Below are 144,179 nucleotides of genomic sequence, written 5' to 3'. Positions count from 1 at the left end.
TGAAGGTGGTAAAGCGAGAGCAACTGATCCTATTTGGAGTGTTACCACACACAAAATATCTGCCGTGACAAGATCCACTGGAAGAAACGTAGGCGTTTCCAGACCTGCAATCTACAGATTAGATTCGGCCGCTCCTCAACGTGGATTTACACGTGAACAACTACAAATAATTCCCGCGGATACACAACTACCACCGCGATCACTTCGGTGATTTCGATCACTTAACTAGCACTCAAGGCGCTAGCGCCTCTACGTCGATTACACTCAAGACAGGTTAACATGGTATTTTCTCGTGTATGACCGCGACTATTATCTTTTCTATCTACGGTAAATTGTCTTGAATCATTACTCGAATACCGCCATAACATTATACAATTACAACTTGCGCAATGATTGTTCTGCTGTTGTTTTAACTCAATAATAAATTCAACATCAAGATCAAAGTCACGTTTATTTTTTTTGTCAGATTGTTTGTATCCGATTAATTTTTTTCTTATTATATCATCATCGATGATGTTAAATTTATCAACGATTTCAGGAATTATAATTCTACGTAATTGAGATATATTTCTGACCCTCGATACCGCTAAATAAACTAAATTTGACCACTCGATGCGATCGTCTACAATCCAAACTCGTGTATCAGAAATAGTTAATCCCTGAGACGAGTGGATCGTCATAGCGTATCCCAACACCCATGGAGATTTGTCAGCGCGTAATGCATCTTCGACTACACTGATATCAACGGCGACAATATCATTTAATACGAGATTCTGTTTCCTTGACTCTGTCAAGGGTCCTGGAATATCGACATTAATATTCTGTTTTCGTGTATCTGATGGTCTATAACACAACGGAACGGGTAGTTCTGAATATTGTTCTTTATGTAGTTGAAATAACTGCTGTTGTAAAGCGTCTCTGATTATTTTTCTACTTGCTACGATCAAATCGGTGGGTCTCCATGAGTTCAAAAAATCACTCATTGATGTCTCTGAGATCACTCCACGTATTATTTCACACTGAATTTTGTTTGATTGTAATCTGATTAATTTTTTAAACTCCTTCAAATTTGCATCAAGAGCTCTATGATCATCATCTATTTCTTCGTAATAATCAACGAAATTTTTTAACCAATCATGTGGAGATGGTCCAACAAAGGGCGGCGGTTGACCATGATCGCCACACATTATTATAGCGGTATTTTTCGTCAACAACCAATCAAGAAACATTTTTAATGTATCCAATGAGACCGTACATATCTCATCCCAAATAATTATTTTAGGTATATATTTTTCTCCCATTCGCTCAGGAGTCCATGTATCTCCGCGCCATCGGAAGAAACTATGATACGTACACGATTGTACTTGCCGCTGTTTCATCTCACGTGCAAGTCTATGTGTGGGTGTCAGCACGATTATATCTGAATTTCTAAAAACATTAATCGTTCGAGTTGTTTTGCCGCATCCACCAGGTCCATTGAGATATACTGTCTTATATCTAGTTATTGGATCACTCAACGATGGCGCTTTCGACATTTCTGATATTTTATTACCCTCACGATACAAATCTCTCATTGGAACATCTGTTGATTCTGTGTAATTGTGTAATAGTTCCTTTTTTATTCTCCACGAACCCCATCGTTCATCATTACTTGTAAATTTCATAACAGGTTCTAAATATTTACTTGAAATATAAAACGAGTCCGTTGCGACTCTGACTGCGGTCTCAGGAAATCTATTAATCATCGATAATAAATTTATAGAAACATAAGCCAACATGGAAGATCTTAGATGAGTATATTGCGGGGATACGTCATTTATGTAACTAACGATCGTACCTAATTTTGTTCCGTCGGATAAATAAACACTCTCTCGATTTACAAATATATTTTTCGCCGTTGTATCAGCGATTATAAAATCGTACTCGGCATCATCTAGAATTAATCGTGCGTGATGTCTTTTATAATCATATGCACCACCTTGAGTAAATTTACCTATAATTTTTCTACCGAGATCTTTTGCGGTTTTGAGTTTATTAGGAATATCATCTTCGGAAATATCCTTAAACTCGCTGATAACTTCAGAATCTGACATGGGCAACCAAACTTTGGTCTGTGCATGATATGATATAATTGCCTCACTGACCACCAACGATGTCAGTATCATACAATCTAGCATATATCGCAACAGAACTATAGGTGCCCAACGTTTTTCACAAAAATGTCTGCCAAACCAAACATAACAAATCTTGTGAAGATTTTCGTTAAACTCGAACGACTCAATACAGGCGAATCCAGTCAAATCAAAATCAGGTAATGGTCCATTAATTGCCACTCGCGTCATCTCGTTTGTAGGGTGACCAATTCTTTCAAAGTACACAGAACAATTTCCGTATCCCAGAAAACTTCCTGGATAACATGCAACCATATCAACCGAAATAACATCATTGTAATTGTATTTGGTATTCCATAATCCGCCATGTCCATATTCGACGCAACTTGCGCGTACGTCCTCGAGTAAATCAAATCGTGTTGGTTTCCATGAATTTCGTTCTCTGGCGAAATGAGCCGCAACAGATGGAACGGTAAAACAATTAGTTAGTAATTTGTCAGTATTTTCCGCGTGCTTGCACTGTAAAAACGTCGCAAGATTTTTCATCTCGTCATGGAGGGATTCTGTGCGATATATTTCACCGTTCGGTTTGACAAACTGATCAAATTCACCTTCTTCATTACTTTTAAATAACCATACCGATACAGGATCGGTTTTACTTATTTCGTTGATAAAATCAAACATACTATCTGCCACAGAATTATCTGCCCCAGAATTATCTGGGGGGTAAAATCTAACAGTTCGATCACGTGGAAATATTGTTACTGCGTTAGTCCATGCGTGCGCGTTATGATCAATAATATTCATTGGAGCTCCCTTCGATTTATATTTCGATTGGTACAGTACTTCTCCCGTTATTGTCGCTACGGCTATTGGAAATTTTAATATTTTTCCTAACTCAGCAACATCTTTTATTGTAGCACCGGTATCCTTAACCGAATCAGCCCACGAGTTTATTTTTTCACGCCTTAAATCAGTTAATCCATTTCCACGCATCGCGTTTGTAAAGTGTTCTATTACTCGTTCGGCTACACAATTTAACCTTGAAAATTTCATCGGCGCTAGTTTATCAACGTTGGGTTTTTTATTTATCTCATAAATTCCATAAATAACCGCCGTTACAGGATACGCTCGTTCATAATACGGTTTATCAATACCTGTCAGTAGACCCGGTCTGGAATTTTTACTTAATATCATAGTTTTATTATTACCAAGGACAGGATCATATTTGTCACGGATAATCCAACTATCTGTTTCTGTTAATACAATAAATTTTACTCTGAAGAAATATTTTTGATTGCCCTCGTATTCAGCGATGTAGTTAATGATAGTTGCCGCTCGCTTGTCGTTCATTGTGGCGTCCGTGACAGCTTCCTTGACGGAATCAAGGCGTATAATCTTGAACGTTGACCATGTATGAGATGCACCATCCGTGTAAAATTCTTTCTTGGCGTCGTGAATTTTCGAGATCAAACTTTTATTTTTCGGATCAACCAGATCTCGTACTGGCAAGTCAGAAGATAATCTGTCAAGGTTGAATTTATGCTTAACAGGCCTAGTTTGGGATAATCTCTCAAACTCGTTCATATAATTAAAACAAATATTTAAATAAAGAAAATTATATATATATATACAATGTCCCAATGCAGATGGTTGATGATCGGCTCAGTAAATCGATGCAACAAATCCTGTAGAAAGGAATTTTGTTGGATGAACTCACAAAACATACGACGAGGAAGTCTAGGACCAATACCATGTCTACGGTGTGGTATTGGAGTACGAGGAAAGACAGAATTATGTGGAAAGTGTGGCGGGAAACGGTTCAGAGAGCTTAAAAGATATTATGACAAAAAAAATAATAGCGGTGAAAACGCTATAAAATCCGTGAGGGATTATATATCAAGATTTCAGACAAACAATGATTTAAACATATAATATTATTATAATGGAGCAAAATATATTTGTCCCACATCCTGTCATAACAAACTATGAATCAAATATTAATGGTATCATCAGACACTGCAAGTTGAAGAAACAAGTTGGTTATATTACTAATGCTGGTTATCTAATGTTCACATGCGGGGGGGAAAAGAAACATTATCTATGTCATAGATTTACGTACGAGTGTCACAAGGGTTTGATCAAAGACGGTCTTGTTATTGATCATATTGATGGAAATCCTCAAAACAATAATTTATCCAACCTTCGTATTGTCACGCAAGGCGTGAACTCTGCATGTGGTAATACAGGAAGATGTAAGACAATCGGAAAGAGGGCGGTAAATTCCACAAACACAGAAACTGGCAAAGAAAATATATTTCGTTCAATGCATTCAGCGGCGAAATATTTTGATATTCACCCGCAATCAGTACAAAGAGTGGCAGAAAATATATATAAAACAGCTTTATCGAAAAAATATAAGCAGAAAATTATCTTTAAGTATCAATAACTATCATCACCACATTATTAACTATCATCACCACATTATTAACTATCATCACCACATTGAATTAATTTTTTTAATTTATGTCACAGTAGGTCCTCCATACACTACTGAATTTTTGATTACATAAGGGGAGATTACTTTGTAATATATAGTTTTCTTCGTAGATGGTTGGTTTTTTATGATCGTAATTAGTCAGTTTAACTAATTACATCGTAACTAATTACATCGTAACTAATTACTCGTAGAAGTATTATTTATGTTTTTTAAATATTTTCCCATCATACAACACATGATAATATTATTGATCCGTAGGAAGCTGTGTGTAAACAGAAACCGTTGCTCATTGTAATCGACCTGCAGTTGTGCATTAATGCCACTGTATTATTGATATTCGGTCTGCTTAGGAAACCAGCTACAAATACAGAAACTATTATTCAGAAACTGTTATAAATACAGAAACTATTATTCAGAAACTGTTATAAATACAGAAACTATTATTCAGAAACTGTTATAAATACAGAAACTGTTATTATCCAGAAACCGCTACAAATACAGAAACTGTTAAATACAGAAACTGTTATGATTCAGAAACCGCTGTTTAGTGTAAATATTGGTTCCTTAGCTATATATTAACTTCCGAAACATATGTTCGTAACAATGTTTGATAGCTCGATCAGTATGGTATTGGACTGTGGCGCTCGCGGTCCAGGATCGAATCCCCATGGCTGACAATTTGTCGGTGGTGCGCATAATTGCGATTTTTATAATAGTGGGGGGAACCGCAAAAACCCCTCCGCTCAGCAAAATTCACAACCACAATATTGACTTGTGGTTGATACATATTTTCGTATCACCCACTGGATTAATTATTGTGGGTGTGATTTTGCTGAGCGTATATGTTTGTACTGTCCTTAGTTAAGTTATATGTTTGTGCCGTCCATGCATAATCTGAGCTCGCTAATACACTCGATAGGGGCTCTTCATTCATTGTATATAACCATTTCATTGTATATATCCATTTCATTGTATATAACCATTTCCTTAGTTAAGTTATATGTTTGTGCCGTCCATGCATAATCTGAGCTCGCTAATACACTCGATAGGGGCTCTTCATTCATTGTATATATCCATTTCCTTAGTTAAGTTATATGTTTATGCCGTCCATGCATAATCTGAGCTCGCTAATACACTCGATAAGGGCTCTTCATTCATTGTATATAACCATTTCATTGTATATATCCATTTCCTTAGTTAAGTTATATGTTTGTGCCGTCCATGCATAATCTGAGCTCGCTAATACACTCGATAAGGGCTCTTCATTCATAATCTGAGCTCGCTAATACACTCGATAGGAGCTCTTCATTCATTGTATATGTTGTGCTGTCCCTGAAACATCCCGACGAACTCGCTAATACACTCGATAGGTGTTCTAGGGATATTTTTTTTATTTTAAAGATTTATATATTATATAATGAACCATGAAAATATCAATGATGTAATTGTCGCTATTAAAAAATTAAAAAAAGATGGAATTAATATATCTGATGAACTTAATCCTGAAAAAATAGTTTCTGACTTTGAGATTTTACAAGAACGTAAAACCATGGGGACACACACACTATCATCTGAATACAGGCTCATGAAACGGATTCAATCGGCAATGTTTCAGTCGCTAGCTACCGTAGAAGATGATCATGTGAAGGAGTTCGTTCCTCTTTCTACCGCCGTAGAAAGAATTAAGTCGTTATTATCCCACGAGTATGAGGCAAAGAAAACGATTAGTACCCGTATAAGACTATTAAGAAAAATTATGTCAGAGAGTAACCCCGTTACTGGTGAAACGATCCAAAGTAGTAATTTTGAAGATGACTGAGATCTTTGATCAGAAATATTATTCTGAATTTGATGGGTTAGTAATTTGTTTTTTTTTACTGAAATTTAACAAATTTGTACAAATTTCTTAATTTTGACTACCATTTACCCCATCAAAAGCATAAAATTGTACAAATTTCTTAATTTGACTACCATTTACCCCATCAAAAACATAAAATTGTACAAATTTCTTAATTTGACTACCATTTACCCCATCAAAAACATAAAATTGTACAAATTTCTTAATTTTACAAATTATTTATTTCTGAATTAATTTATTTATTTACTGAATTAATTTATTTTTTTTTACTAAAATCAAGAAAAATGCACGAACTACTTGATTTTGACGGGGTAGTTGGTAGTCAAAATCAAAGAAAAATGCACGAACTACTTGATTTCTGACGGGGTAGTTGGTAGTCAAAATCAGGAAAATTGAGCAATTTCGTTGTATTTTAGTAAAAAAAAATAAAAATCTCAGTAAAAATAATATTATTAATAAATAAAATTAATTTATAATAAATAAAATTTGTTAGGAACAATTTGACAAGGTTAGAACTTTCTTGATTTTGACGGGGTAGTTGGTAGTCAAAATCAAGTAGTTCGTGCATTTTTATGTTTCTGAAGGGGTAGTTGGTAGTCAAAATCAAGTAGTTCGTGCATTTTTATGTTTCTGAGGGGGTAGTTGGCAGTCAAAATCAAGTAATTTGTACAATTTCAGTAAAAATCAGGAAAATTAATAAATATTATTTTTTTTTGTGATAGAAATTTTAATTTTACTTTCATCGACTAGCTTTTTTAGTTGCCTAGGCCGATTAATTTGTACCAAACACAAATTTGTGCCAGTAATAATAAAATATTTTTTTAAGTTGATCGAATTTGATTCTGAAGATCTACGACAAAAGTCCTTAGACAGAAATCCTTAAGACGGAAGTCTTTACGACGGAAGTCCTTAAGACAAAAGTCTTAGGACAGAAATCCTTACGACGGAAGTCTTACGACTTTACATACAGATTTATTACAAGCTCTTCTTCACGTATGTCAATCAAGCGATTAAGGTGGTCTGTGAGCTTAAAATTGATTCGTGTTAACATATCATTGTGACACCGCAAATACACGGGATTAGTTGGTTCTTGCACGATTAAATTTCCAGGGGGAACTTGTGGTGTGAACGTGTATAGGATGTATCCTTGTTGAGCTTGATTTGATCTTCCGAGATCTATTTGATAGCTGCCATCGATTACGTCACAAACCAGATTGACCGCGACCGTCGATGTTATATTAACGATCCGCGGGGATACGTGTCTTCCGCCGCCATGTGGATCGTTATCATATCTGAGAACAGTTGGAGGTGGTGCTAGTTTTTTCCATGCATCGAGTATTTTAGGGAAGTTTTCGTTGATAATTCTGTCTATTTTATCCTTTCTATATTTTGGTACTATAAATTCGAGATCACCCGGTCCTTCATACTCTTTTTCTGATATTGTATAATGATCAAGAAATGGTCTTCTAGGACGGGGGAAGGAAAGAACATGTTTAAGTGCTGCTTCAACAAAAACTTCATTAATATAATTAAGATCTGATCCTACTTGATTTAGATGCTGTATTGACTCAATAATTTGTTGTTTTATATCCTCAGAATAATGTTGCGATAACGATGAAAACAGATTTTGTATTTTGTCGATTGATTGCTGGATCTCAAAATTAATGGGATTAGCATACAGTCTAAAAACATTCATGTAGGTTATATCATCACTGAAATTATAAACCCGATACGCATCACCGGCTCTATTCCATGGAAATTTTTCTCTATATTCTAGAGTTGTTATAAATTTTGCTTCGTCCGTGAGAAAATCATTTAATTTCGGTTCTGGTGGTCCTTCATACACCGGGGGAATTTCAGGCCAACCTAGTACGGATCTGATTGAAGATTGATAAATATCAACGGCATAATCAGGCGAGTTTATTTCAACAGTCGAGGACAACGTCGGCTCATGAACGTTTATTGATATTTTTGATTCTTTTCCTGTTATTGATTTTATTCTACGCGCAAATTCCTCACTGATTTGTTCGATCTCATAACTGCCGGTTGGTATTCCAACAACAACCCAGTCAGGTGTTACATCGGGTTTGTTCTTGTTAGTAAATACAAGCGAATTATTTGCTGGTGTACCATTAAATGATTTTGATCTGATATTTGGCCAGCTGTAATATACTCGTAATTGCGCTAGTGCTATTTCTTTTACTGGAATTGCAGTAGGAAAATTAACACTAAATTCAGGATTAGTTGAACTTACCGAGATCATCGTTATCTTTGGCGGAGTTGTGTTGGTCACGATCTGCTGGAGTAATTCTGTCATTATTGATACTTGTTTCTTTAATACCTTCATCGTATATTTTGGTCATCATTGAAAATTCGAAATCAGATATAATTCCATCACTGAGACTCGCTGATAACAACGAGGATAATTTCGAGTATGCTACCGTCGCTGTATGTAATTTTATTTTGTAATCGGATAATTTTTCATTCGTACAAGTACATATTTTTTTTGTGATGATACCAAGCACACCTGCAATAGTTGTTGCTGCTGATATACAGATAGTTACAGCTACTGGTGCCATCGTTGTTAACGCTGATAATATTACACCGGTTCCAGCAACAACAGCGGATACTGAATAAACAATCACATCAACGATAACCAATCGTCGTCGATATTTTTTTACTTTTACTGTATATTGATCAACTTGATCTTTTAGCGCCGCCTGCCATTCACGCGCTTGATTGTATCTGTATTGTGCACCGTCCATATATTTTTATGCAGTAACCAATTGAGGTGTTTCAGCTACAAATTCCAAACACCACCAGAAGGATGTTGCGGTTAATTTCTTATCATCTGCTTCCAGAATAAATATTTCTTCGGTTCCGATATTTAATACAACAGATACAACCCCGGAAAACCTGTCGGTGGAATGACGCCATGGAAACGTTGTAAATATTTCAAATTTTGCAGCACTAAACACAGACAACCTGTACACGCCAGTGACTGTTGCGGTATATTTGATAGTATTATTTTGCTGCGACCATGTTGCAAATCCCGATGATACCGTGCATACGATGTTTGTAATATGCCCGGGAGTTATTGCAGCTGGAATTTTAATCAAATTGGTTTTACTGACAATCTCAGGAATTCCTGCTACGACGTCTTGCTGTGTTTGTTTGATCGTGTCTAGGTTATTTTTGATATCAACGAGTTTCATGTCAATGGCGCGTGGAGTACCGAAGAATTTATCTATGGTATCATCGATTTTTTGAAAATTTCTTCGAAATCTTCCAAAAGCTCCTGCGTGAACGTCATACTCAGCCCGTAACGTGGATAATTTACCGTCTACGGTGCCATAGTTGACATCGACGTATTTTTTTGTTGCTGCGTCTTCGTCAGATGTTGGATCTTTTAAAACTACTATTTTGTTCCCGTTCATGCTAAGTTCACCCGTCATTGTGTCACCGGTGTTTCTCACGCGATTAGCAACACTTTTTGCAATTTCATCTCTGATGGTTGCTAATGATACACTTGAATCTCTGATTTTGCCGCTATCAGTAAACACGGGAATATTATCTGTAACTGCACCGAGTACTCGCCGGACTATATCATTCCATTTGATATTGCTGGTTTTTAGTTTGCCATATCGATCTTGAAAAATAATAACCTCATCTGGATCAACTCCAGCAAGGTTCATAATATCAGCGAGGTCATCTTTAGTCGCATACTTTGACAGATCAACGTCGGATTTTATTTTCTTACTAGTAGAAGATCTTCCGTAGATGTCAACCATTATAATAAGATCCGTTGTTTAAAATGCTTTACGCGCAACAAATCGGTTGCTTGTATAATCGTGCACGACTTTATGTGGCGGCCTGGATGATTTTGATATAGCGTCGAGTACATTAATTACTTCACGGCCACATATTGGCGGATCTGTCATTGTTTGTGTGGGTAGCGTTGAATACCAAACTTTGGAACCTTTAGTTGTTGCGTGGAGTGGTGCAACATACTTGATAAATTCAACAGGTGGAGCTAACCCGTACGAATCAAAATAAACAATTCCACGTGGATCAACCGCGTATGATACCCAATGAGTACCAGGTCCGGAACGTTTGTCAAGATTAATAATACCTGTTTCTAGTTTGTTTGGTTGTTTCGGTAATTGATCTCTCATAAAAACACCTCTAAAGGCGGATATTTTTAATTTTTTAGCAGCATCAAGTAAATCAAAATTTGATGATGGAACGTTTAACGAAATGATCCTGGAAGCTTTAGGCCTCTCCCCCAACGAGATCCCGGTAATCTTAGACCGCGTCCCTTTTTTTTGTTATATCGTCCACCAGTAACTTTTTCGAAAATTTTTTTACCCGCCGCTCCAGCAACACCTCCAGCAGCACCTAACGCAACTGCTTTTGCTACGGCTGGAGCAGCTGCAGCTAGTAATGCCGGAATGGCCGCAAGTAGTGGAAATATACCACCCGTTTTAACCATGTCTTTGATGGCGCTCGGGGAGAGATGAAATTGAACTCCGGTTTTTGATTCTAGAGCTTTATTGAAATGTTTAATCTGATTATTTGTCAACGATAATTTGTTTGGACCACCACCAATCTGATCTCGTTTTAATGATATTTTAGTCCCGCATTTGTTGGCGGTTTTTGATTGAAGCTTTTTTACCTGACCCGGGGTCAGAGTAACATTAACATGACTATACGACATTTTTATATAAAATATATTTTTCTAAATAACACGATTAAATATTTTCCACCGGTGCATCAACGACCCTCATTCGACCACTGCCACCTTCAAGTAGCATGGCCTTGTCGCTAAGTATGACCGCGATCGCTCTGTAATCAACACCACCGGTATTTAATGTTGCTTTGAGATGTATATCAACGACAGATTGTTTTGATAGATCAAGATGTTCTAATGAAAAATAATAAATCGGGTACAAGTTTTTAAAATCTAGTTGTGATATTTGCAACCCAGTATCAACATTTTGATCACGTCCCATAAATGACATCAAACGATGATATGCACGTCCTATGTGATTTAATGCATAATTTAGTTGTACATTTTCTGTTGGTTCCTGTTGTCCGTTTATTCGTAAAGAAATATCTGTGAGACCTAGTTGGTCAAATATCATATGAGAGTGAACTTGTGAGTTTAAACGATTACGGTTCTGAAACGCAATAAAAATATGCCGTGGTGCAGAAACACCCTGTTGTGATGCTATATGCCATGTAAACTGACCGTTAACGTTAGTTTGCATACTGTCTGTGCTTGTTGTTAACCATGACAACAAGGATTTACCACCTGCATCCATGAAAGAAATTAATCGCTGTTCTTCTGCGATCGTTGGAGTCATTACCGGCATCCACAGTGAAAGTTTCGATAATATTACTTTACCAGCGTCACCAACGGGTCTCCACAGAGCATCATTATCATCGTTCTTTCTTACAAGAACAACAGTGTGTCTAGCTCCGAAAATAACCTTTTTAACATTCCTGCAAAATCCAAAAATATGCGATAGTGGAATTGTACATGAAAAACCTCTATTGCCTCCTAGCAACATATTTCTACGTGATGCAAATCCCAAGTTGAAATTTTCGCCAGAACCATGAACTACCGGCCACACGTCAGCATCAGCGGCATTGGCAAAATTTCTTGGTCGTCTTATATTGTACGGATCACTTTCAGGGTTATCGGAGTTATCTTTCACAAACATCATTGTGGGACCTGCTGATCTTGTATAATCATCAGAATATCTCGCCAGACCAATTATTGTTGTAGCAACGTCGACATCATTCTGAATTGATTCAATATTTTTTCCATCAATCATGTATGTGGCGCCACTAAATAATGCTATGATCCCGTTGTTGACAAAACCAATTTTTACTGGATCCAAGTAATTAGTATCATCCGTTTTTATAATTGTACCTTCTACCTCAAGAAAGGCATCAGCGGGTAAAAAGTATCTACTTGTGTCATGAACTTGTAGTTCAATTCTTCCACGTTGATCTGGTTGTTTTGCGTCATAGGAATAAAATTGATAATCACGTACAGATTCATCCTTAAGGACAGGTGCTTCCATGTCAAATGCTGTGTCGGACACGCGCTTGAACATTTTATTATAATTATTTTTCGTCTAACACGTTGATCACCGCCGCCGGAAAGTTCCACCTCGGGAAGTTCCACTTCCTGATATCAAACTTGAGATATTATTTCCAGATTCACCGAGTCCTTGATCTGCTAACGCCGCTAGTTTTTGATTTGCAGCCTGATTTATTATTTTACTAACATCTGCAGGCATCACCTCAGTACTTGCCAGTTTCACCGGTGGTTGTTGTTTTCGTCGCAATAATCGTGCTAGTCTTTCTTTGATCGCCGAGAACGCCTTACCAGCAACATTGACAATTGCACCAGGAGCTTTATCACGAACAATATCAATAGCCTTCATCGATAATTGTTTTGCTACAGGTGCTACTTTTGGAGCTATCCTCGTGAATAATCCCCGAATGACATCACCAAGTCCATCTCCGTAAATAACACTATAGATTGGTAATCGTGAGTTTACCGCTCTAACCTGTGTGGGTTTACGATGATTATCATGCACAATCATCTTATTTTATTTACCATTTATCTAACAACTAGTCATCAACGAGCTCATCAATAAGTTCTCGGTAAACGCCAATATCCATGATACCACCTTGAAATAGTCGCCGACAAATATCAGCTGCTTCATTGGTTATTTCTGGTGAATTATTTCCAGCACGTTTTCCTCCTATGAGAACTTCTAACCGTGACACGTCATTGATGATATTATCGGGACATAAACCAGATCCTGTTTTAGGTTCATCTTGAGGTGTTTTAAATACTGGTGGTTGCATTACCGGAGTAAGTACTTCAGTGGTGGCCGGGGGTGAGTCACCTTCTCGAAATCCATGTGGTGAACCTGTCGGTGTAAATGTCATTTTCGGTGCAGAAATTTTCTTCGAGGAGGGTGATTTAAGTGACTCTTTAGCCTTTTTAATTTCCGACATCAACCTTTGCTGTGGCGAAGAAGATTGTTGTTGTTCTATTTGTTGCAGAGGTGGAGGAAGCTGATACTGGGAGGACTCTCCTTGTTCTAGTTGTTCCCATCTCTCTCTATAAAGTCTTTTTACTTCTTCTTTAAGTCTTTCAAATTCTGGACCTCTAGCTTGTTTTTTGTTGTAATATACGCGATATAATCCATTTAATGAAATTATCATCATTTGTTTTTTCATAACGGGGTTTTAAAATACTAGATTTATTAGATATACTATTTAATATTGCTTCAGGTAATCTCTCTCTTTCAGTTTTTCTAATTTCCTCAACAACTCCTTCGTTAAATTTTGCAATTAATTCTACGTTTTCTCCTGCTGGTTTGGATTTAGATGCAAGTTTTTTTCTCACATCGGCGACTTCAGTACGAAGTTCTTCAATGCCTTCAAGTATTTCCTCATCAACAGGTGGAGGTTGAGCTGCAGCTATTTTCCCGGCTATGCCAGTTGGAAGGTCTCGTAAAATCTTTTTTGTTTGTTTGGTTCTTCTTGCTGTTTTTTCAGCCTGCACTGCAGTTTGTTCTAATACCGGAAAAATACCCTTTTTCCTCTTCTCATCTTCCTCCGCAATATCTCCCCATATAGTTTTTTCAACAGCCTCTGCAGCTTTCTTAGTAGCTGCAGTGACGGGTTTAAATAGTTTTTTAGTGTCTTCTTCGTACTCAACTTTTGATTCTTGCTGCGCTTGTAGATTTTTTCTAAATGAGTCTCTGACAGGAAGAAATTTTTTAATTGTTTCTAATCGTTCTCGTGCTGTTCTTGCAGTATGAGATTCTGGATGTATCATTTTATTATAACATAATAATTTAATTAATATCAGCAGAAGAGGAGCAGCAGAGAGGGTACCTACCAACGTTGGTCGTCAAAAAAATAAACAAGAAATAAATAAACACGTAGAGTACTTTATTTTTTCAGATACTATTTCGAACTGAGGTTTTATTAGCACAATCGGTCATTGCAAAAATAAACATCTCAAGGAAAGTTCATTTGTAAAATCTGGACCTTTCTACGAGATGATTTATTTGTTTGTTTTATTTGTTTTGTCGGAATTCTATGGTCTGTTCACCCTCTCTGCTGCTTGTGGTGTCCCCAGTTTAGCTTGGAGTCATAATGCATTCCTAAAAATCGTGCTACATTTACGAATTTAATTTCTTGATTTTGGATGGTGAGTTTGGGAAACTGATTTTGTAATTTACGTTTGGTGGTGAATAATACTGCTATGGTTTTTTCATGGGATATTTTGAAACCCCATTTATCAGCCCATTTCCCTATTTTGTTTAAACTTGTTTGAATATCGCTGATTACTTTGTGGTTGGAGGGGTTTCCTGCTCTCCATAATCCACTATCATCAGCAAATTGTGAGAGTTCAATTAGTTTTGATGTTAAGTTGGTGTCCAAGTCATTAATCATGATGTTGAAAAGGGTTGGGCTGAGTACGCTCCCTTGTGGTGTACCGTTTTCAAGTGTGTGTGGTTCAGAGTAGGTGTCGCCGACTCTGGTTGATATTTTACGGTCAGCGAGGAAGTTTTCAATGAATTTAAACATTCGACCTGTGATGGCGTAGTGGTTGAGTTTGGCTAATAAGCCTTTGGTCCATACAAGGTCGAATGCCTTTTCGAGGTCAATAAATACTGCAATTAAATTCCTATCAGCTTTGCGTTTGGAGTTGAACGCCAATTTAATTGCGGTTTCTAATCGTATTAGTTGATCCGTGGTGGATCTTTTGTTTCTAAATCCGCATTGATTATCGGAGATTAAATTATTGCTCTCTAGGTGGTGTTTGAGTCGGTTGGTGACTATGGTTTCCATGATCTTACAAATGTTGTTTGTTAGGGAAATGGGTCTGTAGGAGCTAATATCGTTAGGGTCTTTTCCTTGCTTGGGCATTGGAATTACTATTGCGTGTTTCCATTTATCGGGTAGTTTGCCTGAGGTCCATATTTGGTTTAGTAATTTAATAATTGTTTGTTTAATGTTATTTGGGATATTTTTGTATATTGTGTATCCTATTTGATCTTCCCCTGGGCTAGTTTCGTTTTTGGTTTTCAATGCTAGGTCCCATTCGTAAGTTGTAATGTCTTTATTTAGGTTCGAGACTTTGGGACCGAGGTCTTTAAAGAGATTACTATGGGTTCTTTCTACTTTGTCCCTATGTAATTGAAATGCTGGGGTGTGGTTGGTGTTGCTACTCATATCTGAGAAATGCTGAGCTAGTCGGTCAGCCTTTTCTTTATTAGTAATGGCTCCAGCTATTTTTGGAGTGGTGTTAGTTGTCTTTCCTCTAATTGATCTAATCTTATCCCAGACTTGTTTGGTACTAGTTGTGATATTGATATTCGTGCAGTAATTATGCCAAGTTGATTCCTTTGCCTGTTTAATTATGTTTTTAAGGTTTTTCTCCTTTTGTTTATATATAGTGAAATCAATAGAGTTTTTAGTGCGTTTGAATTTATTGAGGGCTTTTTTCTTATCAGTGATGGCTTGTTTGCATTCATCATTCCACCATGGGACTCCTTGTTTATGTGGGTTACCACTGGTTTTGGGTATGTTAGTGGTGGCTGCCTTTAGTATGGTATCAATCAGGTCTTCGTAATATTTATTAATATTATCATTTTCTATGTTTTTGGTGTCTATTTTGCTTAGTGTTTCATTAAATGAGGTCCAATCTGCTTTTGAATATATCCATCTAGGGGTTCTTTTTAGCGAGTTGTATTGGACCGTCATCTGCAGGGTGACTATTACTGGAAAGTGGTCACTGCCCAAGGGGTCAGTTTGATCCACTCTCCAGTCCGCCACCTGGGTTATTGATGGCGAGCAAATGGTGAGGTCGATGGCGGACATGAGACCGTTTTCTGGGTTAAGGCGTGTTTTTGTACCGTCATTTAAAATGGCTAAGTTAGATTCTGCGGTCCATTCTTCAATCAATTTGCCTCTTTTGTCCGTCACACCGCCCCCCCATAGCTCGTTATGGGCATTGAAATCTCCACAGATGACGATCTGATTTACTCGTTTGTGATCATTTATTTGTTTGTAAGTAATTAAGTTAGCTGCGCCTGATGTTCCCCCGGGTCATAAATATTGAATATTTGTATTTGACCCTTGCCTGTATGAATTATGAGGGACTGAATTTCGAATGCTTTGTTGCTACCTGGGGTTGGTGTTATGGTTATTGTTGTTACATTCGGGATGTTATCTGCTATATAGATGGCTAAACCCCCACCTCCTTGTCCCGTGGTTCGATTTCTGAAGTGACCTGGGGCATATCCTGGGAGTTTGGGTATTTGTTTGGTTCTACTTGTTATTTTTGTTTCTTGAATGCATATAATATCTGGTTTGTGTTCTAAGCTTTGTAATTTGGCTTTGAGTTCACTGATATTACTTATTAAGCCTCTAGCATTCCATTGCCATATTATAATGTTCCGGTTTGTTGTATAATCCATTATTTCGGTGGTCATTTATTGATTGTTTTGTGTTGAGGGTTATTATGTTAACTTCAAATTTGATTCGATTTTGCTTATTATGCTTATTATCTGTGTTATTTTATCCACGATGTGGTGGTGGTTGTTGATAAGTTCGGCTTTGATCTCTGTGAGTAACTTTTCTATTGTCGGGTTTGACAGTGATTTGTTTTTGGCGTTAGTGTTATCTGATTCTTCGGGGTGGAGTTGTGAGTCTTTGTGGGATTTGATTAAGAATGTATCTTGTTTATTTAATCTTGTTTGATCTTGTTTGACCTTGGTAGGTTGGGTGTTTGGGCTGTGGTTGCTTCAGTTGCTGGTTTGTTTGGGGTCATGATGTGGTAATTTTTATTACTAGGGGTTAGTTTTTTCGCCGCATGATACGGGATTTGCTTGTTGTTCATGATATCTATGGTTTGATATTCCTTGATAGTGTTGGGGCATTCGTGGGATTTAGGTAGGTGGGGGCCCCTGCAGTTGGTACATTTGGGTGTGGTTCTACAACATACATCTTTGTGGTTTCCCCCACATTTGTAGCATAGTTGGGTATATCTACATCTGTTAGAGAAATGTCCCCAGTGTTGGCAGTTGCTGCAGAACCTGGGTTTGTTTATGTATGTCTCAAGGCGGTGGCGTGCCCCAGAGTGATCTAGTCTTATCATGGTTGAGAGTGGAGAATTTGATTCTAGTATCGCTGTATTGGTTTCCTGTCCTAAATGATTTTTGAGTTTATACGCCCTATTTATGGGGGTACCACTGTCTTTGAGTTTGGCAGTGAGGGTTTCATTGTTTATCCCTTTATTTTGTCCTGTGAGTTTTAGAACTGCTTTAAATGTGGGGGTGTTCGTGCGGGAGTATGTGGCTAAGTCATTTGTTCGTGTGTTATTGTTTATTGCCATGAGGGTCTGGTTGCTATTGTGTGTTTTGGTTATTATGTTCTTTGTCCCTATTTGTTTGTGTCTTTCGACGTTAACCCTAATGTTGTTAATAATTTCAATTTCTAGGAATTTGGCCATTTGACTGCGAGTGCTGCAGTGTACTATTATGTATCTTGTGTTTGGCCTAAATATTTTGAATTGTCCTTGATGAACCCTAAGGAGGGCCTGTGTGAGACTGTTAACAGTTAAGTTTATCAGTTTATTGGAGTTGCTACTGATATAAAGTGTGTGTTCTATGGGGTGGTATGAAAATTTGGCCTGTTTCTTTGGTTCTTTGGGGGGGGGGTGAGTTTGAATTATTTCGGGGGGCAGGTTTGTTCTTGGTAAACATGGGTCCCTTCCCTTTACCCTTGCCATCCCACACGTTAGGTTTTGATTTAGTGGTTGGGTTAGCTTGTGTTTTGTTTCGGCTGCTGAGTAATTGTTCTTCAGTTAAGGGTTTTGATGGTCCAGGGGTCTGACTGTTAGGTTTTGATTTAGTGGTTGGGTTAGCTTGTGTTTTGTTTCGGCTGCTGAGTAATTGTTCTTCAGTTAAGGGTTTTGATGGTCCAGGGGTCTGACTGTTATGATATTTCGGTTTGTTGTTACTGATATGAATGGGTGGAGTTATCGTTACCATGGGCCCCATTTTGGGTGTAGTTTTTCCTTTGTTACATGAGTTGGGCCCTATTTTCAGTGGGTTTCTTATTATCATGGCTATATGTTTTTTTTCCGGGGATTGTGCAATGACCATGTATTTGGGGGTGGGTGGCTGGTCTTGTTTTTGGAGTGGCGATATTGGTGTTTCTATAGGTATTGTATCATCCAGGTCCTTGTTTGCCGATGGATCTAGTAAGTTTTTGAAACTTAGAGTTGAGTTGATACTTAAGTCGGCTGCTGATATTTGAATTAGTTCATTTCTCTCAGGGATGGTTAGATGCGGTGTTGTTAAATCTTTCCTTTCAGGAGTGGATGAGAAGTTGAGTTTCTTCTCGCAAAGTTCAAGGTGCTTGGAGTTTTCACTGAGATCCAATTTCCCCGTGATTATTTGCGGGTTTGGTGTCATAGGGGTGGGAGGTTTATGTGATTTCATTTCCTTTTCAAGCCTATTGTTTCTCAGAATTTGTTTTCTAGTGTTAAAGTTAAGTTTGTTTGTGATTGATTGAGACATTCCTACTTTGGTTTTGAACAAAGTTTAGGTTACTTATTGTTGTTAATAGTGGTTGTGGTTATGAAGAAACAATGAGAGATGAGATTCTGTTACGTTCCGTGAATCGGAAAATCTCACAGCGGTTAGCTTGTGCTTGTAATTTGTGAGATTCTGACCAGGCGTGGTATCAGTGTGTTTCCTAGTGCCTGTTTTCGGGAACAGTGCTAATAGCTAGAGTTGTTATTATAAGGAAAAGGTAGTGGTTAGTTGTGTAATTTGTCGAATTTATTCTCTATGATTGAAAATCACACAATGATATTTGGTGCTTGTATCATGTGTGGGTTCAATCCAGTCGGTTCTAGTATGTTTCTTAGAGACTGTTTAAGAGAATAGGCGGCAAATTGAGTAGATACGGAATTTAGTACAAGTAAGGTAAAATATATTATAGTGAGATGTAAACAGCATAGAGTTTTAATTGCCCGCAGGCTTAGTAATTTTCCTACCTTGTACTAAAGTACTTAGCTTTTATACGAGGTGGTATGATCCAAAATGGCTGCGTGGCGGGCTACTTGGCTGGATTTCCTTTGTCTGATATATTACTATCTTACTGCGTGTTCCTATCGTTCCTTTGTGAGAGTTCCTTAGATCTGTGCACTTCCTTTGTTCACGGCTTGCCGGGTTGCTAATCGTTTCCTCTTCTTAGCATTATATCTTTGCACAATTTGTCTTGTTCCTTTTTTCTATATTAATTAGTGTTGTTGATGGCCGCACTCAGTAGAAATTTTAAAATTATACACCAAGCCGGTTTTAAACAGTAAACAAGTCAAGCAAATTCAGAGATAGTTTTCAAACTTAACGTTATGGGAATTACGTCACTAAAATAAACAACGTTAGTTTGTCAATCTATGTAATTCTGAATATATTTAAACAATTTTGTCTTGAAAGAGGATTGAAACGCGAAGTTACACGGACGTGAAGGAAAACACACACTTTGTTACTAAAGTTAGCTGTTGTTGTCTTCATTCTAATCATGCTTGCCGTGTATCTTTGTGTTTTAGAGGTCATATTTCTTCTTAAGTAAATACACGCATCAATAGACAGACAGTTTGGGTCATCATCCTTGAGGTTCATTGTACTTTAGTTTATTTACTTAATAAAAACTCAATAGTCACAATTTTTTAAAAAAATAACAAACAAAAAACCATGCCACAAAATACTGTAACACTTATGACTCTACCGATGTGAGTGTGTATGTCAAAATGTTTAAGTGAGGTAAACAGAAATTGACAGTTTCAGAACGTGAATCAGTACCGTGACCTTTCAGTAGTTGATGTAAGAAGAAATGGTACAATACACAATACAGGATTGCAAGTTCACACTGCAGTCAGTCTGCACTGCAATGGTAACAACGCAAGAGCGTAGGCATTATTTTGCCTCACTGACTTGGAACAAAACAATGCATCACTCATCATAAACGATTTCATTGGCTAGACTTATTTCATTACCGTGTTCACTTTGAATTGACTTGAGTAGCTCTTTACACAGTGTCGAGATAGGTCGTGTCTCACTGCTAGGCGATTTATAAAATAATGGGAAAAAAAGGTAAAACTAACGCAAGAACAATTGTACCCTGGGCGATCCCACGGAAATTGTCAGTTTTATCGTCAAATACATCACAGGATATTTAGATGAACTATTCTGTGAGAACTTTACATCCACGTTATCAAACAAGGAAGAATTTTTAGTTTCCATAATCTTCAAATCACTTGGGTGATATTTAAAAATGGTGTATTTTTTCTATGGCTGTGATTATCATAGTGGATTATGTGTTTCTTTTAATCTTTCTTAAGGAAAATATACTGTAAAAACAAACGTAAGTGTCGTGATATGTTCTACAGTAGGAATAACACACTCTCTCTCTCTGTAATGGTAGTTTTGATTGAAATCCTAATGGTATCTGTGCCTGTTAGAAGTGTGAAGATACCTCTCCAAAATTGTGATCAGTAGTCACCCTATTTCTGTGAACTGTTCCGTTTGTCATGTAATTTTTTTTCAAACATTTACATCCTTACAAATTGTAAATCAATAAATCGTTGGATGAAATAAAATCTTGAGTTGACGAGCTTGTACAATTCAGGCATCGTGGTTTTCTCTTTATTTTGGCACTACAATGTGTCACGGAAAAACATTCTAACATTAGATCTACCGTTTTTCAAGAAAAGAAACAAACAGAAGGCTTTTTCAAGAATGGCGCGAGTGACATTGCACTGTATAACCCTGCCTATGGTTAACTCTGTATTTTAGAATCAAAACACACGTTCAGAAAATATGTAACAATATTCGACCTATTTTCTCTCAGTTTAGACTGTGGATAGAACAAGGAGCGTTATGGTGCTGTTTTCTTTTCTTCCCCCCGACCTTAGATTTGTGAAAACTTTGCAACATTGTTTGTAGCGTGTGCTGCGAAAGACAGCACATATCTTAAGTCTGAGATATGTTAAGCAAATGTTAAGCAGTAAGTCGACAATAGATGTCACATTACCTTTTTATGAAATTGATGAATGAATGAAAACAAGGAACATATTTCACACAGAATGTATGGTTGTCTCAATAATCTGTGTCCTATAATACAGCAAGAATAAAGGAACCAAAAATGGTGTCCTACGTTTGTTTTTTCTTTACCATTCTTTCTTTCTCTCTCCAATGTAATGTTAAGTCTATCTGTCCATCTCTCAAAACACTCCAGACTAAAGTACTGCCCGTTCTACTGTCACTCAATGCAGTAACACTTGTGTGCGTGCGTGCGTGTCTGTGTTAGTTTTCGCTTACACACATATCGTTTGTACGAACATGTAATAACAAAGAAATAGCAACCATTGACGTAAACCATTTAATTTAACCGTGTAGGTTGTCATCGTTCTAAATTTTTCTACAAGTCACTTTTGGGTCTACTAGATTGTAAAAAATAATCTTCATGAAGTATCAAACAAATTTATTTCTTCACTGGTCGTGTTGGTTCTGTAATCCTACTGGATTTACCACCGTTGTTCTTTCAATCTCTCGACCTCATTCTGTAGTGGATGGAAATGGTTTTAAACATGAGATAATTTTATCCTCTTCAAAATCGCTAGCACAATCCTCTACCAACACATTTTGAAAAGTGGTGTGTGACACGGATCGCCATTGTCGCTTGGTGTTTGCTTTCTCCCTGGAAAATAGATCGTTTCGTCTTCACTATAAAAATTTAATTTGACTAAGTTTTACACACTACTTGAACTCTTAACATTTCACGTTGTAGATGTAGGCCGTCGTTCTCAATTTTTTGGAAGTTTATTTTTGCGTTTCTCAAATGTGGTAATATTTTTATGGACGGAACGAAGTTCTTTTTGGCGTGAATGAAGACTCTTGGTTTTGTGGCATATGTGGAGAGCGTTGATTCAAGCTCACTTATGTCGTCTTCGAGATTGCTGGCACGGATTTGAGCTAACACTTCAGCTCTTGTGTGAGGCGATACGGCATATCGTTGCCTCTTACTTTCTGAATGAAATCGTTTCATGTTATTGCAAAGTTTCATTTGACTAGGTTTCACACGCAGCAGGTCCCTGTATATGAGGAGAGTGTCTTACAGTCAGAACAGTATTAATTCAACTCTCAAACGATCACGAAGATGGAAGAGTCAGCACAGATCGACCTGCTGGTCAAATATTTGCTAAGAGTCATAAGAAAGCATAATTCGCAGGCGAGAGTGGCAACAAAACTTACCCTTCTGGTCGTTGATTTGATGAGAGTCAAACGAAAGTGTATAAGTGCTGATGAGGTTTGCTATATCTGCAAGGTAAATGGGCATTTGTTTCCAGAATACCTGCGTCGTCCAAGAAAGAGAGACAAAAGTCAAGATACCTGTTATCGTTGTCAGGGAAAAAGGACACTGGGCTTCAGAGAAAGAGAAAAAAAAAAAAAAACAGAAATAAGAGGAGAAAGAGGAGAGGGACTCAGAAGAAGAAGAAATTGTAGATGAGGAAGAACTTGTGCCAGTGAAGAGATGGAAATGGAAAAATTGACAATTTGAGCCGATGCGTTGGCCCTGATGTGAAATTTCATAATAACTTCTAAGAGATTTGACCAGAAATAAAACATAAGTGTCTCTTGGTTTTGAGCTTTTATAATAAGGATGGTATGTTTTGTTTTAATTGACACTGCATGAATATGTGCTCTTTCACCTCTCTCTATCCCTCTGGATCATTGTTTAGTTAGAATTGAAATGGAAGGGGTGTTTTCCTTTACGTACGCACATTAGGCATGCAAATGGGTAAAATAGTCAGTCTGTTCATCCATCATTTTGTGTCTTGACTGTTCCTAAAACGACACACTGACGCTATAGAATAATGGGTTAAATGGATTTTGGAGTGTGGGTGGGTGATTGGTAGAGTTGGTCATTGTAGGTGAGGGCTTAGGTGCTTTCAAACAAACTGGTTCGTCTTCACTATGTTGATAGTATATAATGGGTTATTTCTTCACTCTGTGTTGATAGTATATAATGGTTTTCCCGTCCTTCTGTGTGGTTAGTATAATGTTTTCTTCTTCTTCCCTCTGTGTGGATAGTATATATTGGGTTATTTTTTCTTCTTCTCTATGTGTGGATAGTATATATGGGGCTTGTTTGTTTAATTCTCACCTCTGTGTGGCTAGTAGATATGGGATTTGGTTTTCTTCCCTGCTCTCTGTGTAGATAGTATATTTGGGGCTTGTTTTCCCTCCCCTCTGTGTTGATAGTATGTTTGGTGTTTGTTTTCTCTCCTTCCGTGTGTGGATAGTATAGTTTGGGATTTTTAGTATATACTAGTTTTTTTTCTTCTTCTTCCCATGTGTAGATAGTATATAAAGGGGTTTGGTTTTTCTCCTTTCCGTGTGTGGATAGTAAATTTTGATGTTTTTTGCTTCTTCCCGTGCATGGATAGTATAATTTGTGTTAGATTTTGCTTCTTCGCGCGTGTGGATAGTATATTTCGGTTTTGATTTTGCTTCTTCCCGTGTGTGGATAGTATATTTGTGGTTAGTTTTTGCTCCTCGTGTGTGGATAGTATATTTTGGGATAGATTTAGCTTCTTCGCGTGTGTGGATAGTAGATAATGTGGTTAGTTATGGCACCTTTCTGTGTTTGGATAGTATATTTTGGTTATGTTTTGGCTTCTTCGCGTGTGTGGATAGTAGATAATATGGTTAGTTATGGTACCATTCCATGTGTGGATAGCAGATTATTGGGGTTTTTAAGCGCTCACGTACGTTTGTGTAGATAGTAGAGTGTGTGGTTTTGAACTTTCCTTCTGTGTGAATAGTAGATTTTGGGTTAGATTTTGCTTCTTCGCGTATGTGGATAGTAGATTTTGGTTATGATTTTACTCCTTCCCGTGTGTGGATAGTTTATTTGTGGTTAGTTTTTACTCCTTCTCGTGTGTGGATAGTTTATTTCGGTTTTGATTTTGCTTCTTCCCGTGTGTGGATAGTATATTTGTGGTTAGTTTTTGCTCGTTCTTGTGTGTGGATAGTATATTTGGGGTTAGATTTTGCTTCTTCACGTGTGTGGATAGTAGATAATGTGGTTAATTATGGCACCTTTCCATGTTTGGAAAGTATATTTTGGTAATGTTTTGGCTTCTTCGCGTGTGTGGATAGTAGATAATGTGGTTAGTTATGGCACCATTCCGTGTGTGGATAGTAGATTATTGGGGTTTTTAAGCACTCACGTACGTTTGTGTTGATAGTAGAGTGTGTGGTTTTCAAGTTTCCTTCTGTGTGGATAGTAGATTTTGGGTTAGATTTTGTTTCTTCGCGTGTGGATAGTAGATAATGTGGTTAGTTATGGCACATTTCCGTGTGGATAGTATAGTTTGGGTTTGATTTTGCTTCTTCGCGTGTATGAATAGTAGATTGTTGGGGTTTGTAAGTGCTCACATACGTTTGTCTGGATAGTAGAGTGTGTGGTTGTTTAACTTTCCTTATATGTGGATGGTATAATTAGGTTTTGTTTTTGCTTCTTCCCGTGTGTGGATAGTATATAATGTGGTTAGTTTTTTGTCTCATTACCTGTGTGGATAGTAGATAATATGAGGAAAGAAAAGTAAGGGATGTTTTCCTTAACATCCATGCTTTAGAAATAAATGTCAAAGTGTCCGTCATTCGCGCCATTCTATGGAATAAGCGAAAAGAAGATGGTAGCAGTCTCAGACTTGTTTAATAACTCGAAGGAGAGTTGGTATTGGATGATAGATGGGGAGTATGTAGTGGAAAGACTACAAAAGAATGGAAGTTCCCAGGCAGCTTGGACTTTGCAAACAACCTGAAAATAGCCAGGGAAAAATTAGAAGGGATGATAGAAGAAGAGGTAAAGAAGTTGAGAGGTTTCATCCATCCTGAATATGTCAGATTAGGAATGTTAAGACAGGCTGATGACATTGTTATAAAAGTCTGGTGCTTTTTGGATGATATCTTCAATTTGACAGAGTGGCCATTTGTCAAAAGGGGACATGACCAACTCAATAAAGCCGAAGAAATTATGAAAAAGGTCTTGGAAGAAGAAGTCAAGAACATTAAAGACACATGGGCAAAGGAGAGGAAAGAACAAGAGAACAGAAAGAAAAAAGAAGCATTTGAGAGAGTCAACAACAACTGGATAAAAGTCCAGGAGAAGTTTAGAGCATTTGGTCATCCAGACTAGATGCCAGAGTCGGAAAAGAAGAAAGGAATAATTTGGAAAGTGAGGAGATGGATGAAGAACTTAAGAAAATAGAAGAACCCGAAGGCCCTTTTAAGGGCCACTCATAGGCCTCGAAAAGAAATGACTTTCTTGCCTCCCCCCAAAAAAATATTTTTAAAAAAATGTATCAGTGTTTTGTCTGTTGTATATGTGTTATATTAATCTAAGTCCCACTCCTTTGCTCATTACTGTGACATCACCTTCCCTAGTTGCAACATTGTTACCAATCTCCCCTATCATGATGTCAGACGCTATCTTTCCCTTCTCGCTTATACAAACCCAATCGTCTCCATGTTCAATTTCCCTTGAGGCTATAGTGGCCCAAGGTGTACTTCAAAGTCTTGAGGTTATACAGGCCCAGGGAGGTCTTTAATGCTAATTCCCATTAAGGCTATAAATCTTGAGGCTATAGTGCTGGGACACCTTTTTGACTGGTTTTCCCATTGAGGCTAAAGGGCCACACTACACTACTGGTGCTAGACGACTTCAAGATAAAGTTCTCCTAGTAAAAACAGGTTTTTGACTCGGCAGAAAAAGCTTTGAAGACAAGGATGAGAAAAGGAGATCCAAAAGGAGAGTATGGAAGGAAAATAGAAAGGGATACCCCACCAAAAACCGATAAGGTAGTACAGTACCCTGACCATATTCCAAACAGATTAGATAAGGAATGGTATAGCACATTCCGTTCTTGGTGCTAACAACCGGACGAGCAAAGTCTGTGCAGCTAAATTGCTGGAGCTGCTAGGAGGTGAGTACTTTATTTAAATAAAATTTCTCAACAATCAAGGCCCAGGTGAATGGCTTGTAATGGACAAGTTCGACTCAGTAAAGCTAGAAAAGGGAGGAAAGGTGATGACAAGATACTACGAAAACTCATAACCAGTAACAGCTGTGATCTGAGGCATTCACTATGTGAAAGAGCCATACCCCAAAAAACTAGAAACGATGAAGGTATGCAGTTTTAATTGCAATGCAGTGGTTAGTGGAATATAAAAAAGCGAGGGGAAAAAAGAACAAAACAACAAAACATGCAAGGAGGGGATATCTTAACAGAATAAAGGCGCAACAACCAGATATGCTGGGAAGAACACGTCCACGAGGGAGGGGAAGGTGGCAAAGATGGAGGAAACAACATGGTTAGAAAGTCTCCTAAATAGACTGGCTGTTATGAAGGACATCATATTTACTGCAGTGGAACGTACTGCGCTTCTGGATTGATACAGATCAAATTGGCAGTCCACAACGATTACAGCAACAAAGTCAAAGGCCACTGAATCTCCACTTTGCGAAAGTGCATATGAGCTTTATGAGGGCATTGATGTATTAGGTTTCCATCTGCCAAAGTGAACATAGGTATCACATTAAGGTATTTGAGGGCTTGAATTTTACCTCAGGACCGACAGGCTGCGTCACATACAAGAGGTTGGTTGCACGCACAGACGTAACACGAATGGCATCAATATGTTTCTTACCTGTGAATCACGTTACTTCACCGTTCTGGATGCAAAAGCACCAGACGGTGACCGAATTCACTTGGTTCTACCCTTTGCAGCCATGCTTGCCATTTTGGCTGTAAACAACATTTCCATGGGTTACTTGTGACCAAACATCTGCTGGGATAGAGAAAGATTAAGGTGGTACTCTACAGTTTCATATATTGCATTGGGGTAGAATTTCAAAGAAAAAGAATTTCCCCAGGTTTCCTCACTGGTTATACTGGCTATTTAAAAAAGACCTTGTATATCTTAGGTATTGTTCAAAGAACCTTTAAGTTTAATTCCCTTTATTTTTGGTGTATGATTGTTGGGTGTAATATGGATTATAGAGTATACAGCTTGGCCTTACTCCAGATGTGCACCTTTCAAAAAAATGCTAGCTCCACTTGGTCACTTTCACTTCCTGGTCTTCAGAGGTAAATTGCAGTAATTCATTCATTGCACTTTCAGAAACTAGTATTATCTAGTGGGTCAAAATTCATTTTCCCTATTGTAAGAGGTGCTAAAGATAGTGTACTTTACACTAATTTAAGCTGATGTTTTTAGTACAAGGGAGCAGTCATTTTATTTAGCAGTGTGCTTAGATCATGCACAGTTTCCATGAATATAATATCCAAAGAAATATCAGCCGCATTACATCAAAGTAGCATAGTGGAATGTCAACATTCTCTCCACTGTGCATGTTTCAAATGCAAACAACTTCACCATACATACGTCACTCATTCAAAAGTACATAATAACTGGTGATCCCCCCTTAAGCCTCTTCACAATGCCTGCGCGCAGCGAACATTGCCTTCGTTCTGTCTCACCTGCATGTTGTAATTGGTCAAGAGTCTGACACTCTGACCATAAACTCATGGCCAGTGTCAACCTGAAGCAGACTGAAAGACTCGCGTTGGCGACACTGGAGTGAGCGTGTGTTTGTGACTTTGATTTTTAACATAGTTTAACAACTTTTCAATCATATCGATATGATGTCTGCAGTGTGGCAGTTTATAGTGATGTCTAGCACTTGAGCATTATGATGCAGACATATAGCATCATGTCCCACCTAATTACATTATCCTGACACCAGGCCAACCAATTCTAACACTAACCTCTTAATGCTGAGTGCCAGGAAAGGCATCCGCTAGTACCTTTTTTACCAGTCTTTGGTATGCTTGCCACTTACTAAATAAGGATTTTGGATAGTAGGTTTAAAATCAGCATGTTATATTAAACTTAGATGGTTGTAGAGCTGGGGCCAATTTAGCAGCATGATCAGCTTTTTGTTTACCTTTAATACCAACATGGCTGGGTAACCAACACTACACTATATTGTGAGTGATACACAGCTCAGTATATATGATGAGAATATTGGCCAGAAATGCTTGTCCAACTTAATATTGTGCAGTGACTGATGTACTAATAGTGAATTGGAGAGGATGATGAAGTTTAAAATATGTTTGCTTTCGATACATTTCAGAACACGATCTATTTCCCTGATTTCAGCTGAAAATATTGATGCACCATCTGGCAAGTGAATTTTTTGTAGTGTGATTTCCACTAATGAAGGTTGCAGCAGCTTTTTCCTCATCCATCGACCTTTCAGTGTAAATTCTCTTGTAGTGCTACAAGAGTTATGAAAAATAGAAGGATCTGTCTCTAATCGTTTTCTGTCATGTACCTCAAAAAGTAGTTTGGGTTATTTAATTAGCAAGGGAGATGTTTCCGAAATGGAAACCACTAATTTATACAAAATACTTGTATAATTTTTGTTATTTTGTGAGATTTTTGTCACTTGAAAATGTTATGTTGCATCTGTACAATTATTGCAATTTAGATCTTTGAACAAGTGATTTTCCAAATGGTTGGTTATGATAATTTGTTTCCCTTTCTTACAAGAATGGCTATAAATTGTCATTTAGCTGAGCTAACAAGATTTCAAGCACTCCTTGATAGAAAGCCATTATAACAGACTAACCATGGCCAATTATACTAACACATTTGATACCTTTAAACATTATAAAACAAACTGTAGCAGAAGAGAATAAGATAAAAATGAAATCAGAATATTTTATTTGAAAGACTGCACAATGCAGCAGTTTGATATCTTACAACAGTTGTGTATGTGTGTGAAACACCAAATAAAAATTTCAATATAATTTTTTTCCACATGTTACCCATTTTCTAGTGCCTACTTGAAATGTTCAGCTTATGTTTCTGCTCCTAAATACAAGAAAATGATTTGAGCGAAAATAAGTGAATGCTGATGATCGAAGAAGATGATATGTTCAAACAGGAAGAAAGATCAGGAATAAATACATAACATGTCACACTGACTACAAATTTACATTTATATTTACACTATACAAGACAAATATTTCATGTGGCATCAATAGATCCAATGCAAATCACATCTAGGTATTCCTGTTCCCATGATTCAACAGCATATCATTTCCTTGACAAACACAGATACTGGAAGACCGAATGATTTAAGTATCCTGATGTTACATATGCATGAGGTCAATTCTCTTGGTAATTTCTGCATCCAAAGCTGCCTGCAAAGAAAGAGCAGCAAAATTGCCTTGAAGGTATCCTTGAGCTGAACGAACATCTGTGAACTGACTTTTTAGTAATTTCAACTGTTATGTTTGCAGTGATAGTTACACTAATTGCCCACCCGATGTCTGGTTGTGAGCTAATGTTGCTGTGCAGCAACCATTATTTACTTATTCGACATGCCATGACCATTACATCTGACTTTAGACCCTTAATCATTTGATTTCTTTATTATTCCAAGTGTAAACCATCCACAAGGTTTGGTCATGAAACTTATTCTAGAGCAAATGTTATTTAGCAAAAGCCATTTTTCTATGTACCACATTGAACTTTGTGTGTTTTCAGGCTTTATGAACCCCAATTGATAGATTTCTTCCATATCTTAAATGAAAGCCCTCCACAAAATTTGGTCAGGGTAATTGGTCTAGAACTAAAGTCATTGTGTTCAAAAAAAATTTTTGTTCTTTATATCAGTGACCTTGACCTTTAACTGACCCCCAAATTAATAGGCTTCTTTCTTATCCAAAACACAAGCCATCCACAAAGTTTGGTCCAGCTCTCTGACACGAAACTAATGTTAATGTGCAAAAAAACATTTTTCTTCTTTCAGTCACAGTGACCCTGACCTTTGATATTTAGACCTCAAAATCAATATGGTTCTACCTAAAACCATGTACAAGCCATCCACAATTTCTGGTAACTGGTGACATCAGATAACTTGGAGTTTTTGGTAACAGACGGAGAGATGGACATTATAATGTAATACACTGTGCCATAAGGGGGGGGGGGGTGGTGGTGGAAAGAACTAATGTAAAATACACGTGTCCTAGGATTTCTTGGCAAAGCAATATATTGTAAATTCATTTAAATAAGCAACAATAAATACTTATAGTACATCCTGTACATCAGTTAAAAAATGATTCTAATTGCCTATCAGGCAGACAAACCTAATTCCACAGAAGTATTAAAGATTGATGTTGAGTTTTTATTTAAGACCACTGTGAAAACAGATAGTTCTTGATGACTAGGCATTATATCAAACAATATTTTCCTTTACAGCAAATTAAGCTTTTTGAAACAAGGCTTCAGTCTCTTCCATATATAAACAGTTTTGCTGGAAATGAATTTCACTCTCACAACTAACGTAACACTGTGAACACACATTCACTCTCACAACTAACGTAACATTGTGAACACGCATTCACTCTCACAACTAACGTAACAGTGTGAACACACATTCACTCTCACAACTAATGTAACATTGTGAACACACATTCACTCTCACAACTAATGTAACGTTGTGAACACACATTCACTCTCACAACTAACCTAACATTGTGAACACAAACAGCAAGGAACATCAAGTAAAGCTTCCTACTATTGTGGGTCTCTGTCAATGACTTGCTGCCCTTAGTCAGTGTGATCTGAAGGTTATAGCGCTCTGTGATGTTTTCACATCATGCTGCATCAAGAGATTCCTGCTCCATTTAAAGGGAAACAGCATCTATTTTTAACTAACTAACATGTTTTTCTGTGTGAATAAAACAATATGACACAGACAAGTAGAATCTTTTTTTTTAAAATTATTTACATGTTTTCCTGTTTGTATACCAAACATATGAGACAGACAAATCAGAATTTTTTTAAATCTGATGTAAAGGTTTACTGTTCATACCAAACATATGAGACAGACAAATCAGAATTTTTTTAAATCTGATGTAAAGGTTTACTGTTCATACCAAACATGAGACAATCAGAATATTTTTTTAACTGATGTACAGGTTTAACTGTGTGTACAGATTTAACTGTGTACATGTATACCAAACATGAGGCAATCCAAATCTTTAACTGATGTACAGTAGTGTAAAGTATACCAAACATATGAGACAATCTGAATCTTTGTTTAACTGATGTACAGATTTAACTATGTGTATACCAAACATACGAGACAATCCAAATCTTTGTTTAACTGATGTACAGTTGTGCACAGATTTAACTATGTATACCAAAGATGAGAACATTGTTTCTTATTGATGGCAATGTATTAACATTACAAACTTCAAAGCTGTCTGGTAAAGGCTTGGAAAGCCTGGTCTGTGACCACACTTACTACTGCATTTTCATGTATTCAAGGCCACATCAAGCCTGCCACTTGAGTCCTAAAATGGGTACCCTTCGCAGCCAACAATTTTGTGGCATTGCTGTGTACTGGGTACTGCATTGATGACAGTTTTAGAGTTAGAACATTTTTGTTTGGATAATGGTCAATGTATTGTAATATATAATAATATTACCTAAGCCTATAAACATATCTTGATTTTCTCATGTTGCTTTAGATCTGTCAGTTTATTTTGATAGCATGTTGCATTCAATTATTCAAAAATGGTTTAGGTAATCCGTATATTAAAGCTAAAATGTTAATAATGAAGACAGAATGTTAATGTTGGTACAATAAGAGATCCATAACTAGGATATCACTTGAATGATCCATATCACTTGAGGACCTGTTTGGTCTCAGCATAAAACATGTTTATTATGATACAAAAAACTGAAATTCATTCAAAATTCAAACCTAACTTCAGGAATTAAGAGTTTTTGAAATTCCACTGTAAAAATGGCCAGTATTCTACTGACAATTTGTATTTATAATTATTAAACACAATCATAAAGACATGCATATAAATTTAATGCTTTTATAATCATTTACATCAAGCTTACTACCATATTTGCTGGCCTATAAGAACGATACTTTTTGACCAGAAAATCTTAGCTTCATATTATGCTCCAAATCGACTTACATATGGATTATGTCATCCGAATTATTTTACCATATTTTTCGTATGGAAAATAATTCTCCAAAAGGATGAAGAATAATGTGTAAAAAAATATTTCATTTTGGGGAAGAGATCATGTATGAAAAAATATAGGATCCCACAATGAGTATTTTAAACAATTACATGACTGTCAGTATTAAAAATTAACGTAAATCAGATGTAATTGCGCTAAAGCAGCATGCACCAGTAATGTACACTGGTTGTAATAAACATTGTTTAAATTTGATTACATGTATTTGCTTAGAATTGACTAGTTAGATGATGAATAATCATGACAAAGACATATTCCATCACAATTTTCTTCTTGCACCTAATGATCAAATAAAACTTACATCCTGATGCAGGAGAGAGAGAGAGAGACAGAGAAAAGGAGATGTCTTCACAATTGTAAATCTGTATTATACTGTTCAATTACCTGATCACTGATATTGCTCATGTACAAGTGCAGTACCATATTCCATTATCAATTAACACCACTAGGTAAGCAATGCCTTCTAGTTTTTGTTGTCACTTCCTTTATCCAAGAATCACATGACTTTATAGTGGTATAAACCTTCTAATTAAATATGCTACAGCTGTTTTCACTCAGTACAAGCTAACACCTGTTTGAGGTCAAGATTTGGCAGACCTGATCAGATTAGCGAGGGTACCAATAGGGAAATGAGTCTATCCATGGGTATTATGACTATTATACCATATAATAAAAGGAAATGCCAGGTGGTTGATCATGTAAATTTCTCAGCCAGTGACATCTTTTGAACATGCCAATGAAACTGACAGCAATTTAAAATAACATGAGCAAGGATAAAAAAACAATTGCTGTCTAAGTACAGGAAGAGTACATGCACTTTAAAAATGGTCTTATTTGTTGGGAATGGAGAGGTTGTTATACTGGCAAAGAAAATTAGACAGCATGCAAAATGGTCATTCTTGTGATTTAACCTAAATGGAGTCTACAGGGATATAACTATTGTGAATATTTAAACCCTGGCAGAGTATGGTATGTATTTTCATAGGTTATATTTAATGTTTCATTTATTAATGTTTTCTCTCTTTGACAAAAGCTTCAGCTAAACGGGGGAAATAAACATGAAGAGCTAATATCTCTCTCTCTCATATCGGACCATATTTTATCTGATTACGAGGTGCAAGAAGAAAAATGCGATGAAATACATATGCATCCCTCTCTATCTCTCTTCCTCAAAAAACTGTGGAAAAAGCATTTTAACATTAATGATGCAATTTCCCTACTGCTTGTAATCTGAAATAGCATACAGTGATACTTTTAATATTTATGAAACCAGAAGTTATTATAGTTTAATTCCACACAGCATAGCATGTTTTATCCTAACTGTAACTCACAAAATTTTCAGGTCAGCGTCATTATAAGTAGCTAAAAGTATATAATACATTTAAAATAATTAGGTACTTTTAGTTATATTTACTTATACTCAGCATCGACATATATATGGATGAAGGTTGGAAAATTTGCCAATTTTGCTGATCCACATCAACTTATAGGCCGGCAAATATGGTATATAAGAGACTGTAACACATTTCCCTTTTGATTTATTTAAAGGACTATTACATTCTGAAGTTTTGTAACTTTGAAAGATGTATCACCTAACTCTATGATTTCTTTTTAAACTATTACTGCATAATGTTGGAGCACTGAAAAAATAATTTTTAACATTAACAGTGCATTAATGTTATATACTTATTAAATTTTATGTTTTGCTTCAATTTAGTCCTAATAAAAATATAAGCTTGAGCTCATCGTAACTCCAACAAGTCTGCATTTTCAGCCAAAGTTAATAAACTACAGTTTTCAAGAAAGCAAATGTTGTACTAAATTATGTTTCACTGATATTACTTACCTAATGACATTATATTAGGATAAGTTTCTCTGCTGTCTCTGAATCCAGCCATACCAGAAAGATGAAAAATGTCTTTCTATGTATTATATAGACAAAGGGAATAATGCAAGAGTGTATGGATCCTGAAGATTCACCTATCTCAACATATCAATCACAAAGAGAGGATGAATACTTATTGACTGCCTAGCAATGGCATCATGTTTTTTGCATTAAAACCAGGTTGTGTCATTAGACAACTGATCCATCAGGACAGAAATGCATATAGTTCAGGTCCAAAGGCAGGGTATCAGGACAGAACTGCATGTAGTTCAGGTCCAAAGGCAGGGTATCAGGACAGAACTGCATGTAGTTCAGGTCCAAAGGCAGGGTATCAGGACGGAACTGCATATAGTTCAGGTAAAAAGGCAGGGTATCAGGACAGAACTGCATGTAGTTCAGGTCCAAAGGCAGGGTATATAGCTCACTCATTGCAAGCTAAGGCAAACACTATCAAAAGGCAGTCATATAGAATAGCTGTTTGACTGATGGATGATGGGCTCGAACTTCAAAAATCTGATGGCAAGTCGGAAAAGTCCCTGTTGTGTCCAATATTGTCTTATTCATGAATCTGGAATAAGCCCAAGATCATGGACTGATATCACTTGATGATGATTGGGACTCACTTCTTTTCTTCAAAGAGAAAGAAAAAGAAGTTGACCAGTTAAGGAATGGAGACATTCAGTTGTATGACAGAACTGAAATGACACAAGTCATTACAAACATGCCATTTCCTTTTGTAAGCATTAAGAGAGAATGGAATTCTAGCTATTGTGATCCTCTTCACAAATGAATTTCCGAAAGCCTTTGCATGCAAGGCATGCCTGACAAGAGCCACGCATTAAGGAAGAGTTTCTCTGGAGAACAGTGGCAACCTGGGCTACTTGAGAAGAGTTGGGATTGCTACAACTTACCTGGGTATGGCTGTCATTTGGGATAGCAGATAATTAACCCAGGATTTATCCCATCAGAAAGGGATGATCAGAACTATTTGGCAGTTCATATTTCTCTCAATTCTGAATGACTTTTGGTATCTGGAGTGATGTAGGTAAAGCATAGGTCCACATTCCCTCCCAGCCAGCTAACAGCGAATTGATAAGCAGTGCTTCTGAGTCTGATAAAGGGAGATGGCTTCATTTGTTGCGATTTGTTGTCCAACCTTGTTGTGTAAAGATCTATCATCGGTTGGCCCAACAGGGTGCAGACTCAACTGAATGTGGAAGGATGGAGAGAACACTATATATGATGCAAGTGTCCTTGACAGGGAACCATTCTGGTGTGTGGCAGACATGGATATTTCTCTGGTATTACGCATACTACAGAAGGTAATCCAATGCAAAGGATTGGTGATTTTGTTTCTCCCTGCTTAAGGAGGTACATGACAACTCCCAAATTGTAGCACATTATCAGGACCATATGTCCACATGTGGGTTCCAGCCAAGTGTTGAAGGTGTTGAGAATGGTCTTCATTTCCTGGAGGCTGATGTAACGAGTCATCTCCTGAAACATTCACTTGCAACTGACGTCATAAAGTTCAGCAGCATGTGTGCTCCCCAATCCAACAGACTGGAATCTGTAAAAATCTTTATTTCTGGTTGAGTGTTTTTGCCAGTTTTTCCTACTATAAGTCACTTACTGTCTTGCCATCAGAGAAGGAATTTTCGATGGTCAATATCAAAAGTTTTTTTTTAACATGATGGCCCATGAATGGTGGCCATTGCAGTTTTATTTGTAATTGGCACAAACAAAGGTGACCAAGGAGTCACAAATCTGCAATTATATTGAATGGGCTGAGGAGATCAAGAAACTCCCTTGCTGAGATAAACATTTTGAATGAAATCCTTCCTGGTGCATGAATATTTTTGATGCATTTAGGTGCAAGAAAAACTCCACGCTGAGATGGATAAAATGTTTAAAGGGGATAAGGTCTCACTTTTCTTCATTTATTATTAATCCTAAACTATAAATTATGACAAGAAGTTATTCATAATTTGGACCAAAACCAAACTTACCAATGTTTTAAAGGGATGTCATCTAGGAACATCTTTGTCATTGTGGAGGAGGTCATTCTGAACCTGGAGATTAGTCTAAAGTTTCTGTGAAGGCCCAAGACCATAGGCTTGCCTGAAAAGAAGAGCGCTGAATTGGTATAATTTGCCCTGATAGGCAAAGTGAAGATATTTGCACTAAGTTGATGGATTGGAATGTGAAAATATGCATCAAGTCTAGGCGTAGTTGTTGAGTTGGATGGACTTTGCTGTCTCTAAGTTGAATTTCAGGGTAGAAATAATCGATTGTGCCTGCTTAGGTCAATTACATGTCTCAATTTGCCAATGGACTCTGTCACCAGAAACAGCCTTGTGCAGAAGCCCTGTGTACAGCTTGTACAATTGTTACTGTCTGCTTCATGAGTAAAAAATATATTTCCTTCTGTAGTATGTCCGCTATTATCGGATCGATTTTTGCCATGAATGGGTGTTCAAAGTGAAGGAGGTCAGATGAATAAGATTCTGACAGGTGGCAAGAGGCAGAGGGGAAGAAACACAGGTTCTTTCTCCTCTCCCTGCCTGTCGGTGAAAAGTAGGGGTGTAGGACCTCCTGTAATTCAACTGGCTATGGTTACTCTGTCATCATTGGGAACTGCCTCTATTGTATCCCTACTAATCATTGTCCACTCTCTGGAACAATCTGTATGCAGGACATCCCAATAGGTCAGCTTGCAATGCCAGCTGGAGGGGCATCTCTTGTGCTTCCTGTTTTCTGACCACCAAACAGATGTGGGAGAATTGAATGGGAAGGTGTGCAAGGCTGCTGCATTGAGTAGTTTTAAAAAAAGAGTCCAGAAGTGCATTTCTTTTAAGTCCATGTTGCAGGAGACCATCAGGGCCATGGTTCAGTCAGATGCCCTATTCATTATCTTGGCAATTTGGCTGACTGAATCCTATGCATGATTGTTTCTGGCCTTATCAGTGAGTCAAGAAATCACAAAGGACAGTAAATTAAGTAAAGATAATGCTGACATAATGTTCCTCACCATCCTGGAGGTAGGAGTGACATTTTGCTGCTGATCCACAAGGTGGGGCAGAGATGCCTAGGGGAGAAATGTCCTTATCAACATTAGTTTTTCCAAGAAATGCCTGGTGATTTCTGCAACTTTTGAAAACTGAGGGAATATTTGTAATGACAGAGTGAAGTCGTCATCATCTACATCCAGTGGCACTAAACTTGCTGTCACGGAATGGTGTAAATGTTGTTAACTTAAATACATGTACTCGGGTTTCGTTTCTTTTCTCTGTACAACGATACCCGAGGGTGATTATAATATGGTCTATGTATTTCGAAATCGTGAGTACGATTCGTCCTGTGCCACACGTGCAAGGTGCCTTTGATAAAGAATAACGAAAATTCTAAAGGTATAAATACGTTACTACATGTAAAGGACCTTTACAATACTAGTGGTTTTGTCAGCAAGCGGCCTGCTAAAAGGATTCGCACAACTCCAGCTGTAGGGGTAGGTAATGTTTTGGGTTTTAAGTGATAACTAGTGTATTACCATATTTGCCTTTGCATGTTTGTTATAGTTTTCTTTGCATACCATAATGCGTGCATTTTTTATTCTTGTTGCGACGTAGTGCAGGACTTATATTGGTAATGTAAAGCTACATTTTTTAAAAGAATTGTTTACTATTGTCTTATCAAGCAGGGTTAGGTTTACTATTGAACCTCTGTTTTGTAATTGCCATTATAATATAATCTTTTTAACTTACCATGTATAACGTCCTTACGTTATGTCTGTATCAAGTTTAGTACACTGTATCGGGTATATTTTCAGCTGAGTGAGTGAGTTTTTGATGGTAGGAATATCCGGGGTGTCCGGTGTTGTCAGAGGGTAGAAACGTCCGTGTGTCCGGAGCGTTTAAGGTGCCGGAGCGTCTACTGTCTAGCGTCCGGAGTGTCCAGAGGGACTAAGGTGACCCAGCTGTAGAGCCGTCAAAGGACCAGGGGGTCCGGAGGGTCTAGTATTTCAAGTATCCGGAGGGTCTAATATTTCAAGTGATCATAGTATTCCGAGGGTCCGGAGTCTATATTGGTTGTGAAATTGATTTGGAGGAGCTGTGGAGAGGATATGGTGCACGGGTGACGGAGTGCATCTCCACGCATGTATTTTTAGCTGTATGCTAATTTTGGGTTAGTAAGACCCAGTGTATTATTCAGGACTGGAAGGATAGATTGTATATCCGTTCTTGTTTAGTGACATAATTTCGCTACCTGAGCGAATACATTTTTTACTATGTGTAAAGACTTACATCGTTTACTATTTGAGTGAACTATATTCATCTTTCCATTATTGAATCATTTGTGAAATCATTTATCCTGTGTTTTAGGGTTACTGAACTAAATTTATTTGTATATTTTTTCCATCTTTGAAACTGTGCGTTTTTATGTTAAATAGATCCAATATTTGGATTATAAATACGCACACATCTTCATAATCCACTACTCATATAAATCGCCACATTAAATCATATATACGTGTCGTCAAAACGTGTTCTGTTGTTAATCCGAAATATCCCACCCGGTTATCTTGTTACACTTGCAGGTAGGAAAGACTATAGGTGGAGGAGGACACTCGAAGGCATGATTTGATAGATTTCTTATATTGCTGAATATCATCCATTCTTTTGCTGGATTGGATGATTTTTATATGTCCATTTCATTTCCTTCATCTAGCTCAGGACTGACATACTCTTGTACACCTTAGGTACATGTCGTCAGTACGCATCATTTTGCTCATATGATATAACATTAAGAGTGGTGGTACAAAAGAATGCTGGTTTGACACTGCCAGTTTGGCTCTATAAAGGCAGTTCACAATGAAGATGCATAGCAATGTTCAGTTCAGCTGGTCAGTTGGCTGGCCAGTCAAATGTGTGGTGCGTTCAGCAATAGATACTGTAGCTGTTGGTATATGTGGATGGCTGGCCGGATTGCCAGTCCAAGAAAACCAAGTTGCGACCACTGAAGTTAAACATACAACTGGATCAGTTGGTTGACAACTGGATAGGCATATGGAAGATGATAAATGCCATGTTGGTCTGTTAGTATATATGCCCGTCTGTATTAGTTAATTTGTACAAGTCAAATAGTATCCCTTGGCATCAGGCAGGAAAGTTCTCGTGCACAGATGGAGCATGGGATATCTGTGTACAATCATGCCTCATAGGTGAAGATAAGTTTGACTCTACACCTTCACAGCATGGTATCTGACAGGATTCTCATGCCTCATGTGGGGAGCTAAAGGCTTATCCCGAGTCGGATTCTGATAAAATTCTTCCTGTTTAGAAATTGATGATCTTGACAAAGCCTTATTAAAGAGATCATGTGCAATTCGAACACTTAGTTTGAATCATCTCTCATTCTGACTGCATTATGAATTGGAGCTGTTGTTTTTATCTTGATGGGGTGAGGTGGAGAGGGCATCTCAACATCCCCCATGAGACTCATTATGAAATCAGACATGGGGCATAATCTCAGCTCTTCATGTTAAGATGGAATTGACATTGCTCTCTTTTTTGCAGCACTTGAGTTGCTTCATAAGAAGACTGGGCCATATATTCTTGGATCATATCTTTTACAGTAGGTTTCTCGTCCAGTTCGGCCAAAAAGCAGTTGGTACAAATAAGGCATATTCAAACTTTTGCTTGCATTTAGTGAAATTTGTTGTCATCACTGTAATGAAGTTATTAAAAAAAAACCAAGTGCATACAACAAATATATTTATAAAATCTGTAATAAATGGCAACTGTGATTAAGTTATGAATGAAAAATGATTGCCTAAACATAGCACTCAGGTAAATCCACCCGTGAACATTTTTGTTACCACTCAAAGTCAACTGTAACAAACAAACAATATGATAATGTCAAAATATCAATAAATTTGCAGGATTCAAAACAATCTGCATGCACCATACACAACAGCAGGTAAAAATAATAGATGGAAGATGAAATTTAAGTATGAGATTAAATGCACTCTGAACATCTCTTTGCAGCATTAAATTGAAAGTGAAAACTAGTTATGTCTGAGTAGAATGGTAACCACCTAGCAGGTAGAAAGGGACTTAACTCAGGAACAGTTGCTTCTCTTTGTCTATATATATATATGGGTTTCAAGGGTTGTCATCGCTGGGGGCGGATGTGGGAGATAAGCACCCACTTCCCTTGGAAATCTCCCAATGGCTTGCATCTGATAGAGCCTCTGACAACCAAATCCAGCTCCAGGCCTTCACCTGTTTAAACTGACTGGAGAAGGGATGACAGGCGAGTTTCTGACGCCTCAAAACCAGATGCTTCGGGCAGATTGGGCTCGTTAACCTTGGGTGGTTGCCTTGTGACTATACCCTCTCATGGGAAAGGCTAAGGGAGTAAACCCCAACAGAAAATCCAGAGACGGAGTCCCTAAGGTCGACCTGGCATTGATTTCAGTGTCATCTCAGCAACTCCTGCGACGCAGCTGGTGCCATGACGTATCAGCTTGTCCTTTCCCTTGGATCCATCAGCTGTGTGGAGAGGGGGGATCAGCTGCATGGGCAACAGTTGATTCTCCATATCACCCTACCCAGGCTTGCGCCCTGGAGAGGATACTCCAGCTTCGCTCCACAGCATCGACACAATACCGGAAGCAGCAGTTTACCGGTTATAAGTCACCACTCGACTGGCGTAGAGACAGACGCAAGGGGTTGCTTCTGACTGTAGGAGAGATCAACATGTTTCACTGGACAGCTACCACCCACCTCAAACTGGGCAGCCCCCAGCCAATAAGGTGCCATCCCGCCACAGTTCGCCTGCCTTGCTGGGTGCGTAAGGCTTAAGGTATGCGAGTACCTGACAAGCAGACTGCAACTACTGCACCAAGAAATAACAAAATAAAAATGAAAAAGACTTCAATCTTCAAGCTAGGTACCTGGAATGTCCGGACCATGCTGACTGGGCTTTCAGATGATCTCCAGACAATCAGTGATGTTCGAAAGACTTCAGTCATCAACGACGAACTTGCAAGGCTCCAGGTCGACATCGCCTCACTACAGGAGATACAACTACCAGATTCCGGGTCCCTCAGAGAAAAGAACTACACATTCTTCTGGCAAGGAAAGAGCGCTGATGAAGCCAGAGAGTTTGGTGTTGGATTCGCTGTCAAGAACACTCAGGTGGGGATGATAGAACCCTGCCAACAAGGAAATGGAAGACTGCTATCCCTCCACACCACAAACGGGCCTGTCAACCTTATCAGCATTTACGCTCCCACACTAAGATCCTCCACAGACACCAAGGATGAGTTTTACGATGAGTTAAACTCGCTCATCGACCAATTTCCCAAGGAAGAGAACCTGATTTTGCTGGGCGACTTCAATGCTAGGGTGGGTGCCGACCATGACTCTTGGCCCTCCTGTCTTGGCAAGTTTGGCATTGGGAAGATGAATAAGAATGGGCAGCACCTTCTAGAGATGTGCTCGTACCATGACCTCAGCATCACCAATTCATTCTTTCAGACAAAGCCACAGCACAAAGTGTCTTGGAGGCATCCTCGGTCTAAACACTTGTACCAGCTGGACTTGATCATTACAAGACGGTCAGCCATGAGGGGTGTGCTTCTTACCCATACCTTCCACAGTGCTGACTGCGACACAACCACTGGTGTGCTGCAAAATGAAGCTTCAGCCGAAGAAGATCCACCGCTCTAGGCAAGAGGGTCAACCACGCATTGATGTGAGCAAAACATCATATCCAGACAAGGCTGAGGAATTCACCTATGCTCTTTCCAAGACGTTTGAATCAAACCCCCCCCCCCCACCGGCAGTGCCAAAGAAAGATGGGATCACATCAGAGAGACTGTATACAGCACAGCCACATGGATCTTTGGTAAGAAGCAATCAAAGAACAATAACTGGTTTGAGGCTAACTCTGCCACACTCATGCCAGCCATAGAAGAGCGTCGCAGTGCTCACCTGCAATACAAGCGATCCCCCTGCCAGAAGACACTACAGGCATACAGGTCTACCAGAAGCAAAGTGCAGAGATTAGCACAGCAGTGTGCCAATGAATACTGGCTTCAGCTCTGTCAGAGAATCCAGTCAGCAGCAGATATTGGAAACATAAGAGGCATGTACGATGACATAAAGAAAGCAATGGGTCCCACAAAGAAACTGACAGCACCACTGAAGTCTGCCACAGACGATACCATCCACAACAAGGGGAAGCAGATGGAGCGTTGGGTGGAATACTACTCCGAACTGTACTCCAAAGAGAACCACGTGACCAATGATACCCTCAATGCCATTGAAAACCTCCCTCTCATGGCCGAACTGGACGAGAAACCTACTGTAGACGAACTAAAGAAGGCCTTAGAGAAACTGTCACTAGGTAATGCCCCAGGGAAGGATGGCATCACAGCAGAACTCATTAAGTGCAGCTGTAGCGTGCTGCTCACACACCTGCACGACCTCCTCTGCCAGTGCTGGGACACAGGTGCAGTGCCTCAGGACATGAGAGATGTTAACATCGTAACTCTGTATAAGAACAAGGGCGACAGAAGCGACTGCAACAACTACAGGGGCATATCACTTCTCAGCATCGTGGGTAAAGTTTTTGCGCATGTCATCCTGAACATACTGCAGATGCTTGCTGACAGAGTTTACCCAGAGTCACAGTGCGGGTTCAGCGCAGAGAGGTCCACAATCGACATAATCTTCTCTGTCAGGTAACTGCAGGAAAAATGCAGAGAACAACACAGACCCCTCTTCCTGGCCTTTACAGACCTCACCAAGGCATTTGATCTGGTCAGCAGAGACGGACTCTTCACAATCCTGGCGAAAATTGGTTGCCCTCCAAAGCTGCTAAGCATGATCCAGTCCTTCCACGATGACATGAAAGGCACGATGTAGTACGATGGCTCAACATCCAGCCCCTTTGACATCCGCAGTGGAGTTAAACAGGGCTGTGTCCTTGCCCCAACGCGCTTCAGCATGTTCTTCGCAGTCCTGCTCAAGCACACCTTTGTGATGTCCACAGAAGGGATTTACCTGCACACGTGATCAGACAGCAGACTGTTCAACCTGGCACGACTGAAGGCAAAGAGCAAAGTGTGTGAAGTAACCATCAGGGACAAGCTCTTCGCAAACGATGCTGCTCTAGCCACCCACACAGAAGCTGAGCTTTAGTGCCTGATGGCCTGCTTTGCTAAAGCATGCGATGAGTTTGGGTTAACCATAAGCCTAAAGAAAACAAATGTGATGGTTCAAGATGCGGACCCCCAAGCATCATCATCAACAACTACGAACTTGAGGTGGTGAGTCAGTTCATGTACCTCGGCTCTACCATCACCAACAACTTCTCGCTCGATGCTGAGCTCAACAAGCAGATCGGAAAGGCATCAACAACTCTCTCCAGGTTGTCACAGAGGGTGTGGAACAACACCATGCTGACCCTGAACACTAAGATCACCGTGTACTGTGCCTGCATGCTAAACACTCTCATGTACGCCAGTGAAACCTGGACTCTGTACGCCTCACAAGAGAAAAGACTGAGCGCCTTTCACATGTGATGCCTCCGACGCATACTCGGGATCACCTGGAGCGATCGAGTAACAAACAACGAGGTGCCAAGATTCCCAGCATGGTCACACTCCTCTGCCAACGTCGCATGAGATGGCTGGGCCATGAACATCAGATGGATGATGGATGGATCCCCAAAGACATTCTTTATTCGGAACTCGCCTCTTGCAAAAGATTGATCGGACTGCCACATCTCCGCTTCAAGGATGTGTGCAAGCATGACATGAAAGCCCTTGATATCGATGTCAACATCTGGGAAGAGCTCGCTCTAGACAGATCAAGCTGGCGACATGCTCTGATCACTGGTCTGAAAGCCAGAGAGGATAAGCTATGCGTGCTAGCTGATGAAAGACGATCACAGAGGAAGAAGAAGCAGCTCCAACCAACACAAGACACAACCTTCAAGTGCAGCATGGACTGCCACTCCCGCATTGGACTACATAGCCACAGCAGATGCTGCACAACCACCAACCGGGACATCTCTCATGGGCGCAGTTCCATCATCTCTCGAGACTAACGGATGCCAACTAACTAACTAACTAATATATATATATATATATATATATATATATATATATATATATATATATATATATATATATACACACACACACATACATACATATATATATATAGATATATAATGTGACCCCCCTCTAACATGGCAGATGTTGGAAGCCATAGAACCCAACCACGTTATAAATCGAACTGTGTTATAAGCAACCAGGTCAGTTAACTGAGGAAAATTATGCATATACCCCAAAAAAATTTGTGGGGGGGTGGGGTGGGTTAGGTAATACATGCAGGCAGTAAACTACGTGCTTCATCAGCACAGTTACCATCTTAAATTAATGCATATTAAATGAGAAATACACCTGTAGTGAAAACAGAAGGCATATATAATAGTTTACTTTATTTAGAGAACCATGAATTGGTACATATACGTGAATACTGTTTATATATACATGTCTAATGTATAGCATGAATAGAGTATCAACACCATGTACTCACCCGTGAATCTCATCACGTACATTGAAGCCACAATACAAATGTTTCCATCAAAAATATGCACACACAGAGATTTAAAATATTCAATAATTTTGTCACAGGTCATATTGGTCTGAATTCAGTGGAAAAACGTAGCACAATCAAGTAACGAACGACGAAGCACATTTTCTTTTCAGTACATCCCAAGCCGTTAAAAGTCAGTTTGCATTTTAAGCTGCCGTTGGTAGTGTTCATTAGCATAAACTTTTTCCCTGCAAAAATTAATCTTTCACAGCACAGTTAACGTGTTCCAGCCACATTAGAAAATGCAAAAATCCATCAGATTCCATTACTTTTATTTAAGTTTGGTACTGAGTTCCTTTGAAGAAAAGTTCTTTGTTTTTATTGAAGACTGTTGTCGGCTTTCTTTGATGATGGGTGCATGTGTTATTGAAGTCACCGCTAAAGGACAGCTTTGAAGAACCAAACAAATGCCCATTTCTTATTGTGGCAGCAACATCAAAGAACTGTACTGCATGATTGAGACAGATTTTTTTCCTATCTGCTGAGTACGTTTTCATAAAAATTGGTGCTTCAAAGGTACTCTGTTTCCTCTGAAATTTCAGCAAACTATTTCAAAAGGAATTGGAATTCATTACGGTCTATTCTAGCAATTGTTCCTCACTGCCTATTGAAGAAACCAATAATTAAGCTGCGTTTCTTTTTTTTTTGGTTTTTTTTTTTCTTCTTTTTTTTTACATTTGTGGTAGCAGCGTGATGCTGCCACATGTGTTAGAAATTTAACAAAGGGTCAACGAACGATAGAGATGCAGATGTTCTGGTCTGATGACAGGGATTATTACAGAAAATGTGAGTATTCTGAAGGATCTAATTCTGAGTGGAAAGAAGAGGAATTTTACTTACCATCCATATACAAATGTCAGTCTATGTAAATATATTAATTACTAGTGAGTGGCCAAAAATCCAACGAAAGATAGATTACGAGAAAATGCCTCATACAGTTGATCTCCATTACTAGAAATGTCAGCAACAAAAAAGTGGATATCTCACAACATATAGTACTCATGCTAGATGTCAAGATAAGTGGATTATGATGAAACAATGCACTGTTTAGATGGTTTGTCAATATGGACAAAGAGTTTGTTTATGAAACAAAAGATAAACTTCAGTGCATTTTATATCAAGTTTGTGGCTTCCTTTCATGAGGCCTCTGAATTTCTCCACTCCAATCCAATGGTTGTATATACAAGATCAAACAACCAACAATGTCAGCAATAAAAAAAATCGCCAGATGGTATATTTTGCCGCCAAAAAGGAATTTTTTCCCTCCAAGTTTGTGAAATTGACAAAACCTTACACAATCCCAGAAATAAACTTTTTACACATTATTTTTTGTACTTTTAAAATGAAAAAAATACATTTTCGTGTACGAGAAAAATGCAGCAACAAAAAAGTGGATAAATACATAACATGTCACACTGACTACAAATTTACATTTGTATTTACACTATACAAGACAAATATTTCATGTGGCATCAATAGATCCAATGCAAATCACATCTAGGTATTCCTGTTCCCATGATTCAACAGCATATCATTTCCTTGACAAACACAGATACTGGAAGACCGAATGATTTAAGTATCCTGATGTTACATATGCATGAGGTCAATTCTCTTGGTAATTTCTGCATCCAAAGCCGCCTGCAAAGAAAGAGCAGCAAAATTGCCTTGAAGGTATCCTTGAGCTGAACGAACATCTGTGAACTGACTTTTTAGTAATTTCAACTGTTATACTGTTTGCAGTGATAGTTACACTAATTGCCCACCCGATGTCTGGTTGTGAGCTAATGTTGCTGTGCAGCAACCATTATTTTCTTATTCGACATGCCATGACCATTACATCTGACTTTAGACCCTTAATCATTTGATTTCTTTATTATTCCAAGTGTAAACCATCCACAAGGTTTGGTCATGAAACTTATTCTAGAGCAAATGTTATTTAGCAAAAGCCATTTTTCTATGTACCACATTGAACTTTGTGTGTTTTCAGGCTTTATGAACCCCAATTGATAGATTTCTTCCATATCTTAAATGAAAGCCCTCCACAAAATTTGGTCAGGGTAATTGGTCTAGAACTAAAGTCATTGTGTTCAAAAAAATTTTTGTTCTTTATATCAGTGACCTTGACCTTTAACTGACCCCCAAATTAATAGGCTTCTTTCTTATCCAAAACACAAGCCATCCACAAAGTTTGGTCCAGCTCTCTGACACGAAACTAATGTTAATGTGCAAAAAAACATTTTTCTTCCTTTCAGTCACAGTGACCCTGACCTTTGATATTTAGACCTCAAAATCAATATGGTTCTACCTAAAACCATGTACAAGCCATCCACAATTTCTGGTAACTGGTGACATCAGATAACTTGGAGTTTTTGGTAACAGACGGAGAGATGGACATTATAATGTAATACACTGTGCCATAAGGGGGGGGGGGTGGTGGTGGAAAGAACTAATGTAAAATACACGTGTCCTAGGATTTCTTGGCAAAGCAATATATTGTAAATTCATTTAAATAAGCAACAATAAATACTTATAGTACATCCTGTACATCAGTTAAAAAATGATTCTAATTGCCTATCAGGCAGACAAACCTAATTCCACAGAAGTATTAAAGATTGATGTTGAGTTTTTATTTAAGACCACTGTGAAAACAGATAGTTCTTGATGACTAGGCATTATATCAAACAATATTTTCCTTTACAGCAAATTAAGCTTTTTGAAACAAGGCTTCAGTCTCTTCCATATATAAACAGTTTTGCTGGAAATGAATTTCACTCTCACAACTAACGTAACACTGTGAACACACATTCACTCTCACAACTAACGTAACATTGTGAACACGCATTCACTCTCACAACTAACGTAACAGTGTGAACACACATTCACTCTCACAACTAATGTAACATTGTGAACACACATTCACTCTCACAACTAATGTAACGTTGTGAACACACATTCACTCTCACAACTAACCTAACATTGTGAACACAAACAGCAAGGAACATCAAGTAAAGCTTCCTACTATTGTGGGTCTCTGTCAATGACTTGCTGCCCTTAGTCAGTGTGATCTGAAGGTTATAGCGCGCTCTGTGATGTTTTCACATCATGCTGCATCAAGAGATTCCTGCTCCATTTAAAGGGAAACAGCATCTATTTTTAACTGACTAACATGTTTTTCTGTGTGAATAAAACAATATGAGACAGACAAGTAGAATCTTTTTTTTTTAAATTATTTACATGTTTTCCTGTTTGTATACCAAACATATGAGACAGACAAATCAGAATTTTTTAAAATCTGATGTAAAGGTTTACTGTTCATACCAAACATGAGACAATCAGAATATTTTTTTAACTGATGTACAGGTTTAACTGTGTGTACAGATTTAACTGTGTACATGTATACCAAACATGAGGCAATCCAAATCTTTAACTGATGTACAGTAGTGTAAAGTATACCAAACATATGAGACAATCTGAATCTTTGTTTAACTGATGTACAGATTTAACTATGTGTATACCAAACATACGAGACAATCCAAATCTTTGTTTAACTGATGTACAGTTGTGCACAGATTTAACTATGTATACCAAAGATGAGAACATTGTTTCTTATTGATGGCAATGTATTAACATTACAAACTTCAAAGCTGTCTGGTAAAGGCTTGGAAAGCCTGGTCTGTGACCACACTTACTACTGCATTTTCATGTATTCAAGACCACATCAAGCCTGCCACTTGAGTCCTAAAATGGGTACCCTTCGCAGCCAACAATTTTGTGGCATTGCTGTGTACTGGGTACTGCATCGATGACACTTTCAGAGTTAGAACATTTTTGTTTGGCCAATGGTCAATGTATTGTAATATATAATAATATTACCTAAGCCTATAAACATATCTTGATTTTCTCATGTTGCTTTAGATCTGTCAGTTTATTTTGATAGCATGTTGCATTCAATTATTCAAAAATGGTTTAGGTAATCCGTATATTAAAGCTAAAATGTTAATACTGAAGACAGAATGTTAATGTTGGTACAATAAGAGATCCATAACTAGGATATCACTTGAATGATCCATATCACTTGAGGACCTGTTTGGTCTCAGCATAAAACATGTTTCTTATGATACAAAAAACTGAAATTCATTCAAAATTCAAACCTTACTTCAGGAATTAAGAGTTTTTGAAATTCCACTGTAAAAATGGCCAGTATTCTACTGACAATTTGTATTTATAATTATTAAACACAATCATAAAGACATGCATATAAATTTAATGCTTTTATAATCATTTACATCAAGCTTACTGCCATATTTGCTGGCCTATAAGACGATACTTTTTGAGCAGAAAATCTTAGCTTCATATTATGCTCCAAATCGACTTACATATGGATTATGTCATCTGAATCATTTTACCGTATTTTTCGTATGGAAAATAATTCTCCAAAACGATGAAAAATATTGTGTAAAAAATATTTCATTTTGGGGAAGAGATCATGTATGAAAAAATATAGGATCCCACAATGAGTATTTTAAACAATTACATGACTGTCAGTATTAAAAATTAACATAAATCAGATGTAATTGCGCTAAAGCAGCATGCACCAGTAAAGTACATTGTTTGTAATAAACATTGTTTAAATTTGATTACATGTATTTGCTTAGAATTGACAAGATAGATGATGAATAATCATGACAAAGACATATTCGATCACAATTTTCTTCTTGCACCTAATGATCAAATAAAACTTACATCCCGATGCAGGAGAGAGAGAGAGAGAGAGAGAGAGAGAGAGACAGAGAGAGAGAGAGAGAGAGACAGAGAAAGAGAGATGTCTTCACAATTGTAAATCTGTATTATACTGTTCAATTACCTGATCACTGATATTACTCATGTACAAGTGCAGTACCATATTCCATTATCAATTAACACCACTAGGTAAGCAATGCCTTCTAGCTTTTGTTGTCACTTCCTTTATCCAAGAATCACATGACTTTATAGCGGTATAAACCTTCTAATTAAATATGCTACAGCTGTATTCAAGCTAACACCTGTTTGAGGTCAAGATTTGGCAGACCTGATCAGATTAGCGAGGGTACCAATAGGGAAATGAGTCTAACCATGGGTATTATGACTATTATACCATATAATAAAAGGAAATGCCAGGTGGTTGATCATGTAAATTTCTCAGCCAGTGACATCTTTTGAACATGCCAATGAAACTGACAGCAATTTAAAATAACATGAGCAAAGATAAAAAAACAATTGCTGTCTAAGTACAGGAAGAGTACATGCACTTTAAAAAAGGTCTTATTTTTTGAGAATGGAGAGGTCGTTATACTGGCAAAGAAAATCAGACAGCATGCAAAATGGTCATTCTTGTGATTTAACCTAAATGGAGTCTACAGGGATATAACTATTGTGAATATTTAAACCCTGGCAGAGTATGGTATGTATTTTCATAGTTTATATTTAATGTTTCATTTATTAATGTTTTCTCTCTTTGACAAAAGCTTCAGCTAAACGGGGGAAATAAACATGAAGAGCTAATATCTCTCTCTCTCTCATATTGGACCATATTTTATCTGATTACGAGGTGCAAGAAGAAAAATGCGATGAAATACATATGCATCCCTCTCTATCTCTCTTCCTCAAAAAACTGTGGAAAAAGCATTTTAACATTAATGATGCAATTTCCCTATTGCTTGTAATCTGAAATAGCATACAGTGATACTTTTAATATTTATGAAACCAGAAGTTATTATAGTTTAATTCCACACAGCATAGCAAGTTTTATCCTAACTGTAACTCACAAAATTTTCAGGTCAGCGTCATTATAAGTAGCAAAAAGTATATAATACATTTAAAATAATTAGGTACTTTTAGTTATATTTACTTATACTAAGCATCGACATATATATGGATGAAGGTTGGAAAATTTGCCAATTTTGCTGATCCACATCAACTTATAGGCCGGCAAATATGGTAAATAAGAGACTGTAACACATTTCCGTTTTAATTTATTTAAAGGGCTATTACATTCTGAAGTTTTGTAACTTTGAAAGATGTATCACCTATTTCTATGATTTCTTTTTAAACTATTACAGCATAATGTTGGAGCACTGACAAAATAATGTTTAACATTAACAGTGCATTAATGTTATATACTTATTAAATTTTATGTTTTGCTTCAATTTAGTCCTAATAAAAATATAAGTCTGAGCTCATTGTAACTCCAACAAGTCTGCATTTTAAGCCAAAGTTAATAAACTACAGTTTTCAAGAAAGCAGATGTTGTACTAAATTATGTTTCACTGATATTACTTACCTAATGACATTATATTAGGATAAGTTTCTCTGCTGTCTCTGAATCCAGCCATACCAGAAAGATGAAAAATGTCTTTCTATGTATTATATAGACAAAGGGAATAATGCAAAAGTGTATGGATCCTGAAGATTCACCTATCTCAATGCATCAATCACAAAGAGAGGATGAATACTTATTGACTGCATAGCAATGGCATCATGTTTTTTGCATTAAAACCAGGTTGTGTCCTTAGACAATTAATCCATCAGGACAGAACTGCATGTAGTTCAGGTCCAAAGGCAGGGTATCAGGACAGAACTGCATGTAGTTCAGGTCCAAAGGCAGGGTATCAGGACAGAACTGCATGTAGTTCAGGTCCAAAGGCAGGGTATCAGGACAGAACTGCATATAGTTCAGGTCCAAAGGCAGGGTATCAGGACAGAACTGCATGTAGTTCAGGTCCAAAGGCAGGGTATCAGGACAGAACTGCATGTAGTTCAGGTCCAAAGGCAGGGTATCATGATGGAACTGCATATAGTTCAGGTAAAAAGGCAGGGTATCAGGACAGAACTGCATGTAGTTCAGGTCCAAAGGCAGGGTATCAGGACAGAACTGCATGTAGTTCAGGTCCAAAGGCAGGGTATATAGCTCACTCACTGCAAGCTAAGGCAAACACTCTCAAAAGGTAGTCATACATAATAGCTGTTTGACTGATGGATGATGGGCTCGAACTTCAAAAATCCGATGGCAAGTCGGAAAAGTCCCTGTTGTGTCCAATATTGTCTCATTCATGAATGTGGAATAAGCCCAAGATCATGGACTGATATCACTTGATGATGATTGGGACTCACTTCTTTTCTTCAATGAGAAAGAAAAAGAAGTTGACCAGTTGAGGAATTCAGTTGTATGACAGAACTGAAATGACACAAGTCATTACAAACATGCCATTTCCTTTTGTAAGCATTAAGAGAGAATGGGATTCTAGCTATTGTGATCCTCTTCACAAATGAATTTCCGAAAGCCTTTGCATGCAAGGCATGCCTGACAAGAGCTACGCATTAAGGAAGAGTTTCTCTGTAGAACAGTGGCAACCTGGGCTACTTGAGAAGAGTTGGGATTGCTACAACTTACTTGGGTATGGCTGTCATTTGGGATAGCAGATAATTAACCCAGGATTTATCCCATCAGAGAGGGGTGATCAGAACTATTTGGCAGTTCATATCTCTCTCAATTCTGAATGACTTTTGGTATCTGGAGTGATGTAGGTAAAGCATAGGTCCACATTCCCTCCCAGGCAACTGACAGCGAATTGATAGGCAGTGCTTCTGGGTCTGATAAAGGGAGATGACTTCATTTGTTGCGATTTGTTGTCCCACCTTGTTGTGTAAAGATCTATCATCAGTTGGCCCAACAGGGTGCAGACTCAACTGAATGTGGAAGGATGGAGAGAACACTATATATGATGCAAGTGTCCTTGACAGGGAACCATTATGGTGTGTGGCAGACATGGATATTTCTCTGGTATTATGCATACCATAGAAGGTAATCCAATGCAAAGGATTGGTGATTTTGTTCCTTCCTGCTTAAGGAGGTACATGACAACTCCCAAATTGTAGCACATTATCAGGACCATATGTCCACACGTGGGTTCCAGCCAAGTGTTGAAGGTGTTGAGAATGGTCTTCATTTCCTGGAGGCTGATGTAACGAGTCATCTCCTGAAACATTCACTTGCAACTGACATCATAAAGTTCAGCAGCATGTGTGCTCCCCAATCCAACAGACTGGAATCTGTAAAACTCTTTATTTCTGGTTGAGTGTTTTTGACAGTTTTTCCTACTATAAGTCACTTACTGTCTTGCCATTAGAGAAGGAATTTTTGATGGTCAATATCAAAAGTTTTTTTTAACATGACGGCATATGAATGGTGGCCATTGCAAAAGCAGTTTTATTTGTAATTGGCACAAACAAAGGTGACCAAGGAGTCACAAATCTGCAATTATATTGAATAGGCTGAGGAGATCAAGAAACTCCCTTGCTGAGATAAACATTTTGAATGAAATCCTTTCTGGTGCATGAATATTTTTGATGCATTTAGGTGCAAGAAAAACTCCACACTGAGATGGATAAAATGTTTAAAGGGGATAAGGTCTCACTTTTCATCATTTATTATTAATCCTAAGCTATAAATTATGACAAGAAGTTATTCATAATTTGGACCAAAACCAAACTTACCAATGTTTTAAAGGGATGTCATCTAGGAACACCTTTGTCATTGTGGAGGAGGTCATTCTGAACCTGGAGATTAGTCTAAAGTTTCTGTGAAGGCCCAAGGCCATAAGCTAGCCTGAAAAGAAGAGCGCTGAATCGGTATAATTTGCCCTGACAGGCAAAGTGAAGATATTTGCACTAAGTTGATGGATTGGAATGTGAAAATATGCATCAAGTCTAGGCGTAGTTGTTGAGTTGTATGGACTTTGCTGTCTCTAAGTTGAATTTCAGGGTAGAAATAATCGATTGTGCCTGCTTAGGTCAACTACATGTCTCAATTTGCCAATGGACTCTGTCACCAGAAACAGCCTTGTGCAGAAGCCCTGTGTACAGCTTGTACAATTGTTACTGTCTTCTTCATGAGTAAAAAATATATTTCCTTCTGTAGTATGTCCTCTATTATCGGATCGATTTTTGCCATGAATGGGTGTTCAAAGTGAAGGAGGTCAGATGAATAAGATTCTGACAGGTGGCAAGAGGCAGAGGGGAAGAAACACAGGTTCTTTCTCCTCTCCCTGCCTGTCGGTGAAAAGTAGGGGTGTAGGACCTCCTGTAATTCAACTGGCTATGGTTACTCTGTCATCATTGGGAACTGCCTCTATTGTATCCCTACTAATCATTGTCCACTCTCTGGAACAATCTATATGCAGGACATCCCAATAGGTGAGGGGCATCTCTTGTGCTTCTTGTTTTCTGACCACCAAACAGATGTGGGAGAACTAAATGGGAAGGTGTGCAAGGCTGCTGCATTGTGTAGTTTTAAAAAAAGAGTTCAGAAGTGCATTTCTTTTAAGTCCATGTTGCAGGAGACCATCAGGGCCATGGTTCAGTCAGATGCCCTATTCATTATCTTGGCAATTTAGCGCACTGAATCCTATGCATGATTGTTTCTGGCCTTATCAGCGAGTCAAGAAATCACAAAAGATACTAAATTAAGTAAAGATAATGCTGATATAATGTTCCTCACCATCCTGGATGTAGGAGTGACATTTTGCTGCTGATCCACAAGGTGGGGCAGAGATGCCCTAGGGGAAAAATGTCCTTATCAACATTAGTTTTTCCAGGAAATGCCTGGTGATTTCTGCAACTTTTGAAAACTGAGGGAATATTTGTAATGACAGACTGAAGTCGTCATCATCTATATCCAGTGGCACTGACCTTGCAGGTCGGGAAGACTATAGGTGGAGGAGGACACTCAAAGGCATGATTTGATAGATTTCTTATATTGCTGAATTTCATCCATTCTTTTGCTGGATTGGATGATTTTTATATATCCATTTCATTTCCTTCATCTAGCTCAGGACTGACATACTCTTGTACACCTTAGGTACTTCGTCAGCACGCATCATTTTGCTCATATGATATAACGCTAAGTTCGGTGGTATAAAAGAATGCTGGTTTGACACTGCCAGTTTGGCTCTATAAAGGCAGTTCACAATGAAGATGCATAGCAATGTTCAGTCCAGCTGGTCAGTTGGCTGGCCAGTCAAATGTGTGGTGCATTCAGCAAGAGATACTGTAGCTGTTGGTATATGTGGATGGCTGGCTGGATTGCCAGTCCAAGAAAACCAAGTTGTGAACACTGAAGTTAAACATACAACTGGATCAGTTGGTTGACAACTGGATAGGCATATGGAAGATGATAAATGCCATGTTGGTCTGCTAGTATATATGTCCGTCTGTATTAGTTAAAGTGTAATTTGGTCAGTCCAGACCTCTGTACAAGTCAAATAGTATCCCTTCGCATCCGGCAGGAAAGTTCTCATGCACAGACGGAGCATGTGATATCTGTGTACAATCATGCCTCATAGGTGAAGATAAGTTTGACTCTACACCTTCGCAGCATGGTATCTGACAGGATTCTCATACCTCATGTGGGGAGCTAAAGGCTTATCCCGAGTCGGATTCTGATAAAATTCTTCCTGTTTAGAAACTGATAATCTTGACAAAGCCTTATTAAAGAGATCATGTACAATTCCAACACTTAGTTTGAATCATCTCTCATTCTGACTGCATTATGATTTGGAGCTGTTGTTTTTATCTTGATGGGGTGAGGTGGAGAGGGCATCTCAACATCCCCCATGAGACTCATTATGAAATCAGACATGGGGCATAATCTCAGCTCTTCATGTTAAGATGGAATTGACATTGCTCTCTTTTTTGCAGCACTTGAGTTGCTTCATAAGAAGACTGGGCCATGTATTCTTGGATCATATCTTTTACAGTAGGTTTCTCGTCCAGTTCGGCCAAAAAGCAGTTGGTACAAATAAGGCATGTTCAAACTTTTGCTTGCATTTAGTGAAATTTGTTGTCATCACTGTAATGAAGTTATAAAAAAAAAACGAAGTGCATACAACAAATATATTTATAAAATCTGTAATAAATGGCAACTGTGATTAAGTTATGAATGAAAAATGATTGCCTAAACATAGCACTCAGGTAAATCCACCCGTGAACATTTTTGTTACCACTCAAAGTCAACTGTAACAGAACAAACAATATGATAATGTCAAAATATCAATAAATTCGCAGGATTCAAAACAATTTGCATGCACCATATACAACAACAGGTATTACTATAACAATAAAAATAATAGATGGGAGATGAAATTTAAGTATGAGATTAAATGCACTCTGGACATCTTTGTAGCATTAAATTGAAAGTGAAAACTAGTTATGTCTGAGTAGAATGGTAACCATCTAGCAGGTATAAAGGGACTTAACTCAGGAACAGTTGCTTCTCTTTGTCTGTCTATATATATATGGGTTTCAAGGGTTGTCATCGCTGGGGGCGGATGTGGGAGATAAGCACCCACTTCCTTTGGAAATCTCCCAATGGCTTGCGTCTGATAGAGCCTCTGACAACCAAATCCAGCTTCAGGCCTTCACCTGTTTAAACTGACTGGAGAAGGGATGACAGGCGAGTTTCTGGCGCCTCAAAACCAGATGCTTCGGGCAGATGCTTCGCCTCAAACTGGGCAGCCCCCAGCCAATAAGGTGCCGTCCCGCCACAGTTCGCCTGCCTTGCTGGGTGCGTAAGGCTTAAGGTACGCGAGTACCTGAAACGCGGACTGCAAGTACTGCATCAAGAAAAAACAAAATAAAACTAAAAAGACTTCAATCTTCAAGCTAGGTACCTGGAATGTCCGGAAAATGCTGACTGGGCTTTCAGATGATCTCCAGACAATCAGTGATGTTCAAAAGACTTCAGTCATCAACGACGAACTTGCAAGGCTCCAGGTCGACATCGCCTCACTACAGGAGATACGACTACCAGATTCCGGGTCCCTCAGAGAAAAGAACTACACATTCTTCTGGCAAGGAAAGAGCGCTGATGAAGCCAGAGAGTTTGGTGTTGGAGTCGCTGTCAGGAACACTCAGCTGGGGATGATAGAACCCTGCCAACAAGGAAATGGAAGACTGCTATCCCTCCACACCACAAACGGGCCTGTCAACCTTATTAGCATTTACGCTCAAACACTAAGATCCTCCACAGACACCAAGGATGAGTTTAACGATGAGTTAAACTCACTCATCGACAAAATTCCCAAGGAAGAGAACTTGATTTTGCTGGGTGACTTCAATGCTAGGGTGGGTGCTGACCATGACTTTTGGCCCTCCTGTCTTGGCAAGTTTGGCATTGGGAAGATGAATAAGAATGGGCAGCGTCTTCTAGAGATGTGCTCATACCACGACCTCAGCATCACCAATTCATTCTTTCAGACAAAGCCACAGCACAAAGTGTCTTGGAGGCATCCCCGGTCTAAACACTTGCACCAGTTGGACTTGATCATTACAAGACGGTCAGCCATGATGGGTGTGCTTCTTACCCGTACCTTCCACAGTGCTGACTGCGACACAACCACTGGTGTGCTGCAAAATGAAGCTTCAGCCGAAGAAGATCCACCGCTCTAGGGAAGAGGGTCAACCACGCACTGATGTGAGCAAAACATCATATCCAGACAAGGCTGAGGAATTCACCTATGCTCTTTCCAAGAAGTCTGATTCAGAACCCCCCAACAGCAGTGCCAAAGAAAGATGGGATCACATCAGAGAGACTGTATACAGCACAGCCACATGGATCTTTGGTAAGAAGCAATGAAAGAACAATGACTGGTTTGAGGCTAACTCTGCCACACTCATGCCAGCCATAGAAGAGCGTCGCAGTGCTCACCTGCAATACAAGCGATCCCCCTGCCAGAAGACACTACAGGCATACAAGTCTACCAGAAGCAAAGTGCAGAGATTAGCATGGCAGTGTGCCAATGAATACTGGCTTCAGCTCTGTCAGAGCATCCAGTCAGCAGCAGATATTGGAAACATGATATTGGAAACATAAGAGGCATGTACGATGAAATAAAGAAAGCAATGGGTCCCACAAAGAAACTGACAGCACCACTGAAGTCTGCCACAGACGATACCATCCACAACAAGGGCAAGCAGATGGAGCATTGGGTGGAATACTACTCCAAACTGTACTCCAAAGAGAACCACGTGACCACTGATACCCTCAATGCCATTGAAAACCTCCCTCTCATGGCCGAACTGGATGAGAAACCTACTGTAGACGAACTTAAGAAGGCCTTAGAGAAACTGTCACTAGGTAAAGCCCCATGGAAGGATGGCATCATAGCAGAACTCATTAAGTGCGGCTGTAGCGTGCTGCTCACACACCTGCACGACCTCCTCTGCCAGTGCTGGGACGAGGGTGCAGTGCCTCAGGACATGAGAGACGTCAACATCATAACTCTGTACAAGAACAAGGGCAACAGAAGCGACTGCAACAACTACACGGGCATATCACTTCTCAGCACTGTGGGTAAAGTTTTCGCACATGTCATCCTGAAAAGACCGCAGATGCTTGCTGACAGAATTTACCCAGAGTCGCAGTGCGGGTTCTGCGCAGAGAGGTCCACAATCGACATAATCTTCTGTCAGGCAACTGTAGGAAAAATGCAGAGAACAACACAGACCCCTCTACCTGGCCTTTATAGACCTCACCAAGGCATTTGATCTGGTCAGCAGTGACGGACTCTTCACAATCCTGGCGAAAATTGGTTGCCCTCCAAAGCTGCAAAGCATGATCCAGTCCTTCCACGATGACATGAAAGGCACGGTGCAGTACGATGGCTCAACATCCGGCCCCTTTGACATCTGCAGTGGAGTTAAACAGGGCTGTGTCCTTGCCCCCACGCTCTTCGGCATGTTCTTCGCAGTCCTGCTCAAGCATGCCTTTGGGACGTCCACAGAAGGGATTTACCTGCACACGCGATCAGACAGCAGACTGTTCAACCTGGCACGACTGAAGGCAAAGAGCAAAGTGCGTGAAGTAACCATCAGGGACAAGCTCTTCGCAGACGATGCTGCTCTAGCCGCCCACACAGAAGCTGAGCTTTAGCGCCTGATGGCCTGCTTTGCTAAAGCATGCGATGAGTTTGGGTTAACCATAGGCCTAAAGAAAACAAATGCGATGGTTCAGGATGCGGACCCCCCAGGCATCATCATCAACAACTATGAACTTGAGGTGGTGAGTCAGTTCATGTACCTTGGCTCTACCATCACCAACAACTTCTCGCTCGATGCTGAGCTCAACAAGCGGATCGGAAAGGCATCAACAACTCTCTCCAGGTTGTCGCAGAGAGTGTGGAACAACACCATGCTGACCCTGAACACTAAGATCACCGTGTACTGTGCCTGCATGCTAAGCACTCTCATGTACGCCAGTGAAACCTGGACTCTGTACGCCTCACAAGAGAAAAGACTGAGCGCCTTTCACATGTGATGCCTCCGATGCATACTCGGGATCACCTGGAGTGATCGAGTAACAAACAACGAGGTGATCGAGTGTGCCAAGATTCCCAGCACGATCACACTCCTCTGCCAACGTCGCATGAGATGGCTGGGCCATGTATGTCGGATGGATGATGGATGGATCCCCAAAGACATTCTTTATTCGGAAATCGCCTCTTGCAAAAGATTGATCGGACTGACACATCTCCGCTTCCAGGATGAGTGCAAGCATGACATGAAAGCCCTTGATGTCGATGTCAACATCTGGGAAGAGCTCACTCTAGACAGATCAAGCTGGCGACATGCTCTGATCACTGGTCTGAAAGCCGGAGAGGATAAGCTACGCGTGCTAGCTGATGAAAGACGATCACAGAGGAAGAAGAAGCAGCTCCAACCATCACCAGACGCAACCTTCAAGTGCAGCAGGGACTGCCACTCCCGCATTGGACTACATAGCCACAGCAGATGCTGCACAACCACCAACCGGGACATCTCTCATGGGTGCAGTTCCATCGTCTCTCGAGACTAACGGATGCCAACTAGCCAACTAATATATATATATATATATATATATATATATATATATATATATATATATATATATATATATGTATATATAATGTGACCCCACTCTAACATGGCAGATGTTAGAAGCCATAGAACCCGACCATGTTATAAACTGAACCATGTTATAAGCAACCAGGTCAGTTAACTGAAGAAAATTATGCATATACCCCAAAAAAATTTGCAAGGGGTTGGGGTTGGGTTAGGTAATACATGCAGGCAGTAAAATACATGCTTCATCAGCACAGTTACCATCTTAAATTAATGCATAAATGAGAAATACACCTGTAGTGAAAACAGAAGTCATATATAATAGTTTACTTTATTTAGAGAACCACGAATTGGTACATATACGTGAATACTGTTTATATATACATGTCTAATGTATAGTATGAATAGAGTATCAACACCATGTACTCACCCACGAATCTCATCACATACATTGAAGCCACAATACAAATGTTTCCATCAAAAATATGCACACACAGAGATTTAAAATATTCAATAATTTTGTCACAGGTCATATTGGTCTGAATTCAGTGGAAAAACGTAGCACAATCAAGTAACGAATGACGAAGCACATTTTCTTTTCAGTACATCCCAAGCTGTTAAAAGTCAGTTTGCATTTTAAGCTGCCATTAGAAAATGCAAAAATCCATCAGATTCCATTACTTTTATTTAAGTTTGGTACTGAGTTCCTTTGAAGAAAAGTTCTTTGTTTTTATTGAAGACTGTTGTCGACTCTCTTTGATGATGGGTGCATGCGTTATTGAAGTCACCGCTAAAGGACAGCTTTGGAGAACCAAACAAATGCCCATTTCTTATTGTGGCAGCAACATCAAAGAACTGTACTGCATGACTGAGACAGATTTTTTTCCTATTTGCTGAGTACGTTTTCATAAAAATTGGTGCTTCAAAGGTACTCTGTTTCCTCTGAAATTTCAGCAAACTATTTCAAAAGGAATTGGAATTCATTATGGTCTATTCTAGGAACTGTTCCTCCCTGCCTGTTGAATAAACCAATAATTAAGCTGTGGTTTTTTTTTCTTCTTTTTTTTTACATTTGTGGTAGCAGTGTGATGCTGCCACACGTGTTAGAAATTTAACAAAGGGTCAACAAACGATAGAGATGCAGATGTTCTGGTCTGATGACAGGGATTATTACAGAAAATGTGAGTATTCTGAAGGATCTAATTCTGAGTGGAAAGAAGAGGAATTTTACTTACCATCCATATACAAATGTCAGTCTATGTAAATATATTAATTACTAGTGAGTGGCCAAAAATCCAACGAAAGATAGATTACGAGAAAATGCCTCATACAGTTGATCTCCATCACCAGAAATGTCAGCAACAAAAAAGTGGATATCTCACAACATATAGTACTCATGCTAGATGTCAAGATAAGTGGATTATGATGAAACAATGCACTGTTTAGATGGTTTGTCAATATGGACAAAGAGTTTGTTTATGAAACAAAAGATAAACTTCAGTGCATTTTATATCAAGTCTGTGGCTTCCTTTCATGAGGCCTCTGAATTTCTCCACTCCAATCCAATGGTTGTATATACAAGATCAAACAACCAACAACGTCAGCAATAAAAAAAATCGCCAGATGGTATATTTTGCCGCCAAAAAGGAATTTTTTCCCTCCAAGTTTGTGAAATTGGCAAAGCCTTACACAATCCCAGAATAAACTTTTTACACATTATTTTTTGTACTTTTAAAATGAAAAAAATACATTTTCGTGTACGAGAAAAATACATATATAATTTCAGGAGCCATGCCATGATCGTCTGGTATTATTCACATGTGATCTTTTCCCCAAAATGATAATAAACATTTTACGCTTTTTCGTACTTTTAAGAACGATTTTTTTTGTGTACGAGAAAAATACATGTATATAAAATTTCAAGACCCACACCACAACCATGTTTTATCTGAATTCGCATTATAAACGGAGCGTGCTATAGCAGGGTCACACTATATACACATACACACACACTCAAAATGATGGAGGTAGCAGAGAAAATTATCCTAATATACTTTGATCAATAGATTTGAAAGAAATGTTAAAAATAACCCCGAAACATTATGTGTATCCATATGATGCAATGAAAATATTTTTCCTCCATCAAAGGAGGGATCGTGGCAGGATAAACAGATATTTAAATGGTGAAAATTCAATTTCTACTGCCATCAAAGCACAGATGTAAAAAATAATACTTACAACTTGCTGTCTTATTTCTTCCAGCTTTACCTTGGCCAGGGATATATCCTGTATGAATGAAAAAGTATATGGAAGTGAAAATACTTGCATGTATGTTCACTAGGATAAAACTGATTTAATTGAAGGAAAAGCTTCACAAGAGTCACTTAAAGGGATTGATGCTCAACTATCAACAATAACTTCAAGGAATTCAAGATAAGACCATTTCTTCCTTTTCAACTACTGAGTGCTGAAACCATCTTTGATACTCTTGGATTCAGCTAATGTGGATATGTGAGAAAGCTTGCCAGTTGCTTCTCGAGGGTCGATGGTTCTTCCCGGGGATTTCCCGGGTTCTTCCTCCACCATTAATACTGGCCGCCAAGTATAGCCGATCATGTGCTGAAAAATGGCGTTAAACCCTACAACAACAACAACGATACTCTTGTGCAATAACAAAATTTTCAAATTAGTAACTGTGATGACCATAATGGCTGTAAGATTATTCATAGAGGACCAACTAAACATCATTATAAATCTTCCTGTGAAAACAACATGCTAATATGATCATCCATCTGACTGGCACCATTTTCACTTAGGACCAGCTAGACCAGGGGATGAATGTGTGTGTAATGTTTCATGGCAATCCTCACATAAACCTTGCTAAAGATTGTAAAAAAAATGAACAAAAGGGCTCATAATGAGCCCATAACAAAAGAGCACCCCATAAAATGTTCTGGTCTATCACCAGTACAGCTACATATCTTTTGCCAAGCATATTTTTTTCTCCATTCTATTCTTATCAATACATTGTCTACCAGTCACAGCCTCCCATCCTTCCAACAACTCTCAATATTGGAGTGGATCAAAACTGACAACCATTGTTCATATCTATAAGCCATTTTCAGTTGTATTAATTTTGTAAACCATGGTAGCATGGTTGTTAGAGTGTCAGATTCTTAATCCAAGTTTTGCAGCTTTTGATGTCTGTCCAGGCCAGCTCTCTAAGAATCATTGGAAAAGGAACTTAGCTCTTATTCCCTAAAATAAAGTGTCATTAAAAATAAACCACTAACTCAGTCATACTAAACTCATTAACCACTGGAGGTTTTTGTCTGAAATGCAAGCAGGAAACACATGTTGTGGGCTATTTCTGAATACATCCTAATACATCAACTTCCAGGTGATTTTCCAATAACCTAATGCCTAGTTGTGTTAGAAACATCATTTTTCATTGGCTATTTCACTCATGCATGAGCAGAAGGGTAAAAGTTGGAGTTCTTTTTTTTTCTTTTTTTTATTTTGCTTCACAGACCCATCATTTTCATACCAAAATCACTATTTATTCCAAACGCCCATCTTACCCTGCTTTTTTGCAAAGGTTCATCCAGAATTTCCAGATTATCTGGTATCATTTTACAGCTACACCTGTCTAGCTTTCTATAACACCACCCACTTTAGTGTATCATACATGACCTTGATACTACAGAGCTCGGCAGTAGGCTACTACCTCCTGCCATGTAAACTCGAGGCCAGGGGCTAATGAGTTAAATGTTTTTATTTTTCATGGGGTACACTATACTACATAAGCCAGTGACAATGAATGCTCAAAACTGCATGATATTATTACGTCAATTTTGAGAAATACAAAATCGTCATGTGCATAATGAATTTTTTTATAATTTAACTACAGCAACACATATCCGAAGATCAAGCCGAACTCAGTGGAGCTACAGCCTGGACATTTGAGAAAGGAATGGGAAGCACAGACTAAAACTGTAACTCTCATACATCACCATTTAGAAAGTTGGGATTAAAGTTTCTCACTGGTGGTGAGGTAAAAACTCTTGTGGCTTTTATTGGGAAGTCTTGAATTCAAATAATAACTGCAGAGACTGAATACTCACTGGAGGCAAACTGTGATAAGCCTCCAATTTGGCCTTCAAAGGAGCTATTTCTTCCTTCAGGGCATGCAGTTCCTAAAATGATAAAAACAATGTATCACTAAAAGAGTGTTCAGTATTTTCATGATTATATTCTGCAAACACATCCTATCTTGTAAAATAAAATATTAGGCAATATAATTAAAGTGTCTGTTACTTCTTGAATACCTAAATAATCTTTTTAGAAGAAAGACAAATTATAGAAACTATAATAATTCTTTTTTCTTGATAAATTTAAATGCACTATTCATGGTAATAATTTTCCATTTGAATATTATGCTGCTGCTCATGTTTGTATCTTGTGTGTTCTAGTTAAACCATGTCCTGTGCAAAGAGAGGTAAATTTAATTCTATCAATCCTACACAAAATCCCATCACAATATTTATCAGTATCCTGGTTGCTGATTGTAAGTATGACTCCTAAACATCATTACACTGTATGTCTGACTCTCTGTGATCTTTCAGTCGTTTGGCATTGTTGGATTTATGTGGCAAAAAAGATTATGCCTCAAGTACATGCCATGGTACAAGACTTACTGAATGTAATGTCGATGAGTTCTATATAACACGGAGGTGATACATCTTTCCACAAAAAACTGACTAAACGTAATGTTGATGACTTCTTTATAATATAGAGGTGATACATCTTTCCACACTTGACTGACTGAATGTAATGCTGATGACTTCTACAAAACACAGAGGTGATACATCTTTCCACATTTGACTGACTGAATGTAATGCTGATGACTTCTACAAAACACAGAGGTGATACATCTTTCCACATTTGACTGACTGAATGTAATGCTGATGACTTCTACAAAACACAGAGGTGATACATCTTTCCACACTTGATTCAATGAATGTAATGCTGATGACTTCTACAAAACACAGAGGTGATACATCTTTCCACACATGACTCACTGAATGTAATGCTGACAAGTTGTATATATACACTTGATTGATTGAATGTAATGCTGATGACTTATATATATATATATATATATATATATATATATATATATATATATATATATAGGTGATACATCTTTCCATACATGAAGTTCTTATTTTCTTTTTTTTAAAAAAATAGCTTTCAGAACATACTGGATATCCAGCCAGCAATTATAAAAATTTGCTGTTTCCCACTCTGAAAATTGCAAGTGTTGGGCTAATGAGCTGGCAGCAAGTCTAAATTCTAATGCAGTCTCATGTTTGTTCATGTTATAAAAACACACAAGGGTACAAAGTCCCATATTCAAGATTAATGGTTTTCAAGATCTTCTACTAATTTATGGGCTTTGCCATGTCTTCAAACTGTGCCTTCAACAGTACCTAATATAAATTGTGATAACCAATCTATGTAAAAGTAGAAATGTGTCAATATGAAGTAGATGCCCAAAAGCAATATCATACAAATGAGGCCAACGTGCATAGTAAAATAGGCCAGAAATATTCATATCTGTCAGCAATATCATACAAATGAGGCCAACACGCATAGTAAAATGGGCAAGAAATATTCATATCTGTCAGCAATATCATACAAATGAGACCAACGTGCATAGTAAAATAGGCCAGAAATATTCATATCTGTCAGCAATATCATACAAATGAGGCCAACGTGCATAGTAAAATGGGCCAGAAATATTCATATCTGTCAGCAATATCATACAAATGAGACCAACGTGCATAGTAAAATGGGCCAGAAATATTCATCTGTCAGCAATACCATACAAATGAGGCCAATGTACACAGTAAAATGGGCCAGAAATGTTCATATCTGTCAGCAATATCATACAAAAGAGACCAATGTGCATAGTAAAATGGGCCAGAAATTTTCATATCTGTCGGAAAACAAAAATCAACCTGACCTATAGGTTTTAATGCAATAATCTGAACAAGAATTGGCTTCGCAATCCATGCAGTTACTGAGAGTAAACGAAATTTGCTACAGATGGAAATTGTGATGGGACTTTATTTAATGGACCCTCTACAGCTATGGTGGCAGCACAATATAAACTCAAAATCTGGATTTTGAATCAACTGACACACCAGAACAATCTTAATACTTTGGTGCTTCAATGGATACTTTCTCAATATTACTGATATGCAAAGAGAGAAGTTCTTTGAAGAAGACACAAGCCAATAACTAGAGATACCTCTGCTTGTTTGACTATGGTCTGATGGTAAAGGGCAGGATCTGCATGGACCTTGTCCAAATGGTTCTGAAACAGAAAGTAATGCATAAATAAATAATAGATCTCAAAAACTAGTGTGGAAAATGAAGCTCCCTCTTTGCATATGTTAGTAAATACATCATTGTCACAAATCTTGTGCTTGGAGCTCAAGGACTAATAAATTGCTGCATCTGGACTTCTAGCTAACCCCATTTTCAATTAGATCTTTACCCAGTTTGAATACAAAAGGTGGACTTCTAGCTAACCCCATTTTCAATTAGATCTTTACCCAATTTGAATACAAAAGGTGGACTTCTACCTAACCCCATTTTCAAGTATATTTCTTCATTTTCAATTAGATCTTTACCCAGTTTGAATACAAAAGGACAAGGTTTGATATGGGCCGATTTAGGCAACCAAATTAAAGTGTTTATAAAAGTAATTGTTATGATTATGCCATATCCACTGTATAACATTATGTACACATGATATAATAAAAGTGTGAAATTAACAGTTAATTTTATTCCTAAATAGGCCCAGGTTAAATCAAAAACTCAAACTTTGACAGATTTCTGCCTCATTATGATCCTCAAAAAACCAACAGTACATTGAGAACATGTTTGGTTATTGGCAGAAGATGTTTTTGTAACTAACACATTTTCAAATTTGATACATGTCCTTGTTTGCACTCATCACTAATGAACAGAAAAATGAAGGCAAATTGCATTTCTTAGATCACCTTCCATATCCATTGCCATATCACTATAGCCTACAGAGTAACCCAGAATGCCAAACAACTACTGAAAGAGTTTGCATGAAAATGATACAAAAAACTAATTACATCTATATTGATCTTGATATGCAGAAAAAAGAACAACTCTGGTAGCTTTACTTTTATTTACAAATTGTGTTAAAAATCTGAAAAATGACAAAATCTTTTAAAACATACAGCATTTTCTCATGTTTAAGAACCAAAATATTTTACTAATCTTTGTAGGTTATCTTTAAACAGTTTCATCTATGCATACATTGCTAAAGGAAATACTACTTTTATGATGTACAGCACTGTAAGTAAATAGACAAGATGGTTTTTAAAATGCCACATTATGAATTTTTCTTTCTATCAAAATTTTAAAGTCCAAATGTCCATCATCAGAAAATAGAAAGACTCTGTTAATCAAAGTAAACACTGTTTCAAAGTGATCTACAGGTGGCCTAAATAATAAAACACCAAAAACATGTTTCAAAAATATCTACATTTCCTATATAATTAACTGAAAAATGATTTCAGTTTTTTAAGACTTTTAAGGGGAGATAATCCAAAAAATCTGGACTCAACTTTTCTCGAAATTTAATATTTTTTCTTTGAATGATAAAAACCATTATACTTATTTTTCTTAATACAAGCATAAAAAGATGCATGTGCCAGTTCACTCAATTCAATTTAGAAAATGTATACTAAATAATGTACAATGCAGCATTTTGTGAAATAATTTATAATCTTGTATTTTTCAAAAGGTTATAACATCTGATGCTGCCAGTTACAATCTTAAACATATGCATATATATGTATAAAAGCAAACATTATTAATTAGTGTTCCTCTACACACAAAAAGACAATTTTCTAAAATAATAAAGATTAAAAATACAACAACAAAAAAGAAAAACTGTCCAGATACTAGTCTTGCTCACTGTATGACACAATGTCCAACTAGAAAGATAAAAGCTCAGTGCCTGAAAAAGACTAAAACAAAACTTGACCAATGTATGATAAATTGACAGACAAGTGTAACAATATATGGCCTTACAATGACTGAAGGTTTCAGGATTTTTCTCATGTTCAATGGCTTCTCATCTGAAAAAGTCCACTCATGCTTTTAATCTTTCTCACCAACTTTACATGCAGTGTGATACTTAGATGATTTTGACACAAGAGCTTGTGACATATCTAATGTCTCCTCATCTGGTGAGTTCCATTCATGCTTTGAATCTTTTTTACTTACTGTACATGCACTGTGGTACTTAGATGATTTTAACACAAGAGGTTGTGACATATCTAATGACTCCTCATCAGATGAACTCCAGTCACTTTCACCTGCAGGATTTACACCATTTATATTTGCCAGTTTACTTATGTCTAGCTTGTAATTCCGAATTATAACTTGCTTCATGCATGAAATTCGTTGGGACCTTGACATTACTAGTAAATCCTTTCATGCAATCAAGATTTTCAACACGACACAATCTACTGACTGCCCTCCACATTCAAATTTGGTCCAACTGTTGCCGTTTGTTCATATTTTTCAAAGCTCTGTGTGTTCTTGCTTTTAAAATTTGCTCCTTCTGTTTTCGTCTGTGTTCCACTCGCATTAGTCTACATTTTTTAATTTTAGCATCCCTCTCGACCTTCCCTTCCTGAAATCTGAATGTACATTCTTCTTTCTTGGAAGCACTATTTTCGAATTTAGAAACAAAATCATAGTATCCTTTACTCCACTGTCATGGTGAACATGGAACCTCTTCTGTATTTCTGTGAAACTCTTCTGACACCTGTTGTACAAAGCACGTAAAGCATTGCATTCTATCAGAGAATTTGAAAACTGACAAAGTCATATTGTCATAATTTCATACCATAAGGACCCACAATTAGATTCTTTCTTGACAGTGAGGCTATAGGTTTCAAAGTTTTTGGCAGTATGGATGAGGCAAAGAAATTGTCCTGTTGTGAGATTCTTAAAATAATCCAAAGTTCCAGACGACACAGGTGGATCAAGTGGGAGCAAACTTTCCAAAGACTGAAATGGCCAGTTTGGAATCGGATGACCCCAGTCTTCAAACCGAATATCACCTTCTAGCAATACTAGTTGTACATACATATCTGAAAGACAATTTAGCTTAAAAATTAATTCAACTGTATGGAATTAGTAAATATAAATTTTTACCAAACATGTTTAAAGTGTCCTTTGAGTTTCGTTGAATAATGAATTTATGAATGTATAAAATTTATGTTGATATACACATGTTTCTTCATTTTCTTAAGGGCTTTAATATTATTTTAGCCATTTAAGGAAAAATTAGGGACTGGGTTGGGGAGAAATGCCAAGTCCTTATAATTATTATAATTGTAAATGCTCTTAATATAATGACATTTTCAATTTCATTTATATTATGCTCACTTTAAATTCATTAATAAACCAGTTATGCTTACTAACACGTACTATTGCTGTGAATTTAGATAAAACCAGAGGGGTGGGGGCTGCAAAATGCCATCAAACCTTCAAATATTGAAATTGGTATATATACCAGGTTTGAACACTATAAACTAATGAATAACTGATTATATTAATTAAATTGACAGTATATATCTTAATAAAATAACACAAAATAGAAGAATATTTGTTCAAATTGATTATTCATAGTTACGTCAATTTACTGTGCAACATGTAGTGCATTTTCCCAGTAAAGTCGTATCCCTAATTAAAGTTTAGAAACAACAATGTTATTATTAACATAATTTTTAAGTTATACAAATTGTTTCCATTGAATGCATGCTGAATTAACTACTCAGTGAAAATGTGTAATGTAAAAACCTATTATGACTGACCTACCGTAAAAAAGTGATGAGCCATAGTGGCCATTTTACTCCGGGTGCCCGATTATCTTGAAATCTTTAATTCAAAGTGCGACATAATAACTCTTGCAAAAGACATTATTTGGGGCTCATTCAATGCAGAAAGAAAAGTATTATATATTTTACAGTGCACTCCTCAAAATAACCAGAAATATTGGAGTAAAAAGAGAAAAACGTACCCATTTCTTTGTTCTTGCTTGTTCTTTGTAGTGCAAGTACTGAGGTAAATGTCATAGTGTCAACTATACGTTAAACCCAATTTCATTGGTTAAAACTAACACATTTCCATGCACAAAGCAAATCAAATTATCCGTTGTTTAAGAAATGTGAAGCATCAATACTGTTCCTTAGCAGGTCACTGATATGGTCAAAATGGACGGTTGTAGTGACTGAAAACAAAACAGCTGAGTACCTATTTCAAACTCATCCTAATTTCTTTATTTTTAAAGGGAAAATGATAAAATTTTCAAGAGATAAAGAATGGAAAGACAGCAAGATGATGGTGAAATTTTTATTTTTCTGGTTCATGGGAAACCCATAAAAATTAAAGGTTAATTATTGGATTTTCACTGATCTGCCATTGATTACCTGTTATGATATCTGTGGGCCTCTCTATTTTTGGGTGGTTATATATGTTTCTACTATGCAAAGTCAAAATAGTTCTTAGTGATTACATTTTTTGACTTGATCTTTGCAAGTAAATTATGAAGTGAAATTGACAAGTGAGGTAGCTGTATTGCTGATCAATGAAAATATGTGAGAAATGAGGTATTGGTAATGCTGTCAACAAGAAATGGGGGCAGAACAGTCTTCATAGTTCATTTATTACAACCATCACGGTACAGTTCTACAAAAAGTGGTTGCTATCGTTTAGTAAAGTGTTCATTTGTTTGAGAATGGCCAACATGAATATTAATTAATTATAATAAAGTATTAAATGCAGTGTATTCATGGGATGCAAAACTATACATAAACAAGCACACATATGGCACTTACACCAAATACACCTTCAGCTAATTCATTGAGGAAAACACTGATACAAATGAGTATGAAAGACTGCTACTATTTTTTTGCATGATCAATTAGTGCCTCAAGTACAATCACATCCAGACTTGTTATCTGTTTGATCAAACTTAATTGGGCATTGCATTTTAATGCTCTAACAAATTTAGATGATTTTCAGTTTTAAATAAACAAAATGGCTGAGAGGATGGGTAAATAAAATTAAGAAAAACATTTCAATATACTGTAAAATAACAGTTGCCCAGCTTAGGGATTTTTTCAAATGGTGGAACAATATACCCTTCCAAAAATTTACATGGATGGTCGGATGAAATACCATATAAATTTATAAAGAAAGCTATTTTTCACTGAATCGGTTGTCTAATGTGGCATACAAAGCATTCACTGACTACACACTTAGGCAACAGTAATATTTGTTTAAGTGGACTTTGTGATTAGAGCTTTATATTTACGTACTGGGCACTAAATCCTGTTCTACATCCCATTTCACTTTGGCTAACAATGATAATTCCTACTCTGGGGTGAAGGTACTGTATATATAGTTGGACTGCATTAGAAAATTTAAAAACACTGATTATGATGCACAACCCAAAGCATAGCAAGACCTGTAGCTGTTGGATTTGTCCTCTATAATCTCTGCTCTTGTCATGAAAAAACTTGGTCTGTGTGGCATGGCTCTCCATCTCTGGATGCTGGCCAGCAGCTTGCTCCTCTAGAAGTTCAAGAGCTCTGATAAAAAAAATATGTAGAATCTTGCTGTTATCAAACAACAACACAGGAATCCCTAACATTCATACACACTGCTCAACATCTCATATGCATGAACACCACCCTGAATCATCCATGAACACTGTTCAACATATAATATCAATCAACATCACACTGCATCATCCATGCACACTGTTCAATATCTCATATGAATGAACATCAAACTGTATCAGCCATGCACACTGTTCAGCATCTCATATGAATGAACATAACACTATCATCCATGCACACTGTTCAACATCTCATATGAATGAACATCACACTATCATCCATGCACACTGATCAACATCTCATATGAATGAACACCACACTGCATCATCCATGAACACTGTTCAACATCTCATATACATGAACAGCATACTGTATCATCCATGCACTGTTCAACATCTCATATGAATAAACACCTTACTGTTCAACATCTCACATGAATGAACATCACACTGTATCATCCATGTACACTGATCAACATCTCATATGAATGAACACCACACTGCATCATCCATGCACACTATTCAACATCTCTATGAATGAACATCACACTGCATCATCCATGCACACTGTTCAACATCTCATATGAATGAACATCACACTGCATCATCTATGCACACTGTTCAACATCTCATATGAATGAACACCACAATGCATCATCCATGCACACTGTTCAAATCTCATATGAATGAACATCACACTGCATCATCCATGCACACTGTTCAACATCTCATATGAATGAACATCACACTGTATCATCCATGCACACTGTTCAACATCTCCTTTGAATGAACACCACACTGCATCATCCATGCACACTGTTCAACATCTCATATGAATGAACACCACACTCTTGTCAACAAAGTCGCAGAGTCAATTGCTACAGTATAAGGCAAAAAATCTCTTTTAAAATGTCATTTTTATTTCACATACCTCCATTTCTATTATGTTTTTATGTTTAAATTGTCGGATATATAGGCATCTATTACCAACAATGTCACAATAAAATAATGCATTTGTCATACTCAATATAATATCAATCGGTCTTATTATGCAAACACTTTGAAATGCTTAATATCAGATGACCCGAATCTAACAAGACCTTCTCAGCAAGGCAGTTAATATTGTTCCATAACTCAGAACAAATTTATGTAAGGTGTAACAAAATATCTTGTACTGCTGATGCTTAATTTTAAAACATGCTTTCCAAAAGTTACAAAATGTCATCTAATGCAGTGAAAGCAACATAAATATTCCTAATGTACACCTTAGTTATCTCCACCTCTGTTTCGGAAACTGCAGTTCTAAACTCCATGGCGACAATGTCTTTTTCGAAGATCCCAAGATGACATCATTCTTGTTTGTTAGAGGTTTTTTGCACTTTTTTTATAAAAAAAAAGTTTAATGTGATGCTCCCGCCATGAGCAATATTCAAATCAACATCATATGTACAATAAATGAACCTGGGATATATGTTAACGTTCCAGTTTTTTTCTACTAATTTCCTTTCTACATTTCTGTGCTGAATGTTTGAATTTTTTTAAGAATAATATTATCACTTTTTGCTGAAAAATATTTTCATTTCATTGGACATTTCTATATTATATCATAGGCATTTCTATATTATATCATTGGACATTTCTATATTATATCATAGGCAAGAATCTTGATATGCAGGTAATATGTATGAAAATTTGGAGCAAATTTAAGCATCAGAAGTAGTCCTGTAAATTTAACCCCTGACCAATTCCACTGAATATGAAATCAGGGATCTGAACAACCCAATATTGGATCTGTTGACAATGATCATGTTTTCATATATTTTCTGCTTTTCTTATGTAAGTTCATAATTGAAGGGTAATTTCTGAAAAGACTCATCATCCAACTGTAAGTTTGGCGAGTCTTCAGGACACATGCAGGTATAAAGTAACCAATGTGAACTTGAGAAAATTATGCTAAAATCCCTACACAAAACCAACCTTAGCCTGTATTTTATCAAACAAGAATAGAATTGAATTACCTCTACAGATCACACTATTGATGCTTGTAATTAAACTTAGTCACAAAAATTTAAATCTCTTGGACCTATCTGATAGTGTGGGGCAGAGTCTCTTGGACCTATCTGATAGCTTGGGTCCCAGTTTCTTGAACCTATCTGACAGTTTGGGTCCCAGTCTCTTGGACTAATCTGACAGCTTAGGTCCCAGTCTCTTGCACCAATCTGACAGCTTGAATCCCATATCAATGCAAATTCTTGATACCTGGAAAATGAAGCTACAGTAAATTATATCTCTCTTAATACCCTGTAACTAAAAAAAACTTGACATAAAATGACTCAACAACCATTAATGCCAATTTTTATAACTCAACATACTTTTTCAAAGAGTTGTACTTAATCAGTGCAGATTTGGTTTTCTGCTGAAGTTGTTCTGTTGTCCTAAGCTCTTGTTTCCTGGCATCTTCCACTCTGGACATCTCTGTCTGATGGTGCTGGAGAGCAAGAAGATAGCTGTGAAAGGAAATATGATCTGATAAGTTAAAATGCTTAAGAAATAACAAGCTTCATTTTTCATAAAATTGAACCATACTGACACCCCCCTCGTCAAAAGTGTCACTATCATAAAATTTAAATCTGATTCAAATATTTTACACTGAAAACCAGAGTACCATGAACGGGGCAATATAACAGTCCTCTTACACACAAAACCTGAGAACCATGAATGGGGCAATATAACAGTCCACTTACACACAAAACCAGAGAACCATGAATGGGGCAATATAACAGTCCTCTTACACAAAAAACCAGAGTAACATGAATGGGGCAATATAACAGTCCTCATACACACAAAACCTGAGTACTCTGAATGGGGCAATATAACAGTCCTCTTACACACAAAACCAGAGAACCATGAATGGGGCAATATAACAGTCCTCTTACACTGACAACCAGAGTAATATGATGGGACAATATAACAGTCCTCATACACACAAAACCCGAGTACTTTGAATGGGGCAATATAACAGTCCTCTTACACACAAAACCAAAGAACCATGAATGGGGCAATATAACAATCCTCTTACACTGAAAACCAGAGTACCATGAATGGGGCAATATAACAGTCCTCTTACACTGACAACCAGAGTACTATGATGGGACAATATAACAGTCCTCATACACACAAAACCCGAGTACTTTGAATGGGGCAATATAACAGTCCTCTTACACACCAAACCAGAGTACCAGCCCATTTGCTGATATTAGGGATTAACAACAGAGCATGAAATTGGTAAAAGGTTCCTTTGAAACCAAACCAAAGGAACTTGCATGAAGATGCATGTATTTGGATGTGGACATATCAGTTCAGTTTAAACTGACTGCAACTTTGTCCATTTTTAATAAAAGTCTGACTTATCTTGAACACTGGCACAGTTATGTACAATGGAACTGGCAGAGGCGTATGACTAGTTTGAGATTCTGTGGACTTGGGTACTAGAAACAACCAAGAGTGAAACCCCAGGGAGTACAGCTTGCAAATTATCTCCATTGCCAGTCTGTAGAGTCACGACAAGATCTCCTTCTGTACAACTCTTAAATTTTTCAGGTTAAACAGCAGGTATGTTGTGGAAGGGTTAAGTCAAATTAGGATGAGGTTGGATAAATGAATCCAAAGTCCCTCAAAAACAAACTTGGTTCACCCATTCATCCTTGGTAAACAGGTTCATCCACAAGATCTGAAAATGAAGGAGGTTTGCCAACTTGAAGGCTGTCTTCGATTGGTTGGGGTGGCAAGTCAACATTGGTTGTTGGAGCATTTGGGGTAGAAGAAAAGTTATTTCCTTTCCCCTTTATCAAAATGCCTCTGGAACTGAAAGACCTGGTGCCACCTGAAGTTGGATTGCTGCACTGAGTGGTCTTCTGCCTCTTATCCATCTACCATCTCTTCACTGCAGCTAAGACTATTTCAGCAAGTGGCAATGCAACTTGCTGAGGCAGTCCTTGCGATGCCTTTTTGCATGCTTCTCAATGTTTCTACCAAACATCAACAAATTAGAAATTAAGAAAGTAGTTATCATGTTTCACATTAGACTGGAGGTGCAATGCAAGACATTTTGACCAGCTTATGAAGCAGTCAACTGATCATACGCAAGACATTTTGACCAGCTTATGAAGCAGTCAACTGATCATACGCAAGACATTTTGACCAGCTTATGAAGCAGTCAACTGATCATACGCAAGACATTTTGACCAGCTTATGAAGCAGTCAACTGATCATATTAACCATCATAAGGTCAGCCACTAAGTCAGCAAATGGGTGCTGTACCAGCATGGAGAGAACAATGATGATAGCTGGCTTCAGAAATGAAAGCCTTAGAATCGCCTGGGTCATGTATTTTATCATTCATGTGGTCAGAGATTTCCTTGACCTTCTCTTGCCATGGAAAAGACAGAAGGTAGACTATAAGTCTATATCTACCCTATCCACCAAAACCCTGCCCTTATAGGCCTAGCATGCAGCTGAACAGAATTCCACTGCTGCTTTAAAATTGATTGACTGGTAAATGACAAATAAATGACTTGACCACCACAGTGGGAGGTGTCATCTCTAAGCATTCTCTCATTTGGGGGACTTATTCCCACTAGGCAGCCAATAAAAGGCATGACAGTCTCCATAAGCTCAAGCAATAACTGGAAAAATAAGAGGCACAGTGGGGAACTAGTTCACCTGAATCCAGCAAATCATCTTCGCTAGCCAAGATTCCGATATGATAATCCTATATACACCTTGGTAGGTCGAACAGAAATATTGGTGCATTGTCCAAGCAACATCAATTGGATTTCATGAGTTGCTTCTCTCTGTTTGTAATGCCATCTAATCAATAGCGTGGTGCATCGTACATTGGCTGCAAATGGTGGGGGCAACTAAAGTCAAAAGGACACATTGGAAATTTAATATCAAAAGTATGACTAAGTACCCAGAGGGAACCCATTACAGGTATATTTGAGTGAAAGGTATTTCTGCAAACACAGACCAGCACTGGAAAATTGTTTATCAGATCATTCACGCTGTGTGCTCCCCTCGTCTCAATTGTGTAGGAACATGTGTTCAAATTTGAATAACTTAACTTTGATTGGATCCAGCAACTTGCCGCCCCAATGAAATTCACAGACCCAGAGCACAGAAAGATCTGCTTGATACACCAAGGTGTAGATAGGGTTATCACATCGGAACCTTGGATAGTAAAGATGCCAGCAACTGTGTGGTAACCTCTTGGTCCAGTTACCGCAACTATGATTTTGACGATGCCTGTGAATGGCAAATGCAACCTCTCTCATATTACAGTTGTTGTATTTTTAGCTGTTACAGGGAGCCATCAAGCTCTGTTGGGTTGTGTAATCTGGATACAGGAATCAGTGGTGACATTAGTTCAAGGTATGATCCTGGTTAACTCAGTGTGATGTGTCAAAGGTTTTGAACCAATGGGTCTGTTGCATAAGGTGTTTCCGAGGGATCCTTTTTCAGCAGGCCAGGAGAAGAGGCACACATGAGGCCGTTCATTAGCCATTTGTTGAGAGCAGTGGATTCAAAATATTTGTTATCATTGCCTGGATGCCATGAAATGACAGCATCATATGTCTCAGTGGAATATAAATGTCAGGTTTTTCTCAAATTTCACTCGTTATGTGTGTGACAATTAAATGAACCATCATAATTGTTGATGAAAAATACATTTATCACATCCACAAATACAAACACTAACCACAGTTTTTGATAAATTCAAATAAAGATCATATCTATTGACAAATCCAAAAACACCAATCATATCTACTGACAAATCCAAACATCAATCATATATATTGACAAATCCAAACATCAATCATATCTATTGACAAATCCAAACATCAATCATATATATTGACAAATCCAAACACCAATCATATCTACTGACAAATTCAAACACCAATCATATCTATTGACAAATCCAAACATCAATCATATATATTGACAAATCCAAACATCAATCATATATATTGACAAATCCAAACATCATATCTATTGACAAATCCAAACATCAATCATATATATTGACAAATCCAAACATCAATCATATTTATTGACAAATCCAAACATCAATCATATCTATTGACAAATTCAAACATCAATCATATCTATTGACAAATCCAAACATCAATCATATATATTGACAAATCCAAACATCAATCATACATATTGACAAATCCAAACATCAATCATATCTATTGACAAATCCAAACATCAATAATATTGACTGACAAATCCAAACATCATTCATATCTGTTGATAAATCTGTGTATCATATCTGTTGATAAATCTGTATATCAGTCATATATATTAATAAAAATCAATGCACTGTTCATATCCATTGACAACTGATATCAATTGTGATTACTTGTTGAACAATATGTTTTAATTGTGTCTATTGAGGAATAATAACATTTTATTATATCCACTTACTAACTTTATGCACATGAGATTGGTAGGATTTTCAGCTGTTATAGTTTTAAAAAATGAAATGAAAGCCTGAGATTCAATTATCCTTAATCTGCATTATAAGTAAACATTTCATTCACATACTTGGATTATGTTTATCTCTAATCTGCATTATAAATAAGCAGTTCATTCACATCCTTGGATTGTGTTTATCCCTAATCTGCATTATAAATAAACAGTTCATTCACATCCTTGGATTGCGTTTATCCCTAATCTGCATTATAAATAAACAGTTCATTCACATCCTTGGATTGTGTTTATCCCTAATCTGCATTATAAATAAACAATTCATTCACATGCTTGGATTGTGTTTATCCCTAATCTGCATTATAAATAACAGTTCATTTACATGCTTGGATTGTGTTTGTCCATGAATCTGCATTATCATTATAAATTAACAGTTCATTTACATGCTTGGATTGTGTGTCTTCACTTGATCAAATCTAATCCAGTTTCATCCTGTTACAATAATAGCTGCCCTCTCTTTGTGTCTTGGTCTTTGTCTCTATACATGATTATAGTCTGATGCAAGAATGAAATGTCTTAATATAAATAAAAATGGAAAAGTTGTTGTAGTTTATATTAAAGTAATGTCAATCTTCAAGGCTTGATACCAAATATTTATATAAATTTCTGAGTAGAAACATTTAGCAGGCATAGATTTGCATTTAATGTTAGGACAGTTCCATTAAAGTATACTGGAACCCCAGGAAGCTACATTTAATGTTGAGTAGACACCCACAGAAGCCATTATAATTCTGTATCATTGTCATTTGAACTCTGAGTAATCAGTGTACCCTAGCATAATTTAAAAACAGCGTCTACTCTGAGTACCATATTTGTTTAAATGCAACAGCCCTTAACTATGCCTTCCCTGGGCAATGATCAAGTGGAACAGCGTCTTCCTGGGCAATGATCAAATGGAACAGCCCTTAATAATGTCTTCCTGGGCAATGATCAAATGGAACAGCCCATAATAATATAGTAGACAATTTTTACTTCATATCTTTAAATGATATGAAGTTTGGGTTTGAGGTTCCTGCCATAGTTCTTACTTTGTATCAGATGCATCCTTTGTTTTGAGAAGAAGGGCTAAATTGGCCAAAGCTCGCAGACTCGTGATCCCTGACTGTGAAAGACTTGCCGGTGTCAGATTGATGGACTTCAAGATGTTCTCCAGTCTACAACCTGCATGTAAAATAAATCAAACACAATAAGATTTAGCAGCATAAAAACATCCATTTTCATATAAATAAACACCCAATTATTATTCCTATTCTGAGAACTTTCACTAACTGAATCACATACAATAATTACCTGATAAATTATTTGAGACAATATGACTTAGTTATGCGGTCAGCAACAACTGTAGGCATGGTTACAGAAGCATTCTATCATACAACGTCCACTGTTTAATCCAGTATGAGACAATATGTAACACGATGATTATGTAATCACCTAAATGATGATGTAAAATGTGACATCATGATTTGAATTGGTAAAAGACTTTCTACCAAGGAGGAGTATTAATACAATTTTCAAGATCACTGCCAGCCACAATGGATATCTAACTGACACAAATTTTATACAAGGCCAACTAAGCAACATATGAAATCTACCAGTGAAAACCCAATCAGATTGGAACAATTTTTAAATAAGTCAAACAAGGCAGCAAACCAAGTCTTCAAATAAACACTCCATGCTGATATGACTCTATTCATAAGCAGCAATAACAATATTTTCAAATGGTTGCTGTGGTAGACATACTGGAAGTCATATGCACCACTGAATTTTAGGACTTACATGATATTATAAGAAGTCTTTTAATGAAAACCCCATGTTGATATGATAAACCAATCAGGAGAAAAACCCAATACATGCACAAAGATTCTGAAGATGGCAGCCATACTGGATGTACCAGCAAAACCATTTTCATTCAGTCATGACTAGACATCATAGTCTTCTAGTGAAAATCCTATGTCAATATAACTCCGTTCTGGAGGAGTTGCAATAAAATGATTTCCAAATGTAAAAATTGATTTTCCGAAAAGTAAATTTTGAACCTTTCAGGACCATTTTAAAATTGAAAGCTTGCCTCCAAAGTGCTCTGATGACCACTATGTCATAAGATTGTGACATTTAATCTACTGCTATTTGTAAAATGCTTTGATTGGAACAACACACTCACCTCTGTATAACTATCCTGAAATTGAGAAGTTAATAACAATCTCCAAGTAGAATAAACTTATGTTACCTACTCAAAACTTTAAATTTAGCATTTTGATGTTAGAAGACAAAAAAAACAACTGTATCTATAGGTCCCCATTCTAGGGGCTTAAAGGATTCAGCTTCTAAAGGTCACCACTCTAGAGGCTTACAGGATTCAACAAATATAGGTTCCCATTCAAGGGGCTTACAGGATTCAACTTCTATAACTAGTAAAAATACACATCTCCAGAAGCTTAAAATGCTCTGAAAATTATGTGGAAAAAGCTCTTCCTTTCTTTTATTGCAGTTGAAATCCAAAAATGAAAAAATACATATAAACGACAAGACAATGAGCTCATTAATAATTTTTAAAAGTTTTTAAGTGCACAAGGACTCAGCAAATGCCACAGCCACATGTTCAAGACAAGGCAGTTTCTGGCAATATGCAAACACTGAACTGTAGACTTTTAACTGATTCACTGCTAGCATGTTGTTGTTGTTGTTGTAGTTGTAGGGTTTAATGCCATTTTTCAGCACAGGATAGGCTATACATAACCAATATAAATGGTGGAGGATGAACCTGGGAAAACCGAAGAAAGAACCACAGATCCATGAGAAGCTTTCTCACATACCCACATTGGCCGAACGTGAGAATCAAAATCACGCAGACAGGTGAGATGACAATGATCCATAATGGTAAACACTTTAGACCACTCGGCCTCTCGAGGCCCCCAGCTAGCATGTAGAATGATCTCTCTGATATTTACACTGGTTGCTTTCAGAACTGAATTTTTATGTTATTAAATGCCTTTACATTCAGAAGTTACCAGTCTACAACTAACATTCCTCCTCACCTGGCAGTAAACATCTAAGAGGTGTTGCAAAAAATGTTGGCACCTTTTTTTAACCCAGTAAAATTACTATACAGTGGTCCCCCTCTTACATGGCCACCCCTTCTGCACTGGGAATGTGGACGTATAAGATGGATGGCCTTTCCAGAGGGAGACTATAGTTGTGAGAAGTTAGTGTACATATGTGTAGGGGGCCCAGAGTGGCCAAGTTGTCTAAAGCACTCACCATTCTAGAACACTGCCATCTCACCACTGTCTGCGTGTGTTCAAGTCTCAGGCTCGGCTAACGTTGGTAAGTGAGGAAGCTTGCCAGTAGTTTCTTGTGGGTTGGTGGTTCTCCCTGGGGTTTTCCAGGGTTCTTCCTTCACCAGTTATACTGGCCACTATGTATAGCCTATCTTGTGCTGAAAAATGGCGTTAAACCCTACAACAACAACACAAACATGTGTATGTAGTAAGAAAGCTGCAAATAACTTCAAAGCATTTAATATCTTCATTTAAAAGTAGCATTAATTATTAGCAGGTTCTTATGGTCTTAAGACCAGACTTGCTTCACGTTAACACACAATAGTAATTCTTATTCTTAAGTGTGAAATCCAAGTAGGGTATTGTTGGCATGCACATTGCAAAACCAGTAAAATACATAATTTAAATCTGGTTCATATGTTGATTGGTATTTAAAATAATTCTCTTTTGGTAATCCATTTTCCCACTGCTGCAGAATATTCTCTTCATCTGTTATGATGCTGTTTATTTGAGTCATCTCAATGTCAATTATTTGGCAAGAACACTTGAACTCTTCCCAATGTCATAAAGTCTAATAACTTTTAATATTTCTTCTAAAGTATTAATTCTCCATTTATGTGATGACATTTTAAAGTTCTGTAGCAATTTATTCTTATGCTGCTAATAATACAGTACTGCAATTAAATTATGCAGACGAAACATTTGTAGAGTTGATGCAATTCCTTGTTTATAAAGGAAGTGATACATGTACTGTCACATGATTTTTCAGTCTTTGTCTGGTAAACTGTTATGTAAAAGGTTGATTTCTCTGTGTATGTTAATACACAAAATCTATATTTAGCCTATGCTACCCATTTTATGATCAATTACGTCCGGTCGTAGTCATCAAAGAAAAAAACTCAATGGCTGTGTGAAGCCCAAACCTCTATCACAACTTTGTTGACCCTATTTCCTGTAAACTTTGGTGTTAATGATATAATATCAGCCTTAGTGGTATATGTACTTTAGCCAACACTTCTTTCAGTAACGAAAACCTGACATTGGGAAACATACATCAGTAACGATAATAGGATCACTTACCTTACCGTATGAATTAAAAACTGGTTCTGGACACGTATTAAAATAAAATATGGCTGCTTGTGAGAGATAAATTTTAGTTTTGCACTAATATGCTGGCTGCTAGTTGTGTTAGAAGTGTGGCCTTTCTTGAGGGATACTCATGAACACAAACTCATTGGTGCCAAGGGATTCTTGCCATAAAAAGTGTTTTATACCAATCATGATCAACAACAAGGCCATGACCTTTGTGTCAAACTACCAATCAAAGCAGTGCTGTAAAAGGTGTGACTTTGACCACATGGACATACTATAAACAAAATCCACTGAGATCAAAGGGTTGAGAGCACATAGTTTTGTCATGATTCTTCCCAAGCTAAAACAAAATCCATCAAGGGGTTTAAGAAATATCAGCAAATAAAATAATCTTAACCAATATAACAAAGTTTCTATGACTGTGATCTTGATCCCAAGGTCAAAGGTTAAGTGTGCAAGTCATGGAATGAGTTGTTATAGCTTATTTAATTACTATTCGTTTTATGACAATGACTGGTTCATAAACATAAACCTATTAGTGTAATGCAAGCAGGTATTTTGCCATGTGAGTTATAACAAGGTTGTTTATGCAGCAATTGAATTTGAACTTCTGTACAAAAACAAACAGAAACTGGATAAGAAGTACATTGCTATTTATAGAAAACAATGATTACACCAACATAAAACTTGAAAAACTTTAAAACTAACACTGATAAAAATTATGGTTTGCCAAGTCAAGATATGAACGAATGAAAATGTATTAAGCTAGTCTTTTAACTTACGTTCAAGGATACAGATCGCCATTACTACATTTCAATAAATGACTAAAAAAAATTTATAACAATAGCCCAATAATAATTAAAATTAATAATACGCATGCTTTAAGACTAAAGTTAGACGTCACTGAACACTGGCTGTTGCTAATACTGAAAGCCTAGTTGAGGTAGGTTGTATTTAAACAACAGTAACATTTCTCCCTTCTCGCCAAGTAATGATCCACGATTATCCAAAAACATCTGGCCTGCGCCACTAAACAGCTGCTTGCTCGGAACGCTTGAAGCTGGTGCAGACAAATAGCATCTAACTAATTTGGCCAAGATGGATAACTGAAACCTGCGAGTATTCCACCAGCCATATATGTCTTCCTCTCATGGCAAGAGAGGGCTGGCCTGAAACAATTCAAGCATCCTGTCAACAGTGTAATTCACATGGGTTGTATCATTGACGGTACGGACAGGTTCGTCACAGGCCACAGAAAACAAATCCCAGAGACATGACATTGATCGTCAAGTGGCATTGTTTCAATTCCAGTTTTTCTTTTTTTGGTCGGGGATTCTTTCTGCTTGTCAGTTGATGCAACTATGATCCAATCTGCTCTAAGCCAATATCTGGATCTTGTCACAAGTAATTCTTCACTGACTAGGCAATGTTTGAATCATGGATCCATGATGGTGGCCAAGACAAGCTTCTTGTTGCTGGCAACATCAGCAAAGTGTGTGTTCAGTGATGTCAACATATCATAGCGCATTGTCTGAATACCTTGACTTGCTTCATGCCCTTGAGCCAGCAACATTCGGAGCATTTTCAGCATAGGAAGAATGATGGATACTGATGTTTGGTTATCTTGGTTATCACTTACTTCCTTGGTAATTGTCCGCGAATGGGCCTATCGTGCCCACAATACTGTTAATTAAGACCTACTGTTGGGCTGTTAGGCTAGGCAGGTCATTGAGATTGGCGTAAGCCCCCAAGACTTGTTTCTGTTCCTATAATGAAACCAATAGAATGTATGTAGAATTTCAGTGTTCTGGACATCCTGGACGAGTTTCTTATGGGCAACACCAATTTTTTCCTGCTGCTCTTCGAGCTGCTCTTGTGCCAGGATGGAGTGCCAGAACTTGCTGACTATGGATTGCGAGATCGCCAAAACATTTTTCACAGCTCTTTGCGACAGAATGCCATGACTGACAATGAGCTGTATCATGTGTGAAAAACAGCTGATGCTTTCGATTTCAGCCAGACACTTTGCTTTAACCATGTTTGCACCGCTGTCATGCAGAAGAATATGGATACGAGTTTTATGAATGTTGTATTCCTTGCAAAATTTGTCCAGTTTGCTCGCCAAATATTCTCCTGTGTGTGATTCATCGAAAGGCATTGCTGATAAAATCACCTCTTTCTGCTGAAAGTCTTCCGAAAGCCAGTGTGCCGTAAGTCGCAACAAGGCTATGCCGATGGATGGGTCTGACCATGCATCAGAGGTCAAACTAAGGTCAGATTCGGCAGACACTAAATCACGCACCTTGCTTTGTATTGCCTTATGCATGTCAGGTATCAAAGATGTGGAAAAGTACTTCCGACTTGGAGTTTTATAGTACGGTTCTGCCTTGGCCATCAGACATTGAAACCCAATGTCTTCAACAACGGAAAATGGTTGCACATCTACTGCCATGAACTCTACAATAGCTTTGTGCCAACTAATAGCTCTTGGGTCATCGAATGCAAATGGCTGCTTCTTGTCCAGCATGGTGTCAATAGTCAGAGTATGAGGAGTTGCTGAAGCTGCTGTGGTTAACTGCGTAGCATCCTTTTCTTTCTTATCTGCCAGAAACAGGCCATGTTCAACGTTGTGCCTGCAGTGCAAGTGCTGGACAAGATTTGACGTCGTGTAGTTTTTAGAATCCTTTCCACCTCTGGAAATGCTTGTTTTGCAAAGTGTGCAATCTGCTTTGGACTCGTCAACTGCATTTACTTTGAAGTAATTCCAGACTAAACTTAAGTGTTTCGAGTTCGACATTATGCATAGTCTTGGTAGTATATTTAATAGTGTATAATCGCTAGTCAGTATTATTAATCCAATTGATTCACGCTCTTGGAATAATGTTTTAAATCAAGTAAGTTCCTACTAAGTTGTCCACATGGCTGGATGGATGCACGAACCATGCTGTGAGTTGTGTGCTGAAGCAGCTCAAAAGCTGTGGTAACATCGTTGGTGCTGGAATGCCAATATCAATGCTGCATAATATTTGTATGTCAGCATTCAGCTGTTTTAGCATGTGACCACTAGTCGTTGATTAGCATCACTGCAGGACTGGCTAAAGAACAGATTAACTATAGTGAGTGATAGTTTCGTAGTAGTTGGAAATTTCGCTAACTATCTAATCTGCCTAGCTATCTGCTAATGTGTATTCTGAAAGTTCAACAGCCACACAAAGCCTCATTGTCTGGTTGGCTGCTGTGATTGGGATGAGCACATGAATGTTATTGATAATTTGTTGAGTGCAGACAATCAGCGGTAGTTTACAGCAAGTGTGTTAAAAAGTATTTACTTTTAAGAATATATTGTCTTTCATATAATCCCCAAATCAAATGTTTATTCCTTAATTTCCACTATTTAATTCTGATTTAAAATTCAAGCCATGTCAAGAAGAATGTTATGACTGAATTTATATTTTGGAAATTTGTTTACATCAGCACCAATTATTTCTGCCAATACCGATTATACATACTGTTCTAATAATCGTCCTGATTAATCGGTACAGCTTTAATATTAATATATATATATATATATATATATATATATATATATATATATATATATATATAAACTTAAAAACTTCTATCTTCAATATTATTACTAAGATTTTTCTGTCTATTGATGAAGTTAAATGTAGACATTTCAATAAAAAATAAATATAACATACCACACAATGGCCAATATCTACATACCTTCACATCTGGGGTAAGTGATAACCTTCTGCAGACAAGTAAAAAAATTTTGTAAGTCACTCAGCTGGGATAAAGGGCTAAATAAAAACAGTTGCTCAGCCCTGTGAACATGTGATGAATGTAATGATGGCTAATAAAATCATATTAATGTTAGACTAGTCACTAACAGTATATAGTAATGAAATGTGTAAGTAACCTTGATGACTGAGTTGTAGAGTTTCAAGGCAAACATGGAAAGTAATGAAGTTTCATGTCTCAATCTCAACAGCAATAAAGTGCAAAAATGGGAAGAAATTGATCAGAACCGTTGACCATGAATATAAATTATTGATTGTGAGACATGAGATGCCATCAGATTGAGGTTTTATGATTGTGTGAAGTATTTGAATAAGAAACATAAGTATTGCACAGCTGACTCGGGACCTCTAACAGTTTTAAGATGTATATCAAACACAAGGCATTCATGAAAATATACAAGTTTCACCTTGACCTTGTAGAACTCCAAATACAGACTGCAACACTTCTTCTAATGACAATAAACAAGTGTATAAAATTTAATTATCTTAAAATTCTCATAAGCTATAAAGTGGAAGGAGAATTATTGCTGAAACTTAAAATCTTGGTATTAGACCTTAACCTTAAAAAATATGACCCAAAATGTGGTACATGACAAACACAGCAAGTTTGGTTCATCGATTTTTAATGGCTCAATTGCTATATAGGATACACACCTGTTAATGATGATGCAGAAGTTATCCAAACTTCATCTCTTAATCTCCTTAGACTCTTAAATTATTGACTGGAAAGTAAAATGTGATGCAACAATGAAAATGATGACCCAAGACCATGACCTTGAAGGAACAACCTTCGATGCAGTACATGAGACAATTTCTAAAGATAATGTATTTGTATGCCAAGTTTCATCCATAAAACTGAACGGGTTCTAAAAGGATGGAGTGGAAAGGGAAGTGTGATGGAAAATGAAAAATAATGACATGTATCTTTGACCCTGAAGACAGGACCACCAATGTTATACAGCACAAGCTGTTTAATGATGATATGAAAAGATACCAAGTTTCACGCCTTATATTTTGCAGCTTAAATGTTATAGCATGCAATGGAAAACCTAGAATTATTGAACTATGACTATGACTAAAAAAAGAATAGTCAATGTGCTTCATAAAACACCTTTTAATGATGTATACCAAGTTTCACTCCAATGATTAAAAAGGCTTGAAGTTAAAGCAAATAGGAAAGAGTGAGGGAAAAATTACAATATTGAGTCATAACCTCGACCTTGAAGATATGACCCCTAACGTGGTATACAACATACCTTCAATCAATAGTGTATTAGTATAACACATTTCATCCCTTAATTTCAAATAGCTTGAAAGTTACAGCACAGAAAGGAAAACTTCAAATATTTAGTTGTTACCTTGACCTAGAAGATAGAACCCCCAATATAGTATATGATACATCTTCTAATGATGATGTGTAAGTAAACCAAGTCAGACATCTTGAAAGTGAGATTTATGGCTGGAAGGAAATACAGATACTTGAAAATGGCTGGGGACAGTAAGGGTAACACTTAAGGTGTTATGTATATTGTTAGTTTTTTTTAAATATTTTGTTTCTTTTATTACATGCAATTGTAATGTAACAATGTATGTTGGACCTGACCTTGTCCAAAATTGAGTTAATTTCTGTTTGACCCAAACTGATTTTTTAAAATTTTATTCTGTGTAAACAACTAATACATAGCTAAATTATTATCTCTGTGTTTGGGACTAAAATCATAATTATTATTAATAGAAGTAAATATGTTTATTTGGGTCTACGTCTAGGTTTTGGAATTTTCCAAGTGAATTTTACATAATCCAGGTTATGGTTTGTATATTTTAAACATCAGAATCGTTTGAGGAGGTTATTTTCCATTAGGTAATTTTTATTATTATAGAAAATGCTAACTGTGACCTGATGTGAAGTGGAGAACTATAAGATCTTGTAACAGAGAGGATTTTTTTCAGTTGCGCTTTAAGACCTTGCACTTTTAAGTTGTATTATATGTTGTGTCCAGTATTTCATTCTTGGGCTGGAAAATTTATTTCTTCAATTTTTTTTAATTCAAGTGATTATTTTCTCTGGAAATACAAAAGTACTCTGATAAAATTATTGGATAGAGACATTCACTGGAATTTATAGTGAATTCAAACCTGGAATTATATTACTGTGATTCATCAAAAGAGTTCAGCACTCTACATGCAATTAAAGACATATCATTGTCATCAGTTTTTGAATTTATTTTGGACTTACACTGAATTTTATTCAGGACTTTGTGTAATTCTTGGATTTTTTAGGGATTTAATTCACAATACCATAAGTTCTTTTTTTCTCATGTTAACTTTGTATTCTAGGGAAATAAATTACTTGTTGAATTTTACAAAGCTTGTTATTTTTCACTCTTTTTTATTACTTATTTTAAGAGCACAGACTCGTAACGTATGTCCCTTTAAGGTGAAGTAAAACAAGAATGACATACTTTCTGCATTATATTCATCTGCCTTTTGTCTTAGGTCTTCAATAACAAGCTGCATGTTGCGATCGTTTCTCTCATTCTTGAGCATAAGGTCATGTAACAGACCCACTGTCCGCTGATTCAGCTCATAGGCTGGCACTGTAGCTCCTGCAAATGTCCTCTCCAGCCAGGCTTGAACCTTTAGTAAAACACCATAATACATATTATTCAATGAATACAATCAAAGGCTTCCAAAAGAACTTATTCAATGTTAAGGATATATATCCTGAAGCTATCATGTCATTGCCTTGACATGGCTGATGTTAAAAAAGTGATCCTATACCTTGCGATGGCGCAAATAAAACTATTATCAAAGTCAAACGGAAGAAGCAAGTAAAAATCTACTAAATAGAGTTCCATTTATCACAAAGTTTGACTTATGATCAAGTTATTAAGCCTATATAAGCTAAATTATATCTGTATATTTTCTCTAACCATACTTTGCCATCTTTATAAGATAACATGAGGTTCTTTAGGTAATTCATTTTCCCATAATAAGGCTTGGTATACCATATTTGGATATTCTGATACATTATTGATTCTTCAATGATAGAACCTGAAAAGCAAGTACACAGTGCAGTTCAATTTATTTTGTTTCTCCACACATCACAGTCAAGGGGGGGGTGAGAACATGGAGAGCCTCAAGAAATAGCCTGCCCCCACTATCTCCCCATGCATCTGGACAAAGTTACTGCAGCTTCGAGCTGAGAATAGCTCTGCACACCATGATTTCTTGTAGAGCTGCATACAACCACCAACATGGAGTGGACATGGTGTTGGTAAGGTGGGCATGATTACTACTTATGACCCCTGCAAGGAGGAGCTAAAGAGTTTCATTAAGAGAGAGCATGATGGGGCACTGAGTTATTGATGTCGTTGAGCTTACAAGTTAACATACATGTGTTTGTTATTCTTCCAATTCAAATTTTAAAGAAAAACATTATCAGCAAAATGCCAAATGAAAATACAGTGTATCAAATCATCAAATTCTTTTACGAGAGAAAAAGAGTGTGCATATGTATGACACTGTGTATATCCACACTCATATTTTCATGATATATTCACTTCCTCCAAAGAACGATGGCATATGCTGTACATTTTATGAGGAAGTTTCATATGCAGCTTGTAAAAAAAAGCATCATCAAATTTGAAAAACATGGTTCTCCTCTCAAATATGAAAAATACACTGCTGGCAGGCATTATTGTTAATTAAACATTGAGAGATATAGAAAATTTAACTGCACAAAATAAAAGAGAAGGTGGGAAGAAATAGCAAATAAAAGAGAAGGTGGGAAGAAATAGCAAATAAAAGAGAAGGTGGGAAGAAATAGAAAATAAAAGAGAAGGTGGGAAGAAATAGCAAATAAAAGAGAAGGGAAGAAATAGCAAATAAAAGAGAAGGTGGGAAGAAATAGCAAATAAAAGAGAAGGTGGGAAGAAATAGAAAATAAAAGAGAAGGTGGAAAGAAATAGCAAATAAAAGAGAAGGTGGGAAGAAATAGCAAATAAAAGAGAAGGTGGGAAGAAATAGAAAATAAAAGGATTAAAGTCAGGGGCTAAAGGATTGCGTGCATGTCATCTCAACATCGCAAAAATAAAATACAAAAAAACTGGGTTTCATTATCATTAGAGCTAAGTCAACTGAAAATAGCATTTATCAAACCTCAAATTTCTGTGAGAGAAGACTGGCATGAGGAATTGCCAAAGAAATATGACTATAACTGCTTATTTTCACAAAAACTACACAAGACAATACTGGACATTGGACTAGAATCATGTTTTTCCTTTGCAGAATCAAAACATATCCATGATTCGATATGCAGTCAGGGTTTTTTATGGTAAGCTAATACATAAATTCAATGTAAAATTGGAATGGCAGATTAGTCCCACTCCCCATCTCCTCAAAATTGGTGACAATTTCAGGCACTGAGGTACTTCATATATTCCTCTGCATCAGAAACATTAACAAATTTAATTTTAATATTGACAGATTGTACAGCAGATAATACAGTCATACAGCTTTCAAATAAATGAATAAATTATAAACAAAACAGGTTTACTGACTTAACACTCAAGAGAGAGAAAAAAATTTGCCACTGAGATCTAGTAGTTTCAAGCATCATTAACTTTTTGCCAAAATAAGAAAATGGAAGTGAATAGACTATAACTGATGGTGTGAGGTAGGGGTAAAACGATTCATCGATATATCCATGCAGATACTTTTACTGAAACAATACACATATCGATACAGGAGACAGAGAATCAATACAAAACGATACTGTATGCATGTTATTTTAGTCTTCAGCAGTCATGAATAATATTATATTATTCTGTAAAATTATAATCCATCTGAAATAGCATTTCCAGTCACATGCACTCGTGTTTATTAGTAAAAAACAAAAAATATTATTTGAGAATACCCACTCACCGTCTACAAGTTAACACAAAGAGACGTGGTTCCCAATCTGGACCCTTCCCCATTCGATGGTAATTTATGTTAACCCAGCAGCATGTTCAGCATATAGAATACATTCCAAATGTGTTCGATGTGAAGTTTCAACTTTGAATTGTTTATTAACTACTTTGGTCTATTTGAAAGCTACGCTATCTATTTGTTGCATGCTGAAATATGTTACAATGAATTTTCATTTATGGTAACTGCTTATTCTGCTCCTGGTTCAACAATAACTACCAGTCAGAAATCAATGTAGCTTATTCTCTGCATGACAAACAGGAAGTATTGGCAAAGCAACAGAGAGACTTTGCGGGAAAGTCATTAGATATGTCAAGTACTTAAGCGGAGATGTTGTCAACATGTGACATTGCACGAACCATGCAAAATTTGTATGAATTTGCATGCTCGGAGTGTCACATAATTGTATAAAACCTTTATTCATTAATTACATGTACTCGGGTTTCATTTTTTGTGTACAACGATACCCGAGGGTGATTTATGTATATTGTACAATATTTCTAAACAGTACAGTTGGTTCATCCTATGCCGCACGTGTGAAGTGCTTTCGATGGAAGAACCAAATACTTCCAGCGCACAGACATATGGCGGCATCGTCTGTGTATAAATGCCTCACTGTAAGACTAAATCAACACATTACTGAACGTCTTGTCAGTGAGTGGTATACTATAAGAATCTGCACATCTTCAGCTGTAGAGCTGACTGTCGTCACAACTGTAGAGATCACCAGAATCGACGTGGTACCAGCTGTAGAGCTAACCATAGAAGCGACTATAGCAGCTGTAAAGCTGAACCATAGCAGCCGTAGAGCTGAGTGAACAGTGTTGCTGGTCGAGAAGCATTTGATTGGGCATTGCTGACCGACTGGTGGGTGCTGACTTCTTGATTGACCAAGGAACTGAATGGTGGTCAGTGACTACCTGGAAAACTGACTGCTTGATTGACCAGTGATGACTGGTAGCCAAGTGTGCTGGTGACAGAGTGTGTAACTCCGTAATCTAATCTTTTAGCCGTGGGCTAATTTTGGGGTTTGTAATACTCAGTGTTTTGGGGGTGTAAAGATATTTTGTATATCTGTCCCTTTATTTTCATCATTTTATTATTTGAGTAAAATACCTAATTTTTCACCATTTGAGTGAACACATTTTACTATACGAGTAAAGTACATTTTTTACTGAGTAAAACACAGCATTCTTTTCGTCGTGTGAAATTACTGTGAATCATTCATCTTTGTCCTTGTACTAAGGTCACTTATTTGTATTTTCATTTGTTGCATTATAAGGTTTGTGCACATTATGTTAATTTGTCCAATATTTGGATCTTATACACGCATGTATTAATCATAATTCTTTTCTCATTCAAGTCATTCATCATTAAACGCTGCATTTGTATCACCATCAAAACTGTTCTGTTATAAATCCAAAATCCAAACTGGTTATCTTGTTACATGAAGAATAGCTAACCGTAAGAACTCCTGCAAATTCACTGATAGTCTCACATATGAAAATATGCTCGGCAAAGTATACAATTTTTATTTAACCATTCTTGTCATATCTGTTTTTTGGGTAGCAACTGTTTCACATCTGGGTTTTTCTGTCATGACATGAATGGTTGTGAAACTAAATTTGAATAAGAATTATCATGAAAAAGTTTTACAAATGTCTTTAAAATCTGGCTACCTAGAAAACCCAAAATGACTGATTCCAGCATGGTTAATTATGATTTCATTCAGCAAATACTTGCTGATGATAGTGATGCTGACAATAATTTTAAAAGTTATGAAGTATATCAGATTATTGGAGTTGAGAAAGTGTTAATGGAGATTTTGAGTGATTCTGAGCCCGAAATGGTGTTAAACATGAGTCCGATGTACATGCTGGATGGACAAAAAATAAACACGGGCCCCTTACAGTGGTATTTCAAAATTAAATGTAGAAAGGGCAAAATACCAAACATAATTTACATATAGACATTTTAAAAGTATAATGCAATTTTAAATTTTTTAGTTAAACAAATTCCCCATGTGGATTATATGCATCAAAACTATATACATGTATCCATATCAGGGTTTAGATAAACTGAATAAAAAAAACAGTTAAGAAATGCAATTAAGAAGTAAAGATATTTATTTAATACCTCTGTCTGCACAAGCATTGATGGACTAAATACCCTCATGCAGCATTATGGAACAGAAAAGAAATCTGGCATGGTAGTCAGTAAACTACTGATTCAACAAAGGAAGATTATGTTAACGAAAAATCCTATTTTGGAACTGATGTATTCAAAAGATAACATCTGTGATCTCTGGAAAATTGTATATAACAGTCACAAAGATCAGTATCCCAACATATTCAAGCTGACAAAGATAGCCATGTATGTACCCCTTCACAAAGAAGCACAGAACAATCTTGATACAAAGAAAAGGAGCAGAGTATGCTTAAAAATATAATTAACAAATTACCCCAGTAATGCTTATAAAACTAGAGGTGACATCTGTCAGAGATGTTGAAATCAGTAGAGCTATAAGAAATTGGAGCAGAAAAGAAAGACAGATACTGAAGTTTAGATAAATATTGACCTAGGGCCATTTCTTCCTGACCTCCTTTTTTCTTTGAAAAAGGGGGAGAAATCCATTAAGATAAAATCCTGTCATGATCTCTCCTTAATTTGCTTATGGGAAACAAATTTGGAATTTCTCTTTTTATGCAGAGATATTTAACCAGTGAATAAAGGTGCTGCTGGAATAAATGAAATTAGAATAGAATGAGCGATGGGCAGATTTCAAAATGCTAATGTTTATCACCGGAAGTTAAAAGAAAATTGTACAATAGGACTGGGTGTAGTCAATAGTTTTATTTCTTTGCTGACAAATACAAGTACCTGTTGCATCAGCACTCTTTTGCATCTGCAGGAAATAAAATGTGATAGATTTTGTTGGTACTCCCATTCCCAGATTTGTTCTACATGAGATTTTCTTTGCACAAGGAAACTGCATTATTTCTTCTGTTTTGAAGATAACAACATAATGTCTTCCAAAATGTAACTGAGACACAAAATTGGTAATAATATGTTTTCAAATCATTCATGTTCTACAAAACAAAGGGAGTTAAATGAAGCCACCATTATATGGCCTAAAACTCTGGATAAAACTCACTGCACCCAACAGGTAGTCTGTTTGAAAAAAACTGTATAATCTCATCATTGAGAATTGCATATAAATATAACTCTATGTCTATCTGTAGTCTGAATATTGGAAATAGGAATAGAATGACAACATACACGAAAGGGCACCACCTACCATCAAGTTCAAATGTGTATCAATATGTATCATCGCAGACTGCATATCACGAATCGTATTGATACACAGCATAGGTGTATCATTTCACCCCTAGTGTGAGGTATTTATCCATTCCTGTTAAATGAAGCCTGAAATCAATGATTACACCTTAACCATCAAAACGAGTGCATCAGAGATAAACTGTGCAATCAAGACAATTTTTCCACATCGGTGTTCATTTCAGCAATAAATACAACTGAGTTTGATTGCAGACAATTACCATAATTTTGCTGTCAATTACTCAGTTATAATGCAGCTGTTAAATAGGATGTCCCAAGGATGGTTTTAAGTAATATAAATGACAGCTGTTAAATAGGATGTCCCAAGGATGGTTTTAAGTAATATAAATGACCAAACCAAAACTGACATCTTTGCCTAATGCTATTTCTTGTCCATGATTTATAATGACCGATCATAGGTAAATCAAAGAGATGCTAGATACATGTACAAGAATAAAAGTTATTACATATCATTACTGTAAATGAGAATGTTTAAGCCGTATGTATATTTTTGACAAGTTTATGAACAGCAGCAACATTTCTTTGAAATCGGATTTCACTCCATGTATTAAATGCAAAGGCTGAATGATCATTTCAGTTGTCCGAATAATGTTCAAGTGTAATTCATTTTCGAAGCAGATTTATGAAGCAATTAGTTATCAGCAGAGCCCAACAAAAATAAATCCAGAACTCTTGGTTAACGGAATTTCTCTCTGCGTAGCAGACCAGCTAAAAAAAAAAGATATGGGGCGGTATTAATTATTTGCACATCAACTCGATTCTGACCAGGATTCACTTAGAGAATCCAGCAGAGAAGTTTGAACACCAGGACCCTCCAGTCCCTAGTGAGCATAGTGGTGAACAATGACACTTGCATTACCTTCAAATCCCTTGAACCCTATTGAATTTATATTCAAACTATAGCTATAGAAATGTTGTGTGACAATATATATTAAAAAAAAGGAAAAATTATGGGCATGTGGAAACTGGAGTCTGGGCTTGTGAGTTTATTTAAGTCACCATCCATGGATCTGTGTCTAAAAATACTTTTCTTTCAGCACTGTAAAGTGGGAATGCACATAAATGTTTGACATCAATGATGACTGCATAGAAGCAAATCAAACTTACTGAAACATATATGTACTGAATATACAAGACTCTTTCGAAATGTTTTTTTGTATTGTCAGATATATAAATTACATAAAAATAACTGATATTTTGAACGTTATCTGATTGTTATACAGTAAAGCCCGTTACGAGAGACCACCCCTCATGCCAACAAAAAAAACGGTCTCTCCAGACACGTGGTATCTCACAACAGGTTTGTACAAAAAGACCTGTTTCCAAGGTCCAGTTTCAGAACAATTTAAAGAAAAATAACCACTATCACTGTGCATATACTCTATTCTTTATTAATAGTTCTTGCTAAAATATTATATAAATTCAACTGAAAACAAACTTATATAGCAATAAAGGTATACTTCTATCATTAAACACAAAATCACATTTACATCTGAAGATCACATGTATATGTATTAGCAAATGAAATCATTTCTGATTTACTCCTTTTCCTTTATAACACCCTAAATTTGTTTTACCATCGTTTTAATCACGATTTTGCAAGTGGTCTGGTCTTTTTAACTTCTTTCAGTTACATTAATTATTTTCTCCAACATTAAAATTTGTCTCTTTTCAGTTGGAGGTTTGTCTATTGTTATTGAGGTTCTAGGTGTTAACATTATTAGTGCTCAGTTGTAATATTGACTGTAACGATGGTCTGACTGGGCTTTGTGAAAATATGAAAAATCTATACATACACATTGCATATCTAACAATTAATGCAATAAAAAGAAACAATTATCTCATCCAGAACAGAATCATTTACTCACAGTCAAAAGCCAATGGCATAATTCAAAGAAGACACACAGGGATTAACTCTATAAACGAAGTGTGTAACCTGGTCGCACCAAAACGACGTTACAAGTCTTGAACACTATCAATCAAATCCCGCAAACGTTTCTTTCTTGCTGGTTTAATAGACAAAGACCTTATTCACCCACAGGCAATACAGATTAACTCTAAAGACTGACAATACATGTGGCCACTACATTAAATTCGGCACTACAATGGCAATTCACGACATGTACATTAGCCTGGTCTACGGACTGTAGCATCTATCACAGGTAGCCAGAATCCTTTGGGGGTTTTTTGTTTGGGTTTTTTGTTGTTGTTTATTTTATGTTTGTTTTTTATCAGAACAATCATTACTAATCAAGCGGTCGTTGTTACAAATGATTACATATAGATAATTGGTGCCTATCTTCTCACAATACGGTCATTGATAATGATACTGGGTCCTACTCATATGTATGGGCTCTATCTACTATAACAATGGGAACCTAGCTAAGTGAGGGAATAATGATCTACATGTACTTTAGTTTGGTTTACAACAGAAACTATAAAATGCAATAAGCATACCTACAAAATTTCAGATATCAGCTGCCAGCCTATTTTTCTTTTATTATTGGTATAAGCAGTCATTGTTACAGGGATTAAATAAAAGTTGGTGGAGTATATCCCCGTTTTGCGCTATGGTCGTTCATAGCAGTGAAATGCATATTTTGCAAAGACATCATGGTCATTTGTCATGTTTAGCAGGTGGTCACTCATGACAGAGTGTTTATATAATAAAATTGATCCATGCATTATGATTGTGGTTGGAAATGATAGGTGGTTGCTCACAGCAGAAGTCGCTCATAACAGGTTTTTAATGTATATAGGGAAAAAGACAGAAATGTAACATTTCTATATTGTGAAAAAGCACCAGATGTAAGTCACACCATTATGCTCCATTGATACATGATTACATTTTAGTACCCTGTTGATGAAGGAGGTAGGGGTACTACTAATACATTCTGGTATGTAGTCATAATTAGACTTCAGTTAAAACTAATAATGGACTGTTTGCTTTTGGATTCTTTCAAATTTATCCTGTGACACTTGGAAGTTAATACTTATTGCTGGATCACATTTATTGTTTTATTACCTGAAGCCATGATGACAATGCATTGGCATTTGATTCTAAAAGTGAAAGGGGGGCACTCACATTACATCCTCTCCTACTCCCAATTGACAAAAGTTAACTAACTCTAATGGTTTGAAAAAGACTCCATGCTGATTGTCTTATACAGTCATAGCATTAAGTCAATCATAATTTACACCACTGTAAAATAGATATCCCAAACCTTTCCCCCATGTTACTAAAAGAAGTTCCTATTTGATTGAAATGCCAACTACCTGACAATGTTTGGGACCCCAGGCAACAATTGGGTCAGAAATTACAGAATATAAATGAAATGACAATGTTTTGTGCATTTTTTTTATATTATTGATGCCTTTTGTTTTTAAATTCAGTGCACATGGAGGGGGGAGCAAACAAACAGGAGACTATGCGAATACTACTGTTCATTTTATACAACATCTCAAATGCTATCGGTGTCTGTTTCTCATTGAATTTTAACATCTGCATTTCTAAATGTAGCTAAAATTACAGAATTCATTTTGTACATGAATGATTCAAAAATAATTCATATAATACGTGCTGACATACAAGTTTTCGAAGAGTCAGTTTTTGATACTGCAATGAAAATCAATGGGAGACAACTACATTATGGCCAAAATCAATGGGAGACAACTACAGTATGGCCAAATAAGAAAGCTGATCACTACTTAGGGCTGAGCAAATCCCATAGCCCGATGTCCCAGGCTAGTCATTTTTGAAGTCGGACGAGTAAAATTTTCCAAGTTGCTAGTCCGGGACAAGTGCTTTTTAAAAAAGTCGGGCTAGTCCTTATTTTCGAGCTTTAATCACTATATCTACCTTTATTTGGCCAATCATGCTCTCTGGGCATACTGAATACTTGATTCTACCCCTCTTTGTGTATACATTTACATCCTGTTACCGCCTGACTGCATATTGGGCTAAGCGACCAAATTATCGGCAAATCAAAACACGTCAAACAAAAGAAAGCCAGTATGATCAATTAGCAGTGTTGTAAGCAGTTTTGTTGTAATGAGTTTACTCAATCTAGATCATAACAAGCAGCTCACTATGATTTTAATCCAGTGAGTCATTGTAATTAAATTAATGAAAGGTACTTTACCGATAAAAGTGTTGGTTTCCTTTATGAACTGATTAAATTACAGTAATGATTCTTTAATTTATAATTGGTTATACAGATGATTAACTTCCACGTGCGATATTGTGTTTGAATCGAAACAATTATGCTAATTAATGAGCTGTTTCAGTTCGTATTTAAATGAGAAAATTGATGTTATGATCACTTTAGAAGTAGTTGTCAAGCAAGCTGACAGTTACTCTGTGGATAAATGAGTTTGCTAAATTATTTTCACAAGGAAGGTAATAATGGCGATTCGGCGAAGGTAAATTTGTTTGAAAATGGAGGGATAAAACGTCAGACGGATACTGATTGTGTGGTAGCTATTTTTGAGTGTGAAAGACGATTTTGTTCAATGAACTTAATCAAGACTTCTTTAAGGAATTCCATAAACCAAAAGAGTTTACAAATGCTAATGAACATTTCTGCAAATGGACCAGAGCTTGACGACTTTAACCCAGACATAGCTATCAACTGCTGGCTTAGTGCTGGTGCAGGTAACAGACATATACATGGACATATTTTCAAATCTATCAGCTAAAACATATATACATGAACCTGAAGAAGCCAAATGTATAACAACCAATGTTTTTGAAAAATTAAATTCTTTTAAGAAATATTTATGTTGTATATTATTTTTATTTCGTTTCTTCTATGGATTAAGTACATACATCTCATCAAATCTTGGCAAGTGATTACCATTTTGGGACCAGTGAAAAGTAAGGTGGGACTAGTGAAGAGTAAGGTGGGACTAGTGAAGAGAAAGGTGGGACTAGTGAATTTTCTGAAACCACCTGTCCTGGACTAGTGGTTAAAAAAAAAAATTTGCTCAGCCCTGCTACCTAATAAACAAATAAATTCTTCTACAATGTTATGGTGGCATCAAAGAATCTGACATTAAGAGACCATCCTGTTTCAGATAAATAGTAAAAGTCACACAGGTCATGTAAGTACATTTACTGATATACATTTAAAAATGAATTTTAATTTTAAAATTTAATTATAAAATAGTTCAAACAAAGTTTATTCAATCATGATTTTTGTAGTGATATGCACAATAAATAGTGTGTGTGTGTGTGTGATTTGGATTTTTAACATAGTTTTTAATTTTAAAAAATTCAGTAATATCGCTACGATGTCTGCAGGGTGGCAGTTTATAGTGATGTCCCGCAGTGGGGCATCATGCCACAGACATTAACATGATGTCCCACCCAGTCACATTATCATGACAACAGGTCGAGCAGACCTAACACTAACCTCTTAATGCTGAGCGCCAAGCGAGGCAGCTGTTATAACCAGTTTTGCAAGTCATTGGTATGACTCGGCCGGGATCGAACCCACAACCCCCCGTATCTGAGGCGGACGCTCTACCCACTGGGCCACCGGAACGGTCGCCCCGATATGGAATGCCAAGTGTGCGAGATATTGCTGAAAATTTGACTTGACGTTCCGGTGTTAAACGACATCGGAACACGCTACACAGCGCCGTTATTTTGGCAGTAAGTCTTAGACGCCCAAAACAAATATCAGCGTCGCGGTCCTAGGACTACGAAAACACATGCCATTAATTCTACACGCAGATAATAGCCTAGTTTAACTATACAAGTACCTCCTGGTGCTTTTGATTCATTGTTTATCTCTTAAATCCAATTATTTCATCACAAACCGATGAAAATGAACTCTATAACTGTTATTTTAAACAATAAAAAGCGTTAAAAATGTGAAAGTCCCCACAAACTGCTGTTAGAATTTCCCGGGATGCCTAATAGTCTCAAGGGACGTAATCGGACGGGATTAAAAAAAATTATATATTAGAAAACTCAAAAGAAAACCCGATTCCGGAACATATGCATGATTCGCGTTCAACTATCAAACAGCAAAAGGCAGAGTTAGTAACCCACATGCTGTAATAAATACACTGAGAAACCTTAGAACAACTACGTAATCAAACAAGAGTTATAAAAAAAATTTGTATACCTATATCCTTGTGGACATATAAGCAACCGCAACCATACAGATAACGTCAGGCAAGCCAAAGTAATAATATAAGGGAACAATATGGGTCAATGTGAATTGTGTGGATACAAATGGAATTAACATTATGCGGCCGGCTTGAATTGAGTGTATGGATTCCAAAAGTACACCTGACAATCATTCGCCAAAATAAAGGAAATTAAACGTTATTAAAACAATACATAACAAACAGAGGTTGTTTTGTTTTATATTTTCTAAACAGGAGGGGGGGGGGGCTGAGGAAATTTTTTTTTCTTTAAAATACCAAACTCTAGATCAAAATACGAAAATGAAGAGCAAAACAATTAGGCCGGAAGATAAAGTTCATATAATTAAAATTATGGGATGATCTGATGTCAAGGGAATGGTAATGTTGAAAAGCGTCCATAAATGTAACATTATTGAATGGTCTGGTGACAAGGGTGGTAAACATCAGGTTAAAAACATCTACAGACTAGACATGGTTTGGGCCTGCTGGGGACATGGACAATTAGACAGTGACATTGTTGAACAATACCCATCCTTTCTTTCTCACACATAATTGTACTGTAATTCACTCACACCTACTAACCAGCACATTGACATACTGACCAGTTCCCATATCTACTCACAACACCCAGGACTATTAACCAATGCAGTCTTACTGACGGGCAACCGCATCTACTTCCTAATACATACACCTACTGACCATCACCACACCTACTAACAACCAACCAAACCTACTGAGCAATCCACAGTGTTACTGACCAGCACCCGTATCTACTGACAAGCACTTACACCTATTGAAAAATCATCCACATATACTATCCAACTGAGAGCCTTATTAACCAGCACCGGCGTTAAATAAATGTTGATGTACCAAAAGTCATTTATGGATCACAATGATGAAATCCAGAATGCAATTGTATTGTTATGTATCTCTATGTTGTAGGTTAACACCTGCCCATGATTGTAGCTTGTAAAGGTTATCAGTAAACAACATATTAGGTAGATAACCTCTGTCCATGGCTGTAGGCTATGCACTAAGATAATGATAATTTGCAATCATTATGTTCACCTGGATGTGAGTTTTTGACATTGGTTTATCCCTTGGAAAGGAAAACACGGTGTACGTGATTTTTGTCAGGTTGTTTGCTAAAATTTCAGTAAATAACCATGACCTTGTTTAAGAATCTGCTGGAAATTTCCATCGGTAATGTCTTAGATCAAGGGCATTGTGTTGTGTCTTAATTCAGATGACACTCCGTATATAAGGAAGACCAAGTAAACAATTATTAATTCCTATATTGATATTAGTATTTGTGAAATACCTTTCAATTGTTTTCAGATATAGAAATTATTTATTTAAATTATTCATTGGAATGACAAAGAATATATTGACATATGGATCTAAAAGAACGCCTAGCACTTCTTGGTCATTTACACTACCTGGACTTCAAAGGGTAAAATGGAAACAAAAGAACTGATAACTTTATCTTTCTTTTTATATAATTTGCAATTCATTCATTGCACGTTCAGAAGCTGGCTTTTTGCCTAATCTGGTCAATTTTTTTTCTTCCAATTTAATAACTGATAAATATAATGTACTTCAGACTAATTCATACTGGTTTTCCGATCACATGGGAACAACCATTTTGGTTACATGTATGCTTAGGTCATGAACAGTTTCCACAAGTATGGTATGCAAAGAAATTTCAACCACAGTAAATGAAAGTAGCATAGCGATATGTGAACATTCTCTCAAATGAGTAGTTTTCTAATGCAAACAACTTCACCTTACACCTGCCACCCTCTCGGAAGGACATAATTTCGGTAGAGGATTAGAGGCATGATCCGTAGCTCTGACTCGAAGTTGCAAATGCGAATATGGCCACAGCCATTTTAGAATATCTCCATAATCTGATGTTCTGAATATTTCGGATTTCATTGTTAAATACAGTTTTACGTCGGATAACAGCGGCTGTTATAGTAAACTAGAATTTAATATAAATTTTGAAGATTTCTTGTTTTTGTCCTTAAGTGAAATGTAAAAAAAAAAAGAATATGATATAAATTTTGCAGAATTTTTTATCATGTTATACGTAAATTTTGCACTTATTTTCTGTTTTTTTTTTAATCGGTAAGTATAATGATATTTGGATGTTCTTGGTTTTAATATATAGTATAACGTACAATTTTGATATCCCGTTTTTATTGTTAAGTATAATGTAATTTTCATTCACAACTGTGAGGTCATTCCTTCGGATCATAACTCAGCTGTATATCAGTAGTTCCATTCCTTCGCTATTTCTGAAACATTGACTGACTGAGAGGTTACGAATAATGGAACTATTATTTGCAGTCGTAACCCCTCAGTTAATCCAACGGTCAATTAGTCGCAAAAATAGTCTAGGAAGTCTGTGTTGATTGGGTTTCTCTTTTGTTGAGAAATTTTCAGTGAAACAAAATGTGTGTTTTATTTGTAAACTACAGAGCCGATATACACCTGAGACGTACTTTTATGTCTCGGAAATACCCGTGGTAGTTCCAAGGTTTTGTCCACCACAAACTTACCAATCTGAGCCGTGCCGCTAAGATATCCTTCGAGTTATTCGACTAGCATCGAAAACAGACGAGGATATTCTGAACGATTTTGAAATAGGCCGCCGAATCGAAGATGACTCCTGCTTTAGGAGAAACAGTGAGTTTAGAAACTCCAGTAATTCATCTAATACAAAGTCTATGGGCCCCCAGTACAGTCAAGGACCACTTTTCACCATCGCCGCTAAGTCTGAGCTTAGGACTTTTGGCGCTCATAGGAACTAATTCATACGTCAAAAGTTGCGACGATTTTGAAAACCAGTCACTTAGCGGCGAGGGTGCAGAGTGTCAAACATATTAGGGTGTTATGTTTATTTAATTTGTATTATTTGTTGTTTTTTTCTTATGATTATATGAGAAGTGAAAGGGGTCACTTTAGCGACAATGGGAATTAGCATTACAGCCCCCCCCCCCCCCCGGTCACTTTAGCGACAATGGAAATTTAACATGGAGAAAAATCGTGGGTCACTTTAGCGACAACGGAAATTAACATGGGAATAAATCGTGGGTCTGTCTAGCGACAAGGGAAATTAACATGGGGAAAATTGTTGGGTCACTCTAGCGACAAGGGAAATTGAATATGGGATTTTTTTTTAAAAAAAAAAAATTAAATTTAAATTTAAGAAAAAGGGGTAGGCAATTGAAAAGTCATTCTCTTTTCGAGAAATATGGGTGGCCCTGAAAAGGGCCTTTGGGTTTATGTTAATGTATTCATTAACATAAAGGGCACCGCATTGGTCTTCTTCTTGTCCTTAGGCTGCGTCTCACTGTTGGCCCGTAAATCAGCACTCTTTTGAGGCATCCTTGTCTTTCTACGTAGATCCTACGTATCCACAGACTGGTGTTTGTCCTGTGTACAACGGTCCACTTGGATCGGACATACATGAGCATGTCCGTCCTAAACATCATGGAAGACACAAGGGTGGATGACTCAACTGTGGTCCACATCTTGAAGCGACGAGAACAGGTGAATCAATGCAGTGAACTGCGCTTATTTATAGGTAGAGGTAGGATTGAAACGGATTGAGTTCATTCACCAATCCAAACACGCGTTACAAAATTCAGTCAGCTCGCATCCAATCCGAAGAGAACAGTCTGTGACGTCACGTGGTCTATATAGATTCGTTAGCGCTTGTGTGCAGTCAATCTATGCGACAGTGATTCAACATGACGGAAACTCAGAAAACGATCCATTGGGGTGCACCAGCAGGGGAGACTGCCCAAGGGAACCCGGACTTACTTTCAGAAGAGGTGAATTGGGATTTTGTGGATTTTCTCTCCTCGCAAGAATTTGTTCCGGAACCTTCGTTACCTTCTTCATTACCGCAAGTGGAGAATTTTAGACAGAGACAGAAAGAAGAATTGGAGAAATTTATACAACGACAAAAGGAAGCGGAACAAGCTTTTCTCCTACAGCAACAGCAGCAAGAAGAAGAGGTAAGAAAAAAACAACAGCAACAACAGCAAGAAGAAGTAGCAGCAAAGAAACAAGAGGGTGAAAATCAAACCGTCACGGTACTGTTGGACATTTTAGCGGAGTTAAGAAGTCTGAAACAAATGTATCAGACTTCTTTATTACGACCGAAGAGAATACGACCTTCCCGAGCTAAACACGTTAACCCTGTGACTAAGCCTACCGTACCACCCTTAGTGATTTCAACCCAATCATCATCATCATCAACATTACACAGTCCAGAAGTAGGCCTTGGCCGTGGCAAAGGCTTAAGGCAGTTAAAGTTGATTGCTTAAACTCACCCCTACACCATAAAGGAGAAAAGGCCCTTTTCAGGGCCAGCCACATTTCTCGAAAAGAGATAGCCTTTCAATTTGCCAACAACTCAAAAAAAAAAAAAAAAAAACCCACCCATTTTACCCTTATAGTACGTGTCTGTGTATGAGTGCGTGAGTGTCCGTTCTTATTTTAAAATCATAACTCAAAGATACTTACCTTATATCATTAATTTATTCTTTTCTCCATTGTTACAATCCAATTCACAATTCACAACAGAACACTTTAATTGAAAGTTCATTGACTTCTTCTTTCTCCTTATTTAGTCTCTCTGTTTTTTCAATTTCTTCACCGTCACACTCTTTTCCTCTTCTTCCTCCTCACTTTCTTCCCTTCTTCTTTTCTTCTCCTGTTTCTTTTTCTTCACCTGTCTGCTTTCTTCCTCTGAAAAATCCCTCTCTTCTTCCGAAGAATCCCTCTCTTCTTCTGAAGAATTCCTCTTTTCTTCTGACTCCTCTTGTTTCTTTTTTGGGCAATCTGGAGACCAATGTCCTTTTTCTTTACAATAATAACAGGTATCTTGACTTGTGTCTTTTTTAGTCCCTGTTTTTGTTCTTTTTTGACGGTCTGGACACTCTGAAGACCAATGCCCTTTCTTCTGACAGATATAGCAAGTATCTTGACTTTTATCTCGAAAGGAAGGAGAGTAGTCCTTAGGCTGGTCTGAAGAGAATTTTCTAATGACCCCTCGCAAAGCTCTGACGAAACGTTCGATTTGGTTAGTCTCTTCCATCGTTGTGCTCGGCTTGAGAGTGAAATGAATAGTGAAACGACAAGACACACACCCTTTTATATACGCTGGTCTGCCATGACTATAAATTAGTCTATGGTGTTTAAACTTGAGTCATTTGACGTTTTGCACTCAAGATGAAACGATCCTATTCATTCGAGAAGAAAGAAGAAGAAGAAGAAAGTAAGAGGCAGAAACGTGATCTATCGCCTCGTACCAGGGCTCAAATCTTGGCACAAATTCATGCCAGTGATTTTGAAGAGGACATGAGTGAACCAGAATTTGAAACCTCTAAACCAAGTTCACCACTCTTAGTCAACCCTGAAAAGTACTATTCCATTCGAGAAACGGAAAAGCGCTCCTCTAGAAAATTTAGAACCACGGCTTACACCTACACGGTGAAGTTTAAAGATTTCAAGTCCGACGTACCATTGGAGAAAGCAGAAGGGTTTATCACCGAGATGTGGGATTCTTTGCTCACCTCACTCAAGCAACAATGTCAACCCAAAGAAGACGATCGCTTGACACTATCCATAGATCACGACAGCTTGAAATCCCCTGTTTGGATCGAGTTTAGCAGACCCGCAGAACTGACCCCTTCCAAAGTCATGGACAAGATACAACACGTACAACAATCCAATGACCAGTTTGACATCACCGATGGTAAAGCCACACTGAAAATGGCTCAGGTCTCTCTTCCTCAAGGGACTGGACGCAAAAAGGTCTTATTGGTGAACGACCTTCGCAGCACCAAAAAGAGTCTCGTCCAAATTAACAACCCTCAAGACCAGATGTGCTTAGCCCGAGCCATCGTGGTGGGACGAACCTATGCCAACAAGAACGACACGGTAGAATGGAAAAGAGCCTGGAAAACTATTCAACGATCAGATCGAGCCAAACAAGGAAATGAAGCAGAACTCCTGTTGCAACAAGCTGGCCTGTCCAAAGACACACCCTGTAGCATTCCTGAAATGCAAAAATTGCAAAATGTCCTAGCTCCACGCTACACCTTGAAAGTGCACCCTCAAGAAATGCGTGGACCTCTGTTGTGTCGAGGTCAAGATTTTAAGGACGGAAAATACATTCATGTTTATTATCACGATGACCATTTCGATACCATTACCACTATCACCGGATTCCTGGGATATGTTTATTATTGTGAGAAATGTGATTATGGTTATAACAATCGAGAGCAACACAAGCATTGTGGATGGAAATGCCCAGGATGTTTGGCCTCTCCACCCTGTCTGAGCGAAGAACCAGTGCCTTGTTCAACTTGTCTGCGCACGTTTGTCAGCCCTACCTGTTACCAACAACATCTGAAGACGCAAGGTTCACAGCAGAAATGTGCTTGTCAACTCCTGAGATTGTGCCCTACGTGTGGACAAGGCCTACGTGACAATAATACCAAGGCAGACGTATGTTCAGGAAAGAAAAAATGTCACATTTGTCACCACATCGTGGACTTGGAACACGAATGCTACGTGCAAAAATACCAACCCCCACCAGAGGAAGAGGACGGTCACAAGAAGAAAGGCAATTTCATCTTTTTCGATTTCGAATGCATGCAAGAGACTGGCATTCACATTCCTAATTTCTGCGTGGCTCATCGAGCGTGCGAGAAGTGCATTCAAGAACCTATCTTCAGTCATTGCCCTCACTGCAGCAAGATTCCCGGAGGGCGTGAAAAAATCTTTCGAGGAACGAACACGTTAGCCGATTTTGCCCAATGGGTCTTAGATCACATCGACAAGACGTGGAGCCAAGAGGACATCGAACGTTACCGAGATTGTCATCGTCATGCCACAGTGATGGCTCACAATTTCTCCGGATACGATGGACAGTTTCTTCTCAGATACTATACGGAACATGGCACCGAACGTCCTAAAGTGACTTTGAACGGAGCCAAAATCATTTTCATGCAAATGGAACAAGTATAGTTTAAAGATTCGATGAACTATTTGGCCATGCCTTTGAGTCGAATGCCTAAAAAGTTTGGAATTGACAGAAATGGCTAAAGGGTACTTTCCACACTTTTTCAATACCGAAGCCAATCAAGATGCCGTTCTACCCCATTTGCCTGAGGCTCACTATTACGACCCCGACAACATGCGTACTGAACAACGAGAAGATATCTACGCTTGGTACCAGGCTCACGCCTCGGACCCTTTCGACTTTCAGGAAGAAATGTTAAAGTATTGTCGTTCCGACGTGGACATTTTACGACGTTGCTGTGGAAAATTTCGAGAACTGTTCATGGAACACGGAGGGGTCGATCCTTTGAAAGAAGCTTGCACCACTGCCAAAGCGTGTTCCTTAGTGTATCGACAACGATTCATGCCTGAAAACACCGTGACTGTCATCAGTCCTCAAACGGCCAACTTTGTCAAACGTCAATACTCGGTGAAAGCCCTACGTTGGTTACATTACTTGTGCGACAAGGAAGACAAATGGATTCAGCATGTCCGCAACGGAGGGGGTGAAAAGACCATCGGAACGTATTCGGTCGATGGCTGAGACTTAGAAAACCCCAAGATTGTGTACGAGTTTAACGGTTGCTTATTTCACGGATGTCCCGTCTGTTACCCTAATCGTAGCACTAAAAATCAGTTTTTGCAACGAACCATGGAAGACTTGTACCAGGACATTTGTCAGCGGCGCCTAAAGTTGGAACAGGAAGGATACCAAGTGGTGGAAATGTGGGAACACGAATACGATCACCGTATGAAAACCGGTCCCGAGTTTAAACGCCTCGTGGAAAGATACCAGTTCATGGACCTCTGAACCCGAGGGATAGTTTGTACGGAGGAAGGACCAATGCCACCTGTTTGCTGTACCAAGCCGACGAAGAGAAAGGAGAAGAAATCAAATACTTGGACGTGTGTTCGCTGTATCCCTACGTGTGCAAATATTGTCGGTTTCCTACAGGGCACCCGCAATTGTTAACGGAACACATCGACCTGAAAAACATTCGACAATACGAAGGCTTGATCAAGTGTAAAGTTTTGCCTCCCACGAACCTATACCATCCCGTCTTACCTCACCATTGTCAAGGCAAACTGATGTTTCCCTTGTGCCGTACTTGTGCCGAAACGTGCAACCAAGATCAGCCTTGCCATCACAGCCAGGAAGAACGTGCCTTGACGGGAACCTGGGTCAGCGTAGAATTGTTCAAAGCTCTGGACATGGGATACCAACTGTTAGAAGTGTACGAAATTTGCCACTTTCCCAAGACACAACAGTACCACAAGGGTGACCCTACTCAGAAAGGCATTTTCGCCGACTACGTGGATGCCTTTTTGAAACTGAAACAAGAAGCCAGTGGCTATCCGTCCTGGTGTCACACTCCCGAAGACCAAATACAATTCAAAGAGAAATACTATGAACAAGAAGGCATCTCTTTAGACCACATCGAGAAAAACGAAGGCAGGCGATCGTTTGCCAAAGTGATGTTAAATTGCTTGTGGGGTAAAATGGCACAACGCCCGTGTTTACCCGAGACGGAATATTTGACAGAACCTTGCCGCTACTTCCAGATGATTCACGACAAAACCAAATACATGAAACACGTGGACGTCGTTTGAGAGGATTTGATCTTGATCAATTACGAAGAAGATCTGGACTTTGTACAAGACGACCCTTTTGGAAATGTCATCATTGCGGCTTACGTGACAGCCCATGCTCGCTTAAAATTGTACGAAGCTTTAGAACTGTTAGGGGAACGCGTCCTGTACTTTGACACGGACAGTTGCATTTACATCCATCACCCGATTCAACATCACCCTGACATCGAAGGAGACCGTTTAGGAGCCTGGACAGACGAGCATCCCGACGACAAGATTCTAAGTTTCGTCAGTGGTGGTCCCAAAAATTACGGCTACGAATACCGGGAAAAACAAGGAGAAGTGCACACGACGTGCAAAGTGAAAGGACTGACTCTGAATTATCGTACCAGTCGTGTGGTGAACTTTGGGGTATTGAAAGAAGCCTTGCAATCGGGAGAGGATGGAAACTTTAAAGTGACCACCTATCAACCCAACAAGATTGTACGTTTACCCACTCACCACATCGTCAGTCGTCCCCTGGAAAAAAATCTATCAAATCGTGTACCAGAAGCGAGTGAGACTTCCCAATCATTTCACCTTACCGTATGGACACGTCGGTATTGGTCTGTATAAAAAAAAGGAACCGTAGGCAAGATCGATAGTTCATTGGACTACCAAGACCGAGCGAACAAGATGAACACTTTCAGAGAATCACGAAACAAGTTGTTTAGAAAGGCACAATTCAAGTGTGAGCCTTTTGAAGTGGAATGCGATTGTGAGCCTTGCGATGGGTACGATGCTGTACGTTGTGACCTGAGCGATGCCGTAAAGCATCATGGGAACTTTGTTCTTACGACCCCTATCATGGAAAGGGATGCTGTGCGTGTCAAACCTGAGGGATGTGAAAGTGATGCCGCTCGTCCTCTTGGACATTTTACTGGGTTTCGTTTTAAAGGGGAATGTTCACCTTCACGTTTACCCCCCTACGGATGTCATCCAGCTCTGAGCAAACTCCTACCCATGTCACTCAACCCTCATCGAAACGAACCTGTGAAAGACGAATATTCGTTCCCTGTGCGTTTGTCGGAATACTGCGACTTTGAAAATCGTCTTCAATCGTTCAAAGGAAAATGGCCTAAGTATCTGGGAGGACCGACCCCCGAAGAATTAGCCAGAGCCGGATTTTTCTACTTGGGCGAAGGAGATAAAGTCAAGTGCTTCAGTTGCGGTGTGTCACTTCACCACTGGGAACCGCAAGATTCGGCCTACGTAGAACATGCTCGATGGTCACCGAATTGTCATTACTTACCCTTAGTGGGACCGAGACATTGAAGTAACTTACCATCATCTGTTCATGGATACTTTACAAGAGAACATTCGTGCTTTGCCTGTGGAGTTGAGAGAACGCATTTACCGGGAGCTGGTCAAAATACAAGTGAAACGTAAAGAACAATTGCATCCGTTACGTCACCGGTGTTTGAACCACTGGTACCTGAATGCTATACAAGGACTGATTGAGTTGAAAGTGTTCCATTGGACAGACATTGATCAACGACCCCCTGGTTTTAAAAAGGAATGGTTTGGTATTGACGATTCTATCTACTACATTGTAAATGTACTGCATCGAATTCCAGAGGAAGAGTTAACGAATTACCAACATCTTGTACGCAATGTCAACTTGGTGAAAGAGGAAACTTCTGAACGAATTGTAACGTGTAGATTAGTAACTAAACGATTTAGATTCGACAATGAATTGAAACCATGTCTGTGCAAACAGTACATTTCTTGTGTCAGACCAAAGAGGATTTAGTATGACCTATTCATGGATACTTTACAAGAGAACATTCGTGCTTTGCCTGTGGAGTTGAGAGAACGCATTTACCGAGAGATAGTCAAAATACAAGTGAAACGTAAAGAACAATTGCATCCGTTACGTCACCAGATCTTTAAGCACTGGTACCTGAATGGTATAAGAGAACTGATTCGTCAGAAATTGTTTCAGTGGTCAGACCTTGTTCAATACTTCCAGGCACCCGATGATCCACGTGTTGATCATTTTGGTTACTTCGAGATTCACCTAGTACAACACATTGAGGAAGACAAGGTAAAGGATTACAGACATATTTTACGTGGAATCTACTTAGCGGAAGAGGAAACTTCTAAACGAAGTCTGACGTTTCGGTTACAGTATGCAACATTTAGATTCCCTACTGGAGAACGAAGATGTCTGGCTAGAAAGTACGTGTATTGTTTCCGAAACAAAGAGACTATAAAACCAGGCTGCCATGCCACGACTTTTATCGCATGTAATCCAACAGATTCCGTGGAAGGAACTCAATGACCATATTCAAACCGTGGATCATTACCATCGATTATTACAAGAACTGTATCCATTCAATTTGGGACGAAAAGTGGTGTGTGTCTTAGTGACTTGTTTTCTGGGATTTCGTTTACCAGCCGATTCCTTGCGGACTCTTTACGATCAGTACTTACCACCTCAATGGCCTTAAATGGTCACGAAAAACTCCTTTTGCTCAAAGCCTTGCGGTTTCATCTGGATACTTCTCGACCTCTACGGGATAAAAAGATTTGTCAACTTTTAGCTACCCAAGACGTGTATGACGATGTGTATGTAGCTTGCGACTTACATCCCCATTGGACAGATGTCCGTGCCTGGAAAGAATGGGATTTTGAGGCTTGGACCCAAGAAGTGGCCCAGTATGCACGAGAGCTGTTCAAGGAAAAAAGTTACTTTTCAACCCGTGTTAGTGACGGTGCCAGAAGAACCCGTCACCCAGGACAGGCCTGAAAGACCCTTTCGGGAGGACACTTGTGTGACCTTACCCCCTACTATAGAACTGGTTAGAACATTACCCAAAACATGTTGTTGTACAGACACTTGTGTTTATTCCACGTTAATGGTTATCATGTGCCTTTTATCCTTGTACTTAAGCCTTTGGCTTTTATGTATTTTTGTCTTTCGTATTCATGTTTGAAAAAAAAACATTCAATAAACGTGTTCTGAAAAAAGTATAAAAACTCTTGTCTTGTTTGTTTTCGTGTCACAAGTGACATTTCTCACACTATGGCTACCTCTGCTGTCTCTGCTCCCTCTTCCTCTACTGTCAAAGTCATCGACGAACACTTAGATCGTGCCAGTTGGGAGGCTTTGTATCTTCGCCATCCCTTTAACATGCTCATTGCTGGACCTAGCGGTTCAGGCAAAACCAAATTCGTCAAACGTTTGATCGAACATAAACATCATTTGATCGATCAGCCACCTCAACGGATCGTGTGGTGTTACAAAGAGTGGCAATCGGCGTACAGCCTCTTGCGAGAAAGTCAAGGTGATTCCATCGTGTTTGTGGAAGGCATTCCTAAAGAAGACGACGGCATCGTCTCTGACTCCCGTCAAACCCATTTGGTCATTTTCGACGACATGTTAGGAGAAGACGAAGAAGAAATTAAACTGTGGTTCACGCGCAAAGGGCATCACCGTAATGCCAGTGTCGTTTACATCACCCAAAATTTGTTTCAACAAAGTAAAGCCCATCGCACCATCAGTCTCAATGCGCATTACGTGGTCTTGTTTAAAAGCCCTCGAGATAAATCGCAAGTGCAAGTCTTAGCCAAACCGTTAGGAACGCCTTGGCTGACTCAGGCGTACGACGATGCCACTCAAACGCCACACGCCTATTTACTCGTCGATTTGAAACCTACGACTCCCGAGGATTTGCGATTTCGAACCCACTTGTTTCACCACTGGTGCCAAGACGGAGGGCCTGTCCTGTACACGTCTCCGTCCTCGACTTCATTTCACTCCCCACAAAAAAATCTATAAAAACCTCAGACCTTTTTTCGTCTGTCTCACACAGTGTGAACATGACGTCCCTTCAGTCGCATCTTCCCGTCAAATTGATTCGTGTCTTGTATGGCATCAGTCCAGAAAAAAATCCACAAACACGAGCTCGTGTCTTAGAAGCTAGTCTCAAAGAAGTCTTACGATGGTTCACGGTGACGGCACGTCAAATACTCCAAGGAATCATTCAGATTCCTCATCAAACCAAACGCTTTTTCGATCGAAACAAAGTCGTTTTCGTCCAACTGGCCGATCCCCGCATCGACACTCAAACCAAAAACAAATCATTTTGAAACCTGGAGGGAGCGGTACGCTAGGAGGGGTCATCATTCGCTCACTCTTAAGATGGGATCCTAATGCCTCCAAAGTTATCCCCAAGAAATAAGTCCAACGAAGCCCCAAGAAGAAAAAGAAAAAGACCAGGTCCCCAAGGAGAACTTCTCCAGTGGCGGGACCCTCCTCTGACCAGACACCACCACCCCGGAAAAAGAAAAGAACCCCCAGAAAAAGAAACAGAAAAAAAGTCCCCAGAAAAAGAAGAGAGGCACTTCGGCCAGGACGCAACCTTACACTCGCAAACCACGACCTGCCACGACGGTGACTGCGTCTCCGGCATCCTCATGTTCATCCACTTCTCCGTTGATGACACCAAGAACTGAAGAGTACTTGGAGACGTTGATCACACCAATAACTTCCCCGGTGATGACTGCAAAAAGAACTTCCCCAGTGGCAGGACCCTCCAATTTAGTGGCAGTGGCTGCTGCTCACAAAGTACCTTCTCCCAAAATCAAAGTCCAAGAAAGATCGGGCATGTTACAAAGTTTACTGGATTTGTCCAAGCAAGAACTGGCTCGATTTAGTCCGTTGCGTACCCCTGCACGACGTGTGATGCCTGTCCTCAAACTGATACGACGTAAAGACAATCAGTGGCGACGCGTTCCAGTATAAAAAAGGTGTGTGACCAAGTAGGGTATCAGTGTTTTTTGCTGCTCCTGAAGACTCAAAGATGTCACCTTCCAGAAAACCCCAAGGAAAGAAAAGGAAAGGACTACCACCACGTTTAGTCAAACATGGGGACATGTTATCTGTCCTGTCCAAAGCTTCTCCACCTCTACGAAAAAAACTCATTCAATCGGCCTCCAAAGAGGTCATCGATACCGTGTGCGAATGTTGTTTGAACGTTTTGAAAGGCACGATCCCTTTGTGCAAACACCAGAAACAATGCTTAGGAAAACATCGTCACTTTCTTCGCCAAATGGTTCAAAAGAAAATTCCCATTCGTCAAAAAAAGAAGATGTTTATCCAACGTGGAGGTATTTTACCCCTCTTGTTAGGCCCCTTACTGAAAGGAGTCTTGGGAACCATGTTGGGAGGACTGATGGGAGCAAGATAAAAAGGCCTCGGAAGTCCCAAGATCTCAGAATCGACCCCTGACAACCCCATGGAAGGACTAAAACTGGCTTTAGTGTCTTACAAACGATGGATGGAATACCATCGGTGGCAAGAACAACGCACCCCGCATTTCCCTCCCAATCCCAATTTGAGCGAAATGTCCCAGTTACAACACGAACTGCAGTCCTTGATGGATCGCCAAGATTTGTCCGAAACAGAAAAATCGCAAAAGTACGGTCAACTCTTGCAACGACTGCAACTCTTTCACCAGAAAGCTTTAGACGAAACAGCTTTACCCACTCTGAAAGATTTTAAGACCTTGATGAAAAGTCCAGCACCATCACCAGTACCAGTACCAGTACCATCACTACCCATGACCAAGACAGAAAAAGGAGAAGATGAAGAAGGGTTTCAAACTCCACCAGAAAAAGTACGCAAGTTAACAACACCACCTACCTCCAGAATTGGATGGATTAAAAAGATGATGGCCACCCCTTCTTCATCACAAGAGAAAAAGAAAGTGAAGACAGAAGTGAAGACAGAAGTGAAACAAGAACCGATATCCCCCGCTCAGACATCCTCCTCTTCAACACCTATTGCCGGTCGCACACGCAAAGCATTGCAATCCAAGAAAATACCCCAAGAGAAAAAGAGTAGCATCCTCCAAGAGTGGGTGTCTTATTAACACACAAACACAAAAATGGAAAAAGTCTTAGCCAGCATTTTCTTCGATCCCTCTCATCCTGCAGGTTACGCAGGAGTTCAAAAATTGCATCGTGTTGCCAAAAGTCGACTAAAAAGCCTCCGTTTACCTCAAGTGCAACGATGGTTACAAGAACAAGCTACCTACACTTTACACAAACCCATTCGACGCAAGTTTGCCAGAAGTCGCACCCGAGTGGAAGGCATCGATCATCAATGGCAAGCCGATTTAGCCGATGTCTCTCATTTGGCCAGCTATAATCGTGGCTACAAATATTTGTTTTGTGTCATCGACGTCTTTTCCAAATTTGCCTGGGTCGTGCCCTTGACTTCCAAATCGAGCAGCGAGTTAGTGCGAGCCCTGCAACGAGTGTTGAAACAAAGCGGTCGTCACCCTCTTCGATGGCAAACGGACAAAGGCACCGAATTTCTGAACCAAGCTTTCCAAAAAGAATTAAAGAAACGTGACATTCATTTTTTTACCACCGAAAATCCCGAAACCAAAGCCAGCATCGTGGAACGTTTTCAACGCACTTTGAAAGAACGCATGTGGAAATATTTTACGCATCACCACACTCTGAAGTATATCGACATCTTACCACACCTGGTGCAAGCGTACAACCAATCTTACCATCGAAGCATCGGACGTGCCCAGCAAGACGTGACTCCCGACAACGAAGTGTTGGTGTTTGAGCGCCTGTTTGGTACGTCCCCGACGAGGGCTGTCCCCAAGAAAAGTGGAGAGTTGACCGTAGGAGATTGGGTGCGCATTGGCAAAACCAAACGCACTTTCGACAAAGGTTACTTACCCAACTGGACGACCGAATTGTTTCGCGTCACTGGACGAGTGCATGGCCGTCATCCTGCCGTCTATAAATTGGAAGACATGAACGGAGAAGTACTCAAAGGAACGTTTTATTTGCCCGAGTTACAACGTGTCACCAAAAAAGAAGACGACGTGTACGACATCGAAAGCATTCTCGAACGCAGAACCCGTAAAGTGGGCAAACGACGTGTCAAAGAAGTCAAAGTACTTTGGAAAGGATATCCACCCAGTTTTGATTCTTGGATCGACGCTTCGCAAGTCATCGACTATAAAAAGAAGTGACCATCATGCCCTTTCACACAGCAGACGCAGCTACGTCGACCACTCCTTCTTCACCCAGTTCTTCTGTGCAAGATTTACAAAAACAACCCTTGTAGGTGTGGTGTGGAGAACGTGTGCCTAAAACGCAAATCGTCTTTTTCTGCCAAATCTTCGTGGTGTATTGTGTCAACGGTGCAGCCATTGCCAATTTGAGTTTGCAACAAGGAGACAAACAATTGTGGACCATTTTATTGAGCAGTTGCATCGGTTACCTGCTTCCCAATCCCTCCCTGAAATTCTCCTCGAACGGGAACTACCGGAACCTTGTGTCCAGTGCCAGTTTCAGTCACCACTCCAACCACAATCAGAACCCCATTTTAGACGGAGACACGCCTCTGACGTCCAGTAATAACCCCTCGTACAGCCACAGAACTCTGGAATTATGAGTCACCAAAACCAATTTTACTTAACCTTATGCAGTGACAGTTCCATGGAGGTGTTTCCCCACAACACGTTGTGCTGTTACACGGCCAAATTACCTCAGGCCATCCAGTTAGATCACGAAGCCCATTGGGAAGTGGCTTTAGTAGAAATCATTCACCCGACCCAAGTCCTCAATGTCCTTCCCAATCCAAATAAATTTGATGTGGAAGTTTATGACGAGCAAATGGAACACTGGATGGACAACAATAGCAAATATGACAAGAAAACCCTTCCCACAAAAACTCAAAAGTACACCACCTATCACTAGTTCATTTCCCCATGCTATTATTTTAGTGGTCAACATTTGGTCAGCACCATAGCTAGCAGGTTTAATGGCGTGTTTCTGAAAGCTTTGGAAAGTGTCAATAGAGGTATCGTCACCCTGGAGTACCACAAAACAGCTCGTCGCTTTCTGATAAAATTTCCTGAGGGGCGTAAAATGATGTCTTTCTTATTTTGTCCTGAATTGTTTGACATGTTGGGCAGAGACATGGAGCTGAGGAAGAAAGTAGAACAAAAACCCGAATTACCAATCATTGCCGACATTGAGACTTTTGCCAAGTATTTTCGTACCCCGGTAGAACTGAACCAAGGACTGAATTTGATGTTGGTGTACTCCGATGTGGTGGAGTATAACGTGGTGGGACACACCTCCGTACCGTTACTGCGTGTCATTCGTTTCAAAGTGGATTCTGCCGCAAACGCTGACGAGGAAGGTTTAAACACTTACCACGTCCACCGCGAATTTGTCCATCCTCACTATTTGCCTGTCAGCAAGTCGTATTTGGACACGGTCAACATTACTATAAAAGGAGATTTGGGACAAAATATTCCATTCACCAAAGGAAAAGTCACGGTGAAACTCCATTTTCGAAAACGGTTCTCTCACGACTCGTAAGTCATGTATCCAGTGTACCGAGGGGTTGCTCGACAGCGAGGACACGGTTTAGGAGATATGTTAAAATCGGCCTTTCGTTCGGTGGCCCCGGTGTTGAAACCGATGGTGACACGCGGATTGCACGCCTTGAAAGATGCGGCACTGACGCAAGGAAAAGAATTTCTCCAAAATGTCATCATCGACAAACAAAACCCTAAAGAAGCCTTCATGAGGGCTGGCAAAAATGTCTTGCTGCAAACGGGCAAAGACATTTTAGGCCGACGAGACACACCTATAAATGCCCTGCACGCTACCGAGTCAGGCATTCAGCAAGGACAAGGCAGAAAGAGACGACGAAGAAAATACCCTTTCACCAGACTTCAAGCTAGAAAGGCCAAGAAAAGAAGAACCGTTCGAGACTTAGACGTTTTCGATTCTTGAGAAAAGAGACAAAAAAATGATGCACCGAGAGTCTTGCGCCTGTTCCAAGACGGAACTGGATCTGTTTGCCATGCCCCCCACCATGATGACGATGCAAGAATCCCAATGGGTGGAATTTCACCCGGTCTCCTCATTGACCGATTCCGCTCCCATCGAGTTTGAAATCAAAGGACAGCCCGAAGATTACATCGATCTGAATAGCAGTTACTTGTACTTGAAAGTCAAAGTTCAAGATAAGACTGGAACTGATATAGACACTGAGCCAGTAGCTCCCGTCAACAATTTCATGCATTCCTTGTTCAGTGGAGTGGACTTGTACTTGAACAACAAACTAGTCAGTAGCAGCATGGATACTTATCCTTATCGTGCCTACCTGGAAAATCTCTTGACGTACGTAATAGACGCCAAGAACACTCATCTCAATGCCTGTGTGCTATGGGAAGCTGACGAAGCTGAAAAGTTTGAAAATTTCGAAACTGATGAAAAGAAAGTTAACAATGATGGATTTGTAGAACGAAGAAAGAAAATCATGGGACCCAACAAAAGTTTAGAACTGATGGATCGTTTGCATTTGGACATGTGGTTGCAAGAGAAATATTTGCTAAACGGGGTGAATGTCCGCCTGAGACTGAATCGGAGCAATACCGCTTTCCATTTATTGGCTGATACTGACGATAATTACAAAACCAAAATCGAAGAAGCTAGACTCTACGTACGCCGCGTGGAAGTGTTACCTAAAGTGGGTAACGACATCAGTCAGACGTTGAGCAGAACGACCGCCAAGTATCCCATACGACGCGTGGAAGTGAAAACCTTCACCATTCCCAAGGGACAGCGATCCATGATCGAAGATCATCTGTTCCAAGGACAGCTACCCAAACGTTTGATCGTTGGTATCGTCGAAAATGAAGCCTTCAACGGAGCTATCGCTAAAAATCCTTTCTACTTTCAACACTTTGGCGTGTCCAAGATCGAGGTCAGTCGCGATGGCAAGGCCTTGTGTACCCGACCTTTCGAACCTGACTTTACCAAGAAGAATTACTTGAGATCGTACTTGTGCCTGTACGAAGCCACGGGGCAGTTAGGAACCAACACCAGTCATGGTATTACGTACGACAATTATGTAGGAGGCTATGCTTTGTGGGCTTTCGATTTCACTCCTGACCAAGGCAGCGACGAGGGACATTTCCACCCTATAAAATCCGGCCAGATTCGTGTGGAAATTCAGTTTGCAAACCGAGACCCTGATGTAACGGTGGACGTCATCCTGTATGCAGAATTCGATAATACCATAGAAATCGACAGTTTGAGAGAAGTCATTCTAGATTACTAGAAACCATGGAAGACTGTTATCCCTCTTTACCTAGTGGAGAAACTTTGGACATGAAATGTGAGGAGACTGTGGAAGAAGAAGTAATCATGATGAAGTCGAGATGGCCAGAAGAAGAAGCCCATTTAGTCTGCTGTTTTGCCAAACACTTGGTCGAAAAAATGACGGAATTGATTAAGAAAAATTGCTATGGATGTCAAAACGCTCATCCCAGTCAAATTCAACACGATAAATGCCTGATGTTAAGTCAAGAAGAAAAATTGGACGAGTATCTGGACGAAGCTTGGAGTCTCATCTCGAACAAAGACGTGTTGCACCAGTGGTATAAAGACTTGCGTGAACATTCTTGTCCACCATTAACCACTCAAGAGATCCATCGTATCGAAGCTCTCCTGAATCAAAGTGAAGAGACGAAACGAAGAAACGGTTATTTGTAAGACATTTTCAAGCAAAAAGTCAGGATAGAATTGACGACTTATTATCACCTGTGAAGAAGAAGGAAAAACACAAAACAATGGATACCTGGGAACTTTATTACCTTTCGAACCACAGTTCGTATACGGCTTCTTGGAATCCTGTCGTCTGTACTAAAGATGAACTCCCTCATCGCAAACCTAAAGACCATCTAGCTTACGTGATCAACACGGACGACAGTCATCTCCCAGGAACCTACTGGGTAGCCGTTTACTTTCCTCAAGAAGGATGTGTGGAATATTTCGATTCGTACGGATTGCCCCCTTTGGAAGACGATATCATTGACTTTATGAGAAGAAATGCTCAAACCACCCGATTCAATAATGTGAAATTACAAGGCACAGATTCCTTGGTGTGTGGACAGTACTGTGTGTATTTTCTGCATCATCGCAGCCTGGGCTATTCCTTAGAACATTTAGTGACTCATTTTGATCCTCGTTCTTCTTCAAGAAACGATGTGAAAGTAGATCGATGGTTTTGTGACCATTATGCTTATCTTTTGTCTCAAGCTAGGAAACGTAGTGCCCATCAATGGCCTAATGACTTCCAACAGTGGAAATCACAATTTCATTCACAACGTTGTCAGCCCTGTTTAAAGTAGATTGTCAATTGAGAAAAAATGTTTGTGATTTGAAAAAAATGTTTGATGTTATAGTGTTGGATTATTGTTAAAAATGTTAGAGTTGTTGTTTAGTGTTAAGTGATTTTTGAATAAAAAATGTTGTGTTTTGAAAAAAATGCCTTTGTCTTTTGTTTAGCTATAAGAATGTTGGATTAATGCTCTTTGACTTCTTACTATCCCTCTCATGACACTCACTGAACGTTGCGACTCGAAAACCGTGAAGGGGATGTTTTCCTTCACGTGCGCGCTTTGACTTTAAGAACCGGGGTTGTATCCAGTCTAACCATCCATTGTCGACTCATCCTCCTACGAAGATGTGCTCCAAACTAGCTAAGCTCAACGAAGCCTACGTGAATTTGCATAGGGTCAGACACAGTCTGATACCGAAGCCAGAAGAAATAGAGAATGTGAGAATGCTAAAAGTTACTGAAAACCTGATAGAAGAGCTCTTCAGAGAAGAAGTGAACAGGGAGAAAGAAGAATGGACAGAGAAGTACAGACTTCAGAGACAGCAGCAACAACAGCAGCAGCAACAACAACAACAACAACAGCAGCAACAATCTGAACCTGACAGAGGCTTTGTCGATTGTCGTATCGACACAAAAGAGTTCTTCTTCTCTTTCCGAAGAAGCAGACCTATCGCCAGAAAGTCTATCCTCAGAGGACATCGCATTCTTAGAAACTAAAAAAGATTGCCATAGCAAACAAAAAAAAACCAGCCCTTTTCAGGGCTACCCAATACTCTAGAAAAGAAATAACGATCCATTTGCCAATGTGTGTAGGTGGAGTAGTGTGAAAATAAACACTAACTCTTTTTTAAAAAATGTGAAGGTATGTGTTTGTGTATAGGATTGTGTGTTTGTAAGTGATCAAGTAAGTTGGTGAGGATAGTAGATTAAAATAATGTCTTTTTTGGTGTTTGAGGTGTAGATTTGGGGTTAGATTGGATTGCTTTGAGTATGTAAATGTTCTATTGAAGTGATTTATAAAAAAATTTAAAATAGTGATGGATAGCATAAAAAAGTGAGTGAGTGTTTCTTTTAGGTCCGCGCGTTGTTTTTCTTTTGGTCATGATCTAGGTAAGATCAATTTTATGTTTTTTAGGGGGATGTTTTCCTTCACGTCCGCGCTTTCACTATAAATTGAAACTCGTTCGGCAGTCTAACTACCCTTGTTGATTGATCAACACCAGAATGAACACGAGATTGGCAAAGCTGTTGGAACTTCATGTGCATCTGGAATATGCCAGGCGCCTGTTAAACGATCTGGCCGCGGAAGCCATTGTGGAAGAAGGAAGGATGAGAGAGGAGGAGGAAAGAAGAAACAAAGAAGAGGAGGAGAGAAAATACAAAGAAGAGGAGGAGGAGAGAAGAAACAAAGAAGAGGAGGAGGAAAAGGACAGAAGAAGAAGAAAAAATTTCAGAATGCCAGAGAGCGAAAATTGGGATTCTGAAGCCACATATCCTGCCTGTGCTCTCTCCCCCCAAAAGGTAAAAAGTAACTGGGGGACAAGATCTGTATGCGGTTCCAGGCCTGGAAGGTGCCACCATTAAACAGGTGTCCATGAAGTTCCAAACAAAAAAACAGCCCTTTTCAGGGCTACCCAATACTCTAGAAAAGAAATAACGATCCATTTGCCAATGTGTGTAGGTAGAGTAGTGTGAATATAAACACTAACTCTTTTTTCATAGTGCGAGTGTATGTGTTTGTGTTTGTGTTTGTAACTGATCACGTAAGTTGGTGTGAATAGTAGATTATGGGTTTCTTTATTGTTTCTTAGCGTATGTGGAGAGTATAGTTCGTGTTTTGTATGGATAGTAGATTATGGATTTAGTTTTAATGATTAGGGTGTGCAAATAGATTTGGGGTTTGTTTATTGATGGTTAACGTATGTGAATAGTAGATCATATGAAATGAGAAAAGTAGATGATGTTTTCCTTCATGTCCGCGCGTTGTTTGGTCATGATCTAGGTAAGATCAATTTTATGTCTTTAGGGGGATGTTTTCAATCACGTCCGCGCTTTCACTATAAGAACCCACCACGTTCGTCGTTGGAACCATTCTACGGAATAAAGACAAGGAAGACGGTAGCTGTAACAGAATTGTTTAACCAGTTGAAAGACATTTGGTATTGGATGGTGGATGGAGCTTATGCAGTGGAAAGTATTGAACGAGAATGGAAGCATGAACTTACCCGAGATTTTGTCAGAAGACAAGTGACCAACCTAAAATTAGCTATGGATCTGGTGAAAGAGATGATAGAAGAAGAAGTAAAAAGACTAAGAAGCTTTACAGATCCAGAGCATGTAAAGATTGGTCACTTAAAGGAAGCCATGGATAATGTGATAGAAGTCAGGTGCTTTTTGGAAGACGTAATGGAATGAACAGAGTGGTCGTTTGTCAAAAAAGGCCTAGACCAGCTTAAGAAATCGGAACAACTTATGAGAAAAGTAATGGAGGAAGAAGTGAAAAAGATCAAAGACAAGTGGAATAAAGAACGAAAGGAGAAAGAAAACTTAAAGAAAAAAGAGGCCTTTGACAAACTCAACAACAATTGGATCAAGATACAAGAGAAGTTCAGGGCTGTGGGTCACCCAGACTGGTTACCTGAAAAAGAAAAAAGGAAGAACAAAGGAATTTGGGGAAAGATTAGGGGATGGATGAGGAAATGGAGGAAATAAAAGAAGCAGAAGAAAGCCAAATTCCCTTTTCAGGGCCACCCATATTTCTCGAAAAGAGAATGACTTTTCAATTGCCTACCCCATTTTTTAAATTTAAAAAAAAAAAATCCCATATTCAATTTCCCTTGTCGCTAGAGTGACCCAACAATTTTCCCCATGTTAATTTCCCTTGTCGCTAGACAGACCCACGATTTATTCCCATGTTAATTTCCCTTGTCGCTAAAGTGACCCACGATTTTTCTCCATGTTAAATTTCCATTGTCGCTAAAGTGACCCGGGGTGGGGGGTCTGTAATGCTAATTCCCATTGTCGCTAAAGTGACCCCTTTCACTACTTATATGTTAAATACACTTGTATTTAGTACTTGACCTTGTCCAAATTAAAGTTCACCGTGTATCTGACCAGGGACATTTATTTTGTAAACAACATATTACATAGCTAATATTTTTTGAGTGTGGACTAAACAATCAGATCATTATCAATAGAAGTAAACATTTTTATTTGGGTTTTGGGTCTATTACATCAGATTTCCACTTGCAAATTCCAAAACTTGTTGACAACTTTGATTGTTTTAGAGAGAAGGCTGAGCTATACCAGGGTTTTGCTTTTGTGTCTTAGTATTTTTATATAATGTTATTTACTTGAGAAATTATACATTCTTGCCTGGATTAGAGAAAACTCAACTGTTGTCAAATATAATTTTGATACGGTTAGCGTGCGATTGGTTATATATAATTGCGTCGTCAGCGAACAATCAATCGTGTAATGATGTACTCAGAGATTTTACGGCGTCGCTTCAGTCAGCCTTAAGAAGCAAATCTGACAACAATGAGTTTTTTCCACGCTCGACGAAGTTTCAACTATTGACGACTTTATGCGAGTGAGAATAATCCTTGTTATGTACGATGATATGATGCTTGAATACCAAGACAATCCCGCGAGAATATTTTCTATATTATACTTTAGTAGCTCCTGGTACAAGATTTTATTTACTTTTTGTAGCTTTTTATTCATGGCTGTAAAGTGTATCAAATATCTTTTGTTATAAATTTGTATACGTGACCTGACTCTGTTAAAAACACTAATTGCACAGGATGTATAAATCGATGTTTACATATGTGTTAACAATTATTAATAGTAATCTTAATAATAAGACTTAAAAATGGTACCTATTGCGTAATTTCTCAGTGAATGATGTGATGTCGATCTTTCGAAAGTAATTATGTAACTCCCATTGGTTACGCTAGGTCACGCGTATAGGCCCAATTCGATGCATAATGAGCGTTGTATGCTGTCACGTGGGGTCAGTTGTGTGAGACAGTCGCAATATACGGTGAAAATTAAGCGATGTTCCTGTTGTGCATGCTTTATGCTGTACATGGATATTATAGGAGAGGAAAAAATATTTTGGACTGTTCAGTGGAAATAAAAAGTGCTCATTATTAGGACTAAAATATTATTCTGGAACGGTTATAAATTATTCGAAGGAACGACATCCTAATAATGTTACTGTTCTTGGAGGACTAGTACATTTCCGGTATCGAGATTTTTAAGGAACTTTTCATTAATTTAGTACTTTCATAGACCTTGACAATGATTAGTTTGGATTCACTCCATAATACTGTCAGTGCCTCTCACATTTTTTAATTATATCTTTGATAATTAAATTGTTTATTAAGTTTTATCAAACTTTTTGCTTCTTTTCTGATATTTAGCTTGTGACCATAGAAACAGAAAAGTTTCGGAATATGTTTGTGGAGGCCACCCAGAAGCTGTCCAGTTATCTCTATTTTGTGTCTTGATTGGCGGACCAAAAAAGCATCTGGCCTGCCTGGTTACGATAGTTTCAACAATTAAGATAAACATAATGTCAAAACCTGCCCGTGATGTCACAGCAGAGTACGGGGAGTGACGCTGAAAAGTTGCTCTCGAACACCAGGAACTGAATCGTACGGTTATTGCCGGCCGCAAAAGTGCGTAAGATATTTTACAGTGGAGACAAAATGCATGGAAGATATCACAAACGGAGAAAAGAATCGAAGTGGAACAACAACTGCGAGAAGAAATCACGAAGAGAACCGATCTACTTTTGAAATACGATCGCATGTATGTCGTCGTTAATGCTGTTTGAAGAATCTCCGAACCAGCCACAGTTGGTCTGTGTGTAGCTGAATCATGACTACGTTATCTATTATAAACACACCAATCGGAATAGTTGTTTTGAGCCATATGAATAGTAAATGGTGTAATTGGTAACGCTGATAAAATTATTCGTCACGGCTGCATTCACGTATACGTATCTATTCAAAACTAATTGCGGCGGGCCAAAATAGTTTCAGTACAAGTACCAAGCTGTACTCAATGGCTATTGCGGATAGAATCGTTAGCAGGACTAAGTTCGACACCATTTTTGGCAGAAATGGAAACGACCGGAGACTCGGAACCGGAACATTAACGGCTCCTTATTTCAGTCATTGAAAATCGAATAAATGTTTGCAAGTGTACCGTAGCAACATGGTAACAGAGGTTTTGTTGGTTACTGGTCTAGGTAAAAACGTTCTATCCCACATGGCTTTCCTATTGCAGGGATACATGTAGGTAACATTCACCCGTAGGTTGTACGCGTGATATGAGGGCAGTGCCTTTGGGGTTAGGAGGCCGAGACCTGGACGAGTAAGATAAGCTAAAACCGCTATTATTATAATATTACTTCAAAATCCTAGAATGAAATATCTTTTGGGACAGTATGCAGCTAATTTATCATCATAAAGATTAAATAATTTGCAACTCAAATTCGACTCAGAGATCTCGAAAACGCTTAATTATGCGTATTTGGACGCAATTTTTTAAAATCTGGGTTGCAGAAATCACACATGCATGAGTCCTCCGTACGCACTTCTTTGTTGCAAACAGGAAAGTTTCGCGGCACAATGAATATGTTCTAATCACTATGAAAAATGAAACAATAATTTTATTTAAGTTTGTTGCTGACTTCCTTTGATCAAAGGTCATTGGCATGCATTGACGAAGTGCATGTGTTATTGAAGGCGCCGCTAAAGGCTCTCTTTGAAGGACCAAACAAATATCCGTTTGTTATTGCTGTGCAACATCAAATAATTGTAGAGCATTGAAGCATATTTATTTTTATTTGCTTGGTATATATCGGTGCTTCAAAAGGTAATCAGTTTTCTTTGAAGTTGCAGGAAAACTATTTTTTCTCTTTGCATTTTTTTTTTTATTGCTGACCTCTGGTCGACTGTAGACATTTCCCATTCTCGCATCAGATCTGGTCGATTGTAGCTAGTCAGAGGCATGGCAGTAGTAAAGTGGGGCACCCTAGGGACAATGGGAATTAGCATTACAGACCCCCCTGGGTCACTCTGGGGACAATGGAAATTTAACATGGAGAAAAACACTGGGTCACTCTAGGGGCAAAGGGAATTTAACATAGAGTCTGGGCTTGTCTATGGACAATGGGAATTTAACATGGGGAATAGAGTTTGGGCTTGTCTAGGGACAAGGGGAATTGAACATGGGATTTTTTTTTTTTTTTTTTAAAAAAAAATTTGAAAAAAGGGTAGGCAATTGAAAAGTCATTCTCTTTTCGAGAAATATGGCTGGCCCTGAAAAGGGCCTTTGAGTTTCTTCTTCTTCTTCTTCTTCTTCTTCTTCTTCTTCTAACTCCTTAACTTCTTCCACCAAGTCCTCACTTTTTCCATTATTCCTTTCTTCTTCTTTTTCTCCTCTGGCATCCAGTCTGGATGGCCCAAGGCTCTAAACTTTTCCTGGACTTTGATCCAATTCTGATTTAGCCTATCAAAATCAGCCTGTTTCTTTTTGTTTTCCTGATCTTTTCTTTCTTTATACCATCTCTCTTTAATCTTCTTTACCTCTACCTCCATCACTTTTCTCATCAACTCCTCTCCTTTCCTCAGTCTTTCCTGACCTCTCTCCACATAAGAGCACTCTGTCCCATGTGACATTTTTTCAAGAAAGCACCTGACTTTGCTTGCATTGTCAAGTGCTTCCTTTAGGCTTCCCACTCTAACATAGGTGGGATTTATCATACCTCTCAATCTCTTTTCCTCCTCTTCTATCATTCCTGCTATCACTTCTTTTGCTATGTTTAGACATTTAGCGTAGTCCAGGTACTCTGCTATCTTCCATTCTTTTTTTAGTCTCTCCACTACATAGATACCATCTATTATCCAGTTGTATATATGTACCAAATTGTTGAATAAATCACTTGCAACCACCATCTTCGTTTTTTATTATTCCGTAGAATGGTTCGAACATCGAACCTTGTGGGTTCTTATAGTGAAAGCGCGGACGTGAAGGAAAACATCCCCCTAAAAACATAAAATTGATCTTACCTAGATCATGACCTAACATCGCGCGGACGTGAAGGAAAATATCTCCCTACTTTCTCATTTCATATAATAAAACCCTAACTATACTCTCCACATACGCTAAGAAACAATAAAGAAACCCATAATCTACTATTCACACTAACCTACCTGAGCTCTTACAAACACAAACACACAAACACATACACTCTCACTATGAATAAAGAGTTAGTGTTTATATTCACACTACTCTACCTACACACATTGGCAAATGGATCGTTATTTCTTTTCTAGAGTATTGGGGTAGCCCTGAAAAGGGCTGTTGGTTTTTTTTTTTTGAACTCCAGATGCACGTATCTAATGATGGCACCTTCCTGGCCTGGCGCCACACACGCATCTTCTTCCCCAGTCTCCTTTCACCTTTCTTCTGGGGAGCGCAGAGGGAGGATGATTCGCTTCAGCACCCCAATCCTCTGTCTCGGGAATATTGTACGACATCCTCTCTCCTATTTTCTTTTCCTCCTCTTCCCTCTGTCTTCTCTCCTCCTCTTCCTTCTTTATTCTTTCCTCTTCTACTATAGCTTCCGCGGCCAGTTCATTTAACAGGCGCCTGACATATTCCAGATGTATCTGGAGTTCAAGAAGTTTGCTTATTCTACTATTCATTCTTGTGTTGATCAATCAACAAGGGTAGTTAGACTGCCCAGCGAGTTTCAATTTATAGTGAAAGCGCGGACGTGATGGAAAACATCCCCCTAAAAACATAAAATTGATCTTACCTAGATCATGACCTAAAACAACAACGCGCGGACCTAAAAGAAACACTCACACACTTTTTTATGCTGCCCATCACTATTTTAAAATTTTTTATTAACCACTTCAATAGACTATCCACATACGCAAAGCAATCCAATCTAACCCCAAATATACACCTCAAACACCAAAAAACATTATTTTAATCTACTATCCACACCAACTTACGTGAGCACTTACAAACACAAACACACAAACACATACCCTCACATTTTTTAAAAAAGAGTTAGTGTTTATTTTCACACTACTCTACATTCACACATTGGCAAAGTGATGGTTATTTCTTTTCTAGAATATTGGGTAGCCCTGAAAAGGGCTGTTTTTTTGTTTGCTATGGCAATCTTTTTTAGTTTCTAAGAATGCGATGTCCTCTGAGGATAGACTTTCTGGCGATAGGTCTGCTTCTTCGGAAAGAGAAGAAGAACTCTTTTGTGTCGATACGACAATCGACAAAGCCTCTGTCAGGTTCAGGTTGCTGCTGCTGCTGCTGTTGTTGTTGTTGTTGTTGTTGTTGCTGTTGCTGCTGCTGTCTTTGAAATCTGTACTTCTCTGTCCATTCTTCCTTTTCCCTGTTCATTTCTTCTCTGAAGAGCTCTTCTATCATGTCCTCAGTGATTTTTAACATTCTCACATTCTCTATTTCTTCTGGCTTCGGTATCAGACTGTGTCTGACCCTATGCAAATTCACGTAGGCTTCGTTGAGCTTAGCTAGTTTGGAGCACATCTTCGTAGGAGGATGAGTCGACAATGGATGGTTAGACTGGAAACAACCCCGGTTCTTAAAGTCAAAGCGCGGACGTGAAGGAAAACATCCCCCACACGGTTTTCGAGTCGTAACGTTCAGTGAGTGTCATGAGAGGGATAATAAGAAATGAAAGAGCATCAATCCAACATTCTTCTAGCTAAACAAAAGACAAAAGCATTTTTTTCAAAACACAACATTTTTTATTCAAAAATCACTTAACACTAAACAACAACTCTAACATTTTTAACAATAATCCAACACTATAACATGAAACAATTTTTTCAAATCACAAACATTTTTTCTCAATTGACAATCTACTTTAAACAGGGCTGACAACGTTGTGAATGAAATTGTGATTTCCACTGTTGGAAGTCATTAGGCCATTGATGGACACTACGTTTCCTAGCTTGAGACAAAAGATAAGCATAATGGTCACAAAACCATCGATCTACTTTCACATCGTTTCTAGCAGAAGAACGAGGATCAAAATGAGTCACTAAATGTTCTAAGGAATAGCCCAGGCTGCGATGATGCAGAAAATACACACAGTACTGTCCACACACCAAGGAATCTGTGCCTTGTAATTTCACGTTATTGAATCGGGTGGTTTGAGCATTTCTTCTCATAAAGTCAATGATATCGTCTTCCAAAGGGGGCAATCCGTACGACTCGAAATATTCCACACATCCTTCTTGAGGAAAGTAGACGGCTACCCAGTGGGTTCCTGGGAGATGACTGTCGTCCGTGTTGATCACGTAAGCTTGATGGTCTTTAGGTTTGCGATGAGGGAGTTCATCTTTAGCACAGACAACAGGATTCCAAGAAGCCGTATACGAACTGTGTTTCAAAAGGTAATAAAGTTCCCAGGTATCCATTGATTTGTGTGTGTTTTTTTTTCTTCTTCACAGGTAATAATAAGTCGTCAATTCGATCCTGACTTTTTGCTTGAAAATGTCTGACGAATAAACGGTTATTCGTACTGTTTCCTCACTCTGATTCAGGAGAGCTTCGATACGATGGATCTCTTGAGTGGTTAATGGTGGACAAGAATGTTCACGCAAGTCTTTATACCACTGATGCAACACGTCTTTGTTCGAGATGAGACTCCAAGCTTCGTCCAGATACTCGTCCAATTTTTCTTCTTGACCTAACATTAGGCATTTATCGTGTTGAATTTGACTGGGATGATCGTTTTGACATCCATAGCAATTTTTCTTGATCAGTTCCGTCATTTTTTCCACCAAGTGTTTGGCAAAACAGGAGACTAAATGGGCTTCTTGTTCTGGCCATCTCGACTTCATCATGATCACTTCTTCTTTCACAGTCTCCTCACATTTCATGTCCAAAGTTTCTCCACTAGGTAAAGAGGGATAACAGTCTTCCATGGTTTCTAGTAATCTAGAATAACTTCTCTCAAACTGTTGATTTCTATGGTATTATCGAATTCTGCATACAGGATGACGTTCACCGTTTCATCAGGGTCTCGGTCTTTAAACTGAATTTCCACACGAATCTGGCATATTTTATAGGATGGAAATGTCCCTCGTCGCTGCCTTGGTCTGGAGTGAAATCAAAAGCCCACAAAGCGTAGCCTCCTGCATAATCCTCGTACGTAATACCGTGACTGGTATTGGTTCCTAACTGTCCGGTGGCTTCGTACAAGGACAAGTACGATCTCAAGTAATTCTTCTTGGTAAAGTCAGGTTCAAAAGGTCGGGTACACAAGGTTTTGCCATCGCGACTGACTTCGATTTTGGACACGCCAAAGTGTTGAAAGTAGAAAGGATTTTTTTCGGCAGCTCCGTTGAAGGCTGTATTCTCGACGATACCAACGATCAAACGTTTGGGTAACTGTCCTTGGAACAGATGATCTTCGATCATGGATCGCTGTCCCTTGGGAATGGTGAAGGTTTTCACTTCCACGCGTCTTATGGGATACTTGACAGTCGTTCTGCTCAACGTCTGACTGATGTCGTTTCCCACTTTAGGTAACACTTCCACACGGCGTACGTAGAGTCTGGCTTCTTGGATTTTGGTTTTGTAACCTTCACTATCAGCCATTAAATGGAAAGCGGTACTGCTACGATTCAGTCTCAGGCGGACATCCACCCCGTTCAGCAAATACTTTTCTTGCAACCACATGTCCAAATGCAAACGATCCATCAGTTCTAAACTTGTGTCGACTCCCGTGATTGCTTTCTTCGTTCTAGAAATCCATCATTGTTGTCTTTCTTTTCATCAGTTTCCAATATTTCAAACTTGGTAGGTTCGTCAGCTTCTCATACCACACAGGCATTGAGATGAGTGTTCTTGGTATCTATTCCGTACGTCAAGAGATTTTCCAGGTAGGCACGATAAGGGTAAGTATCCATGCTGCTACTGACCAATTTGTTATTCAAGTACAAGTCCACTCCACTGAACAAGGAATGCATGAAATTGTTGACGGGAGCTACTGCTTCATCGTCTATAGCACCTCCAGTCTTATCTAGAATTTTGACTTTCAAGTACAAGTAACTGCTATTCAGATCGATGTAATCTTCGGGCTGTCCTTTGACTTCAAACTCGATGGGAGCGGAATTGGTCAGTGAGGAGACGGGGTGAAATTCCACCCATTGGGATTCTTGCATCGTCATCATCGTGGGGGGCATGGCAAACAGATCCAGTTCCGTCTTGGAACAAGCGCAAGATTCTCGGTGCATCATTTTTTCTCTGTGTTTCAATAATCGAAAAGGTCTAAGTTTCGAACGGTTTTTCTTTTCTTGGCCTTTCTACCTTGAAGTCTGGTGAAAGGGTGTTTTCTTCGTCGTCTCTTTCTGCCTTGTCCTTGCTGAATGCCTGACTCGGTAGCGTGCAGGGCATTTATAGGTGTGTCACGTCGGCCTAAAATGTCTTTGCCCGTTTGCAGCAAGACATTTTTGCCAGCCCTCATGAAGGCTTCTTTAGGGTTTTGTTTGTCGATGATGACATTTTGGAGAAATTCTTTTCCTTGCGTCAGTGCCGCATCTTTCAAGGCGTGTAATCCGCGTGTCACCATTAGTTTCAAGACTGGGGCCACCGAACGAAAGGCCGATTTTAACATGTCTCCTAAACCGTGTCCTCGCTGTCGAGCAACCCCTCGATACACTGGATACATGACTTACGAGTCGTGAGAGAACCGTTTTCGAAAATGGAGTTTCACCGTGACTTTTCCTTTGGTGAATGGAATATTTTGTCCCAAATCTCCTTTTATAGTAATGTTGACCGTGTCCAAATACGACTTGCTGACAGGCAAATAGTGAGGATGGACAAATTCGCGGTGGACGTGGTAAGTGTTTGCACCTTCCTCGTCAGCGTTCGTGGCAGAATCCACTTTGAAAGGAATGACACGTAGTAACGGCACAGAGGTGTGTCCCACCACGTTGTACTCCACCACATCGGAATACACGAACATCAAATTCAGTCCTTGATTCAATTCTACTGGGGTACGAAATAACTTGCTAAAAGACTCGTTGTCGTAAACGATAGGTAATTCTCATGTTCATGTCTCCGCCCAACATGTCATACAATTCAGGACAAAATAAAATGGATATGATTTTACTTCGTTCAAATTTCATCGAGAAGCGACGAGCTGCTTTGTGGTACTCCATGGTGACACTTTTGTTGATATGCTCCAAAGCTTTCAGAAACACGCCATTAAACCTGGTGGCTATGGTGCTGACCAAATGATGACCACTAAAATAATAGCCTGGGGGAATAAACAAGTGATAGGTGGTGTACTTTTGTGTACGGGTTTTCTTGTCATATTTGACATTGCTATCCATCCACTGTTGCAATTGTTCGTCATGAATTTCCACATCAAAAAAATTTTGATTGGGAAGGACATTGAGGACTTGGGTCGGGTGAATGATTTCTACTAAAGCCACTTCCCAATGGGCTTCGTGATCTAACTGGATGGCCTGAGGTAATTTGGCCGTGTAACAGCACAACGTGTTGTGGGGAAACACCTCCATGGAACTGTCACTGCATAAGGTTAAGTAAAATTGGTTTTGGTGACTCATAATTCCAGAGTTCTGTGGCTGTACGAGGGGTTATTACTGGACGTCAGAGGCGTGTCTCCGTCTAAAATGGGGTTCTGATTGTGGTTGGAGTGGTGACTGAAACTGGCACTGGACACAAGGTTCCGGTAGTTCCCGTTCGAGGAGAATTTCAGGGAGGGATTGGGAAGCAGGTAACCGATGCAACTGCTCAATAAAATGGTCCACAATTGTTTGTCTCCTTGTTGCAAACTCAAATTGGCAATGGCTGCACCGTTGACACAATACACCACGAAGATTTGGCAGAAAAAGACGATTTGCGTTTTAGGCACACGTTCTCCACACCACACCTACAAGGGTTGTTTTTGTAAATCTTGCACAGAAGAACTGGGTGAAGAAGGAGTGGTCGACGTAGCTGCGTCTGCTGTGTGAAAGGGCATGATGGTCACTTCTTTTTATAGTCGATGACTTGCGAAGCGTCGATCCAAGAATCAAAACTGGGTGGATATCCTTTCCAAAGTACTTTGACTTCTTTGACACGTCGTTTGCCCACTTTACGGGTTCTGCGTTCGAGAATGCTTTCGATGTCGTACACGTCGTCTTCTTTTTTGGTGACACGTTGTAACTCGGGCAAATAAAACGTTCCTTTGAGTACTTCTCCGTTCATGTCTTCCAATTTATAGACGGCAGGATGACGGCCATGCACTCGTCCAGTGACGCGAAACAATTCGGTCGTCCAGTTGGGTAAGTAACCTTTGTCGAAAGTGCGTTTGGTTTTGCCAATGCGCACCCAATCTCCTACGGTCAACTCTCCACTTTTCTTGGGGACAGCCCTCGTCGGGGACGTACCAAACAGGCGCTCAAACACCAACACTTCGTTGTCGGGAGTCACGTCTTGCTGGGCACGTCCGATGCTTCGATGGTAAGATTGGTTGTACGCTTGCACCAGGTGTGGTAAGATGTCGATATACTTCAGAGTGTGGTGATGCGTAAAATATTTCCACATGCGTTCTTTCAAAGTGCGTTGAAAACGTTCCACGATGCTGGCTTTGGTTTCGGGATTTTCGGTGGTAAAAAAATGAATGTCACGTTTCTTTAATTCTTTTTGGAAAGCTTGGTTCAGAAATTCGGTGCCTTTGTCCGTTTGCCATCGAAGAGGGTGACGACCGCTTTGTTTTAACACTCGTTGCAGGGCTCGCACTAACTCGCTGCTCGATTTGGAAGTCAAGGGCACGACCCAGGCAAATTTGGAAAAGACGTCGATGACACAAAACAAATATTTGTAGCCACGATTATAGCTGGCCAAATGAGAGACATCGGCTAAATCGGCTTGCCATTGATGATCGATGCCTTCCACTCGGGTGCGACTTCTGGCAAACTTGCGTCGAATGGGTTTGTGTAAAGTGTAGGTAGCTTGTTCTTGTAACCATCGTTGCACTTGAGGTAAACAGAGACTTTTCAGTCGCGTTTTGGCAACACGATACAATTTTTGAACTCCTGCGTAACCTGCAGGATGCGAGGGATCGTAGTAAATGCTGGCTAAGACTTTTGCCATTTTTTGTGTTTGTGTGTTAATAAGGCACCCACTCTTGGAGGATGCTGCTCTTTTTCTCTTGGGTACTTTCTTGGATTGCAATGCTTTGCGTGTGTGACCGGCAATAGGTGTTGAAGAGGAGGATGTTTGAGCGGGGAATATCGGTTCTTGTTTCACTTCTGTCTTCACTTCTGTCTTCACTTTCTTTTTCTCTTGTGATGAAGAAGGGGTGGCCATCATCTTTTTAATCCATCCAATTCTGGAGGAGGGTGGTGTTGTTAACTTGCGTACTTTTTCGGGTGGAGTTTGAAACCCTTCTTCTTCTTCTTTTTCTGTCTTGGTCACTGATAGTGGTGGTACTGGTACTGATACTGGTGATGGTGCTGAACTTTTCATCAAGCTCTTAAAATCTTTCAGAGTGGGTAGAGCTGTTTCGTCTAAAGCTTTCTGGTGAAGAGTTGCAGTCGTTGCAAAAGTTGACCGTACTTTTGCGATTTTTCTGTTTCGGACAAATCTTGGCGATACATCAAGGACTGCAATTCGTGTTGCAACTGGGACATCTCGCTCAAATTCGGATTGGGAGGTAAATGCGGGGTGCGTTGTTCTTGCCACCGATGGTATTCCATCCATCGTTTGTAAGACACTAAAGCCAGTTTTCGTCCTTCCATGGGGTTGTCAGCGGTCGATTCTGAGATCTTGGGACTTCCGAGGGTCTTTTTATCTTGCTCCCACCAGTCCTCCCAACATGGTTCCCAAGACTCCTTTCAGTATGGGGCCTAACAAGAGAGGCAAAATGCCTCCACGTTGGATAAACATCTTCTTTTCTTGAAGAATGGGAATTTTCTTTTGAACCATTTGGCGAAGAACGTGACGATGTTTGCCTAAGCATTGTTTCTGGTGTTTGGACAAAGGGATCGTGCCTTTCAAAACGTTCAAACAACATTCGCACACGGTATCGATGACCTCTTTGGAGGCCGTTTGAATGAGTTTTTTTCGTAGGGGTGGCGAAGCTTTGGACAGGACAGATAACAGGTCCCCATGTTTAGCTAAACGTGGTGGAAGTCCTTTCCTTTTCTTTCCTTGGGGTTTTCTGGAGGGTGACATCTTTGAGTCTTCAGGAGCACCAAAGAAACACTGATACCCTACTCGGTCACAGGCCTTTTTTATACTGGAACGCGTCGCCACTGATTGTCTTTACGTCGTATCAGTTTGAGGACAGGCATGACACGTCGTGCAGGGGTACGTAACGGACTAAATCGAGCCAGTTCTTGCTTGAACAAATCCAGTAAACTTTGTAACATGCCCGATCTTTCTTGGACTTTGATTTTGGGAGAAGGTACTTTGTGAGCAGCAGCCACTGCCACTAAATTGGAGGGTCCTGCCACTGGGGAAGTTCTTTTGGGGGTCATCAACGGAGACGTTCTTGGTGTAATCAACGTCTCCAAGTACTCTTCAGTTCTTGGTGTCATCAACGGAGAAGTGGATGAACGTGAGGCTGCCGGAGACGCAGTCACCTCTGTGACAGGTCGTGGTTTGCGAGTGTAAGGTTGCGTCCTGGCCGAAGTGCCTCTCTTGCGATTAGTTTTCTTCTGTGGACTTTTCTTTTTCTGGGGACTTTTTTCTGTTTCTTTTTCTGGGGGCTTCTTTTCTTTTTCCGGGGTGGTGGTGTCTGGTCAGAGGAGGGTCCTGTCACTGGAGAAGTTCTCCTTGGGGACCTGGTCTTTTTCTTTTTCTTCTTGGGGCTCCGTTGGACTTTTGTCTTGGGTATAACTTTGGCGGCATTAGGATCCCATCTTAAGAGAGAGCGAATGATGACCCCTCCTAGAGTTCCGTTCCATCCAGGTTTCAAAATGATTTGTTTTTTGGTTTGAGTGTCGATGCGGGGATCGGCCAGTTGGACCAAAGCGACTTTGTTTTGATCGAAAAAGCGTTTGGTTTGATGAGGAATCTGAATGATTCCTTGGAGTAATTGACGTGCCGTCACCGTGAACCATCGTAAGACTTCTTTGAGACTAGCTTCTAAGACACGAGCTCGTGTTTGTGGATTTTTTTCTGGACTGATGCCATACAAGGCACGAATCAATTTGACGGGAAGATGCGACTGAAGGCACGTCATGTTCGCACTGTGAGTGAGACAGACGAAAAAGGGTCTGAGGTTTTTATAGATTTTTTTATGGGGAGTGAAATGAAGTCGAGGACGGAGACGTGTACAGGACAGGCCCTCCGTCTTGGCACCAGTGGTGAAACAAGTGGGTTCGAAATCGCAAATCCTCGGGAGTCGTAGGTTTCAAATCGACGAGTAAATAGGCGTGTGGCGTTTGAGTGGCATCGTCGTACGCCTGAGTCAGCCAAGGCGTTCCTAACGGTTTGGCTAAGACTTGCACTTGCGATTTATCTCGAGGGCTTTTAAACAAGACCACGTAATGCGCATTGAGACTGATGGTGCGATGGGCTTTACTTTGTTGAAACAAATTTTGGGTGATGTAAACGACACTGGCATTACGGTGATGCCCTTTGCGCGTGAACCACAATTTAATTTCTTCTTCGTCTTCTCCTAACATGTCGTCGAAAATGACCAAATGGGTTTGACGGGAGTCAGAGACGATGCCGTCGTCTTCTTTAGGAATGCCTTCCACAAACACGATGGAATCACCTTGACTTTCTCGCAAGAGGCTGTACGCCGATTGCCACTCTTTGTAACACCACACGATCCGTTGAGGTGGCCAATCGATCAAATGATGTTTATGTTCGATCAAACGTTTGACGAATTCGGTTTTGCCTGAACCGCTAGGTCCAGCAATGAGCATGTTAAAGGGATGGCGAAGATACAAAGCCTCCCAACTGGCACGATCTAAGTGTTCGTCGATGACTTTGACAGTAGAGGAAGAGGGAGCAGAGACAGCAGAGGTAGCCATTGTGTGAGAAATGTCACTTGTGACACGAAAACAAACAAGACAAGAGTTTATATACTTTTTTCAGAACACGTTTATTGAATGTTTTTTTTTCAAACATGAATACGAAAGACAAAAATACATAAAAGCCAAAGGCTTAAGTACAAGGATAAAAGGCACATGATAACCATTAACGTGGAATAAACACAAGTGTCTGTACAACAACATGTTTTGGGTAATGTTCTAACCAGTTCTATAGTAGGGGGTAAGGTCACACAAGTGTCCTCCCGAAAGGGTCTTTCAGGCCTGTCCTGGGTGACGGGTTCTTCTGGCACCGTCACTAACACGGGTTGAAAAGTAACTTTTTTCCTTGAATAACTCTCGTGCATATTGGGCCACTTCTTGGGTCCAAGCCTCAAAACCCCATTCCTTCCAGGCACGGACATCTGTCCAATGTGGATGTAAGTCACAAACTACACACACATCGTCATACACGTCTTGGGTAGCTAAAAGTTGACGAATCTTTTTTTCCCGTAGAGGTCGAGAAGTATCCAGATGAAACCGCAAGGCTTTGAGCAAAAGGAGTTTTTCGTGACCATTTAAGGCCATTGAGGTGGTAAGTACTGATCGTAAAGAGTCCACAAAGAATCGGCTGGTAAACGAAATCCCAGAAAACAAGTCACTAAGACACACACCACTTGTCGTCCCAAATTGAAGGGATACAGTTCTTGTAATAATTGATGGTAATGATCCACGGTTTGAATATGGTCATTGAGTTCCTTCCACGGAATGTGTTCAATGATATGTGACATAATCCGTGGTATGGCAACCTGATTTTATAGTGTCTTTGTTTCGGAAGGAATAAAGGTAATTTCTAACCAAACATGTTCGTTCTCCAGTAGGGAATTTAAATGTTACATACTGTAACTGAAACGTCAGAGTTTGTCTAGATGTTTCGTCTTCCGCTAAGCAGATTCCACGTAACAAATGTTGGTAATCCTTTAACTCGTCTTCCTCAATACGTTGCAGTAAGTGAATCTCGAAGTAACCAAAATTACGAACGTCTGGTCCATGATCATTCACAAACTGAAAGTGTTCAACAAGGTCTGACCACTGAAAAAATTTCTGACGAATCAGTCCTCTTATACCATTCAGGTACCAGTGGTTAAAGATCTGGTGACGTAACGGATGCAGTTGATCTTTACGTTTCACTTGTATTTTCACCAGCTCTCGGTAGATCCTTTCTCTCAATTCCACAGGCAAAGCACGAATGTTCTCTTGTAAAGTATTCATGAATAAGTCAGTCCGTACAATTCAGAATCTTCTCATAGAGAGCAAACGTAATCCATATAGTGAGTAATTTCTGATCACTGCCATTCAGTGTAACGTCCAAGAATGTCACTGAACTCTTTTGATGTAAACGGTCTAAAGCGATATAATAGGATGAATGCACCCTTGACCCAAAGAAATCTAACACACTGGTTGACTTTCCTCTTATGAATTTCTCGACACAAAAGTTCTACAGTGACCCATTGAGATTTCACTCTGGCAAACCCCTGCCTAACTTCTTTGTAAATCCTCTCTTGCAGTTCTTTAGGTAATGATTCAATATCGTTTTTGAAATGAAGTTTAAATACTGGTCTCGGTGATGTCCAACATTTGACTCCTAACCAATCTGGTTTCTTCTTCGTCAACGACATGGTAAGTTACTTCAATGTCTCGGTCCCACTAAGGGTAAGTAATGACAATTCAGTGACCATCGAGCATGTTCTACGTAGGCCGAATCTTGCGGTTCCCAGTGGTGAAGTGATACACCGCAACTGAAGCACATGACTTTATCTCCTTCGCCCAAGTTGAAAAATCCGGCTCTGGCTAATTCTTCGGGGGTCGGTCCTCCCAGATACTTAGGCCATTTTCCTTTGAACGATTGAAGACGATTTTCAAAGTCGCAGTATTCCGACAAACGCACAGGAAACGAATATTCGTCTTTCACAGGTTCGTTTCGATGAGGGTTGAGTGACATGGGCAGGAGTTTGCTCAGGGCTGGATGACATCCGTAGGGGGGTAGACTTGAAGGTGAACATTCCCCTTTAAAACGAAGCCCAGTAAAATGTCCAAGAGGTCGAGCGGCATCAGTTTCGCATCCCTCAGGTTTGACACGCACAGCATCCCTTTCCATGATAGGGGTAGTGACACTAAAGTTCCCATGATGCTTTACGGCATCGCTCAGGTCACAGCGTACAGCATCGTACCCATCGCAAGGCTCACAATCGCATTCCACTTCCAAAGCCTCACACTTGAATTGTGGCTTTCTAAACAACTTGTTCTGTGTTTCTCTGAAAGTATTCATCTTGTTCGCTCGGTCTTGGTAGTCACAATGAACTATCGATCTTGCCTAGAGTTCCTTTTTATATACAGACCAATACCGACGTGTCCATACGGTAATGTGAAATAATCGGGAAGTCTCACTCGCTTCTGGTACACGATTTGATAGACTTTTTCCAAGGGCCGACTGACGATGTGGTGAGTGGGTAAACGTACAATCTTGTTGGGTTGATAGGTGGTCACTTTAAAGTTTCCATCCTCTCCCGATTGCAAGGCTTCTTTCAATACCCCAAAGTTCACCACACGACTGGTACGATGATTCAGAGTCAGTCCTTTCACTTTGCACGTCGTGTGCACTTCTCCTTGTTTGTCCCGGTATTCGTAGCCGTAATTTTTTGGACCACCACTGACGAAACTTAGAATCTTGTCGTCGGGATGCTCGTCTGTCCAGGCTCTTAAACGGTCTCCTTCGATGTCAGGGTGATGTTGAATCGGGTGATGAATGTAAATGCAACTGTCCGTGTCAAAGTACAGGACGCGTTCCCCTAACAGTTCTAAAGCTTCGTACAATTTTAAGCGAGCATGAGCTGTCACGTAAGCCGCAATGATGACATTTCCAAAAGGGTCGTCTTGTACAAAGTCCAGATCTTCTTCGTAATTGACCAAGATCAAATTCTCTCGAACGACGTCCACGTGTTTCATGTATTTGGTTTTGTCGTGAATCATCTGGAAGTAGCGGCAAGGTTCTGTCAAATATTCCGTCTTGGGTAAACACGGTCGTTGTGCCATTTTACCCCACAAGCAATTTAACATCACTTTGGCAAACGATCGCCTGCCTTCGTTTTTCTCGATGTGGTCTAAAGTGATGCCTTCTTGTTCCCGGTATTTCTCTTTGAATTGTATTTGGTCTTCGGGAGTGTGACACCAGGAAGGATAGCCGCTGGCTTCTTTCTTCAGTTTCAAAAAGGCATCCACGTAGTCGGCGAAAATACCTTTCTGAGTAGGGTCACCCTTGTGGTACTGTTGTGTCTTGGGAAAGTGGCAAATTTCATACACTTCTAACAGTTGGTATCCCATGTCCAGAGCTTTGAACAATTCTACGCTGACACAGATTCCCGTCAAGGCACGTTCTTCCTGGGTGTGCTGACAAGGCTGATCCTGGTTGCACGTTTCGGCACAAGTACGGCACAAGGGAAACATCAGTTTGCCTTGACAATGGTGAGGTAAGACGGGATGGTATAGGTTCGTGGGAGGCAAAACTTTGCACTTGATCAAGCCTTCGTATTGTCGAATGTTGACCAGGTCGATGTGTTCCGTTAACAATTGCGGGTGCCCTACAGGAAAGCGACAATATTTGCACACGTAGGGATACAGCGAACACACATCCAAGTATCTGATTTCTTCTCCTTTCTCTTCGTCAGCTTGGTAGAGCAAACAGGTGGCATTGGTCCTTCCTCCGTACAAACTATCCCTCGGGTTCAGAGGTCCATGAACTGGTAACTTTCCACGAGGCGTTTAAACTCGGGATCGGTTTTCATACGGTGATCGTACTCGTGTTCCCACATTTCCACCACTTGGTATCCTTGCTGTTCTAACTTTAGTCGTCGCTGACAAGTGTCCTGGTACAAGTCTTCCATGGTCCGCTGTAAAAACTGATTTTTAGTGTCACGGTCAGGGTAACAGACGGGACATCCGTGAAATAAGCAACCGTTAAACTCGTACACGATCTTGGGATTTTCTAAGTCCCAGGCATCGACCGAATACGTTCCGATGGTCTTTTCACCCCCTCCGTTGCGGGCATGCTGAATCCACTCGTCTTCCTTGTCGCACAAATAATGTAACCAGCGTAGGGCTTTGACCGAGTATTGACGCTTGACAAAGTGGGTCGTTTGAGGACTGATGACAGCCACGGTGTTTTCAGGCATGAATCGTTGCCGGTACACTAAGGAACACGCTTTGGCAGTGGTGCAAGCTTCTTTCAAAGGATCGACCCCTCCGTGTTCCATGAACAGTTCTCGAAATTTTCCACAGCAACGTCGTAAAATGTCCACGTTGGAACGATAATACTTTAGCATTTCTTCCTGAAAGTCGAAAGGGTCCGAGGCATGAGCCTGGTGCCAAGCGTAGAAATCTTCTCGTTGTTCGGTACGCATGTTGTCGGGGTCGTAATAGTGAGCCTCAGGTAAATGGGGTAGAACGGCGTGTTGATTGGATTCCGTATTGAAAAAGTGTGGAAAGTACCCTTTAGCCATTTCTGTCATTCCAAACGTTTTAGGCATTCGACTCAAAGGCATGGCCAATTAGCTCATCGAATCTTTAAACTGCACTTGTCCCACTTGCATGAAAATGATTTTGGCTCCGTTCAAAGTGACTTTAGGACGTTCGGTGCCTTGTTCCGTATAGTACCTCAAAAGAAACTGTCCACCGTATCCGGAGAAATTGTGAGCCATCACCGTGGCATGACGATGACAATCTCGGTAACGTTTGATGTCCTCTTGGCTCCACGTCTTGTCGATGGGGTCTAAAACCCATTGGGCAAAATCGGCTAACGTGTTCGGTCCCCGAAAGATTTTTTCACGCCCTCCAGGAATTTTGCTGCAGTGAGGGCAATAACTGAAGATAGGTTCTTGAATGCACTTCTCGCACGCTCGATGAGCCACGCAAAAATTAGGAACGTGAACGCCGGTCTCTTGCATGCATTCGAAATCGAAAAAGATGAAATTGCCTTTCTTCTTGTGACCGTCCTCTTTCTCTGGTGGGGGTTGGTATTTTTGCACGTAGCATTGGTGTTCCAAGTCCACGATGTGGTGACAAATGCGACATTTTTTCTTTCCTCGACATACGTGTGCCTTGGCATTATTGGTAAGTATGCCTTGTCCACACGTAGGGCACAATCTCATGAGCTGACAAGCACATTTCTTCTGTGAACCTTGTGTTTTCAAATGCTGTTGGTAACAGGTAGGGCTGACAAACGTGCGCAGACAAGTTGAACAAGGCACTGGTCCTTCGCTCAGACAGGGTGGAGAGGCCAAACATCCTGGGCATTTCATTCCACAATGCTTGTGTTGCTCTCGATTATTATAACCACGGTCACATTTCTCACAATAATAAACATATCCCAGGAATCCGGTGATACTGGTAATGGTATCGAAATGGTCATCGTGATAATAGACATGAATGTATTTTCCATCCTTAAAATCTTGGCCTCGAAACAACAGAGGCCCACGCACTTCTTGAGGGTGAACTTTCAAGGTGTAGCGTGGAGCTAGGGCATCTTGCAATTTTTGCATCTCAGGAATGCCACAGGGTGTGTCTTTGGACAGGTCAGCTTGTTGCAACAGGAGTTCTGCTTCGTTTCGTTGTTTGGTTCGGTTCGATTTTCGAATGTTCTCCCAGGTTCTTTTCCATTCTACCGTGTCGTTCTTGTTGGCATAGGTTCGTCCCACCACGATGGCACGGGCTAAACACATCTGGTCTTGAGGGTTGTGAATTCGGACGAGACTTGTTTTGGTGTTGCGAAGGTCGTCCACCAATAACATCTTTTTGCGTCCAGTCCCTTGAGGAGGAGAGACGTGGGCCATTTTCAGTGTGGCTTTACCATCGGTGATGTCAAACTGGTCATTAGATTGTTGTACGTGTTGAATCTTGTCCATGACTTTGGAAGGGGTTAGTTCTGCGGGTCTGCTAAACTCGATCCAAACAGGGGATTTCAAACCGTCGTGATGTATGGATAGCGTC

The 144,179-nt window shown here is 38.9% G+C and overlaps 1 protein-coding gene across 2 annotated transcripts; it reads right to left on the bottom strand.

Annotated features, from left to right (window-relative positions):
* Nucleotides 1–29,368: 29,368 nt before the first annotated feature.
* Nucleotides 29,369–100,944, bottom strand: LOC149802080 (HAUS augmin-like complex subunit 1). Of its 2 annotated transcripts, none has more exons than XM_089956476.1 (9): nt 100,779–100,944; nt 89,147–89,321; nt 79,537–79,669; nt 74,326–74,460; nt 71,801–71,924; nt 66,524–66,589; nt 64,332–64,403; nt 62,446–62,493; nt 29,369–29,867 (listed from the first exon to the last, which is right to left on the bottom strand). In XM_089956476.1, exons 1-9 carry the CDS (start codon nt 100,797–100,799, stop codon nt 29,817–29,819), a joined length of 825 nt encoding a protein of 274 aa, XP_089812602.1. In that variant the 5' UTR covers nt 100,800–100,944; the 3' UTR covers nt 29,369–29,816. The 2 variants fall into 2 exon arrangements, with proteins under 2 accessions (XP_089812602.1, XP_089812604.1); XM_089956478.1 differs by lacking the exon at nt 29,369–29,867 and adding an exon at nt 46,710–46,932.
* Nucleotides 100,945–144,179: the final 43,235 nt, after the last annotated feature.

Source organism: Sinohyriopsis cumingii, chromosome 4, assembly GCF_028554795.1.
Source record: "Sinohyriopsis cumingii isolate HCF-2022 chromosome 4, ASM2855479v2, whole genome shotgun sequence".
Lineage (NCBI taxonomy): Eukaryota > Metazoa > Mollusca > Bivalvia > Unionida > Unionidae > Sinohyriopsis > Sinohyriopsis cumingii.
Note: the sequence above shows the minus strand (reverse complement) of the source record. Positions and strands in the feature narration are given on the sequence as shown.

Coding starts and splice junctions, on each gene's coding strand:
- LOC149802080 (XM_089956476.1), bottom strand. CDS start 100,799: ATGAATCAAAAGCACCAGGAG. Junction 89,322..100,778: donor TGAATCAAAAGCACCAGGAG/GTACTTGTATAG, acceptor GTTTTACTAAAG/GTTCAAGCCTGGCTGGAGAG. Junction 66,590..71,800: donor GACAAATCCAACAGCTACAG/GTCTTGCTATGC, acceptor TTTCTGTTTCAG/AACCATTTGGACAAGGTCCA.